The sequence below is a fragment of the Pogoniulus pusillus genome, chromosome 4, assembly GCF_015220805.1.
Source record: "Pogoniulus pusillus isolate bPogPus1 chromosome 4, bPogPus1.pri, whole genome shotgun sequence".
NCBI classification, from domain to species: domain Eukaryota; kingdom Metazoa; phylum Chordata; class Aves; order Piciformes; family Lybiidae; genus Pogoniulus; species Pogoniulus pusillus.
Genome location: NC_087267.1, coordinates 48,907,480 through 49,017,438, shown reverse-complemented (window position 1 = coordinate 49,017,438; position 109,959 = coordinate 48,907,480). Strand labels below are relative to the sequence as shown.

Here is a 109,959-nt window from a genome sequence, read left to right as displayed (position 1 = left end):
TGGGTGACTGTATTTTTTGCAGAGCTGTCTCTGAGCTTGGCAGCTCAGCACAGCTCATGCAGGCTGTTCTCACTGCTTGTCTAAGCCTTCTTTGCTGTCACTCAGGCTGCCTTGATGATGAACATTGCTGTTGGGAGTGGTCCTGTCAATTCCAAATATGTCAGTTATTTTTGCCATCTAATCAAGTCTCCTTGGTGACATCACATGTGAGAAGGAAACAGAGCTCATAAATCTGGTGAGCTAACTTAAGAGCTCCTGATGGCTCTAAACACATCTTGGTCTATTTCTGCGTGATGCTGTTGCTCCCCTTGGTCATCTAGTGCAGGGATATGAAGCTAGATGGAGGTTAGATAAGGTCCTGTCAGTACACAGGCAACTGCTTAGTAGCAAGGCAAACATGCTACATGACATCATGGTCATGGAAGGACCAGTGAAATTTGATCCAGTGGTGAAGTAAACAGTGGTCCCAATTTATTCATCACCTAAAATCTTAGAAGGGATGACTAAAGAAGTTGTATAACCTAGTTCTCTAGACCAGAGTGAGTCAGTGATTCAGAAGGGTGAGAGCATGACAGCAAGTAACCACCCGCATCATTTCCTGCAGTACCTGAAGCAGAGCAGTGTAGAAATGAGTTTTACTTCCTTACACACTTTTCAAGATTTAAAATAGAATATTTTTATTGTTGTTGCTCTCAGAGCTGTTCTACTTTGAGGAAGCCATCATATAGTCTGCATAGTCAGGGAAGTCCCACTACATGTCCGCCAGCGAGACCAATGTGGAGTGCAACAGAGGTTTGAGAAATGGAGGAGCAGAGGGGACAGCAATGTCTGCAGCCTCAAAGAAGGGTGAGCCAAAAGCCCTGGGCCATGCTGTGAGGTGTAACTGCCTTGCTATTTCTCACAGATGCTTTGCTTGACAAACTCCTTCAGGCAAAGAAATCTTCTGCTCTGGACATACAAACTTCTGCCTCCCACGACAGCTGACCAAGTGTGTACTTATGCATGCAAGGCAGCAGTTCGGGCTTTTGCAGTGTGAGTGTGCCCTGCCAGCTGTCACATGCAGCTTGTGGCTTGCTAACAGAGCCCTCTTTGCAAAGAGGTGAAAAGCAGTGAGGGGATCCTCCAGCATCACCGCCCCAGCTGGCTGGCTTTCCCCACCTCTTGTTTTGTGGCAGTATGTTTTCAGACAGGAAAATAAAACTGACTCTGAGAAGAAACTGATGCAGAGAGATTGGGGCTGAGCCTGCATTGATTTGTTTTCTGCTGCCTCCCTCGTGCATGCTTTGTTGAAGTGGTGGAGTCCCCATCCTTGGAGGGATTTAAAACCATGGTGACATGGTTACTGAAGGATATGGTTTAGCCGTGACCCTTGGAGTGCTGGGTTAACAGTTGGATTGATTATCTTAAAGGCCTCTTCCAGCCAAATTTGTTTCTGATGTTGTTTCTAGTTTTGTATGGGTACTGAAGAGGGATTGCTTTCTCTCTGTGCACGTCCCTTTAATATAGGGGAAAGGTTAACAGTAGTTTCGACCTTACAGATAACTACACCAGTCTGTTTTGCTGCCTGGGCACCTGGGCCTGTTACGCTTATAATACTCTTAGTCTGCTTCTTGAATTTACACTGCTATTGAACTAATGGGGAGCAATAAAATCAGTTGGTACTCTGTCTGAACTGTTGCTATCTCCATGTTAGAACTGTTATCAGTGCAGCTATGCTGTATTGAAACTCTCCTCACCATCTCTTGTACTCATACTAGTAAAAAAGTAAGTATGCAGATTGAGTCTTAGTAGAAAAAAGCGACTAGTGATGTGGGTTGTTTTGGTTTTTTTGTGAAGCAGCTGGGTGCATCTGGCTGTCAGCAAAGGGCTGTGAGCTTATTTCTGACTGGTATTTCTCCATCTGGCACTGAGAATAATTTGAATTCTTTGGTATTTTTCCACTGTTGTGAAAACTAAAACTAGCTAAATATTTCTTATGCTAAGATACTGTGCTGGTGTGGTTTCACCTGCCCAGAATAATCACAAGCTAATACTGCAAAATGAAGCTCTGATGCTATAAGAGGCTGATAACAAAAGAGTTAGGTGCCCATGCTAGTTTGGATGAAGTCAGAGGGCATGGATAGGTGCCAGAAAGATTGGTCATTCAGCTGAAGTTATGATCCTGGTAGTCTTCAATTAAATACCATTTCTCTTATTTTTATGCTTGCTAGGGAGTATACAGTTTTAAAGCAAAATTCACAGGTAGAATGTAACCTGCATGGTTTTGCTTCTGATGACAAATTCAGATACCAGTTCCTACCAAAATTTTAGAAGTAGCATTGTTTAATGATGATTCCGCCAGCACTTATTGGTCCAAGACCCAGTTCCAGGTTCCTTTGCATCTTAACAGCATTTTAATCATTCAGTATAGATTTTCTGAAGTGGAGACGACTTAGAAGAAAGCAGTGATAAAAATGTCTTTTCCAAGGGCTTTAGAATGACCTAAAGCCCCTACTGCCTTAAAAAAAAAAATCAGATCTGGAGAAGAAACTGCTCCCTGATCTTCAATTAACTCTTCTGTGCGTTCAGGCACACAGGGCAAGCAGGGACATTCTTTTCTTTCCTCTTCCTCCACCTTGGGTTTTAGAAGGGCAAAGTTTTCTTCCTCAGATTTCTGGGTCAGTTAAGCTGATCATGGCTTTCTTCTATGCAGGGGTATAGTTTTATAGGTTTATGTGGCTCTTGGACTACTTAGTCATGAACTTAATTGTTTCATTGTTCAACTGCCAAAAGACATGACAAATTCTGCCCAATGACGACTCATTAAGTGTTGTCTTGAAGTTAGAAAATAGACAACACTGTACTTAATTTGATTTTTAAAGTGTGACAGTCTGCTCTGAGCACCACAAAGGAGGGCTCATTTGTATGACCCTTCTCTGTTAGGTTCCTTCATCTAGCTATATCATTTGAAGTCACTATAGACCAAATACAAACTGTATCGAACCAATATAGTAAGTTACTGATGTTCAGCTTCTGCTGAAATGTGAAAGCAAGAGAAGCATTAGCATCCTCTTCGGAGATCAGAAGACGTGTATTTGGAAGCCTACAGTACTGTGACACGATGTGGCATTAACAGCTAGTCATTACTGGAGTCTGCTGCTTGTGTTATCAGCCCCTTGGGTGGGACAGCAGAAGAAGGTAGGAAACCAAAGAAGCGTGCCTGTCAGCCCCAAGCAGGCTATGACTTGATGTGGCTGAAACTCGCAGATAAAACCCTTGCAGACTGTACTTTAAATCTCGTAACTCCGATCAAAACTACTGACTGCAAACCAGGCAAAACCACAAGTTTTTGCAGATACACAACCACAAAGCAAACTTCAGTTAGCCAGGGGCAGTTACGCTGTCCCTGACCAGAATTTCAGTGCTCCAGTGAAACCCTCGCCCGAGACCTCTGCCTATGTGTCGATGGAGGCACGGGTGTGGGATTTCCCAGTGGGCTGCCAGCTCAGAGCGCCTGAAGCAGCATCCGACTCTCCTTGAGAAATGACACCTTCGGCTTCACACCCGTGGACAGGCTCCTTTGTAATTCTGCTTCCACCAACTTGTGACTCAGTCTGCATCTTTCTCGTAGGAATTCAACGTTCGCTTTACTGCCTGTGCGTTGTTCGTTTCCTTACCCGCCAGCAGCCGCAATCCAGCAGCAAGCGGAGCAGGGAGAGAGGAGCTCATTGGCCAGGAGCTGATCGCTGTTTCTTCCTCTGGACATTTAGGAGGCTGTACGAACAAGCTCAGCGCGAAGCTACCTCGCTCCGGCCGCCGCTCACCTGCCAGCCGCGCTGACACCGGATCTGCGGTTACCCGCCGCCAAGCTCTGCTCCCGGGCGGCGGGCACCGGGCCGGGGAAACACGACCCGGATTCTAGCCATCGAGAAGCAGCAGCAGGCGTGGAGGGAAGGTGCTGCCGGTAATTACACTGAGGGTCTACGGCCCGTGTGAGGCTTGGGTGGATTGGGGGGGTTTGGAGCGTCCCTTTGCCCTCGACTACCCCTCCCCGCGACGCGGAAGGAGCCCCCCTCAAACCTCAGACACTGGCGCGCCCGCGCCCCCGCCCCGCTCGCCTCGCCCCGCCGGCGGCAGCTCCAGCGGCCGCGCACTTATGCATCGCGCTGCTTTCCCGGGTGGTGGCATTGGCTCCACCAACCCCTTTCTGTTGCGGGGCCTCCAGACGCACCCCACGTTCCTGGACCAGGCTTCGGCTCCTTACCCTGGTAGCCGGCACCGGGTGGGGTCGCGCACGGTGAGTGGGGGGCGCAGGGGCCACGCTGCTGTCACCGGTTCTGTGCCCATCCTGAGGCTCGCCCCCGGAAAACCGGGGGAAGGGAAAGTGAGTCTGTCCCGGTTTCTCTCTCACTCCTCTACGGTCACGGGGCCTGTAAGAATGGGGTGTGCCGGGGGGCTTGGGGACCTGTCCTGCCACCCAAGGGCCGTGGGACGGTGGGAGGTGAAGGGTGTCTGGGGAGGCAGGTGAGCCTGCTGAGGAACGGTCTCCGGGCTGTGAGGGAGGGCTCCCGGCTTTGTTTATTCCTGCCAAGAGCGATGAAATTCAGCCCTTTGTAGCCCTTTGAGATGATTTGTGTTAATTCTAGACCTCGATCTCGCACTTGCTTGCACGCTCTGCGATTATTAAATTCCTGTTTGTGCAGAAGCTCATCTTTCTTTTTCCCCTTTTTTTTCCAGCTTGAAATAGCTATCGCAGGTAACTGGAGTTGCCTATGATTCCTGTGGGCCGACTGCTGTGAGCCTTATTCAAGCAAGTAAGATCTCTGCACGAGTAAGGATATTTGCAGAATGATTTTGCATGTTTCCACCCTGAAGTGTATACGATTTCTGATAGCTTTTGCAGAAGATGGGTTCATCTGTTTCAATTTATGGGTGCGTGTGTGCGTGGTCGCTCTTAATTTTGGCGGCTCATAAATGATGGTTGGTATGGGTCTGGTGGCTTCTTCAAGAATGCATTAAGTTGGGTGTATGCCAGTGTTTTAATATTGTAGAAAGCAACAACAGAGACAGCCTTAGAAAGAGGATCAAGGAAAGGATTTAGCTTTTTTGTTGTTCATCCTTTCCAGCCAATGTACTTTGAAGCATTTAATTTTCAGTTACAGGACACAATAAGTTTTGTGTTTTACCAGCATATTGATTAGTAATGAAAAGATAGATATAAAACTACATTTTGATGCTTCATTTAGAAGAAATGAAAAGCACTGATTTTATCTCACACACCTACTGGCTTTTCAGAAAAAAAGGAGGACTATCAGATGATTATTAGGCATTTCTTGCCATTTCAGTAAAAGAAATAGCTGAATATAGGCTGGCTATATAGTGATGGACACACTTGGCATCTAGTGCATGGCTGGATGTAGAGCTGTGGTGCTGCCTAGCAGAACTGTTCTTTGTTGGTGACTTGTCCTGTAACCAAAGCACAGTGTGTCTAAAACTTCTGGGAGTCAGCTGATAGTGCATACGACTCTATGGTAGACTGTCAATATGTGACTTGCTCTGAAACGTGTTCTGCGGACTCAGTATTTGTAACAGATACCATTGATTGAATGACTTCATGCTTCAGCTTTAATTTTCTTGTTAATAATCTAAATAGGGGAATACTCTGGGTGGAATATAGAGATCACACGTGTTCACAGTGAAAAAGGCACTGCAAAGCAGTCAGTGTAAGAGGAATCTCCAAAAGTACTCATTACCCAAGAGAGTGAGAGATTTTGGATGTCCTTAGGCTCGTGTGCAGGTTCCAGAGTAAACTGATAGATTTTCAGCTCTGTCTCTTCATTTCTCAAACTTTTGTATCCAGAGTTCTTTGGGGAACCTTCAGGGCAATGTATCTGTGCAGGCCTTGCTCTGACTCTTCAGCACTTCAGAAAATCAAGCCCTTGAGCACTTAAAAAATCTGATCCTTGGACTGTAGCCGCACTTCCCTCATTTCCATTCTAAGAGGCATTTCCTTTTAGTTTTTATGACAGATAGAGTTTTCGTTGTGGAATGTAGCCACAATAAAGAAAGCCAGTAAGCTCACTTTAATTTGGTATTCTTTTAATGTAACAGCCAGCGGGATTAATGAACAGCTCCATAAATACACATGATTTAATGCAAGATTGGTAGTAGCTCTGCAAGTGGCACTTAATCTTTGAACAAAAGCAATAGGTAATGGCTAAAAATAGTATTCCTGTTTCAGCAATAGAATTAAATATTGCAGTGGATGTTAACTGCAACAAGGTAGACTGGCCCACAGCTGGAGGCTTTCACCGTTTGTAACTGCTGATTTCCTGGCCTACTTCTTTATTTTCCTTCAAAGTATCACCCTTGCACGTGTTTGCCAATAAACCACAAATTCAAGCCAAAAAGCTGTTCTTTCAAGGGAAATTTAAAGTTTTTATGCTGCATGAAAGCAGCACTATAATTTCTAGAATGTATTCTGATCTTACGTAGCTTGGAGCAAACTGCTGCACTGTGCTCAGGTTGCGCCTAGATTTACAGAAGTGGTTGGTCCCATGCATGAACAAGACCATCCTTCCACCAGAGAGGAACGATTAGGTCTGGTTCTGATTGTTAACTGTGTTTGATGTGTTCCAACATCACTACTAGATATATGCTCTCACATGAAGGTGAATGAAAAGTGTGCCGCTCTGATCAAAGTCTCTCAAGTAATTGTTGAGTTATGAGAGCTGGTAATTACCTGACTACATCTGTGGCCTGGGACTCATTGACACTGAGCACAAAGAGACAAGAAAATGACAAATCCTCTTGCAGAAGCACATCCTCTTGGTGCTGTTTCCTTGCCTCTGGTTTCTTAGGATAAGAGTAGCATATCTGGGGTGTATGGAAACCACTAATTAATTACCTAGGGCATATGTAGCCTTTGGAAGATGGAAAATACTGTATGGGTATGATTTGAATTAAGTACTGTTATTCCCTACTATTAAAGAAATTGCTTGTCCACTCCAGTTCTAAAGGCGGAGTTGTAGGTGATTTCAAAGCTTTATTTAACAGTGGTTTAGGTCTGTTTAAGCAGAAAGGCCAGGGAAACTCTTACAATAGGAAAAACTAACAGGTAACCTTTATTTTAGTAGCTGCGAAATGTGTGTTTATGGGAGGGTGGAAAAGGGGGTTGAGTGAAGCTGAGCAAGGAGCTGTGTTGTGAGGTAAAAAAGCTGATGCTCTTCTCTCATGCCACCTCAGATACATTTGCATTTAAAATTTCCATGTGAGCCAAACTGTAGGGTCGGAGCAGAATGCTAAATGAACCTGCCAGCTAACTTGGAAACTGCCACATAACAATGCTGGGCATCCCATTGCTTAGACAACCGAGTTGAAGATCATTCCTTGTAATAATTATGCATCTGAAACAAAGACAGGTATTGGGAAAAAAAGGACCATGATTTTTATTCCAAACTGTTTTTGCTTGAATGACGTTTACTTTCTGTAACGATTACCCTGTGACTGCTGGAGAGTCACAGAAACTGTAAACTCCAAATCTATTCCTGCCCTTCAGCTAGCCACAGTATGCTCCTTTGTGTATTCCTCAGACTGAAATTCAATATTCCTGGGAGACTGATGAGTGATCTGGGGCACAGTTGTGATCTGAAAGGTATTGGGTATTAGCAAGGAGCTACCCTTTATGCCACTTGTGCAGGCAGACAAAAGCAGCAGCTCTTTGGGGAAACTTGGTGATGCATCTTCTCTATATGGATAAAATGTATTTATGTGTAGTCACACTGTGATGTAGAAGCCAGGATGATGGCAACCAAGGAAAGAACATGAAAGATACCAGAAGAGCTCTGTGTTTTTTACCTTTTCATGTGTAAAACTTGGGTGTCTGCAGTTATTGGTGATGAGCTGTCTCTCTGCAGACAGGCCGGTGGTGCAGAACAATCTGAGGAGACGCGAGGGATGGAAATGAGAGAGGAAAGTGAATGATAGGTTAACGTGTGTATTGGATGTGAAAGAGCACACAGCACAGTGCTGAAACAAATCAAGGGCTTGTGGTCAGGCATGGCTGCTGCAGTGACACAGTAATACAAGGCAGCTCAGTTGTCCTTGATATCCTTGTTACAAATGGAGAATAACAGACTTTGTGTGCAGTGTGGATGCATCTGTCTTCCTGGCTTAAATATAGGGCACCTGGCTATTGACAGTTTGAGAAAGAAGAGAAAGAAATGATGAGAAGAGCAAAGGGGCTGTCTTCTGAATAAGAGAATAATAGAGAGTATCTAAGAAACAAAGACACCACAGTTTCAGTTGTGGGCACACTTAGCCTTGCAAGAGGGTGCAACTGGATTTAATGGGCTGCAAAAGAGAAGGCAACTTGAACATCAAGAGAAGCTTCTGGATGGAATGAGGCTAAGTAGTCTTCCATGAAAACTGCTGGTAGTGCTGTTGGTTTGGGCTTTATAAAGGTCACAGAGAGCTGAGAGAAATGGTCAACAGGGCTGGCAGCTCAGGGTCACATCTTCCTGAGCTGGACTGTCCTCTGGATTATGGTGGATGTTTTAGAAAGGAGGCTTTTCAGTTAGCAGGCCAATTCCTGTGCTTGGAGTGAGTCTCAACTCCTCTATGTGGTCTGCTGGAAAAGACAGTCATTCTCTGCTATCTTGGATTGAATGCCCATAGGGAGTGAAATGGACTGCATGAATTAATAGATCTTATTCAATCCTGAGCCTATGATCTAGGAAATATATGAGCATTTATCTTGCTGGCAGCTGACATGCATGCTGTTAGTATGCCAAACACCCTATAGCATCTTGTATCCCTTTCTGATCATGTGGCAGGGGAGGAGGGGAGTGATGAAAGACACTTTCCTGTGGTGAGCACAGCAGGCTCGGATAGAAATATCACCCAGTTTGCACTGACTCTGTTAATTTGTGTCCTTGAACTCACGTTGGATTCTTCTCTTGAGGAAAAGCTAGAAAGCAGCAAGCTTGGGGTGTTTTCCTGCTTTAAGTTCCAACCATTATCAACAATAACAAAAGGTATTCTCAGACAGTTTCTTGGCCCAATTCCTTTGCTGAATCCCGTAATACATGCAGTGCTGAATACTTGCCGAAATGTGAAGAGCAACCTAAAAGGTGTGTGCGGCTTTGCTGAAGTTGTGAGCAATGCACAAACAGACTAGAAGAGCCAAAGAGCATAATCCCAAATGCATCGCAGTCAGGGGAAAGACCATTGCCTTGGATCAGCTCCAGCAGTTCTTCAGTCCAAGATTTTATGTTTGCTTAGGTTTGGATTGAATCAATTTCTTTGATACTAAGATATTTTTAGAAGGAGGTTCCAAGAATATAAAGAGGTTGAAATTTTGAACTTAGTTGGTTTTGTGGTGCTACTGTATACTAATAATACTGGTTTGTTCCTCTCCTCGGATATGAGGTAGGTCAGTTAATGAAAGGTCTGATTAAAGAAACCACTGAATAGTATGAAATGTGATTGTACAGGAACATGCTATCATATGTCAGACCAGGCTGTTTGATATCTTAACAAACAGTCTTTCCGCCACTGGATTTCTTGTTGCATCTCAGAGTAAACCAGAGCTGATACAAATCAGACATAATCTTGCTGCTGAGTAGGAGGAGTTGTCAGGACTCCAGAATGTTATGTTGCTAGATGGGGTGGATTTTTTTTTTCTGATTCATAGTGCCTGCTTTAAAAACTGGAGACAGTTTGACTCTCTTAAGCATGAGTGGTTTGTTGGAGGGCAGGCAGGGAAGAACATTGACAAATACTTACAATACTGGTTTAAGAATGAGTTTCCTTGTATTTAAGTGTTACTTGAGTCCCAAAATTTCCCAGTCTGGTGACTTGGTGCCCTTTTTTTTACTTCCTTCTTTGTTCATTTGAAGTGGAAAATCATAAGAAACAATGAGATTTTGTTGAATTTATTCTAAAAGAAATCAAAGAGCTGAGAGAAGTTAAAGCATTCTTTCAGAGTGCATTAATCCAGCTCAGCTGTGCTCATCTCGCCGCTCTTTAAAGTAGTACTGCTGGTTTTCTTCCACCACTACATTAATTTCTCTTTCTGTAAAATATTCTGTTAGGTTCTCTCCAGGAAGAATGAAGAGCCACTTTTTGTAAATTTGATTAACTAGTTCTGTCCTGCTCTAGAGAAGTACCAGTAATCTGGTAGAATTTGGTGATTTTCAGCGAGTCCAATGAGTAAATGAATTTTACATGTATTTGTCCCTGTAAAGAGGCATACCCACTGTTGTCTGCAGCAGTTGTAGATATGACCGGGTTTATAGTACTAATTACCTTTAAAAGTATGGGTACTAAGAGTTTCATACAGAGCTGGCTGCTCCACTGGTGGTTATTGTAACTTTATGGTCCTGGTTTTCACAGAATGTCAGGGGCTGGAAGAGACCTCCTAAGAGCATCCAGTCCAAAATTCTGCCAGATCAGGATCACCTAGAGCAGATCATACAGGAATGTGTCCAGGGGGGTTTTGAATATCTCCAGAGAGGGAGACTCTACAACCCCCTTGGCAGCCTGTTCCAGTGTTCTGTCACCCTTACAGTGAAAAAATTCCTCCTCATGTTTACATGAAACTTCCTATGCCTCAATTTCCACCCAGGAATGACCTGAGCTATATCCTATGGTCCTGATCTGACGGGGGTTGGACTCGATGACCTATGGAGGTTCCTTCCAACCCCTAACATCCTGTGATCCATTACCTCATGATCTGTCATTGGGCATCACTGAGCAGAGCCTGGCTCCATTCTCTTGACACCCTTTTCATATTTATAACCATTGATGAGGTCACCTCTCAGTCTCCTCCCGTCCAAGCAGTACAGCCCCAGCTCCTTCAATCTCTTTTCGTAAGAGAGGTATCACAGTATCACCAAGGTTGGAAGAGACCTCATAGATCATCAAGTCCAACCCTTTACCACAGAGCTCAAGGCTAGACCATGGCACCAAGTGCTGCGTCCAGTCCTGCCTTGAACAGCTCCAAGGACGGCGATTCCACCACCTCCCCGGGCAGCCCATTCCAGTAGCCAGTGACTCTCTCAGTGAAGAACTTTCTCCTCGCCTCAAGTCTGAATTTCCCCTGGCGTAGCTTGAGGCTGTGTCCTCTTGTTCTGGTGCTGGCCACCTGAGGTGTTCCATTCCCTTCATCATCTTTGTGGCTCTGCACTGGACAGTTTTCACTGTTGTTTTGCTGGGTTTTATGGTAATGGATTTGTTGTTTGTTTGTTTTGGGTTTTGGTTTTGTTTTTTTTTCAATTTTTGCTCTAGAGGACTAATGGCTGCTGTCAGCAGGTTATCAGATTGGGCTTGCTTGGCATAACAAAGCCTCTACTCCTAACTAAAGCATTGTTCCTGCTATAAATTATCCCGTGGCATATGCGATCAGTGAGGTCTGTATCAGTCCAATTCAAAGTGCCAGGAAAAAGACACTTTTGCATCAATTCTGGCATCCCTGAAGACAGAAAGTATTGGAAAAATTGAGAAAGAGCTTGTTCTCTTAAAATAGCCTAGGCAGTGTTGTTTAACTGGGGAGCTGCTGGGAGCGTTCAGGTAAGAAGCCAGATGTTGGCCTAAACTTGTGAGATTCGCCTACATGGATAAAATTTGGCATTACAGCCTGCTTTCAGAGTTAATTCTGTAAGGTATCATTTCAGTGTGAGTTGATTTTCCGTTTTCATTCTGCATGGCTTTTGTTCCTTTATCACTATTAAACAATTTCCAGGAGATGCTTAGGCTTAAGGCTACCAGAATTGTCTGTGGTTGTAGAGACAGGACAAAAATTACTAATGCAGGTTAGAAGATACTTCCCCCCCAGTCTAACAGTGTGTATACCTTTTTACAGTCATCAGGCTTTTCTCAAAGTTTATCAGAAGATTTAATTTGAAGAATGGGCCCAGCCTGGAACAAGATGCAATGTGTATGCTTAGCCTATGCACGTATGGCAAACTCCTCTTTCTTCTGCTGTTTGCAGGGGTTTAACATCGATGATGCACTACTGGCAGCATTCCTTTATACTCTCCTGCTGGGGAAAGAGTATCCAAAAGAGTATTTATTAGCTGATTTAAACTCGATTAACTTCATTTCCCTTTCGTGGAGTTTTAAACCATGTTTAATGAGAGCCACCACTGAATTCAGAGCTGTTTTCTCTTCACAAATGCATGAAGGTTTTTCTTGAATTCCCGCAAAGGCTTCCTGGCCATTCATCTTTTAATCCTGGCCATCATAGCTGGTTTGTAGCATACGGAAAGTCCGGTAGAGGCTAATTTTGGTAGCCTTTGCCATGTTTATTTAACAAGTAGTTCCAGTCCCTCGTTTATCTGCCTTAGTATGTACTGTTTATTGGCAATTTCGTTTTTCTTTTGCTTTTAAACCCAGAACTAAGACCACCCAGTGCTGCAATAGAAAGCGCAGACCCTACCCTGCGTGTACCCATTTTATCACTGCATGAGGAAGACTTCTCTTAGCTGATCTGTGCTCAGACGTCTCCAGACTCTCAACTGCTACTTTAGATTCGTTTAGATATCCTAGAAAGTAAATCTCCAGCTTAAGGAAAACAGTTTAAAACTAAGCAGTGTTGCAAAAATACAGCTTCCAAAAAGCACAAAGCTTAGAAATGCGTGCAAAACTGTGATGCACTTTTCCTCTCTTTGCATTGCTTTCCTCTTATTCAAGTAAATGGGCTGATGAATGCTTAATCAGAACGTGTCCCACTTATTGTCTGTCTTGTTTGCTTGCCTTCTTTCAACCTCTTCTCTGTTCTTTGATAAACAACAGCAGAGTAAAGTCGCTAAATGAAGGCATTCTGTGAGTTAGTTCTGTGAAGAAGGATGTTTTGCTTTCCCCCTCAGATGGTCAAACTAGAAAGCTTCCTTGCTGGCCTTAAACTCTGTGGTGGCAAGAAGAATGATAAAAGAACACAGAAATTGCAGATCGTTGCACAGCAGAATATACCCTGTGTGGAGCACTAGGTGCCCTTCAAAAACTGTATCCTGGAGTGTGATTTTTGTGGGCAGCAGAAGTTCAGAAGCAGAGTTTGGGGATGTCAGAGGGCAGTTAACTGACTAGGTTCTTTTCTAAGCATTCCTGGTTTTCCTTTTGGTTTTCCTTACAGGTGTTTATATGTACACAGATGTATATAGGTACATATGCAGATGCACAATATTTAACAGACCAAGCATAAAGGCTGACCCACTGCTCTTAAAATGTTGGCCACCACCCTGCAGGTTTTGCAGCATGTCCTCCCTAGTGCCACATGTAACCTTGCCTGGGGAATGTGCCTCCCAAAAAGACAGATCAGACATGCAGGCGATGCCTTGCTCGTACTGACACAGCTGCTGGAAAAAAAAGACTATGGCACTTGCCGTTCTTATGATTCTGGGTGGCTTCTGTGTGATGATCCTATCACCAGGATGTGCTTGTTTGAGGCCAATGACAAAAATGAGATCATTGGCTGTGAAAAGAAAATAATAGCGCTATGTCACCCACTGGTTTTGCTGAGAGACATAAGTAGTCATAACAGTAACAGAGCCTCTCACTCTTTGGTCTGTGTGCATCTTTTCTTAACTCCTCTGCCTGGAAACCTGTGTAACTTGATCTAATAATTTCCTTATTGGCTCTGGCATTTCACCTCTGCTTATCTGCAAATTAATCACATAAGCTTTCAGTGAGAATTTATTTGGTTATTTCTAAGATAATGAGGGGTGGAAAGAAGGAGGCGAGGTGGTTGGGAGCCCCCCTGGGCAGTCTTGCTGTTTGGGAGGGGTTTTGAAGTTCTGTATTATTTCTAACTTGTATGTAATTGTAAATACTTGTGTATATATGCTCGTAAATTTTGCAGTGCTGTTAATATAGCTTCATTTCAACTGCCAGTTGTTTGAGTTAGCCTGGTAATTCAAGTGTGAGGGGGGAAAAACCCCCAAACCACCACAGAAGACTAGATGTAGTACATGTGGCTTTGTGCTGGGCACATGAAGTCCAATGAAACAGCTGCCACATCTGGAATTCCTGCTCTTTCAACCTGAGCTTTCCAAAGCCTGATGAGGTATATCTGGCAGAGTCATGAAGAACTCGGGATGGCTTTTTATTCTCGAGACCTACTAGCAATATTTACCTCACTTGGGGCAGGGTCCTCTGTGGTTTGATCTTTGGGTATGCCCCAGTTCTCTACCACTGTATGATCCCATGTAAAGTCTAAAGGTGTGTTGGGGCGGCCACAGGGGTTAGGAGAACTCTGCCTGGAGTGTCATGGTAATCTTAGGCTACCATGGTACTGCTTTGGCTTGTCCCAGCAGCTCCATGCATGCATTCAGAGACTGCAGAAACAAGCAAGTGAAAGCCATTTGTTTAGGTTCCTCCTGCACTGTTTTGTTGGTTTTTTTCTAGCTCCTGCATCTGCTGTGTTGCACAGACTGCTGCCTGTCTCTACAAATGAGATGGTAATGGAGCAGAATTATTAAGCCAATAGGTGAAAGAACAGGAAACAACAGTGGATTTAGTTGAATTTGAAGACAGTTTTGACCTCTGAGGAGTACATCATGGTGTGCTGAAATAATGCTGAGATGCAGTTACCTTGGTCAGAGGATCCAAAGTCATGGGAGACTTCTTGCTTGAAGCAATTTAAGAGACTCACTTTGCTTATGTTTGAAAAACACCTTGTTATTTTGCTGATTCTACAGCAAAGCCTTTATCTTCCTACCTTGGAAACCAAGTACAGAATCTTTAGCATGCTGGTGATGCAGATGCTGCTCAGACCAATGTTCAGTTCTTAATTTACTATGTTTTTTTTTTCTTAGAGGAAGTTAAATGGGCTGTGGTACTGTGGATGGTAGCAGCACGTATCTGGTAATGGTGAGTCCCTGTAGCAGTTACAAACCAATCTTGGCACTTGTGGCTGCTGAGTGGGGTGTGCTGAGCTAGGGCTTACACTGTTGTACCAGAGATGGGTGAATTCTGGGAAGGTGCTTGTGTAAGAAATGTAGGTGCAGAGTTTATGTGAACAAGTGCAGGGAAATCACAGTATCACAGTATTATTAGGATTGGAAGAGACCTCACAGATCAAGTCCAACCCTTTACCACAGAGCTCAAGGCTAGACCATGGCACCAAGTGCCACGTCCAATCCTGCCTTGAACAGCTCCAGGGACGGTGACTCCACCACCTCCCCGGGCAACCCATTCCAGTGTCCAATGACTCTCTCAGTGAAGAACTTTCTCCTCACCTCCAGCCTAAATCTCCCCTGGCACAGCCTGAGGCTATGTCCTCTCATTCTGCTGCTGGCCACCTGAGAGAAGAGAGCAACCTCCCCCTGGCCACAACCACCCCTCAGGTAGTTGTAGACAACAATAAGGTCTCCCCTGAGCCTCCTGTTCTCCAGGCTAACCAATCCCAGCTCCCTCAGCCTCTCCTCGTAGGGCTGTGCTCAAGGCCTCTCCCCAGCCTCGTCGCCCTTCTCTGGACACGCTCAAGCATCTCAATGTCCCTCCTAAACTGGGGGGCCCAGAACTGAACACAGTACTCAAGGTGTGGTCTAACCAGTGCAGAATACAGGGGCAGAATGACCTCCCTGCTCCTGCTGGCCACACCATTCCTGATGCAGGCCAGGATGCCACTGGCTCTCTTGGCCACCTGGGCACACTGCTGGCCCATGTTCAGGTGGGTATCAATCAGTACCCCCAGATCCCTCTCTGTTTGGCTGCTCTCCAGCCACTCCGACCCCAGCCTGTATCTCTGCATGGGGTTGTTGTGGCCAAAGTGCAGCACCCTGCACTTGGAGCTATTGAAGCCATCCCCTTGGCCTCTGCCCATCTGTACAGGCGGTCAAGGTCCTGCTGCAGAGCCCTTCTGCCCTCCAACCCAGCCACATCTGCCCCCATATTAGTGTCATCTGCAAACCTGCTGATGACTGACTCCATGCCCTCACCCAGATCATCTATGAAGATGTTAAAGAGGATGGGGCCCAGCACTGATCCCTGAGGGACACCACTAGTGACAGCTGCCAGCTGGATGTGGCACCATTCACCACCACTCTCTGGGCTCGGCCCTCCAGCCAGTTCCTAACCCAGCACAGAGTGTTGCCATCCAAGCCATGGGCTGACAGCTTAGCCAGCAGTTTACTGTGGGGGGCGGTGTCAAAGGCCTTGCTGAAGTCCAGATAGAGCACATCCACAGGCCTCCCCACATCCACCAAGTGGGTCACCTGATCATAGAAGGAGATCAGGTTAGAAAGGCAGGATCTGCCCTTCCTAAACCCATGCTGGCTGGACCTGAGATCTTTGCCATCCCTCAGGTGCGCTCTTATCACCCCCAAGCTAACCTGCTCCATCAGTTTCCCTGGCACTGAGGTCAGGCTGACAGGTCTGTAGTTCCCAGGTTCCTCCATCTGACCCTTCTTGTGGATGGGGATCATGTTGGCCATTTTCCAGTCTCCTGGGACCTCTGCGGTGAGCCAGGACTGCTGGAAAATGATGGAATCGAACAATGCCCATGCATTTAGGGTAGCTAAAAGCATCAATTCATTTTGTAGTTGACTTCTTTTATGTGCTTCTCTAAGCAGCACCATATGCCCCCTTCCTTGGAGCTTTTCCACGTTAACAGTGCTATATCATGCTGTAGCTGATGCTTGCAGCACTGACAGCCAAGTCTGGTGTCCTGTCCTATTTCCTATCCCTCCCTCTTCCCCACCGTCAGTGACTACCTTTTGTTGTCTTCTCTTTAAGAATGGTAAACCACTGCAGTAAACCTGTTGCTTTCTGGGGTTTTGTTTGTATGTTCCCTGTCTCACAGAATGACACTGTGCAACAGCCCAGAAGATCATGACCACATGAATTAGGATACTGGGTCATTTGGGGGATCTTTTAGATTCTGCTAAGTGGAAGAACTAATATTGCAAGTTTGAAGAGATAAAAGGGAAATACTCACTGCAGCTTTTTTGTGTCCAGTGACTTCAGGGGAGGATGCAGATTTGCTCACCCTACTGTACCTCAGCATACCTAAGTGAAACTCAGTGCAGGTCCCTGGGATCTGAGTAGAAGATGAACATTTGGCATGGCACAGCTTGGTGGAGTTGTGGCCTTGTACCTTGTCCCATCAGCGTTGTGCAGCTGGGTACAATGGCAGCAGAGAATGAGGGCAGGAGGGAAATGACCTTCCATTTTTCTCTTCTCCCTCTCAGGAAGACTTGGACCTCATGAAGTCACCCGTAAGTGAAAGCAGTTTTGAAAGACCAAATTAATTCACCACCCATGCTGGAGAGCAGAAATCTTGTCTTTTACATTTATCCCGGTTCAGCCACCATACCCTCTTTGTGTGTGGTCCTTGGGGTCAGCTGTTCATTTAGAGCCAGTCTGGGTGACACCTTCTTGGGAATGAGCCTTCCTCTCACAGGGAATACCAAGCCTGGAGGGTCCTCTGACTCCACAGAAGACATTTATATTCTAACAGCAACAGGCAGGGCTTTCTGCTGAGTGGAAAATCTCCATCCCTGGTGCCTTCACCAGCTGTGTTCTTGTGGCTCCTTGGCAGTGTTATCTGCTGTCACATTTCATCGTATGTGTTCTGTGACCACAAAGGCCTCTGTGTTAATCTCTCATTTTCCAGGCAATTCGGTGCTCTCTTCCAGCCTCTGGCCAACTCCTTTTTATGTGTCTTTTTTTTTCTGATGTGGAGTTAAAATTCGGTAAAAACGAAGAGCAAATACAGTTCAAGGGGACTGACTCAAGTTTTCAAGACTTGACAATGAATGTGAAAGAAAACCACATGGGCTTATGTCCTTCTTTATTTCTCTCTCTTTTTTTGTTGAGTAGAAAGTCGGATCCAGCTCAGCCTGAGTTTCTGTGACCACAGTAAGTAAGGCAAGGCAAGAGATTCCTGGGCAACAATTTAAAGGCAAGACTTCTTTCTTTAGCAAAACCTGTAGCCTGCTGCTTAAATTCTGCCACTTTAAGAAGGACGTGGATTATTTGAACCCTTGAGGACCTACCTGCAGAAGACTGCTCCATCAGTGAAAAAAATGCACTTGGGGAGCTGTGAAGGAAGAAGTCTTCCTGTGTCTTTGATACTTTTCTCTTTTCAAGAGCTGCTTTGGTTCATGTAATTTTTTCACTTCCTTGAGCATCACTATCATATTGGAAACAAAGTTTTTAGAGTATCTTTCTTCTCCTACCCTTTAATTTGTGAACAGGAGCTACCAAACATTGTCCCACGAGTACTGCATCAAACCCAAGATGTCCCTGGTGTGTAAATCTAAGGTAAACAAATGGAAGGAAAAAAGCCACATTTTTTTTTATAGCAGTCATATAATATTTACAGCAGGCTTTCAGCTTCTGAGGCAAGGAAGTATGTTACTAATTACCATGAAACTGGGCACTGAGAAGTAAAAAAAGCTGCACTGACTCTGCATGGGGGGGATGGAGCAAAGACCCAGACCGTCATTCTTTGGGACCGCTGTGTTGTACTTGTCTCGGTCATCAGTATTCAGACTCGGATACCAGTGCTGTGTGAAACAGACGGAGTCTCCCCCAGTTTGTGGCGACTGAAAACAGGCCTTTTCTCCCTCCTTACTTGAAAATCAAGGGAAATAGGATTTTTAATTTGAGTCATCTGGCTTGCTGCTAAGAGATTATGTGGAAATGCTTTCACTAGTCTTTAGTTACCCATGAATGATTGTGCCTACAACATATCCTAAGAGAGCATATGCTTCTGGTTTTGCATGTGCTTAATATTCTTTTTTTGTGTGCTGCCTTCCCACAGCACCTACCTCAGTCAGATTTTGGTCTGTGAGTCTGTAACTGAGGCTGCATAGTTTGAGAACAATGCAAAAAAACTACCACCAAATAATAATTGATAAATCCTAAAGTACAACTACTTTTAGGCTGGTTTATGGGTTGTTAGGAGCTTACTTGATAAAGCTTGGAGGAAATATTGTCTGACTTGATGGTCAGGGAGACTTTCCCCCAAATTAAAAGAAAAAGAGCAAGAAATTATGCTTAGGCTTGCGAAGTCTCTTGAGCAGCCTCCAGTCTGGGGGTTTGCATTCCTTGGGGTTTCCCCCTCTTTGATCTCTTTGTGTCTGAACGCTTGGCAGCCTTACATCATCATTCTGCAACCGGCTGTGAACCAGTGGAGGAGCAGGGCTGTTCCTGCTATTTCAGCAGAGGCAGAGTGATATCTTCTAAGCGCTTCCAGAGCTGACCATTGCTCTGCCAGATTCTTCTGGTTTACTTTTTTTTTTCTTAGAACTTTATTTTATTGCATAAATCGAGCATCAGTGTAATTACTGTGGTGCTGGCAAAAGACTTTCTCTTTTCATTAGCAGGGAAATTATTGTCCCCCTGTCCTCAGCACTGGTGAGGCCACACCTTGAGTACTGCGTTCAGTTTTGGGGTCCTCATTACAAGAAAGACATGGAGGTGATGGAGTGGGTCCAGAGAAGGACAGTAAAGCTGGTGAGAGGTCTGGAGAACAGGAGCTGTAAGGAGCAGCTAAGGGAACTGGGGTTGTTTAGTCTGGAGAGAAGGAGGCCGAGGGGAGAGCTTACTGCCCTCTAGAGCTACTCGAAGGCAGATTGTAATGAGGTGAGTGTTGGTCTCTTCTCCCTGGTAACAAGTGATAGGATGAGAGGAAATGACATGAAATCACACCATGGGATGCTGAAGTTGGACATTAGAAGAAACTTCTTCACTGAAAGGTTCTCAAACACTGAAACTGGCTCCCCAGGGAGGTGGTTGAATCCCCATGCCTGGAAGTGTTTAAAATTTGCAGAGATGTGGTTCTGTGTGACATGATTTAGCACCAGACTTGGTAGAATTACATAATGCTTGGACTTGATGACCTTAGAAGTCTTTTCCAACCTGAACACTTCTGTGGTTCTAAACATCGTGTAGATGATTGTGTCTGTATGAGGCAGAACAGTGACAAACAAGACTCAGGCTAAATTAATCATCAAAGCACTTAAAAGCTGTCATTGATCACCAGCATGGTTTTGGTAACCATCAGAGCAACTGGTGTCATTTACCTGGACCTGGGCAAAGCCTCTGACACTGTCCCACACCACATCCTGGTCTCCAAGCTGGTGACAGATGGGTTTGAGGGGTGCACCACTGGATGGATAAAGAACTGGCTTGATGGCCACACCCAAAGAGTGGATGTCAATGGCTCCATGGCCAAATGGAGGCCAGTGACAAGCAGAGTCTCTCAGGGATCAGTGCTGGGACCAGTCTTGTTCAACATTTTTGTGGGTGCCATGGACAGAGGCGTTGAGTGCAGCCTCAGCAAGTTTGCTGACCACACCAAGCTGTATGGTGCAGCAGCCAGGCTGGAGGGCAGGGATCGAGCCAGAGGCACCTGGACAGGCTGCAGAGGTGGGCACAAGCCAAGCTCAGGAGGTTCAGCAAGACCAAGTGCAGTGTCCTAAGCACAAATCCAGGCTGGGCAGTGAGTGGCTGGAGAGCAGCCCTGAGGAGAGGGACTTGGGGGTGCTGGTGGAGGAGAAGCTCAACAGGAGCCAGCAGTGTGCACTTGCAGCCTAGGCTCTGGTTTGCTTTCTGGGCTGCATCAGGAGAAGTGTGGCCAGCAGGGCCAGGGAGGTGATTCTCCTCCTCTGCTCCGCTCTGCTGAGACCCCAGCTGGAGTACTACATCCAGTTCTGGAGCTCTTGGGACAAGAGGCATGTGGAGATGCTGGAGAGTGTCCAGAGAAGGGCCATGAGGATGCTCAGAGGGCTGCAGCAGCTCTGCTGTAAGGACAGACTGAGGGAGTTGGAGATGTTCAGTCTGGAGAAGAGGAGGCTCTGAGGTGACCTTCTTGTGGCCTTCCAGTATCTGAAGGGGACCTCCAAAAAAGTTGGGGAGGGACTCTTTAGGCTATCAGGTAGTGACAGGACTGGGGGGAATGGAGCAAAGCTGGAGGTGAGGAGGAAGTTGTTGAGCAGGAGAGTGGTGAGAGGCTGGAATGGGTTGCCCAGGGAGGTGGTTGAGTCCCCATCCCTGGAGATATTCAAGATGAGGCTCAGCAGGGCTCTGGGCAGCCTGATCTAGTTGAAGATGCTCCTGCTTGCTGCAGAGGGGGTTGGGCTAGATGACCTTTGGAGGTCCCTTCTGACTCAGACTGTTTTATGATTCAATGGACTGGTGACTAGCCCTGCCACTTGCATCTGCAAAGTGGTCTGTTTGCACAGTGTGACAGTACATAAGCAGAAGCTTAGACTGGTTTAAATAAATTAATTTAATAGTGGTGCAGCAGTTGTGTTTTGGCAGAGGTAGTGTTCCTACGAATCTGGCTAGTTTGCAGAATGTTCACCTTCACATTGCCCAGATTTTTTGTTTTATTCTTTTGGGTTTTTTTAGCAGCTCTTTTTCTCTCTCTAGCACTTGAGGCTTTCATTTCTGAGTGGTTTTTTTTGTCCACAGGTCTTGGTACATGCTCCCAAAACCTAGAGTGCTGTACACGTAGCAGGCTGCCCATGGTCTCTCAGCAGGCAGTAACTCTTCCTTTACTGGAAACAAACTCATCCATGCATTCATGTGCAAAAATCTGAGCAGTCGCACAAATTCTGATAGGAAGGAAGACATGACAGTGAAAGCCTCATAGCACAACCTGGTAAGCTAAGATGGGGAAGAAACAATTGAATTGACTTCTGCCTGGACTGAAATGAGTCTTACTGTGAAAACTTTTTAAGCTGTGTAGAACTTCAGCCAAGCTGGGAGCTAGTTCAGGATAATTTCTTGCTTTGACCAAGCAGAGGAGGATAGAGAAGAAGTTTTAGGTTTTTCTTTTTCTTGATGAATCAGGTTTTTTTTTTTTAGTTCTTCGTGTACTAAGGGGGTTTCTGTTCAGTTCATCTGATACAAGTGTACCTCTGAAGATCACAGAATTGTCAGGATTGGAAGGGATCTCAAAGATCATCCAGTTCCATCCCTCCTGCCTTGGGCAGGCACACCTCACACTAAAGCATGCTGCTAGAGCTTCATCCAGCCTGGCCTTAAACAGCTCCAGGGATGGGGCCTCCACCACCTTCCTGGGCAACCTGTTCCAGTATCTCACTACCCTCATGCTGAAGAACTTTTTCCTAACATCCAATCTGAATCTACCCACTGCTAGTTTTGCTCCATTCCCCCTAGTTCTGTCACTACCTGACCGCTTAAAAAGTCCCTTCCCAGCTTTCCTGTAGGCCCCCTTCAGATCCTGGAAGGCCACAAGAAGGTCACCTCAGAGCCTCCTCTTCTCCAGACACAGTAACCCCAATTCTCTCAGCCTGTCTCCATAGCAGAGGTGCTGCAGTCTTCTGATCATTCTTGTTGCCCTTCTCTGGACATGTTCCAGCATGTCCACATTTTTCCTGTAATAAAGGCTCCAGAACCGGTCACAGTACTCCAGGTGGGGTCTCAGCAGAGTGGAGTAGAGGGGGAGAATCACCTCCCTCAGTCTGCTGGCCACACTTCTGTTGATGCAGCCCAGGATAAGGTTGGCTTTCTGTGCTGCAAGAGCACATTGACAGCTCATGTTGATCTGCTCATCCCCCAGCACCCCCAAGTCCTTTTTTCCTGGGCTGCTCTCCAGCCAGTCACTGCCCAGTCTATATTGATGCTTGGGATTGCCCCAATTCAGATGCAGGACCTTGCACTTGGTCTCGTTGAACCTCATGAGGTTAGCTTGTGCCCACCTCTCCAGGCCGTCAGGGTCTTCAGGCTTGCATATTTGTGCCCTCCTAACAGTGGCAGATTGTGACAAAGCAGTGCCATGACACTTGGTGAAGTGACATCGTATTCTGGCTGCAGAATGGCCAAAGGGAGGCTTAGTCGTATTGCTGCTGTTGCAGTTATTGGACCGTGATTGTACAGCAAGTTAGGAGAACCATTTTATATGGAAATAGATGCAGACATACACACACACGTCTGTATGTGGCTGTAGACATTCTAAGTTAATAAAAACAAAGAGGCCTGGTAGGACCTCCTTGTAGGGAGAAAATACCTAGAGCCCATGCCAGTGAGGATGCCACAGCCTCCTTCAGTCCTCTAACAAGTGCCCAGTGTCAAGTGGCATGATCTATGTCTCAGTGGACAAGTGTAAGACTTCTCTTGATTAAACCAGCAGCCATCCTGCAGAAGCAGCTTCCAAACCATGCTTTCCTCAGTCCATAGGCTGTGTTTTCTTCCTTCATTTCTTTGCAGCTGGTGAGCCAAACCAGCATCACACCTGCCTGCTACCAGCTTTGCCAGTGCCAGACCAGCTGTGCAGCAGCAGTTGCCATCTGTCTGGGGTGAGGACAGATTGCTAGTACAGAGACTCAGGAAGTAATTAGAAGGTGAATTTAATTTGCTCTTCAAGCACGTTTTGATTCAAGTGAAAGAACTGGGGAGGGTGGGTGGGGTAGAGGGTGGCAGGAAAGAAAGCTACAGGAGGGAAATGCAGGAAGAAAAGGATCGAGCTGCATCCACTTGGACTGGCACAGCTGCTCTGCACTGACAGGTTGCTGTCTCTCCACCCAGCATGGACAGCCAAATGGCTTGCAGCGTGAATGCAAGCCGCTAGTTAATAGCCTGGCCCAAGTAAACTGTACCCAGAGGCAGAGCCCCGAGCTGCTCAAAAAGCTCCAGTAACCTTTTCCTTTTTCTCTGATTTCTCCCTTCCTCTGCAATCCAAGATTTTCCCAGAATGTAGGAGACAGACACAGTTTCAGCACGCCTGCTTTTTCTGGATCGAACCCTGTACCTCTGAATGCAGCACAATCAGTTCTGGAACATTAAGAGGCTGACTGGAAGCAAAGGGCAGTGGCCAGTGAGAGCTATAGTGAGACTACATCTGTGTTTCAAATCAGTTAAGGATGTGCTTAGATGCTCCGAGTGGTTAGCTAAGGACCTCCATTTGCTCATTGGGGCTGCGCAGTTTCTGGCAGTCCAGCTCCAGAAGCACGTGGGAGATGCCCTTTCTTTATCTGTGGAGAATGTGTGTTTCGTATCTGTGGCTATGGAAACATGGCAAATGTCAACTTTAAGGTGACAAATTCTAGGGTGTAGCATGCCCTTGTGAAGGTCTTTACATACCTCTCTTGAAATCCTGAGCAAGCACTCAGTAGGCATCTGAGGGGTTCTCCCAGTGCAAGGTGTGTGTAGAATCCACCCTTTTCTTTCCTGGAGACTCTTCAGTGTTGGGGAGAGTGTTCTAACAAGCTGGATCCTGATGCAGTATCTGTTGACATCAACTAAAAAAGACTTCACATGCCCTATATAAAAAAAGACAGCACAGCACTATTTTTTTTCTTCTCCTGGCATCAGTAATGGCCACAGAGATTTTACAGAGGAGTGCCACTGACAACCATCCCTTCCTGAGCCTGAAGGACCACTCAAGCAGTTGTTAATCCCCAAGAACAGCTTGCACTTGAGTCATTACTGGAAAATTGAGTATTTTCAACTTGTATGTCTCTCATAGATGGTCAGAGACGTGATGATGAGGTCAAGGACTTGAAATTATTGATGACAGGAGTGCAAAATGTATCTGATTTACTCCAGGTCCTTTTTGTGATAATCCTGGGACTGCTGGTGCTTCTATACCACTTCTTTCTTGAAGTCAGTTTATTTCACTCAACACACTTCCTTACGTACTGCCTCCGGAGCACCACGTCCTGACAGAGCTGTACAGTTCATCCAGCTTCTGATTGCTTTCAGTGATGGAGGACCAATGGGGTCATGAACTTGCTGACATGTATGTGAGTCAAAGCCCAAACTTTGGCAATTGAGATGTTAGAGACCTGGTCTGTCTTCTCCCAATAGTTTATCCTATGCTATCCAGGCATACCATCCTTGCTAGGCAGGAGTTAAAACCTTTTATATCCTTTTCTCCTTTTATTCTCAAGGGGTTCAGGCAGCACCCTTGAGAATGGCAGCAGATGCAGGCTGTGGAGTTGTGTTCTCATGTGACTGGGTTTTTCAGGGAGCTTTTGACTCAGCAGCTGCTGCCTTGTGTGTAGTCAGAAGCTGAGTCTGAGAGTGTAGTAGAAATGTCAGAGGAAATACAAGAAATTGCTGCCTCCAGCTACTTCCTACCTTTCTTCAAAATCTGCAAGGCTGGCAGAGCAGAAAGTATCTCAGCATTTCATTTGGCAGCTTCACCAGAACCTCACCTCCCTTGGCACTGACGCCGATGCCACTGGGTTTTGTAGAGGCACACAATTTAACACGTCTTTCTGCCAGCTTTGTTTCAGTAGAGTAGGGGAAGAAGCAGAAGGGGTAATAGTGTCATCATTTCCAAAACTTCTCTTTGCAGACATGGAAAACATCTGCAATGAGTTGAGGATTAACTATCTACTTACTGTTCTTATTATTCTTTTTGGTTTTCCTTTTACCTCTTAATAAATACGAGTAGCAATTCCTTCTGTTTCAGGTTGCCTGACAGTAAGAGGAATACCTGTGTAAGAATTGAACTTTTTTTCCTTTCTTTTTTTTAATCTTTTTTTCCCCACCTGCAACAGAGAGCTGCAATGCTTCACATTTTCAACCAGCATTTTCTTCTGCAGCAGTTTTAGTGAGCATCTGTGATTGATCAGTGAATGCTGGGTCCGGTCCTCTTCAGTATCTTTATTGATGATCTGGACGAGGGGATTGAGTCCAGCATCAGTATGTCTGCAGATGACACCGAGCTAGGAGCAGCTGTGGAGCTGTTGGAGGGTAGGAGAGCCCTGCAGAGGGACCTTGCCAGGCTGGATGGGTGGGCAGAGGCCAATTAGGATGAGATTTAACAAGGCTAAGTACAGGGTTCTACACTTTGGCCACAACAACCCCAAGCAGCACTACAGGCTGGGGACAGAGTGGCTGAGAGCAGCCAGGCAGAGAGGGCCCTGGGGGTGCTGGCAGAGAGGAGCTGAAGCTGAGGCAGCAGTGCCCAGGTGGGCAGCAGAGCCAATGGCATCCTGGGCTGGCTCAGGAGCAGTGTGGGCAGCAGGACAAGGGAGGTTCTTGTGCCCCTGTGCTCAGCACTGCTCAGGCCACAGCTTGAGTGTTGTGTCCAGTTCTGGGCTCCTCAGCTAGGTGGGGTTGGTCTCTTATCCCCGGCAACCAGCAACAGAAGAAGGGGGAACAGTCTCAAGCTGTGCTAGGGCAGGTCTGGGATGGATGTTAGGAGGAAATTGAGCCAGAGAGAGTGATTGGCATTGGAATGGGCTGCCCAGGGAAGTGGTGATGTCACTGTCCCTGGAGGTGTTGAAGCAAAGCCTGGCTGGGACACTTAGTGCCATGGTCTGGTTGATTGGCCAGGGCTGGTTGCTAGGTTGGACTGGATGATCTTGGAGGTCTCTTCCAACCTGTTTGATTCTATGATTCTCTCGTGAAACTGTGCCACAAATCTCACAGAATCACAGAATACATCCTGTTGGAAGAAAGCTCAAAGACCATCCAGTCCAACCCTCAACCCAGTTCTGAAGGGTCAACACTGAACCAGGTCTCTAACTTCTGAGTCCACAGGCTACTTAAACACCTCCAGTGATGGTGACTCCTCCACTGCCCTGGGCAGACCATTCCAATGTTTGATAACCCTTTCAGCTAAGAAATATTTCCTAACTCCCAGCCTGAACCTTCCATGTTGCAGCCTGAAATGGTTCCTCTAGTCCTGTCACTTGCCACCAAGGAGAAGCTGGCCCCCTCCTAACTCAAACCTCCCTTCAGGTAGTTGTAGAGAGCAGTCAGGTCTCATCTCAGAATCATAGAAATGTCAGGGCCAGAAGGAACCTCAAGGATCATTTAGTTCCAGCCACCCATCTGTGGGCAGGGACACCTCACGCAAGTTCAAGTTGCTCAGAGCCACATCCAACCTGGCCTTAAAAACCTGCAGGGATGGGGCTTTCACCACCTCCCTGGGCAACCTGTTCCAGTGTCTCACCACTCTTCTTCCTGACATCCAATCTGAATCTACTCACTTCTAGTTCTAATCATTATCTGACATGCTAAAAAAGTCCCTCCCCAGCTTTCTTTTAGATCCTCTTCAGATAGTGGAAGGCCACAATACGATCTCCTTAGAGCCTTGTCCTCTCCTGACAGAACAACCCCAACTCTCTCAGTCTGTCTCCACAGCAGAGGTGTTCCAGCCCTCTGACCATCCTCATGGCCCTTCTCTGGAAACGTTCCAGCATGTCTGTGTCTTTCTTGTTATAGTGGCTCCAGAACTGGACACAATACTCCAGGTGAGATCTCAGCAGAGTGGAGTAGAGGGGTGGAATTGCCTTCCTCAGTCTGCTGGCAATGAGGTCTCGCCTCAGGATCATGGAATCATAGAATTGTCAGGGCCGGAAGGAACCTCAAGGATCATTTAGTTCCAGTCCCCCTGCTGTGGGCAGGGACACCTCACACTAAATCAGGTTGCTCAGAGCCACATCCAGCCTGGCCTTAAAACCCTCCAGGGATGGGGCTTCCACCATGTCCCTGGGCCTTCTCTTCTCTAGACTGAACAACCTCATCTCCCTCAGACCCTGCTTGTAGGAGACGTGCTCCAGGCCCCTCACAAGCCTCATCCTGCTGGTGTCTCTAATCTGGTGCCCATTGTTAAGCTTGGTTGTCTCTAGTGTGGCCACAAGCAACTCCAGCTCTGCTCTACAGAGAAGTGTTAGTGACTTTTGTATGCATTGAGAAGCTCAGTAGCTTGAGTGGAGAAGTCCATGTTGATTATGGATAACCACAGTCTGCAGATCTGTGGAAAGAGAAAGGTGAGTTTGTCAGGGGGGATTGTGCATTGGCACTTTGCCATTTCTCTTTGCCCCACAAACTTCACGTTTTTGCTGCATTGGAAGTTGGCTGTGCTTTGCTGTCAGATTCCTCTCTCTCCCTATCCAGCTCCTTTCAAAGCTTGCTCATCACTGGCCATGCCATGACTGAGAAGTGTGCGTTGTTTCTCTGAGCTGGTTATGAGTGTCAGTTGCCCAGGACCCATCAGTCTCTTAATCCTTCCATAGAGGGTTCCTGTTCTTAATAGACCAGTTGATGGCAGCTGTTTTTCATGTAGGCTTCGGAAGCAACTGCCTTCAGTGTGGTCTGGCACCTCTGCAAACAGAGCCTGAGTGCAGGGCTCAGAGAAGGGCCAGGCTATGGGCAGGACCTTCCTGTGGTGCTGGAATTGCTTGTAAATAGGAAGACAAATTGAAATGCTCCCTTTTTACTTTTCCACCTCCCACAGTTATTGAGAATGAGGAGAGAGGACAGTGAGAAGTGATGGAATTTTAGTCCAAAGTGAAGGCAGACGAAGGGGAATTCCTCCTTTTTTTTTTTTTTTTTTTTTTTTTTTTAAATTTAAAAGCCTTTTTTTCTCTTTTTCTATTCTCTTTTTTTTTCCCCACTGGATTTTTTCTCCCTTTTTTTTCTTTCTTTTTTTTTTTGTTGCAGAAGTAGTGCCAAGCTGCTGTGCAAAAAATCCTGCCTGGATTTGCTTGTGTCTTTTCAAACACAGGGGTAAAGCAGTTGATGGCCCCTGTCCATGAGCCCCCTGTCTAAAGTAACTGAGCCAACAAAGGAAACCCAGCAGGTGCTCAAGTACATTCTTCCCAGATGTCCTCGTTTACACCCACTGCATCCTTTCCCAGTGAAACCCTTCAAGTATTGCTTCAATTCCTCCTAAGTTTGAGGGCTGTCTTGGAAGCAAAGGAGTGACCTTTCTGATAAGTCCTGGACGAGCGCACAGGAAGTGCAGAGGGAACTTTCAGTGCTTAATTATGCTGTGTTCATCCGCTGAAGAACTCTCTTCTTCCTCAGGTACCTAAAGCTTTAACACTGTTGTACTGGAATAGTTGTGGGAAACCCGTGTTATGAATTTAGCTTAAAATTGCACATATTATGAATAGAATTTTCCAGTCTTTACCTGCTGAGTATTTTTTCTAACATTTTTCTTAAAGCAGAACTAGGCCAGTGCAGGATGATTTAAAAATCTCAGTCTATAAAGACTTGTATGACTTTGATCAGGGGGTTGGAGCACCTCTGCTACAAAGACAGGCTGAGGGAGCTGGAGTTGCTCAGCCTGGAGAAGGGTCTGGGGAGACCTAATAGCGACCTTACAATACCTGAAGGGAGTCTACAAGAAGGGTGGAGAGAGTCTGTTTGCAAAGGCCTGTAGTGATAGGACAAGGGACAATAGCTTCAAACTAGGGAAGCACAGATTTAGATTGGATGGTAGGAATAAGTTCTGCACCACAAGGGTGGTGGAACACTGCAGCAGGTTGCCCAAGGAGGTGGTTGGGGCCCCATTTCTGGAGCTACTCAGGGTGAGGCTCAACAGGGCTGTGGGCAACCTGATCTAGTTGAGGACGCAGAGGAGATTGGACTGGATGACCTGTGGAGGTCCTTTCCAACCCAGACTGTTCTATGGGTCTGTGAATTCAGGGAGCGCTGCCATTTGGAGTATTTATTCTTTTACCTGTTTCCTTAAATCGTAGTCACACCCCCTCACCCCCAAACCTGTGTTACTCTTCTGCCTCCACGATTAAATTCACAGCCTGCTTGCAGCCTGAAAGCTCTGGCAGTGATACAGTCACATTTGCAAGCTTTGCTTGTCAGGTATTTTCACTCAGCTGAATATGAATTAAACTGGAGTGCTGCAAAATCCAGTTCATGAGGTACTCTCTCTGCAAAAAGAGGAGCATCGCAACCTGTCTCTGTGCGAGCGCACTTGAGGAAATCTGTGTGTCACTTGCTCGTGCCATCAGTTAGTCCTTGTGCTAAAGATTTTGGGGGGGGAAATAGGGAAGGAGAGGCCTTTCAAAGACTGGAGTCTTGCCTTTGGAACGAGGTTTTGAGTACGAGTTTTGAGTGTGCAAAGTCACAATCTAGGATCAGAGGGGAGATCTTCTGGTACTTTTAGTCTAGGCTAATCCTCTAATTTGCCCTTTAAAGTGTCATTTTTGGTTTGGGGATGTTCTAGCTTTGTCTCCATGGAGTTAAATTGGACACTTCAGAGCTTTCTGTAACTTTTTCAGCCAACTTCTTTTTTAAGAGTAACACCAAGGGTTTTCAGGAGAAATTACTGCCTTTAGATTTCCATCTTCATAAATTTGTGTCCTGAGAGATAAAAGAGCAGATTAAGTGTCACTATTATGGCAGAAAAGAAACTCAGCAGTACATGTAACAGAAACAGACTGTCAGCAAAAAAACATTCAGCTATGAGAAGTCAGCATTAAAAAGACTCTGGTTATTTGTCTGAGGTACAGTGTTGCTCCAGGCAAAGTCAGCAGGGGCTTTCCTGTCCATTTCTGTAGTCAGAATTAATCAGAATTCATGCTTCAGTTAAACTTTTAATTTAGAGCTTTAATTCCTTTGAAGTGAAATATTGTTTTAAGGAGAAGGAGCAGGGAAGTACATCCCAGAAGACATGCTGCCATTTTTTTTTAAATCTGTGGTAAAAAATAACAACAATTTTTACAAAAAAGAGAAAAAAAACAACTTTATACTTGCAGCTCTTTCACAAGTGTGAAAGAAGAGTGAGCCCAAGTGCTCGGGAGACCAGGTACAGCATGGGTAGAACTCAGCGCTTATGCAGTTGTAGACTGGCTTGTTAAATGTCTGAGGAGGTGAAGGCCAAGAGCATAACCATCTCTTTGCTTCATAGACTGAAATAAGGCTTAGCTAGCCCAAAGCAAAATCTACATGTATGTAGAACAAGGCCAAGAGTATGTCTTTTCACTACATTCTTCTCATGCATTCTTTCCCACACAAGGTTGCTTGAGCTGAGCTTGCAAAGCTGAAAGCAGTGACAAAGCCTCCCCAGTTTTCAGCCATCAGTATGCTTCCTGCCATTGCAGCCCCAAATTAAAATCTTCCAATAGAAAAAGGTCTGTGATAGTGCTGCTGCAGGTTTTCACACAGCAGACCTCAATCATGTTGGCCTGCCAGGCTGAATGTAGTTTAATTGCAATCACCATTTCCAGCCAGTGTGTTGATTCTTGGCTTGTACCTTTGTAGACTGCAGTCAGTGAAATGCTAGACCTTCTTTGCTGTCCACTCACACAGAATCACAGAATTAACTTGGTTAGAAAAGACCTTTGAGATCATCAAGTCCAACCTAACACCTAACTGGATCATGGCACTAAGTGCCTCATCCAGTCTCCCTTTAAACTCCTCCAGGGATGGCAACTCCACCTCCCCGGGCAGCTCATTCCAACACCAATCACTCTTGCTGTGAAGAACTTTTTCCTAACATCCAGCCTGGACCTCCCCTGGCACAGCTTGAGACTGTGTCCTCCTGTTCTGTTGCTGATTGCCTGGCAGCAGAGCCCAACCCCACCTGGCTACAGCCTCCCTTCAGGTAATTGTAGACAGCAATGAGGTCTCCCCTGAGCTTTCTCTTCTGCAGGCTGAACAAAGCCAGCTCCCTCAGCCTCTCCTCACAGGGCTGTGCTCCAGACACCTCCCCAGCCTCACTTGCAGCTGAACCGAAAGGCATATGCAATAACATCTGAAAGCAGAGTCCCTGTGTCTGATTTCTCTGGCCCTGGCTGGCTGAGCAGTAGGTGTAAGAGGGGCAACTATATCAGCTCCACTGAAATACAGATTTACAGCAGCTCTCGTTGCCAGTCCTGAGGAGGAACTGACATTTTGTTCATGCTGTGTGAGAAATTAATTTCATCCACACTCAGAAGTTAATTTTCATGTACAGTCACTTAGGAAAAGAAGGCAGTGATACTAACCTGTTACTTTTAATGCACCTATGTCTAGCATTTGGACAACTAGCATCTCTGCCAGAAGCAGCATTCTGGATTCAGACAAATGCCAAAAGAGCTGTATGTTTTTTTCCAAACTACACCACCAGCTAAGCCATTCCTCTGCCCTCTCCCTGCCCCAGAATATATCTGGAAATTACACTGCCCTGTGGCTCAGAGCAGTCTAAGCTGATTTGAGATTTAGGGTCCAAAAACCTCTGGAATAATTTTTTTTGGCCATGCTGGTTGGGAGTTCTATAAAACTACAAAGTGGTGATTATGTTTCCAGGAGTTTTTTGTGTTGTTCACAGTGATCCTGCTTACATCATAGAATGGGCTGGGCTGGAAGGAACCTCCAAAGGTTGTCTATCTGAATCCCCTCTGCAGTCAGCAGGGGCATCCTCAACTAGATCAGGTTGCCCACAGCCCTGTTGAGCCTCACCCTGAGTAGCTCCAACCACCCTACTTGGGCAACCTGTTGCAGTGTTCCACCACCCTCGTGGTGCAGAACTTATTCCTACCATCCAACCTAAATCTGCACTTCCCTAGTTTGAAGCCATTGTCCCTTGTCCTATCACTACAGGCCTTTGCAAACAGTCTCTCTCCACCCTTCTTGTAGACTCCCTTCAGGTACTGTAAGGTCACTATTAGGTCTCCCCAGACCCTTCTCCAGGAAGATGATGTATTTCTGCTTTCCCTGCAGTGAGGTGGAAGAATGGGTACGTAGTATGCACCTGAGAAAACTCTAAAGCAAGTCTGAAATTTTGCCTCTGGGTGTAGGGGAGGGGAAATTAATTAACGCAAGATGATATTTTCCAAAATCAATAGTGTTTATTGATTTGTTACTTGGAGCTCTGCTGCCCTGGACCACCAGTTTTAATCATAGTTTGGTTCCTACACGGCCTTGGAAACATTCTATGGCTAACACCCAGATCTAGCAATAACCAGCGAAGTAGAGAAACGTGAATTGAACTGGAAGAGGTCAAATGCCGCTTGCGGTCAGTCTGCCGCTTGCCCACTAGTTGGGCTCAAGGAGCTCTTTCTGCTCTAGGGCAGAAGGCAGTAGATAATTACAAAGAGGCATTTAAGCATTTACTCACAGATTACTATTATTACCCTTGCAGGGGCTGGCCACAGTCCAGGCAGTGGCCAAATGCTTTCAGGGGACTCTGTCTTGTTGGACGTTGAGGCTTGAATCTTCCTGGCTTCTGGGGACAGGATGCAGCTAATCTCTGCCCTTGTCTCCTGGCTTCCTCTGGACGATCTGTGTGTATGTGTCCAGGGATTCTAGGCAGAACCTTCAGGTGCAGAGGCAGATGTGGTGCAGTCTCAGCACGATGTCACGATGGCCACACAGGCTGATCGTGTGCAGACATCCAGGGTCTGCTCCTGGTAACTGGCGGCAGTGGAGTTCAGCAGGCAAGCACTAAGGCAGTGTGAAATAGCAGCGGGGCTGGGCACAGCAGAGAGAGCAGGGAAGCAAAGCAGGGAAGCCAAAGCAGGCTGTTCACCTGCCTATTTCCTTTTGTCAGTGTGGGCCGAGGTTAATTGCCCTTTGGACACAGAACAGCCAATCAGGATGGTAGTTAGCCAAATCTTACCATATCAGGCAAAGACACAGGCTCGCTCTTCCCTAATTTGGGATCAGCACAGGCCTTGCACTAGACAGGCACAAGCTAAGTGTGTGCATCTTGGAGCACAGGGCCCTGGGCAGGCCAGACTCAGTGGTTACAGGTTCTTTTGTGTCTGTTTCCCATGCTTGCCTCTCTGGTGGAGCAGAAAAACATGCTTAGGCAAGGCAGGACATGGATAAGCCTATTTTGGGCCTATCAGGCCTACCACAACACTGGGAAATGCCTGGCTTAAGACATGGTGATAAGAGAAGGCTATATAAATTCTTGACTTGCTTCACCTGCCCAAATAACATGCTGGTTGCTCAGCTGTTGCACGGAATGTGCTTAATTACAGTCCCTTGGATCCTCTGTACAAGAGCATCATGGGTTGGGTTTTTTCAGACATTCTCTTTTTCTCTTTCCCCCGATTCTATAAATAGTTTAAGATATACAGGATATTAGATGAAGGCAAGTTAAATATAATTCATGAGTTTGAAAAGAAAACTTCATGTATGCATAGACAGAATAGCTCAGCTTTGATCATCGAAGTTAGGTTGATTTAAATAAAAAAGAGTTTTACTCTGCAATAACTGCCTCAAACCCTGAAGAACAGCACTGTGCTGTTGGCTTCTTATCCCAGCTAATGAAATTATCACAGGTTATAGGTAAACTGGAGGACTTCTTTTTATCTGCTGACATGAAAATGTCAAAGCAAGATGTCCAAGCATGATGCTGTTTTCATACCTTAAGCATCTAATCTTTCAAGAACCAAATAGTTATTACTGCACTTTCTGTTCATAATATCTGTCTAAACCCAGTGTGATTCTCATGTACTTGAAATTGTAGGATTGAGAGTCTTTTTCAATATATGCCTTAAGGAAGGAGGCAGGGGAAGGCCAAAATTAATGACAAGGCCTGTTATTTTGCAGCCCTGCAGAAAAGGACTTAGAGATATGGTGGATGAGAAGCTGGTCGTGAGCAAGCAATGTGCACTTGCAGCCCAGAAGGCAAATCACATCCTGGGGTGCATCGAAAGAAGTGTGGCCAGCAGGTCAAGAGAGGTGATTCTGTTGTTTTACTCTGCTCTGGTGAGACCTCAGCTGGAGTAGTGTCCACCTCTGGGACCCCCAACGCAAAAGAGACATAGGCCTGCTAGAGCAGGGCTGGAGCTCCTGTACTGTGAAGACAGACTGAGAGAGCTGGGGCTGTCCAACCTGTGGAGAAGGTGGCTCCAGGGAGACCTTACAGCTGCATTTCAGTATCTAAAGGGGACGTACAAGAAAGCTGGTGAAGGACTGTTTAAAAGGGCTTGTAGTGATAGGAGAAGAGGCAGTGGTTTAAACTGGAACAGGGTAGATTCAGCTTTGATGTAAGGAGGAAATTCTTTACAATGAGGGTGATGAAATATTGGAACAGGTTGCCCAGGGAGGTGTTTGAGGTCCCGTTCCTGGAGACATTCAGTGGTTCTCACGATGGTTCAACCATATCTAGTGCCCTGCTCATTGCAGGGTGACTGGACCCTTCTAACCTTCCAACATTCTGTGATTTTTAGAGGTGTACTTTAATAGTGTCCACTTCCAGCTGAAATCAGTCAGTTCTAGTTTTCAGAAGACCTCAGTGTCCTAACAAGTGCAGCAGGCACTTCTGATACAGACCCAGCTATCTCAAGAAGCTCTACTCCAGTACAGCATGCTTTGTGTAGAACAGTCTTTTCTATACTGGTACAACATTTATCTGTGTCCATGGGAGTTTTTGTTGGTAGTGTGGTCATGCCCACTGTAGTATGCACATCATGAAGTTCAACAAGACCAAGTGCAAGGTCCCGTGTCTGGGTCAAGGCAATCCCAAGCACCACTCTAGGCTGGGTGGTGACTGGCTTAAGAGCAGCCCTGAGGAGAGAGGGACTTGAAGGTGCTGGTGGCTGTGAAGCTCGGTATGAGCTGTCAGTATGCTCGTGTAGCCCATAGAGCCAATCAGAGCCTGGGCTGCATCAAGAGCAGTGTGGGCAGCAGGGCAAGGGAGGTGATCCTCTCCCTCTACTCCACACTGGTGAGACCCCACCTGGAGTACTACATCCATTTCTGGAGCCCCTATTATAAGAGGAATATGGATGTGCTGGAACATGTCCAGAGAAAGGCCACAGGGGATGTTCAGAGGGCTGGAGCACCTCTGCTGTGAGGAGAGACTGAGGCAGTTAGGGCTCTTCAGTCTGGAGAGGAGAAGGCTCCCAGGTGACCTTATTGTGCCCTTTCAGTATCTTAAGAGGCCTACAAGAAAGCTGGGGAGGGATTTTCTAGGTTGTCAGGTAGTGATAGGACTGGGGGGGATGGAACAAATCAATATTGTAGATTCAGACTGGATGTTAGGAAGTTCTTGATTCTGTGATTTCTTGTGGTTTTAAATCATACATACATCCTTCAGATGTGTTCATGTGGCGTCTTGCACATGCATGCATGTCACTGGAAAGGTCACTTTCCCTACCTTGCCCCTAGGTATTTTAACTATCAACTTGCAAGCTGCAGATAGTTTCCCCTGTTCTTCAGGCTGTCTACTGAGCAGCTTGTGTCCATGCTCCTTAACACACTGCTGTCCATATTCACTGAGTTTGCACAATACTTACTGAAGCTAATGCCTCAGATTTTACTAAAATAAAAGGTAACAGAATGAAGCTTTTGCCCATAGGAGCAGACAGAAGGTGGGACTGTAAGTGGCTTACTTAGCTCTCTCAAATGCAGGCAGGTTTATGTTTTTAAACACACAGAGTTACTACATCCTTGCAAAGTGGGTACAAAATGTCATAAAAGCAAGAGCAACTTGTACACAGAACAAAGTAAGCCAAAAATGACTCTCTATATTCCTACTCAGATTTAGCTGTGTGTTAGAGGTGGTACTAATGACTCTGCAAATTGCAAGGCATTTGGAACCATGCTCAGAATGTGGATGCAGGTCTGTGTGAATACTGCTTTCTGTGTGTATACATCTTGGTTTTTTTGGTAGAGTTCTGTATTTGTTGATGAGTGATTTAAACAGAAATCATCCTGACATTATGAAGGTATTGGTATTGCAAGTCACATAATTATAAATCCTCTGCTGAACCAAGATGTCCACTCAGGGGTTGTTTATTGTATTCATAGTGGTCTCTCACAGACTTTTCAAGATCAGCTCAGAACAGGCACTGATCTCATGACCTAAAGAAAGACATTCCAGTATTTCTAAACAATACACTTAAGACTTTTCCAGGCCTTGTAGGATAGTCACTGTCAAAAGGTGATCATCATAGTCCACAAAGAGTATTTTAAACCTTTTTTGTCACCTCCTCAGTGCTGGATCACAGAGCTCCTTGCACTGTCTGTGCCCGTGGAAACTCTTGCCCTTTTTAGTGGTAAGTGTGGCTCTTAGTGTTGGTGTAAATGCAGTCACTCCCACTGCATAAAACAAAACAGAAAAGAGGAAAATCAGGAAGTGCTTAATTCTGTCAGTGATGAAGTGGGACAGAACTGATTGTTGCACTTACTGCACTTCTGCATGTGTCATGTATGGTCTTATTAGTGCACTCTTGAGAAACAATTCCTGTAACAGCAGCATTTGCAGTACAACCTTTTGTTCATCTTTTGTTGCAGAGCTGTCCTTTTTTTGCAAGGGGCTGACTGTTTTCAAGCAAATAGTATCACCTGTCAAGAATTTTCATGTGATTCTTGGAAACCTTCTGCAGAGTCTTCCCTCTTTGCTATTCAGTCCTGGTTTCCTCTCCCTTTAGCAGGTAAGCACGTGTATCTTCAACACAATTTGCATCTGGAAGATGCTTCCCATTCCAGACACCTGAAGAGTTTGTTTTGTTTGACATGCTAGGGTTACCATCTCTCTTCCAAAATTCCCCCCAGAACCCACTGTATTTTCTGCTGTAGGAAAACACCTGAATAACAGTGCAGTGCTTTGGGATTTTTAACATCAGCTCGTGTCAGACTACATCCCTCTAGCTTTAGGGCAGCATAACAAATGCAATGCATGAAGTTTCAGCTGTGAATCTATTTACAGCTGACTCAGGGTTGTGAGCAAGCAGTATAGAAAACTGCTTGAATTTCTGCCTGTGAATAACCTTATGTCCTTGGGGATAAAAAAACCCTGAAGCAGAGAGCCAGAATGGGTGACACAAAAGCTTGGATGTTTCCCATGACAGCAACCTCGAGCTGAATGAGAGGGTTCAGACATCTTTCACCAAGATCATCATCAGGCAACCATCGCAGAAGCAGATTAAGCCACCCTGACTGACTGTGCGCTGAAGCATGTGAGGAATTTGCAAATAGCCTGTGTTTGATTGATGTATATGTGGGTGTGGCAAGAAGCAGCAGCCAACAGCTGAGCAGTAGTAGTATCTTACCCAGCTGCAGCTATTTCTGCAGCGGTGCTGTGCACAACCCTCTGGAGTTCCTTAGTATTCATTGCTAGAATTGGATCTGTGTTCGAGATTCCAGGTTTTTAGGAAGGAGAAAATTTGTGCAGATTTCTTGAAATCACTTTCAGTTAGTGCTTGGCATTAATGAAGAGTGTGTATGGGTGGGTTGGGATGCATGTATGTGAAAGGAAAGTCTGTCTTTGATGTTGTTCCATTTTTCTTTTCACATTCTCTCCGCATGTAGTAACTGGTTTTTCAGAGTGACTTGGGCATTTTCTGAGAAAATAGTTGCCAATTTCCTTTTCCAAAAGACTTTTCTGAATGTATGAAGACACTCATTTTCTTTTAAAGATTTCTTTATTATTAAAGTGCCATGGCTTCAGCTTTTTTTCCTGTGTTTTTAAGCAAAGAGGTCTTTCTAAAGCATTTCTGATGTGGAAAACTTCTGTTTGGATTTACTTGGTGGCAGTGCATGCCAATTTCTTGCCAATTTGTATCAAGTGGTACATGATGAGAATGTCTATTCCATGCCGCCTCATTACAGTGGTAGCTGGATTTTGCTACAGTGATGTGATGGTTTCGGGGGTTACCCCGCCCCCCCACACTTTTGGTATTTGCCCCAGCTAACTCAGACGGACCCTGGGAATATAGATGAAGCAATTTATTTACAGCTAGCAGAATTTACAAGCAGCTATTTACAATATATACAGTTATATACAATTATATACAGAAATATACAAAGGATAAACAATACAAAAGCACAACTCCCCTCCCAGAAACCAAGGTCCCCAGGAGGGGCTCTCAAACCACCCCAACACCTCCCCCCGGCCCTCTCAACCTTACCCCAGTTCTCAGGAAGAAGAGAGGTGCAGCCAAGAGGTTAGGGAGCAAGGTTAGTAGGAGCAGGGTTAATGAGATGTGACCAGGTCTAAGGCCAAAGCAAGAGTGAGAAACAAAATGGAGAAAAAGTCTTTCTTCTTCCCAGAGCTCTCAGCGTGACTGTGAGAGAAGTAGACACAATTGTTTTTCATTTCACTGCCCGTTATCTAGTTCTTCTACCAAAACATTCTAGCTTGCTTCAAACTAGCACAATCCACCCCTGTCTACTTCGCTCAGAGTATCGCTGAGAATTATCCAATCTAATCTAAACCAATATTTACACTAAAACTATATATACAATTCAGTTCACACTTCAATCAGATGTAGGTGATTCAAAAGCTCAGAACAGGGACTCCCAGGTGACGTTGGGTTCGTGCTCACGTACTGTAGATTCTATTGTAGATTCTCTCAGTGTTGGGCGCCGATGTTACCTAGAACAGAAAACTCCTAACAACTTGAATTTAAACTCTCTCAGCTAAAGTTAAATTTCTCTGTGGAATACACTGGATTTCACCATTCTCCTGCATTACCCAGTATGTATGACCAGGACCCTCAGCAGATACCACCCCTCGGACAGGTTTCCCTTCGCCCGAAGGAGAAAATACCCAAACAGTTTTCCCTAACAGATTCTTCTCATGTACAACAGGAACTTTATCACCGTCTACTGTTTGGACCAAATCTGATTGTGCAGGTCCTGCTCTATTTACTGAACCTCTACTATTTACCAACCAAGTAGCTTGTGCTAGATGTTTGTCCCAGTTTTTCAGAGTTCCACCCCCCATGGCTTTTAGGGTGGTTTTCAGCAAACCATTGTAGCGTTCAATCTTCCCTGAAGCTGGTGCATAGTAGGGTATGTGATAGATCCATTCAATACCATGCTCTTTGGCCCAGTTTTTTACAAGATTGTTCTTGAAATGAGTGCCATTGTCTGACTCAATTCTCTCTGGAGTTCCATGTCTCCATAAGATCTGTCTCTCCAAACCAACAATGGTGTTACATGCAGTAGCATGTGGAACTGGATAGGTTTCCAACCATCCGGTGCTGGCTTCTACCATCGTTAGCACATACTGCTTGCCAGAACGAGATCGAGGTAAAGTGATGTAGTCAATCTGCCAGGCTTCACCATACTTGTACTTTGACCATCTCTCACCATACCATAAGGGCTTGATTCGCTTAGCCTGCTTAATAGCAGCACAAATGTCACAGTCATAGATGACTTGGGTGATAGCGTCCATGGACAAGTCAATTGACCTATCACGAGCCCATCGGTATGTTCCATCTCTGCCTTGATGTCCAGATGAATCATGGGCCCACCGAGCTAAGAACAGCTCACCTCGGTGTTTCCAATCAAGGTCAATGTCAAGTTCAGAGTTGGTATCAACTTGAGCAATCTTAGCAGCTTGGTCTGCCTGCTGGTTATGTTGATGTTCCTCAGTTACTCTGCTCTTAGGCATGTGTGCATCTACGTGCCGCACCTTCACTGGAGTTCTCTCCAGCCGTGCATCAATGTCCTGCCATAGATCAGCACACCAAATAGGCTTTCCTTTCCTCTGCCAACCATTCTTCTTCCAGTCCTTTAGCCAACCCCATAGAGCATTGGCTACCATCCACGAGTCGGTGTAGAGGTAAAGGATAGGCCAATTCTCACGTTCAGCCACATCAAGAGCAAGTTGAACAGCTTTTACCTCAGCGAACTGACTGGATTCTCCTTCGCCATCTTTCGTTTCGGTAACTCTCCTGGTTGGACTCCAAACTGCTGACTTCCATCTTCGCTTGTTCCCAACAAGACGACAGGAACCATCTGTGAACAAAGCATAGTTCTTTTCCTGATCAGAGAGATCACCATAGGGAGGAGCTTCCTCAGCACGAGTTATTTTCTCCTCCGGAGGTTTGGAACAGTCTGTGCCTTCCGGCCAGTTGGTGATCACCTCCACCAGACCAGGTTGGTCAAGATTACTCATTCGTGCTCGCTGGGTTATCAAAGCCATCCATTTAGACCAGGTTGCATCTGTGGCATGATGTGGTGATGAACCTTTGCCTTTGAACATCCAGTTAAGAACTGGCAGTCTAGGAGCTAAAAGCAATTGTGACTCAGTTCCAATCACTTCAGAAGCTGCTTTCACTCCCTCATAGGCTGCTAGAATCTCTTTCTCAGTTGCAGTGTAATTTGTCTCTGAACCTCTGTAACAACGTCCCCAGAAAACCAAGTGGACGACCACGTGTCTCATTTGGAGCTCTCTGCCAAAGACTCCAAGTTGGACCATTGTCACTGGCAGCCGTGTACAGAATGTTTTTAATGTCCGGACCAGATCTCACAGGTCCTAAGCCCACTGCATGGACTACTTCTCGTTTGATTTGATCAAAGGCTGCTTGTTGTTCAGGTCCCCACTCGAAATTGTTTCTCTTACGAGTCACATCATGCAGAGGTTTGACAATCTGACTGAAACCAGGAATGTGTAGTCTCCAAAATCCCACCACACCAAGAAAAGAAAGTGTGTCCTTCTTACTGGTGGGAACTGCCATGGTAGAGACTTTGTTGATCACATCCTGAGGAATGTAACGGCGACCATCCTGCCACCGCACTCCCAGAAACTGAATTTCTTTGGCAGGTCCTTTGACCTTGTCTCTCTTAATGGCAAAACCTGCTTGCAACAGAATGTCAATGATTTTGTTACCTTTCTCGAAGACTTCCTCAGCAGTTTGGCCCCACACAATGATGTCGTCGATGTACTGGATGTGCTCTGGAGCTTTACCTTTCTCCAGTGCATTGTGGATGACTGAGTGACAGATGGTTGAGCTGTGTTTCCACCCCTGAGGCAAACGATTGAACTGGTACTGGATTCCTCTCCAGGTGAATGCAAACTGAGGCCTGCACTCCTTTGCTATGGGAATAGAGAAGAAAGCATTAGCAATGTCTATGGTTGCATACCATTTAGCCTCCTTCGATTCCAGCTCGTACTGGAGTTCCAGCATGTCCGGCACAGCTGCACTCATGGGTGGCGTCACCTCGTTGAGGGCACGAAAGTCAACTGTCAGTCTCCAGTCGCCCGTAGGTTTGCGCACAGGCCAGATGGGACTGTTGAAAGGTGAATGAGCTTTCTCGATGACAGCCTGACTCTCCAGTTGACGAATCAGCTGATGAATGGGCAACAAAGAGTCACGGTTAGTTCTGTACTGCCTATGATGAACAGTTTGAGTTGCAATTGGCACTTCCAGGTCCTCTATGTCATGATGTCCCACAACTGCAGATTCATCAGAAAGTTCAGGTCTAACAGACAATTTCAATTTATCATCCTCAATCTCTACAGATGCTATTCCAAAAGCCCATTTATGACCCTTAGGATCTTTGAAACAACCTTGTCTCAAAAAGTCAATTCCCAAAATGCAAGGCGCATCAGGACCAGTTACAATAGTATGTGTCTTCCACTCTTTACCAGTTAAACTGATCTCAGCCTGTAACTTAGTTAACTCTTGAGATCCACCAGTGATTCCAAAAATAGAAATGGACTCTGTCCCTTTGCAATTTGATGGCAATAAAGTACACTGAGCACCTGTGTCAACTAAAGCCCTGTATTTCCGAACTCTTGAACTGCCAGGCCACCTAATGAATACATTCCAATAGATTCGGTTCTCTCCACTATCCCTTTCCTCCTCCTGGCTGGAGGCAGGGCACCCCTAATGCTGAACATGGCATGTAGGGTGTACACAGTGATTGGTGTTGTTGCGAGAGGAACTGCAACTGTTGGAACAATTGCAGTTGCTCTCAGGAGCTGAAGAAGTGACAGCTACTTTCCTGGCATTATTGCCTCTGTTTCTGCCACTCTGCAGATCCCTGACTCTCTTTGAAAGAGCTGAAGTAGGTTTACCATCCCATTTGTTCATGTTCTCCCCATATGTGTCACGCAGAAGTATCCACAGTGACGCACGTGATTGCTGCTGTCTGGGTGGAATTTGTCTCCTCCTAGGCTGGAATTGCCTTGCAGGAGGTGGGCGTCTGTTCCTGACTGCAGAAACATGCACCCATTCAGATGATGCAGGAATGGTATCCTTTACCAGATTGGAAATTGAGGTTGTAAGGTCCTCCTTCAGTTCTTTCATGGTATTCTCAAAGCCATCTTTCATGCCCTTTATTTCAGCAGTCATAGTTTGTATGGCACAGATTATACCAGAATGTGACAAGCTGTCCTCAATCTGCCTGAGCTGATCAGTGAATTCACCAACAGTGAAAGACCTTCCATTATCACTCCTTGCTAGAAATTTACTGGCCAAGATGTTAGCATAGGATGAAGGAGCAAGCTTAATAAGCTTCTTCATGAGACCTGTTCCCAAAGGAATATCATCAGGCTCATGAGTACCATGATCTCCATAAAGCACTTCCTTCACAGCAAACTCCTTCAGAAGCTTAATTCCCTGCTCAACGGTGTTCCATTTCTTGGCAGCCCATGGCAAATCATCCCGGGAAGGATATCTCATAGCCACAGCCAATAGAAGGCGTGTCCATAAGCTAACCCTACCAAGAGGACTTGCCAGGTGTTTGTCCACTCCACTCTCCTTAGTGAGTGGTCCCAGCTGCTTGGCAGACTTGTCTCCTACCTGCAGGGCATTAGCACCAATGCCACGGCATCTCACTAGCCAGCTTAGGATTGGCTCACCTGATTCCCTTGTGTATTCCTTCCTAACTTCCCTGACCTCTCTGAGTGGATCCTTGGAGCCTTGGATGTCATCTTCCTCCTCTTCTTCCTGTTGTTGTTCTGGTGGTGCCTGGCCTAACACAATCTTCCTCATAGCATTCCTAAACTCATTGGAACCATCCTCTCTCCTGGCAGCTAACCTCACAGCGCTCCTCTCACTTGAGTATTGTTGTCTCAGCACATCTACAAGGTCTCGCAGACTAACTGCCTCCTCTTCCTCCTCTTGCTGCTGATCACCAGAGGTTCCATCTCTTACATCCTCCTGCGAACCACTCTTTGTCTTAGCTTTTGCTTTAGCAGGTGCCAGAAGGGCCTGAGCAGCAACAGACTTGGATGTGTCTGCTGGAGGATTTGAATCTTTAGGAGTCTGACTTGGAGGGTTTGAATCCTTAGGGGTCTGACCTGGAGCATTTGTATCCTTAGGGGTCTGACCTGGAGCTTGTGAGTTCAAATCTGCCTTGCTTTTAACAGGAGGATTCTGATTCTGGTCTGCTGGCTGGGGGTTTGAATTAGCTGAGCTGGTGTCATTAGGATTTGGACTGACTGAGCTAGCGTTACCAACACTAGTAGTATTATTATTTGCCTGTCCTCCTGGGATGCCTGCCAACCCTGACTTGTTTTCATTTTTGCTAGGAACATTCTGATTTTGGGTATTTGCCTGTGCTCCTGAGGCTCCTGCTAAACTCTGCGGCTTGTTTTGGTTATCCTTATCATTGTTTACGTTATTGGCAGGAACACTGGCTGTGTTCCCAGCACTTGGAGAAGGAGGGGCAGAGGCTGGCAAGGGGGAAGCCGATAACTGTGTTCCCTTGTTTTGCTGTGAAAGAGACTGCTTCTGAGACACAGAATTTTTCCTAGCTCTTACAGAAACTGGTTTTGAATTTTTCACCAATAATGCCAAAATTAATATGAAATTTAAAACTACAAGAGCCAGTATAATGCCCAGCATCCCTGCCATGCTCTGTTTCGAGTAGAAATCCTTGCATGGATTTGGCATTTCAGTTTGGGGCTGGATGACCCTCATGAGAGCAGTAGATAAAGCAGACTCTCGATTGATTGTAACATTATTGACAAAAACTCTTGTAATATCACTAGTAATATTCTCAGTGACACTAAAACCAGCATAACCAAGAATAAAATCACCCCAGCTCCAGAACATGTTTGAAAGCTTAACTTTAGTCTTCTTAAAAACTACATGAAGTAAGAAATAACCAATTTGATCTTTGATCCAGTTGTACACAAAAAACCAGAAAACAGGCCACACAGCAATCCCCACCAAGTACAATAGCTGCTTGATTAGCTTCATCTTAATTCCCAGAGCTGATTTCCACTCACTGAAATATCTAGCCCCACGTTGGGAAAGCCAATAAAAAAATGTGATGGTTTCGGGGGTTACCCCGCCCCCCCACACTTTTGTATTTGCCCCAGCTAACTCAGACGGACCCTGGGAATATAGATGAAGCAATTTATTTACAGCTAGCAGAATTTACAAGCAGCTATTTACAATATATACAGTTATATACAATTATATACAGAAATATACAAAGGATAAACAATACAAAAGCACAACTCCCCTCCCAGAAACCAAGGTCCCCAGGAGGGGCTCTCAAACCACCCCAACACCTCCCCCCGGCCCTCTCAACCTTACCCCAGTTCTCAGGAAGAAGAGAGGTGCAGCCAAGAGGTTAGGGAGCAAGGTTAGTAGGAGCAGGGTTAATGAGATGTGACCAGGTCTAAGGCCAAAGCAAGAGTGAGAAACAAAATGGAGAAAAAGTCTTTCTTCTTCCCAGAGCTCTCAGCGTGACTGTGAGAGAAGTAGACACAATTGTTTTTCATTTCACTGCCCGTTATCTAGTTCTTCTACCAAAACATTCTAGCTTGCTTCAAACTAGCACAAGTGATTACTTGGTCTCACCTCTGGCTGCAGGAGTAAATGGTCCCCTGTAATCTGCTGCTCCCACCAAGACCTTGCACTATAATCCAGTGCAAGGCTGTTACCTAGAGCAGAATTTATCTTGGTCTGTAAACTGGCCACAAATGTTTAAAAGCGAGAGAAATAATTTTCACTTGTGCTGCCCCTTTTTCCTCTAAGAATTTCCAGGGTGTTTTTAGCTACTGCCTCTCTGGGTTCCCTGAGGAGTTGGTGGTATCAGCAGCAGAGAGAGGGTATAGTAGAGAAAATTTCCGATTCTGAACTGTACAACCTTCTCTAAACCAAATACCCACATCTGCTGTTAACTGGGTTAGCAGTCTACCTACTGAACCATTACCAAGCTTGAGTTGTGCCAGCAATGACAAGCAGTACAGCTGCTGGAAGGATTCAGCCTTTGCCAGCAGAACTAAAAGCTGCTCTGGTGCTTCACTACAGTGGTTTGAAAAGTTCTGTGCGTGCACTCCCATCTTTGTCTCCTTCATGCTTAAACGTTTGGTTCTCAGTATTGCAAAGCTGTTCCCCAGAGCACATGTGCATGCCTTCTGTTTCTAGCAGAGCATTTGCAAACTATCCCACCATAAACTGTTTATAGATTACTGTGTAATCTCTAGCTTGACTGTGATGGACAGTCAGATCAGAGTTCCTACCACGCAAGGAGGCATTATTAGACATAATGCCTTGAGCAACTTCACCACCCTGACAGAGTATCTGCTGACTGGAAATAGCACTACTTTATGAAAAAACACTTCCTGGCTGCTGCAAATGCAGCACTTTATAAGCACTTGGTTTTCATCACAAAAGCCGTAACTTGCTGGCAGTATAAGAGACTTTAAGTCATAGAATCAACCAGGTTGGAAGAGACCTCCAAGATCATCCAGTCCAACCTAGCACCCAGCCCTAGCCAGTCAACCAGACCATGGCACTAAGTGCCTCATCCAGTCTTTTCTTGAACACCTCCAGGGATGGTACCTCCACCACCTCCCTGGGCAGCCCATTCCAACACCAATCACTCTCTCTGCCAACAACTTCCTCCTAACATCCAGCCTATATTTTCCCCGGCACAACTTGAGACTGTGTCCCCTTGTTCTATTGCTGGTTGCCTGGGAGAAGAGCCCAACCCCACCTAGCTACAATGTCCCTTCAGGTAGTTGTAGACAGCAATGAGGTCGCCCCGAGCCTCCTCTTCTCTAGGCTAAACACCCCCAGCTCCCTCAGCCTCTCCTCATAGGGTTTGTGTTCCAGGCCCCTCACCAGCTTTGTTGCCCTTCTCTGGACACGTTCCAGCACCTCAACATCTCTTTTGAATTGAGGAGCCCAGAACTGGACACAGCACTCAAGGTGTGGCCTGACCAGTGCTGTGGTATCACAGTATCACCAAGGTTGGAAGAGACCTCACAGATCATCAAGTCCAACCCTTTACCACAGAGCTCAAGGCTAGACCATGGCACCAAGTGCCACGTCCAATCCTGCCTTGAACAGCTCCAGGGATGGCGACTCCACCACCTCCCCGGGCAGCCCATTCCAGTGTCCAATGACTCTCTCAGTGAAGAACTTTCTCCTCACCTCCAGCCTAAATTTCCCCTGGCACAGCCTGAGGCTGTGTCCTCTTGTTCTGGTGCTGGCCACCTGAGAGAAGAGAGCAACCTCCTCCTGGCCACAACCACCCCTCAGGTAGTTGTAGACAGCAATAAGGTCTCCCCTGAGCCTCCTGTTCTCCAGGCTAACCAATCCCAGCTCCCTCAGCCTCTCCTCGTAGGGCTGTGCTCAAGGCCTCTCCCCAGCCTCGTCGCCCTTCTCTGGACACGCTCAAGCATCTCAATGTCCCTCCTAAACTGGGGGGCCCAGAACTGAACACAGTACTCAAGGTGTGGTCTAACCAGTGCAGAGTACAGGGGCAGAATGACCTCCCTGCTCCTGCTGGCCACACCATTCCTGATGCAGGCCAGGATGCCACTGGCTCTCTTGGCCACCTGGGCACACTGCTGGCTCATGTTCAGGCAGGTATCAATCAGCACCCCCAGATCCCTCTCTGTTTGGCTGCTCTCCAGCCACTCCGACCCCAGCCTGTATCTCTGCATGGGGTTGTTGTGGCCAAAGTGCAGCACCCTGCACTTGGAGCTATTGAACACCATCCCTTTGGACTCTGCCCATCTGTCCAGGCAGTCAAGGTCCTGCTGCAGAGCCCTTCTGCCCTCCAACTCAGTCACATATGCCCCCATATTAGTGTCATCTGCAAACCTGCTGATGACTGACTCCATGCCCTCATCCAGGTCATCTATGAAGATGTTAAAGAGGATGGGGCCCAGCACTGAAATGTCGCAGCAGGTCCCTTACATCTGCCTCGTGGCTTAGAGGGGGACTATTCTGCAGAAAGTAAGATGGCTTTTTTGTGTGGTTTTTCTAACAAAGAAAAGTGCAGAGTTTTGGTTTACGTTTCCCTCCCCTCGTATTCATCAGCCAAATTAAACAGACAGCCTACAAATTTGTGGAAGCAAATTTCATCCAAAATACCCTTGCGCAATTTATAGTTGTATCCAGCTGTGATTATAGTCCCACAGCATATAGTTTTGCATTGTCTTTTCTTTTAATACACTTCACTGGTGATTGTCTCCCTAGGAGGGATTCATTCCTTTTAAAAGAGAGAGAGAATTAATTGGTTTCATGACCTTTTATTTCTGCAGTAGAAATGGGTGAACTCACTTGGAATAAATACAAACCAAGCCAAAACATTACACAGGACAAAATTAATTCCAAATCTGCCCTGTCTGAGTGGAGGGGAAAAAAAAAAGCTTGTATGTCTCAATGTCTTTTGACTGCTGTTTCCTAACTGCCACAGCAGGGACTAAAGCTTTAGGGATGTGTGAAAAGCAGATGGGTGACAAAACTGGAGACTCAGTGCTGCAGCTGCATTTCAGGTGCGCTCTGAGAGTGAGTGTGTGTGTGTGGACCACCTTCAGTGCACCCTGGAAAGGTCCAAATGCCCTGGCTGGTTTAAGCTGCTGGTACACCTTACTGCTCTGACCCACTTCCAAAGAGTGATGAAATTAAAAAGGGGCACTTATAAGTACTGTTTTGGCCCACATTTAATGCCAGAGTGTAGAGAATAGAGAAAAAATGCAAGGCAAGGAGGTTCTGTTTGTTTGTCAGGGGCATGAGAGTGTCATGCAGGAAGCATAGAATCATAGAATAGTTGAGTTTTGAAGTCCCTTCCAACCTAATCCAGTTCCAACCCCCTGCTCAGGCCCTCATCCAACCTGGCCTTGAACACCTCCAGGGAGGGAACAGCCACAACCTCTCTGGGCAACCTGTGCCAGTGTCTCACCACCCTCACTGTAAAAAAAAACCTTTTCTAACATCCAGTTTCAATCTCTCCTCTGCCAGTTCAAACCTATTACCTCTCATCCTGTCATTACAAGACCTGGTCAATAGTCCCTCCCCAGCCTTCCTGTAACCCCTTCAGATACTGGAAGGCCACTTCCAAGGTCTCCTCGAGGCCTTCTCTTCTCCAGGCTGTAGAGCCCAAACTCTCTCAGCCTGTCCTCAGATCAGAGCTGCTGCAGCCCTCTGAGCATCTTCATAGCCTCCTCTGGACTGGCTCCAACATTTCCATGCCCTTATTGTGCTGGGAGCTCCAGAACTGCACACAGGACTGCAGGTGGGGTGTGAGGAGAGCAGAGCCAAGGGGCACAATCCCCTCCCTTGCCCTGTGCCCGCACTGCTCTTGCTGCACCCAGCACAGGGTTGTGTCTGGGCTGCACTCACACTGCAGGCTCCTGTTGAGCTTTGCATCAGCCCAGACTCCCAGGGCCTGTTCCTCAGGGCTGCTCTCAGCCACTCCCCACCAGCCTGGAGCTGTGCTTGGGATTGTGCCGACACAGATGCAGGACTTTATACTTGGCTCTGTTGAATGTCATGAGGTTGGCCTGGGCACAGCTCTGCAGCCTGCCCAGGTCCTTCTGGATGGATCTCTGCCCTCTAGCAAGTCCACTGTGCCACACAGCTTGGTGCCATCTGCAGACTTGCTCAGGGTGCACCAATTCCTCTGTCCATATCACTGACAAAGATGTTCCACAGCACTGGTGCCAGCACTGACCCCTGAGGGGGCCACTTGTCACTGGTCTGCAGGTGGACATTGTGCCCTTGATCACCACTGTCTGCATGTCAACATCCACCCAATTCCTTATCCAGCAGTGCTCTGCCATCTGCCCCCAAGGAGGGGTAGTGTCCTCAGACTTTTGTTCCTGTCTGAACAGGAGGTGCCACGTTACTGGTCCTGTGAGCTGCCTGAGGGAGCAGGGGACCAGAGAGAGTCCCTGCCTGTCATGTTTTCCATGCTGCCACTGCTCTTTTCATTCCACCTGGAAAACAAAGATGCACATCTTTTGTACAAAAGTCACACTGTTGCATTTATAAATGTTTATGGGAGTTGAGGTGTTTCAGTCATGGGCCACTGGCCTAACCATCAGGCAGTGAGGTCTTAGCAGGCCACCCTAGATGCCATTTGCCCTTGCCGTCGCCTGAGGCTGGTGTGGCTAAAACCTGGCATGTGGCTCAGGGTGGACATGAAATTAAACCAACAGGCTGACAGAAATGGGTTTGTGAGTTCTTAAGAGTCAGAATGAGCAAAGGCTGCTGTTTCTCTGTGAGGCCAAGCTGTTCTGTTCTGCCGTGATCCTCCCCTCAGCAACCACCTTGTCTCACCTTGGAAATGTCAAAGTTGTGAAGTTTGGTACCAACCTACTTATCTTAAAAGGACCTGAGGCAGAGATTTGAACATGGAGGTGATCACAGCCCAGGCTTTCCCACTCATTAGAGGTTTTTTGGGTTGCCTTTTTTTCCCAATGGTATTCCCAAAATGAAGTATGCTCTTCAGAAAGCAAGTCAAGAAAATGCTGGCTGCATGCCTCAGGACTGTCTGGTCTGCAGCTTTCTGTATGAAGGAGCCATGCATCCTAGAAACACAGCCCAGGGCTCTTGTTCAGTACCAACATTGCAGCAGTCCAGCAGAGTATTTCAGAACCTTGTTCCAAGTATGACCTTAAACCTGACTACTTTTGGGTGGGGGAGCTCAGTCTGTGCCCTTCAGTGTAAGAGAGATGTTGAGATGCTTGAATGTGTCCAGAGAAGGGCAGCAAGGCTGGGGAGGTGCCAGGAGCACAGCCCTGTGAGGAGTTTCAGGGAAGACCTCACTGCTGTCTACAGCTACCTGATGGGAGGCTGTAGCCAGGTGGGGTTGGGCTCTGCTGCCAGGCAACCAGCAACAGAAGAAGGGGACACAGTCTCAAGCTGTGCCAAGAGAGGTCTAGGCTGGATGTTAGGAGGAAGTTGTTGTCAGAGAGAGTGATTGGCATTGGAATGGGCTGCCCAGGGAGGTGGTGGAGTTGCCGTGCCTGGAGGTGTTGCAGCCAAGCCTGGCTGGGGCACTTAGTGCCATGGTCTGGGTGACTGGCCAGGCCTAGGTGCTAGGTTGGGCTGGGTGAACTTGGAGCTCTCTTCCAACCTGCTTGATTTTATGATTCTGTGATTCATAATTTGAGCAATGCTGTCACATAGACTTGTTTGAAGACCAAGACCAGCTAACAAGCTGGAGGGAGACTGAAAGGAATTCTTCCAAACATTACCATGGAGTCTAGAAAATTCCAGATTAGTGTTTTTTCAGAATGCTTTCAGAAATAACTTATGTGCTACACACTGGGAAGTGACAGTACTGCTCATATGGTGAAATGAAGTTTTAAAGGTGCAAGTGTAAAATGATTTGTCTGATGAGGGCCTTTTTACACTTGGCTTTTCTGCTGCTTGGTATCTCAGTCTGCAGGGACTGTCTGAGCAGATGTGTATGGGAAAATGGCAAAAGGCCTCCATTTTAACATCCCTAATAAAAGCATCCTGCTGAAGTCTACAGACTCCAACTACACAGCTAGCTGTTGCAATTCTGGATTATCTTTCAGATCTTTCTTGGTTGTTCTTCCACTTGGAAAAATGTCTTTGTGATGCCAAGGGGCATACATTTTCTGAAAGAAATCATTTATATTGAGAGCCTGTCTTCTGTGACTTTTATGGGACTACAAGATCTGTTCCAAAGAGCTAAAGTACTGCTTAAATAACAGCAGTGTAGTGCCACCCAAAAGTCCAAGATGCCCTGAACGTGCAGAGCTTTCTCATGCATTGCTCAGTACTGAAGTGACCTCCCTGACTTAATGCACAGGAGGTGGCAGCAGTCTCAAGGCATGGTTCATGCTTCCAGCCATACTCACATTCTCATAGAAAGAGCACATCACTCAAGCAATATGCTGGCTCTGAGAGTAAAGCCAGGACATCACTCATAACTAACAGCTGGCCACCAGTGCAGTTTATTAGAAACTCAGCTAAGTGGGTTCTTTATCTTGGTGACCTTCCAAGGCAATCAGAGCCTTCTTGGAAGACCTTGAATCAGAAATGTTTGGATATAAGAAAAAGAGTACTATGCAGAACACAGTTCTGATCTTTCAGGGCTTACAGATTTGGAAGCCACTCTACCATATATAGCTGTAGAAGACAGCACTGAGATACTGTAGTTTCTACATCAAGGTCATGGTGTTCTGGGATCCGATTAAAATGGTGCAAGATAGGCAATTTAGGAAAGAATTCATATAGAACTCAGGAAGGAAAAAAAGCCATTTGTGTAATGAGCTCTGTTACTTTGTAAGATTGATTTGCCACTATGTCGTGAGCATTTAATAAGACCACAAAATATTTTAAACATTTGGTTTGCTCACTGATGAGGACTTTACTCTTAAAATTGCAGTTATAGACTTGAGTCCCTAGCCTCAACAAACAGGCAAAAACTGTCCTTGAGACTGCCTTTATCGCCAGAGGTTGCAGTCAGCAGGGGTGTGTTCTAATAATAATACTAACGTGCCTAATAATTAGTTTCATAGTTTCTTTATTCACTTAGTTTTGTTTGTTTGTTTGTTTTTAATTAGAAACTCGGCATGCATATTTTAACGAAGAAATTGATGAGACCCAAGGCTGGTAACTTCATTTCCCCCTTTACTGTTATTTTTTTTTCTGGTAGTCACATCTCCTTCCTTCATGCCTTGGCCCTCCTCTGCTGCTATAGCAGAATGTGATGTGCCTTTAAGAAAGTGTGCTTTTTCAGAAGTCTAGTTCCTGAGCCTTGGCATGTGTTGAGGCATGCCCTAAGTTTTGTGGTGTGGTTTATGAAAAACTAGAGTGCATTTGTCTAGGGGGGGTTTTAACTGCTTTCTGCCATAGATACACTTCACCTCTTTGTTCTGCACTTCCCAGTGTGTAAACCATTCAGCATTTCTCATTCAGCTCTTCTCCAAAAGATGAGGGGAGATAAAGTGAAGTAGTAAGCTTTTTTTCCCCAATTAAAATTTGTATTTATTGAGATGTGTTTTACATGGCAAAACTCTGGTGAAGAAAGCTGAGGTAGCAAATTCTTATGCTGATTATATCCTCCCGCTAGCACCGCTGTCACTGCAGTGTTAACGTGTCATTGCAATAGCCAAAGACACACCAACCCACAGCAGTCACAGCATTAGCAGCTTTATTATGAATTTCATGTATTGTTGATTTCTTCGTGTTCCCATTCATCTAGGTTGGTTTTATGCTTCCTTTCCCCTCTTGTCATAGATGAAAAGGAACTTGTAGGAAGACAAAGCAACTGTGTTCTAAAAATTAGCATAGCATTACACAAATGCATTACACAAATACAATGTAGAAAATGTAGAGGCTTTTTTTTGTTTGCTTGTTTTCCTTTTTTTTCTTTATTTCTTTTGTTTGTTTTCTTAGCAAATCTCATTCTCCTGAAACAAAGTATATGCTTGGGGAGGCCTGCTGGGGCTGTTTTTAGTGTTTGCTAGGGACAGAAACGTCGTCTTTGAGCCGCAGCTCCTGCCTAGATCATTGCAGGTGCTAACAGGCTTACCTCGAGGTAACTATAGAGTTACCCTTGGCCATTATTTTAACAGCTTTGCTTGTTTCAAGGTCTTTGTGATAATGCTGTCTTTTAATAATAGCGTAAATCTTGGTCTGTCAGCCTATATTCCTGTACATTGTTTTAGGCCTGAAGATAGCCAGTGACTCCAGCTAAGCAGAATTCCCCTACATCTCCAGCACCACGGCAGCTCCAGAATGTGCTGTACAGTCACCTGCAGGGTGTGGGCCCTGCAGACCAAAGAATGGTTTCTAGTGGAAACAGGCCTGTTTCTGTGTGGAAGGAGGTTGGAGGGGAAGGAGCTAGGAGCTAGTGCTGGATATGCCCCCCACACTGAGGTGGTTGTGTGGTTTTGATGAAACCGCTTAACGTTTGAGCTGCAGGTTTCAAATGAGTAAGGCAGTGATATCAGCACCATGTACGGCATGCTGGGGTTAAATGAATCAACGTAACGGCGCTTTACAAGCTTGGCTCAATAAGTGTGCTGGGTGCAGGTGTGCTATTTAAGAAGCTTGTAGAGCCTGTTAATGAGCCTACGGGAGAGCCCCCATCAATCCGCCGTCCTTGCCTCCCTCCCAGTTAGTCCGGTCAGTGCTCATATACCTCTCCACCACCAAGCAAGCAATCCCTGCTGCTTAGCGTCTTGGTCGTGGAGCAGTGCTGTATTGCAACAACTCTTTTCATGACTGGCTGCACAGGAGCAGCCACACTGCGAGCTCTGCTGAGGAGCTATGACTTCTGCAGTGCTTTCTGGCAGCCTAAGCCCAAGGAGCCCTTGGCTACCCTGTCCCTGGAGCATCCCCTCAGCAGCCTGCCGGAATGAGAGTTAGAAGTCCTGGGATCTCTTGACATCTCTGCCACCTTGCTTATAGGGTGGCCTGGGCAAATCACATCACCTTTCTCTCCTTCACTCTTAAACAGTGAAGTACGGATTGTTTCTTTTACCTTTGTGCCCAAGAGCTCCAGCTAAATGAATGAATGCCATGAATTCAAGGATGTCCATGGACACACAGCATAATGTAAATGTGAAGTGTTACTCTGTAATTATGGGTGCAGGTAACCCTTGTTGAAAATGATTGGTTTTATCATAGCGTGACATTTGATCAGGTGGAATTGTAGGACAGAAGTGCAGAGAAAAGACTTTCCTGTCCTCCATTACTTCAATCTGGCATTTTTCAGGAAACTGAAATGCTGCCTCTCTTGTGTGTCTTGTGCATGTTGACAGAATTCAGTGACTGAGATTGATGGTGTGGCATAAAAACAGTCTTCTAGAGAAGACTATTCTATAGACTTTCTATTTCCTATTTTCTATTCTGTAGATGTAATATTTCAGCATACAGCCAGAAGAGGTCCTGTTTTTGTTTCTCATCTCTTGAGATTTGGTGTCTTAGGAGGAAACAAAGTACTGCTTTTCTGCAGCGTTGCCTGGCATGTCCAAGGTTGACACGGCAGCAACTTGGGTCTAGTCAGTTAGCCAGTGGATGATTTCAGAAAAAAACAAAACAAAAGAAAAAGGGCAGATGAAACATGTAGCTGCTGATATACTGGCATCACCAGAGTACAGTTTATTAAACCTCCAGTGCTGCTGAGAGACCAAAGAGTTAATGATTTCAAGAGTTTCATTCAGTATGGAAAGCAGAAGAGCAACTGAGCTAGGTAGAAAATGAAATTAGAGAGACTTATGTTGACACAGGATTTAATTGTTTCACATTACCAGGGTAGATGCCCCTTTGTCCAAGCCCTCGGCAGAAGTGTGCCCCAAGTCGTGTTGCTGTGCTTTCCGGAGCTGTATTACCCACTGCAACGGAGTGTCCTTCATTTGATTTGAACAAAGCAGTGTTCTGCTGTGTTTATTTTTGGTGCTTGATTTGTATGCTGTAGAAGCCATCTCATTCTTTAGAATACAGCCATATATTGTTGTGTTTGTTTTCCTTTTGCTGCTGTGTACATAGTGGATTGTTGTTCATTTGTTTGAAGGATTTAAACTTTTGGAAGAGACTGGAGAGAGGTATCTTGTGTATGTACATAGGTTAGATGCGGGCCTGAAGGTTCCTCTTCAAAGGGAAATGTTACATTTTATCTACTGTGATGCTTCTTTTGTATAGTTGAGGGGCTTGATGTGGCAAGGATAATAATACAGTGCTAATCCAAGCAGCTGGATAAAACTATAACTGCAAAAGGCAGCATAAGGTAAAAATGGATTTATTTCCCTTGGTTGTTGGGCAGCTGTTTCCCACAGAGGTAATACCAAGTATAAATTTTGCAGGTGAATATTTATAGGCATAAACTTAACTGAGCTTGGGTGAGTAGTGAGAGGTGTCAGTTCTTACTAACACATGTCAGTGGTTGATGCTTGTAGGGCAGATGTCACTGTGAGAAGTTCAGTTGTGCTGTGAGTTTTGCCATATTTTTTGGGCACAAAGAAGTGCAATTATAGCCCAAATCTAGATAAAAAGTTACCCCAGATAACAAAAGTAGGTAGGAAGTGGAGGAAAAAAGGAAGGATGATTTCTTCTGTATTGCAGCTCCCTTCTAATGAATGGAAGGCTACTCTGCAAGGAGTCCTCGTGGTATTACTGTGCCGTTTGCAGAGCAGTGCGGTAGGAACAGAAAAGCAGTTCTTAGGCTCTGGCTCAGTCTGTTGTGAAGAGTTTCTTTTCTGAGAAAACTAATCGCTGTTTTGTCACGCTGCTTCCTAGCAGATGAGCCAGGAACTCCTGAATTTAAAACAGAACTGGAAGTGAGTGACAGCAAGCTTAGCACGGGCTGGATTCTTGTAGCAGCATATCCTTCGGCTCCAGTGCTGCAGTCAGAAAGAGAAAGATTTTTCTTCTGAACATAAGACGCCTGGGGCTTTTGTAGAAACTAAGTGTGCCCCGAGTTGTGCAGCTGCTATCTTGATTTAACAACAACAGAAGAGACAGACAGCATCTGGCGCTGCTATGCGCCGCCAAAAAATTCCTCAAAACCTGTAACCCAAGTCAGCGCCTTTCCTTCTGCAGTTGTGTCGCTGGCAAATACTTTCCGTCTTGTGGCTTGTGTGACATTTGCAGCTGAAGCTGCCTCCTGGGCGAGCCGTGCGGCTGTGCTGTGTGCGCAGGGGAGAAGAGGGAGTGCGGGAGTGAGCCCGTCTGTGTGTGCGAGCGGAGGAGCCAGAGCGCCTGTGTGCAGTGTCGTAACGTGGCAGGGCACAGGCAGTTATGAAACTTTCCAATAAAGTCTCAGCTCGGCAGTGTTGGTTGCTTGGCTGCTGGGTTTTTTGTGTTTGTTTTCGTTGATTTTTTTTGTTTGTTTTGTTTTTTGTTTTTTTTCCTCTGTCCTTTGCCCTCCAGATTCATTTCCATTGGCGAGTCCTGAGAGCTGCTGGCAGGTTCCCCCCTAGCCAAGCGTTCGGCGGAGCAGTTCCCACGACAGGTGGAGCAGGCTGCGGCGGCACTGAGCAACATTGCCGGCTTGTGGTGCCCAGGCTCTGGGGGAGGGGAAGCCCTCGCACTTGAGGCAGCTGCGGTTGCAAGGGGCCCCTTCAAAGTGCTGCAGCAGCGCTCAGAAGTTTGACTTTTGGTTTTTTGTTGTTTTTTTTTTAAAGGACTGGAGAAATTATTAACCACGTTGGTGGCGTCAGAGTTGATCTGATTAAAGGTTTGTTTTCTTGCTGGCAGAAGTGTGCTCCGTAGAGACTGGTTCTCTCTTCTTTTTTTTTCTTCTTTTTTTTTTAAGTTTCTTTTTCGAACAGCAAACGGAGGGAACTGCTTGCATTGCTGCTGCTGCCGCTCCAGCCGCGCGTGTGTGTGTGTAACAGGATGGTGTATCTGTAGCTGCCGCGCACAAACACACATTTGACCATGAGGACTCTTCGCAGGTTGAAGTTCATGAGTTCTCCCAGCCTCAGTGATCTGGGCAAGAGAGAGCAGGCAGCCTTGGATGAGCGGGGGTCCCAGCAGCGACGGGCCTGCTCCAACGCTACCTGGAACAGGTAAGGTCTCACATGATGTGCCGACTGCCCTGCAGCCTCTCCCTGCTCCCGTGGCCGTGGTTGACGTGCAGGTGGACGCTCTGTCAGCTCGCAGGCTGGGCTGCTTTGCTTGCATCTGGGCAAGGTTACAGTACCTTGGGCTTCTGAGTTAGTGCATTACATGTGCCAGAGTTGGCGTTCAAGTGAGATGGGAGCGGCTTTTTTCCTACTGCTTTTAACCTTTCTCTAAAGGCTGGTAGCGAAGAGCCTTTCCTGCAGATGCCTCAGCCTGCTCTTCCTTGTGACAGGCAAGGACTCATTTCACAGGGTCCAGCTGCAAATATGTCTTTGTATCTAGATAGTCTCATTCAAAGCTGGTTTGGTTTATTTCAGGTTTTAAAAAAGTTACATATACACAAGTATAAAATGCATTATTTTCATCCGCATGACTAAATGTGTTGCTGCTTGTTGGTACAGACGTGACAAAACGCACTCAGCGTCCTCACGTCGGTACGAGTACGTCTGTGTGCACACGTGCGCACGCAAACACACGTGCATGCACTTTGGACAGGGAAAAAGAAGCCCTGATTGTTTCCTGTATTGTTTATTCATCTGTGTTTTACTGCTGTTTGACGAGAAAACCCATGTGAATGTTTTGTTGTGAAGGAGTTACTTAGCATAGCTATTCAGCATCTTAGTGAGCGCTCCGGTGGCACTCTTAAAGATGGGTCTGAAGTCTCCTCTAAGTCACTAGGAATTCTATTCTCAGTCTTTTTGAAAGTGAAATGTCTCTTGGGTCACAGCTCGGAAGGAGTCGTCTGTAATGTTTTATAATTGTGTGGAAATGTGGGGGTAGGAAGAAAAATAGCAGCAAAGTATTTAACACATTTGTTAGAGGTATTTCAATTCTGATAGCAACACTGTAAGATATCACATCTTCTGTCCCTGATTTCATGCCTGCATTATGAATTAGCCCTTGAATGCCAAGCAGCACGTTAAGCACTGAAACGTGGGGTCTCAAAAGAGACTGAGTTTCTGCACCAGTATCATGCTGTGTTTATGACCTGGAGATGCACCTGATGGTGCTGTTAATTAATGGCTAGTCTGAATCACCTCAGCTTGTGCCAGTTGGGACTTCACTTGGCCACTGGCTCTATGGGAAGCAGCTGGGAGGGAGTACAATACTCTACTCGTTGGCACGAACAAAGGTGACAGAATACAGTCCCCAAAGTTGTTTTGGGATGATGTGTTGACAGCTTTTATTGGCAAGGATTTGCATTCCCAGGTCTTGCTTTTAGGGGGAGAGCTCTGCAGGCAGAGATGAATGGAGAGGAGGTCGGACACGAGGCCTGCTGGGAGGGCAAAAGTTCTAGCTTAGAGGCTGCTGCTACTGAAACCAGGGGGTTTCCTAGGTGACCTGGATCAAGAGTTTGTTATTTCTGATTTGGACAGGACAGGTATAGCTCTTAGCCTGTCACAGCTTCACATGATTTCAGGCCCATCATCTCCTCTGCCACTGCTTGCCTTTCGCCTGTGCAGGGATCGCCAGGCTATCCCTGCAGTTTGGTGGCATGCACCTCTGAAATGCCCTGGGAGCCTGGCTGGGCAGCCCTTGCGTGGTGGCAGGCTGATGCTACCTGCAGTGGCAGGTCAAGTGGGTATGGCTTACCCTGCACTAACAGCTGCCTAAAGCTATGGCATGTACTCCAGGTTATGAGCCAGTTGCACAGCCAGGGCAATGGGAAGGACCACCCTTATTTCTTACTTAATAATGCAAGTCTTTCTCCTGAGTGGAAGAAAGAGCGAGGGTAGTTTTTTCAAGCATCCTCTCTTGGCTCCATGAAACTTACAGGAACACAGGATGTTAGGGGTTGGAAGGTACCTCCATAGATCTTCAAGTCCAGCCCCCCTGCCAGAGCGGAGTAGATACTCTGCAGAGTGTAAAACCAGATCTTATCCTCAGGAAACTCAGGGCTTCAGTGCTGTTTGATTAGTTGTATTAAGAAGTTACCCACTGTAGCTTCTGCCTATCATCAGTGCATGTCCATCTTCACATATGTAACAGGCAGGCTCTGGTCTTGAGGGAGGTGGTGGTCAGCTGTCTTGGAGGGATTTTAACCTGGGCGTCTAAATTTTGACTCATCAGGAATTGAGTGGATTTTCAAAAGCTCAGCTCGTGGAAGGTTTTTTCTGTTTACAAAATTAAAGCACCCCTACAGAAGACAAGCATGCCAAGCAGTGGTTTATGGAAATATTAGTTCTTCCAAATGAAAGGATTGCCTGCACTGTTTCATTCTCTGCAATGCTGAGCATACGAACTTGCTGATCAAGGAAGCCGAGATGCTCCAGCAGAGCTCTTCCCTCTCACCGAGCATAGCTGTTCTATATTTAAATGTCTGCTGGTTTCTTGCCTATCGTTAGCAGCTGTGCCTGGGTGTGTGGCCTGTGTCTATCTGCTTTTGAAAAAGGCTTTGAACCAAGTTCATCAAAAAAAGAGGCAAAGCACAATCCCATGGCAGGCCCTTCCCGGCACGAGATTGCCAATCTGATGCTGAAAGTCAGTCTTTTCTGGTGGATGGAGGATGCTACCTTTGCTCTGCTGGGGACCGCACTGAAATGCTGCCATGATGGAATTTTGTTGATGAGGTCTTCTGCGAGATACCAGCTCTGCACAGCTACCTTTCTGTAACTGCCTTGTGTGTGGCTGCAGACTGACATCCCGTCCACCACCTCCACTCTGTTCAGCCCTCAGAGCATATTTTTATCAGAGCGTGCCTGATGCTTTCTGACCCTAAGGGAGGGCAAACTCCTGGAGCCTGGTTGCAGGGTTCACTGTGCTGGGGGCACGTGGCACTCAGTGTTAGCAAGGAAGGGCTCTTCCTCCCCAGTAACTTCCATTCACCTCCAAACTAAAATGCTGTAAAACTTCTCAGTGCTGTTAGATCAAAAGGAAATCGAAGCCGAGCTGCTGTCTGCTGCTATGCAAATTAGACTTTATGTCATGGCGTTTTTGAGCTTGCTTTCCCACGAACCCCGAAAGATCTGTACAGCAACGCTCTGGCACGTTGGCTAGCAACCAGCAGCAACACAGTGGAACAATGCAGTTTCGTTACAGCTCACAGAACTTGCAGTGAATTAAAATACCTTTGATTTTTTTCACCAGCATTGTCTTCAATTTCTTTTCTCCCCGCCTTTTTCTGCTTCAGGCAAAAAATGAGAGCTGGATGCTGACTAAACCCATTGGCCTGAGAAACCCAGGGGTTTTAATCTTGAGCTTGCAAGCCGGTGGGGGGGCCCTCTCAGAGCAAATAAAATCCATCGTAAGGTTTTCTTTCTGACTGAGCTAGCACAGGCTGCCTAATCAGGAGCTGATACTGTCTGAGTTGTGCTGTGGGAAAGCCTCTAGTTAAAGGCACTTACATCCTTTTTGCTGTAAGAGAATGGGGGAAGTTCACAGCAATGTGAAGGAGTGGGAGATAGCAAGGAAGAGGCAAAGAAACCACAGACGAGATGCCTGTGACGTGAGACCAGCAGTAATTCAACGAGACATACAAAATCCGAGTTTTATGGCTTGAGCTAATTTTTACACGGTTGTAATGAGCACAGTAACTTGCTGTAAAGTAATTTTACAGTCATGGGACCCATATTTCATCTTCTAATTAAAAGTGAATGTTTTTTTTCAGATCACAAGGTGGCTTTTCTAGTGGAGAAAACATTTCAGATGGGCATATTTATCTGTGACTTCTACCCAGACGTTTTCTCTCTCCCAATATCTAGTGTTTCTTTAGCAGTGTTTCTAATTACTTCTGCCTCTCTGAGGCCCGCTTTCTTTTTCCTGGCTCTTTATTTGGAGCCGTTTTTGAAGCATTTGGCTGTGTGTGCATGGGGGCAGACAGAGCCAAGCTGTGGATGCAGAGGAGGGATGAGGTGGAGAAGGGGACTTGCAGCTGGTCAAGCCACCACTGCACTTTGGAGCATGTGCCAGCCTTGACTGCAGTAATAGAAAGTGGAGATGGATGTAGAGAGTTGCTGCTCCCTGTAGCCCTCCAAATATATTTATACTTTCTTCAGTGCAGGTATAATTGGAAGCCAAAGTTTCCTTAGTCCCACACTCCACCGAGGTACTAACTCTTAGTAGCAGCTCAGGGAAGTCCCTTAACCTGTATGTCTCCACTTCTTTGTGTGTGAGACTAGTGTTTATAGTTGGTCAAGTAGGTGAACTAATATCTTTTAATGTCTTCAAAGATGGAGTTTTTCAGACCAGCTTATTTTGAATTGTATGATCCAGTGAGTAATTGCAGCCTATCCCTCTTTGCAGATTGCTTTACCTTGCATAGAAATTGCAGAAATACCAGTGAGCTACAGGCCACAGACTTATTTGGGAAGGGCCTGTGGAGTTGCAGCTGGACTGGAGCTGTGCTGAAAATGTGCTCTTTCCAGTTGAATTCATAGAATCAACAAGGTTGGAAGAGACTTTCAAGCTCATTCAGTCCAACCTGTCACCCAGCCCTATCCAATCAACTAGACCATGGCACTAAGTGCCTCATCCAGGCTTTTCTTGAACACCCCCAGAGGTGGTGACTCCACCACCTCCCTGGGCAGCCCATTCCAATGAATGTGAAGAACTTCCTCCTAACATCCAGCCTATACTAATTCAGAACAAAGAGGGTTTATTCTGGAGTAAGAGTGTCTTCAAGGAGGTTAATTATTGTTAATTAGCTGTAACTGTCCAGAAGAAATGAGCCCAAAGTCACTTAGTCTCTTTTAAGAATGGAAATGTTGCCTCCAACTATCCAGTACTGTGGTTATTCACAGAGCATTGTTTTTTGCTGATGGACTTCACCTGGAGCTCTGAGAAGGGGAGAAATTGCAAACACTAAATGGAATCACAGAGTCATAGAATCAGTCAGGGTTGGAAGGGAACACAAGGATCAGCTAGTTCCAAGGCCCCTGCCATGGGCAGGGACACCCTACCCTGGAGCAGGCTGCACACAGCCTCATCCAGCCTGGCCTTAAATACCTCCAGGGGCAGGGCCTCAACCACCTCCCTGGGCAACCCATTCCAGGCTCTCATCACTCTCATAAGAAAAACTCCTCACCTCCAGGCTGACTCTCCCCACCTCCAGCTTTGCTCCATTCCCCCCAGTCCTGTCACTCCCTCATAGCCTGAAAAGTCCTTCCCCAGCTTTTTTGTAGGCCCCCTTCAGATACTGAAAGGCCACAAGAAGGTCACCTCGGAACCTCCTCTTCTCCATAATAAAAAGATACTGTGCAGTTTGCACACAAAGGCAATGAGTGCTTTAGAGAGCCAGAGTTACCTGCTGTGCACCCATGGAAACATGGGCCACTCTGCCTCCTTTGCCAGCAAGTGCTGAGCTGGGAGGACCATGGCCATGGCAGAAGCAAATGTAAGGTTGTTATTCAGATGGCGACTTGAGAGCTGAATTTCATAGCTGTTCCTCAGCTCTGGACAAACAAAGAGACCTATGGCATAATGGCTCAGCATAAAGGGTGCCTGCACAGTGTATCACAGTGCTTGGCCTTGAGTCAAATAATTCCTGCCACAGCAATTTACCCCAGTTCCCACCAGATGAAGAGCTGGACAATGGTGGTGTGCTCTCCAGAGACACCATAATCCCACAACTCAGGTTTCGCTTTTGTCACGCTGAAAAGGTGTCTGTAGCTTGTTTCAAAGGGGCACTGCTCAGATGCACAGAGCTTCCAGGTCCCCCTTCTTCCAGCAGAAGGTACTGGTGAGGGAGCGGCACAGGATCGCAGGGGTTGGGAAGGACCTCCGGAGATTGAGTCCAGCCGCCTGACAAAGCAGGACCGTAATCTAGCGCAAGCCACACAGGAATGCACCCAGCCGAGTCTTGAAAGCCTCCAGGGAAGGAGAGTGATAGTTTTCTTAAGGAGGAGAAAGTGGAATGCTGCAGGAGTAGGGGTTACTTCTGTGGAAAATGTGTCTGTCGGTACAATACCGCAACCCGAGATGCATTCGTAGCCCCGGGCACAAGGCGTGAGGTCTGCTCCTGAGCAGAGACTGCAGCCCTGTGCTGTCCTGTTGCACAGGCAATTCAGGAACTTACCTTGGGGGGGGGGAATTCTTTTTTGTCTCCTCTGCAGTGCTGTATTCTTGTGCACGCATTTAACGCACAGCACCTGCCGGGAAGGTGTTCAGAGTAATGTCAGTGCAGGAGTACACATATTACTGACTTTCATGTTGTAAAGGAGTTTCAGAAGGGAGTTTACAAGGTGTTCTCAATTCAGTTTATTAAAGTACAAATTTAATTACATCCAGTGTTGACTTAAGCCTCAGTGGTGGACAGTTGCAAGCATAAGTAAAGGTGATCTACCCACCTCAGGCATCTTGCAGGACTTCTGTGTGTAAGCAGCAGCTCAGCTTTTCTTTACATCAAAATGTACCATTCTGAAAAACCCTTGTAAACAGTCCCTCATTATAGAAACCATAGCATTACTTTGATTTAAGCAAGGCTTGGATTTGTTTTTTTTCATTTGGTTAAGGCAACTAAGAACACTGAACCTCTGTTTTTATTATCCCGATACCAGCTTATGCCACCAATAGCATCTTGGTTATTCCAGCTCCTCCTTGTTGCCTCTTGATCAAGTGCAGAGGGTCAGGTTGCAGCAACATTCCCACATCACCTGCAGTTTGGGTCTACAGGCCCTCACCCTGCGTGCAAGTACTGCTGGCTACAATGGGAAAGCAAGGCAGGGGATCAGTGTAGTGGGACCAAGACTTGTTTTCCAGGCGAAGCAGTTGTCCCTCACTGCAAGGGAGATACTAGGCAGGTTAAAAGATGGTTCATGTAGGGGCAATTCTACTACACAGGCAATAACTTAAATACTCACAACCTGTCCCCTTTAATTCTTTTTTAAAAAGCTTGTTCTCTCATACTGTTTTGAGGAATAATAATGGACCTGCTAAGCTGGAAGGAGAAAACCTCCCCCTCATTTAGAAGGGAGTGCCAGAGAGGAGAGAGCTCATGTTGTCTTTCAAGAGAGATACTTAGTCATTCTTCTCTGCAGAAGGCTGGCTGCAAAGTTCATTTCCGAACCAGAAGAGCATGTAAAGACTGCTTGTTTTATTTGCTGCATTAATTGTACTTCACATATTACTCATAATACTAAAATACCCAAGTTGCTTCCCTGTATACCAGAGACATTTAGCTGCCAGTTTTGAAATAATTGTAAATCGAGTGTGTCTGTTGGAGACAGCCACAATAAGCTGAGGTAGATTGTGAGTGTGTCTCTGTGTAGGAGGTAAAGGGGGACCACTGTGGCAGAGGGAGTACTTAATGCCCTGGAAATGTTGTCAAAGGAGCGAAAGAAAGAAGAGGATAATGGTTTCTGGTTTTATCTGCTTGTGCATTTCTCCACAGTGGGTCATATCCTTCACCTGCCACTTTTCATTTCCTTTTTCCACAGGTGAAGGCAGCTGAGTTTCTCTAGTAGTGTTGCTTTGCTCTTCAGCATTGTTGTGTGCTTGTGTTTCAAATCTCCCAGTAAGCAGTGTCAGGTTTACCTTCCAGCTCACTTCTGTACTCCCAGCAGCAACTATTGGAAGGGCTTGTCTTGCTGTGGACCTGGGAAGGTATTATGTAGGTACCTAACATCTCCAGGCACACTTCACTGCTGCTTGGCATAGTGCCTGCAATAACATCCCGTTGCAGTGAATGAGTCTGGCCCTGGAGCCAGCACCAAGCCAGAGCTGACCAAGCTCATCTGCCAGTTAGGAATCAGTATTACTCCCTCTGAAGACCTTACAGATAGTGCCTCATTCACAAGACAAGGCAAATTCCAGATCCTGGCACCTCCAGGATGGGCAAGACTTATCCCGGACTTGCTTTCAATATCTCCAAAGCTGTCTGCTCCATTGCACCAAACTCCAGTGCAGTGTGAGCAAGGAGGTCAGCTGCAGAGCTCTGAAAAACAGTATTGTGATGTCACTGGTAAAAGCTAATCCTCAGGAGCGGTATGCATGCTGTAGTTTCTCATTCTTGGAAGATGTTCTAGGAGTTCTCATGTTCTCATTCAATATATGTTCTGGGAGGGAGACCCAATTAGGTGCCTCCTAAATACACCTTGTGAGTGTCCCTGAGGCTGGTTATTGCTATTTGCTCCTTCTGAGTACAGGCTGGGTGGCATGCAGATTGAGAGACACCTGGGGAGATGGTGCAGAGCAGAAAGATTTCTCCTCTGTGATTTTTGTAAGATGTCATCTTCCCTTCTTGGGTGGAACCTTCAGTAGGAAGAGCCACATGCCACACTCTGTGTTTTGTCTTGGTGGTTAGCAGGATTCTGAGGGAAGAATTAAAAGACAGTGAAAATGTATGTATGCTGCCAATGATAACCACTCATTGCTTTTGTTCTCATTTTCATAAATGCATCTTAAAATACCCCCTAGTGGTCAGTGCCATCAGCGTTATTTTACACATGGGACAAGCAGCTACTGCTGGTGGCGGGAATGGTCCTTTCCAGTGAAAGCAGTCATACTGGAGATGGAGTGGAAGTAGTGTGAGCAGTGGAGCAGATAAAAGCTGTTTTCTAGCGTCCTGCTGTTGGAAAAGTAAAGCACCTGTGCGCATGCTGAATAAAAGGCTGAACTCACTCTGCACTCTGTTCTTGGTCACTAAGAGATGTTTCTTCTGCCTCAGCTGCAACCTAGAAGACTCTAATATTTTGGAGACTTCCATTCCATAGTTAAATGTGCTCGAAGTTGCCAGGCAGTTCCCAGACTGGAGGAGTGGGGATGAGCTGACAGATGGTGGGACCACATGAGTCTTCTTTCCCTTTGGAGTCAGAGCTGTGAAGCTATAAAAAGTGGCACTGGATTAGAGAAAGAAGCTTCTACTCCTTTCTAGTGCCCAAACCGGTTTCATCTCACCTTTCACTGGCATTGTTTTACCTTTGTCCTCAGACAAACGGATGTGTCATCACACGAATTGTGTCAGGTGTATTTCAGGAGCATTTCAGAGCTTCATCTTGAAGCATGTACTCATTTCAGTAGCACTCTGAGGTGCAGTCTGGTTAAATTCATGGGTCTGGTAAGCATTCCTGCTAAGCACAAGTCGCCAGGTAGGCTGCAGTACCTAGCATGTTTTTGCCATTTAGTGTCCTCAGATTTGCAGGGCTGGTGGCCACATGCCCCAGGGTCTGGACAGTGTTGGATATGTGATTTCCTCTTGAGCTAGAGAATTTTGTGGTCTCAATGCTGTCTTCAGTTGTTGCAAACAGTTAACAAATGGCATTGAAAACAAAAAGGAAACATTTTTGTAGGACGTCTGTTTGACCAAGCATATTGCTGCCTCTCTCTCTGTCCACTGTAGAAACTTTAGAGCTATTGTTTCAGCATGGCCTCGGATTCCCTTCAGCTAAAGCAAAACCATAAATCTTTGGGAAATGAGTAACTGATAATAGGAAGCAGTCTTTGTAACAAGTATCTCCTTTGCTGTTGTTTTGTTTTTCAAAATGAATGAGAGGTTTCTTAAATTGGCTTAAAATATGTAATTGTCCAGTGGTTTTTTTTGAAGGAACTAACCATTTCTGAGATTTCATTCTAGTAAGGGGATGCTGTATTGGTGGGATAAGCTTCAGATAACAGTGTCCAGTCTGGAAAAATGCTGATTTGTTGATAAAGAAAATCAAGTAACTGTAGCTCAGATACGTACATGCCAACAATGCCAAGAGTGTCACTACTTACCTCATGGTGAAGCTGTTAATTGTCTCTGTGGTGAGACAGAGAGACAAAAACATACTGGAATACCTCAAATAAGCTTAATATTGGAATATATTAAGAGTTATACTTAGTATGTGTGAAGTACCTACAGTATATAGTGTCATTTTTTCTGAAGTCACTGATTTCAGATGTGCAGCTGTTGAAGTTAGACCAAGCTGGAATAAACAATTAAGAACTGTTTTTCAGAAATGTCATCTGTTTTTGTGTTGGGTTAGAGTGGATCCCTCCCCCAGTAATTTATAAAGCTGCCCCAGAGAGACAGCAAATTCACTACAATTCAGAATTTGGAAAGTCAGAAAAATGAAATTGTGTTTTTACAGTTTAAGTAGAACAGTATAGAGAGAATAAACTATTACAGAATATAGTAACCTTAGAGACGATGGGAACAGGGTCAAGGAGTGGCAAAGCAGCAGCCAAAACAGTGGTGGGGGAAGGTAGCAGCAGGCACAGCAGAAGCAGCAGAGGGGGAGATAGAAGCTGTGCTTCTAGACATAAAGCTTTTGATGCTCCAGTGAGGTTGTATTAGCTTATCTGTTGTTGCCATTTTATGGCCTACCCATGGAATGTTCACCTCTCCACTCATAGACTCCTCTCCTCTTCCACTTCTAAGTTTCTCTGTTCCTGACTTTTTTTTTTTTATGCCTGAGCTGGGAATCTAGCTCCAAGGGCCACAATTTTCTGGGCAGGAATTCCTTTTAAGGCATCTGGCATGGGGCACCAGCAGTCACATATGACTTGTAAAGAGGTCAGCAGTACCCAGGCAGAGGTGTTAGGCTTACTGTGGAAGTGACGCCCTTCCGAAATGCAGTGGGTTGCTAACGAGCGTTCATGTTCTCTTCCAGTATCCACAATGGAGTAATAGCAGTTTTCCAGCGTAAGGGCCTCCCAGACCACGAACTTTACAACCTCAATGAAGGAGTCAGGTAAGAGACTCAACTCTGTGCAAGGTGTTCTTAGCCAGCATGGGCAGTGCTGTCTGCTAGCACTCGCATTTCAAAGCTTCCACAGCAGTATTGTGGGGTGGGGTTTTCCCAGGGATGGTTTCAATTAGTTTGGCCCCAGTGATAGCTGTTGCTGATGTGTGTCAGCACCTCACTGTGCGGTGAAACCTGGGTTCCTCCTTCTGCAGGGGAGGTATTCGGCTGTGAGGAGAATAGATTATTTCAGTCTGTCTTGATGTACCAGATTGAAACCAAGGAAGGGAAAAAAAATCTGGGCCCCTCTAGTAATGCAGCCCTATTCAATGATGCTACCCTTTCCATAGGTGCCAGACCTAGCTCTGAGGTGCTTGCATCCATGGGGGATGTCAACCTTCAAAGTGCTCTGTGTGACTCAGCAAGGAAAGATACGCAGCCTGGTGGTGCCTTACATCTAGCTCCTCCTTTTGCACAGGCTGAATATGCAGTAGACATTTAGAAAGTGTCATGTCAGCAGAATAATCTGAGTAACAAAGTTTACTCTTCTCTATTTTTTTCACATACTGTGATGATACTGTTTGCAACAGACTAAATGTAGACCACTGAGATGTATGGTGGAAAGTTTTTTCCTTCCAAAACAAGATAAAAGGTGAAAATCCTACCATCCGAGTTAAATTAGAGTTGGGGAAGAAACAACAAGAAATGAGCAGATAGCTGCATTTACAGCACTTCCGTTTTTACTGCTTTTTCTAGCACTTACTACTTACTAAACCCTCTCCCACCACCAAGGGCAAGGTAGCAGATTTCCCTTTAGAAATTTGTCCCAACACTTTGAGGGGTAAACAATGGAAAAGAAGCTGCACTTAGAAAAGACAGAGAGCTTATTACATTCTCTGGCTGTCTTCAGATAAGAGCCTTATTGATTCGTTTTCTCTTACTGCCTATTCTGTCCATGCACTGAAGTCTGACAATATCCACAGAATATCCAGATATTCTGGGATTATTGGTCCCTGTCTGGTTCTCAGACTGGATAGCCTGGGAGAAGACCAGACGAATGCCATTTGGTCTCTCTTTTTCCCCTCTCTTTGTCTTTTCAAAATCAAAAGAAACTTATTCTCCAGCTATTTCTTTTCCCCCTAGGGAGAAGATGACATACAAATAATAGGTGTTCTAGGATGGCTGTCAGTTAGCATGATCCATCAATCATTTTGAGTTAGTTATTGAAATAATGGTTGAACATTGTTACTCTAAGTGCAGTTAGGATCCTTCAGTTTCATCTGAATGACAAAAAATGGTAGTTCTGGGCAGAGACTGCCTGGCTCGACGCATTTGCTGTATGCTGCTTGTCTGGTGACGAGGGGTAGAAGAAGAAGAAGTATCTGCTAATGCGACAGAGACGAATATAATACTGTATGAACCAGCAAGTAGAGGATAGACAGATGTTATTTGGTGAGCTGTGCTCAGATTTTGCTTTGAATTACTTGGGCATGAACCCTGCACCGTGACGATGCTTGCTAATGTCGTCACGTGGAATTCATTGCAACGTCTCAGGTAGCCAAACAGACTACAGATAGACTGTTTCTTTCCTGTTTTGTGGTGAGCTCCGCTGCTGCAAAGACACATTTATTTTTGTTAGGGTAAGAATAATGCTGCTTTTTTGTTATCTCAGCTGATAGCTCCATTTTGCTCTGTTTGGAAGAACACTGCTGAGCTAGAGAGCTGCTGTTGTAAACGAGGTATCAGCAGTGTACCAGTGGTACCCCTGGTACCAGTGAGCGTTTCATGAGATGCAGCATGGCTTTTTAGAGTGGCTCTTGTCTGCTGCTGCGTTGAGCTTCCCTCTGGCCTGCAGCTTGGCCTGAACAGCCTTCTGACTTACTGCCAAAAGCTGTCCGTCCTCTCAGTGACAGCTCTGACTTTGTTTTTGTGAAGCTTCTCATGTGTCCCCCACTTGCTTCATTCACAGAAAAAAAGCTAAAACGAGAGAAAACTGTGAAAGGACGAAGAGGACACAACCAAAAAAGGTGTTTGTAGAGCAAAGCATGAGAGTGGTGTTTTTAAAATGTGCCTCTTCAGATGTCCAGCCATGACCCCTTTCCAGAAGCTGCTGCATTTCAGCTGCATGCTTCATTTTCCTCACAAGTACAAAAATGAAAAGGAAACAATTTAGCCTTTATTTGCACTGGGCAATGTTTGAGTGTAGAAGTGTTAAAGTAAATGTAATTTTTCCAACAATTACAGGATAGTAAAATAAGTTAATTTAATTTATCACTTTTAACCAAGCAGATTCTAGGCTACTTTTCATTATTAAACCTTGAATGTCCAAGTTGATTCACAGACCAAGCTTAAATATTTGAACAGGTGGGTTCTGCCCACCATGTTTGCATGCCTTCATTTTGGCTCAGGAATGTCACATATATTATGTCACATAAGGACGAAGAAATCTGTGTAACTTCCTTTTCTGAACACACATCTTAAGGCCTTGAACCCTGGTTGTGTATAGCTCTTAGGAGCCAGGCCTAGGGGAGCAGTGAATGGTACTGTACAGATTTGCACACACTGAGGTTTTCCTAAATAATCAGTACAGTGCCATTTACTTTTCCTCTAGATTTGCCTTATAAAAGCCATTTACACCAGTGCCTTTTGACACCCTTCTTGCATTCATCTGGCATTAGAAAGTGGCCTTAAAGAGGGAGCTGTCACTCAGAACCATACTAGAAATAAATCCAGTCTGTGATTTCAGCATCTTTGGTATTGCAGTAACTTCTGAGTAACTCTGCTAAAGCTAATGAGGTACAGTAGGGTTTTGAGAAGATACTCCAGTAACTGAGAGTATCACTGGTGTACGGCCTGAACATTACTTCTTCTGGGCTTGGGCTCTAGCTAGATGATTTTATTGCATCAATGGATTCAAAAGTCAAGCAATTACTGGTGCTTACTGGTTAGCATTTCTCCTGCTGCATATGTGTGATGGCAGTAATCATACAGTGTTTTTTCCCTTTTTGTCATGTCAAGGCGTTTATTTACACCACTTGTAAATCAAGGAAGGAGAAGGAGGAAAGGGAAACAGTGGAAGCAGGATGTCCTGTATTAAAGCTGATACATATTTATAGCTGTCTCTTTTCTGAGTGCCAGAATATCAAGTCAGTGCAGACAAAACAGATTTTAGTGTCGTGTGGGAATGAACCAAAGCAACAGGGGCAAAGATACAGAAGTCAGGAGCTCTTTTAGCCTATTTCATGTGAATTTATGTTATCACCTGAATTTATCAAGTCATTAAGCAGGCAGTGAGGGCCTGATGCTGACGATACACAAGCTTCATAAGAGTACAAAATCAAAAACATATGCATTCGAAGCAAGGTCTCTGCTATCTGATCAGGGATCTCCCTTAGGCCTAACCAGATCTTTACCTGGTTCCACCGTGATGCACTCTTGTCTACATAAGGACATGAGGCTGTTTAGTAGCCTGAATTATCCAGGATCTCACAGGTGACAACCTAACAGATTTTTATTAGGTGAAGAGAAAAAAAACAAAGACAAACTTGCAAGCAGTGTCTTGGATGCAGTTTTGTTGTGGATCTTTTTTAAATTAATGTGGGTACAAAGAATATCAAACACCAGTGTTCCAGTGTGGCCTGAGGGCCTTGCTATTCACTTGTAATTAATTAAGTGGCAAGAAGTGTCTATATTCTTACAGATTCAAAAAACAAGCCACATTAATTGTGCTGTCAGTTCTTCTACTCTGTAAACAAGAGATGCTAATGTAGCCACAGTGCTGCTTGGTGTGATGCAGTCCGGAGCATATAATCAACTACAAGCTGATTGTTTATTTCCTTGGTAGCAGAAAGAGTGGAAATGTGGTGGGATTTTGTTTTGTCAGAGGGCTAGTTATTGAATAAGTAGAACACAGTTCTGTATTTCTGCTCTCAATGCCAGGAATTAGCAGTAGAACCTAAAACATGAACAGAAAAGATATTTTCAAATCAAGGCTGTGAAGAGTCCAGGACTAAACTTCAAAGAGCTGTCAGGTTGAGGAGAGAGTAGAAAATTAAGCAAAATCTGTCATCATAAAGTATCAGTGGTTTCTTGGAACAGTGGCACAAAGAGATCTGGGAATACATTTTCTCATCATAAAAGAATTCCAACCTGCATCTTGCATGATATTTTAACTTAAAAAATGGTTTCTCTATCCATGTTTGAAGTTAAAACAGCCTTTAGTGCTGTCACTTGCAACCCAGAAAAAATGGCACCACTTGGACAGTGAATTTCCACTTTGAGCATGCAAGAAGGGCATCAAACTGTTGGTGTGAGTCCAGAGGAGGCCATGAAGATGCTCAGAGGGCTGCAACAGCTCTGCTGTGAGGACAGGCTACAAGAGTTGGGGCTCTCCAGCCTGGAGAGAAGGAGGCTTCAGGGAGACCTTGGAGTGGCCTTCTAGTATCTGAAGGGGCTACAGGAAGGCTGGGGAGGGACTATTGACAAGATCTTGTAATGACAGGATGAGGAGGAATAGTCTTTAACTGGCAGAGGGGAGATTTAAACTAGGTGTTAGGACAAAGTTCTTTGCAGTGAGGGTGGTGAGACACTGGCACAGGTTGCCCAGAGAGGTTGTGGCTGTTCCCTCCCTGGAGGTGTTCAAGGCCAAGTTGGATGAGGCCTTGAGCAACCTATTCTAATGGGAGGTGTCCCTCCCTGTGGCAGGGGTTTGGAACTGGATTGAGTTTTGAGGTCCCTTCCAACCTAAACCATTCTATGATTCTATGCCACAATTTGCCTAATAGCATCCTTGTACTCTTTGATGTCCTCTTCATGCTTTAAGACTTCAACTGTCTTTGAAGGAGGTGGGTTTTAACCTCTGCCAGGGGGTCCTCCACTGATGATGGAGTCTCAGGGCACTTCAGGGGATGCTCTCTCCCTTATGTTGCAGCAGCGTGCAACGAGAGACCTATAGCCAGAGCTGAGCTGGCTTCCAAAAAGTCTGCCTGTGTTTTGTGTCAACTAATCAGGTTTCTAGCAGAAAAGGATTTTGATGCTTAGGAGCATCTGAAAGCTCTCCTTCTTCTGCAAATCCTCTGTTTCGTTTGTGCCTAAAGTGTTTCCACAGCGTGCTGTGAGATCAGCATGGATGTATCCTCAAGGACAAATGAATAAGATATCGTGCTTCATCCTCCTAAAGATTGACCTGCTCCTCCTTTGAGCTTGCAGGAGATCTCAAGAGACTGTGCTGAAGCACGTGGAGTTAAAACCATCAAATCCAAATCCTACAGACTTCTTCATGGAATGAGTGATCTGTTGGAGTTTTTAGATCAGACATACGTTTGTGTAATCAGAGAACTAGTCAGGGTTGGAAGGAACCACAAGGATCATTCCGTTCTAATCCCCTTGCCATGGGCAGGGACACCTCACACTAGATCAAGCTGGCCAGAGCCTCATGCAGCCTGGCTTCAAACACCTCCAGGGATGGGGCTTCCACCACTTCCCTTGGCAACCCCTTCCAGAGTCTCACCACTCTCACGGTGGAGAATTTCTTCCTAACGTCCAGTCTGAATCTACCCATTTCTAGCTTGATTCCATTCCCCTCAGTCCTAGCACTACCTGACACCCTAAAGAGTCCTTCCCCTTAAGGCCTCCTTAAGATACTGAAAGGCCACAATAAAGTCACCTGGGAGCCTTCTCCTCTCCATACTGAACAGCCCCAACTGCCTCAGTCTCTCCTCACAGCAGAGGTGCTGCAGCTCTCTGACCATCCTCGTGGGCCTTTTCTGGACATGTTCCAGCACATCCACATCCCTCTTGTACCAGGGGCTCCAGAACTGGGTGCAGTACTCCAGGTGGAGTCTCACCAGTGTGGAGTAGAGGGAGTGGATCACCTCCCTTGCCCTGCTACCCACACTTACTAGTTAAATAATTTGGTCCCTTAGTTAATGACATCACCCAAAGAGGTAGAGGATACCAGGCTATCTATAACTGGCATAACTACCCTAATTTTAGGTTGGACTCGATGATCTCAGAGGTGTTTTCCAACCTGGCTGATTCTGGGATTCTGTGATTAATTGAAGTAGAATTTCAGATTTTGAGTCAGATTTTGCCTCATTTCTTCATGGAACCTGAGGTGCTTACCCAGAGGCAGGCATTGAAAGAGCTCAAGAATTGCACATATTTAAAAAGCCATCTGGGGCTACATGTTTATGAGCTCTGAACTCTCACTTATGCATCTGAAGAGCCACCTGAGTGCAGAGAAGCATATCTGGTGTGTTAGTGTGAGACTGAAGTAGCAGACAGCTTTTTAGCTAAGTGGTGAGTTTTAGCTGGGGAAAATGTTGAACTTGCAGATCAAGTTGAATTCTGTTTGTGAATTTGAGGTCTGCCTGTGGAAATTGTTTTTGGTTGGTTGGGTTTTGGTTTGTTGTTTTTTTGGGGGTTTTGGGGGTTATTTTGGGGGTTTGTTTTGGTTTTGTGTGAGTTTGGTTTTCTCTCTGAGATTTCTTTGTAAGCAATTAGGACGGGCAGAGCTAAACTGACACATTCCTGCCTGCTCTTTCGCTGAAACCTTGTGATGCCACTTGAGCTGTGGTGAGCCTCCCGAGTTGAAGATAATGACCATTTTGCTGAAAACCAGACAGGTTTCACATGCAGAATGAAAGCCACAGAATATCCTCCTGCCTCCTGATGCTTTCTAAACTTTCTGCCAGGTGCTCTTCTGCAGAGGGCTGAGTTGGTGCTGAACGCGCCAGCCTATTTACATGCTCTGGTTTTGGCACTGACCCACAGATGGGCAGACAGCATCAGGAGCTCTCCCATGTGTGCAACACCAGGCACCAGTTAAACCCTGCCACGGCAAGAGAACAATTTGAGCACTTTGACAAGTATTAGATGTAGAATGAAAAGCATCCTCTTTTTGTCAAAATTTCACTTCCTTTCCTTGAGCAACTGGATGGTCTAAAAGCGCAGCAGGTATTTCTCAATACATGGATCTGCTGGTTGGGAGTCTTGATGTCGTTGACCTTGTTTCCTTTGTTTCTGTTAGGCATTACAGATAGGCTCTGTGCTTGTAGGGCAGTAGTTTGCTATTGGTGACTTCCCCTGTTCCATTGCAGTGCACAGCTAATACAATTTGCTGATTACACAGATCCTTCTTTCTTGTTGTTTTTACTACAGGCAATTATTGAAAACAGAACTGGGATCCTTTTTCACTGAATACCTACAGGTAGGCATGTGGGATTTTTTTTAAATGTATGCATTTGCTCATTGTATGCAACTGAGCAAAATAATTTCACCCACTCTAAATGCTGATCTGGAGACTCTTGAAACCAATCTGACATACCCCTTGGCTTCTTTGTATTCTGTTGGTTTTGGATTAATGAGATTTGTATTGGATGGATGGATGGATGGATGGATGGGTAGATAGCAAGCAAAGGCCCAAGCTGTGGAATAGGTTTGTGCAGTCACTGTGTTTCTGCATGACACTGCTGTTTTTCAGGGAACTTGAGACATTCTTTTTTTAACTTAAAATGTAAGCTCTTGAGCTCCTGAGTTAAGTTCATTGTAGTGTGGTTGGTAGGAAAGACATTTAGCTGTAAGCACACACTGTCTGTTGAAGCAGCACTCTTTCTGCTTCTCTGGAACGGGATGCATGCTTTGTGGGTCAGCCATTTAAAGTCTGGGGAGCACTTTGTACCACACACAACAGGTGCTCTACCCTGCCAGAAGCAGGTAATGAGATCATCTGACCAGGGTCAGCAATAGGGACGTAGGAGGAGGCCCCTGAAAATTGGTGATTAGAATAAAAGACCCCCTTCAGTGTCAGAAGAATGAACAGCATGTGAAACAAGACGGCAGTGGGGGAGTACAGAACGGAGTAAAGGCAGTCTGTGTTTTATTTACAGAACCAGCTGCTCACGAAAGGCATGGTGATCCTAAGGGACAAGATCCGGTTTTATGAAGGTAACTTGGATTCTAGCATGGCTCTCTGTTTCTGTCACGGGAGGCTCAGCAAAGGCATTCTGGAGGCATTGTGATGCTTTTCACTGTCTTCCCAGGATGATGGATTAGCTCACATCTACTCATTCCTGCAGTCTGTTGTGTCTTGGCTTTCATCAAGGAGAGGTGATTGACTACAGCAGCAGTGAGGGAGTAAAGGAAAGATTACCTCCAGCATGGACATTTCCTTCTTTAATTATAGCCTGCTCAGTGCTAAGGAAAAATGGACGAATTGAGCGAGATATCTCAATAAACAAAAAAACTAAACAGTAAGACCCCAGTTGGCTGAAGTGTCTGGCTAAGTCCAAATTAATGCTGTAGGTCATTTTAAGAGTTACTCTGGATTCAGACTTGTGTAATCAAGGTCAGACACTCCTTTTTGTTTTTTTGCTGCAAGGCTCCATTTGTCTGTCTGCACCTTCTCAAGGTCTCACCTTCTGGAAGTAAACATCAAAGATAACCTCCACTCAGTGTATCATTTTACGGTCACCTTCATTTTGTGTCCTGTGCTGCTCATATTTGACTCTAGTTTAGAAGCTCAAACATAATTGTTTTTCCATGTTATATTCTCTATGGCTTTTTAAAAAGCAAAACCCAAATGCAGAAATACATTGTTTGTTCTGCAGTTTGAATTGTTTCCTTATTAGTTGTATTCTTTATAAAGTACTTTTAGAATAGAATAGAACAGACCAGGTTGGAAGAGACCTCCAAGCTCATCCAGCCCAACCTGTCAGCCCTATCCAATCGACCAGACCATGACACTATGTGCCCCATGCAATCTATTCCTGGACACCTCCAGGCACAGCAACTCCACCACCTCCCTGGGCAGCCCATTCCAATGCCAATCACTCTCTCTGTGAAGAACTTCTCCTAGAATCCAGCCTAGACCTCCCCTGGCACAACTTGAGACTGTCCCCTCGTTCTGTTGCTGGGTGCCTGGCAGAAGAATCCAACCCCACCTGGCTACAACCTCCCTTCAGGTAACTGTAGACAGCAATGAGGTCTGCCCTGAGTGTCTACTTTTCCAGGCTATTGTGTGGCATTTAGTTACATGTTAAACCGGCTCTTTTGTCCCAGATGCAGGCATACATGTTGCACTGAGTAGGTTTAGATTGGATATTAGGAAATATTTATTCACTGAAAGGACTTCAAAGCACTGGAACAGGGAACAGTGAAGTGGTCGAGTCACCATCGCTGAAGGTGTTTAAAAGACATGTAGATGTGGCACACAGAGACGTGGTTTAGCGTTGGACTTAGCAGTGTTAGGTTTGCAGTTAGACTTAATGATCTTAAGGGCCTTCTCCAACCTAAACGATTCTATGATTCTGTGTGATGTCAGAGGGTGAAATTATTCTGGAACTGCTCGTGGAAAAAGTCTGAAGATCTTTGCTGAGCCTTGAGGCACTTTTAAAGAAATGCCTCTTTCCTTCTCCAAAGCTGCAGTTATAATGCCACTTAGTCTAAAGAGACTGTTTGAGCAGCAGCCTGGAGACAACCATTTCCATTAGTTTCATCTCTCTCTGTATCCTAAATGTGACCTTTCCTTACTGACTATACAGTTGATCAGGCTAAGATGGTGCATGGGACCCAGACTTTCTGATGAAAACACAACAGCCCTGAATGCTGCAAAATATGGACAAATTTCATACCCCCCAAAATTAGGCAGACTCTCTAAGCTGAACACAGAATTCCTTGGTTATATAAAATAGCATCTTGGAGAGCACAAGGGAAACTGTAAAGATCTTGAGGTCCTCATAGCTGCTTTGTTAATCACAAAGGAAGTGGTTTTTTTTAAGTGCCTAATCAGCAGATTAGATGCAGAGACCTACCAAAGTCCAAACCTTTTTCTTTTCCTCCTGGTTTTACTAGCTTGAAAGTGAAAAATACTATCTGATGTTTGAGATCAAAGCAGAGATGAGAAATTGAAATGAGCAACCACTAAAAAGCTCTCAGACATAGGAGAATGTTTAGCAAATGGAAAATTTCAGCAAGCCGTTAAGTTTTCTTTGGTTTTGTATTTGGTGCCTCATTTTGTGGATGCCCCTGAAAATATGGTGAGGTTTAAATTGAGGTTTAAAATATGGTGAGCTTTTTCCAAGTTGATCCTTGGAAATGTCAACTCACTAACACTGTCAAGATAGTGGCAAGTGGCCAAAATTCAAGCGTCTCATTCAGAGGCAGAGATGTTTCTGACAGACGGCTTTCCATTAGCTTACCTGGGGAGATATGATGGAGGTGATTTTCCCAGTCTGGAATTTGGGTTTCCTGGCAGCAGAGACAGCCTCAGAGTCCATCCCATAGCCAAGTGGTCCCATAACTCCCAGAGCACCCAGCACCAAGTCTGAGAGCTTTCATTCTGAGCAGGGTGCCCTTTGTAAGTCTGCCCTCCCTCCAATCCTGGACTGTCCCGCAGCCCATGACGTGAGCTTCCCTGTCCTGCTGGGTTGAAGTTTTCAAGAAACGAAAAACTACTTCAGAGCATCTGTTGAAGAGCTGTTGTCTTGCAGGAGGTTTTGAAAGTTTTCCCCTTTGCTTTGGAAAACAACTATTTTTTACTCTTCTGTTTTCTTCCAGGAGGTTCAGTTAACTTTTAGAAGCACTGTGAGCATGTAGAACAGCGCTGCATGCATTGTTATATTGTATACAAAAATGGCTGTTGTGCTGCAGTAAAATCAGCATTTGGGGTGACCTAACTGTCTGTAGGCCAGCAGGTGCTCATGGTAAATGTGAGGATCTTTGCCTGACTGTAAACCAAACATATTCTTGAAAGGACACAGAAGTCATGTGTCTGTCTGTGAAAGACCCTTGGCATCAACAGACCGCAGAATTCTTCCTCAGCCCCCGTGAAAGGCCTGCCTGGCAAAGGCGGTGACTCTGCACCTTTTGGGCTGCTCTGCAGACATCCATGGCTTCACAGAAGGAGCTGCCTGCAGGTGAAAGGAGTGTGCAGGAGTAGAGGCACACTTTTCTCTGCAGGGTGATTTGACTTCATGCAATCCCAGCAGCAGGACTTGGAAAGCACCCATGTTCAGCACCCACATCTGGAGTCAGATTTGTAAGGGTTTAGTTTCCACTTAACCTCACCTTGTGGGCAGCTAGCGTTTATAGCTCTTTTTAAGCAAACTCTGCCCTCAAGGCATAGAGTGCGTGGGCTTCTCCTTCAAGATGAGATTTATATCTTTGACACACTTCTGTGTTGCAGAGACTAGTATGTGAAGGTTATAATACAACGGTGTTTTGATGATGATGTCAGTTGTGATTGCTGCAGCTGATAGGAAGGTTTGGACCTGGATCCTTGCTGTGTTTCACTAGAACCAATGTGAGACGAACTTTGACATGAAAGAACACCCTTTTCTGCCTGGTCTGTGAGTGTGTTGGACAGAGGGCACTCCTGCCTGGTGGTGCAGAAGGGAAGTCCTTGGCGTGGTTCACAAGTCAGCAGCTGCACTCTGGCATGGTGTTGCACATGTGTCACTGAAAGCACTTAGAGGCATCAACCCAGGAATAATCCAGGAGTTGCAGATGGTCCAGCGCTGGTGCTATTTGTCACACGCTTAAAAATGCAGGGAGATCAAGTGCCCCACAGTAAAGACTGGCACTTGGCTAGCTTCGAGTGCTTTCAGGCGGAATTTCTGCCTGACAGGTGTGGTAATTGTGGGCAAGATGTTCCCCGGCTAAGGCCTTAAGTAATGCTGCAGTACACAAGCTAAGAATAGTATCTGATTGTGACACCAGTGGTAGTATTGATGGGTTGCTATTGGATTTAGTTCCTGGTAAGTCACATTGTCTTCTCTGTGTGCCTCACAGTCACTGATGTGTTTATGTCCATGATAGCTGCTGGTGGAGGTGCAGTGACAATGCTCTTTCATAGTTGGGTTAGAGGCACAGGCATGCTAAAAAGTTTGCCCATGGTCACACAGGTTGTTTTGGGGAATGGGGCTTTGAAGCCAGCATGCTGCAGTTGAGCCAGACTTCCTCACCTGTAGGTCACATCTCCTGCACTTGCCTCTGTGTTTTACAGAATGTTCTGTGAGGAACTCAGTGTCCAGTGTGGTAGTGCAACCTGGCCAGAGCTGCTTCACTCTCCACTGGGGAGGCTTCCTCGTGGCTACATCTGGGAGAGGGTGGACAAGGAGGATGTAACACCAAAAAGACCAGCCTAGCTCAAGTCATAGCAGGTTTTGACTGCATCCATGTAAAGTTTAGTGAAAAATAGAGCCACACCACCTCTGGCTTTTTTACCTAGGTCTTGAGTGAGTTTTTCTATGCAAGTGGGGTTATGGGCAAGCTAAATAGGACTGATTTAACCTGCTGTGTTCTCCTGCTCCTCATCTCCCCCACAGTCTTGTCCAGTAGGTATTACTGCAAGAAGAGGAGGAGGTAACCTGGGTTCTTCACATTTGTTTTTTGAGTTACCTTTCATCTCAGAGCCTCTTGAGTTCACTAAGAGACCTGAAAAGACACCAATACTGAGTAGTATACACTGAAGGGAACACTAGTTCCACACTCCTAATAGTAGCTGGTGTGTGATGCATCTTGTGTGTAATGGATTCACATTGTTTCCTGCCTGTTGTAGACTTTGTAGTTAGCTGATGACAGCCTAAATGTTTGTTTTGTGGTTTTGCAGGGCAGAAACTACTGGATACCTTAGCTGAAACCTGGGATTTTTTCTTCAGTGATGTCCTGCCCATGCTTCAGGCTATTTTCTATCCTGTGCAGGTGAAAAATTACACTGTTACTATAGAATCTTGTAAAACTGGAAAAAGAAACCTTACAGGTTCATCAGCAGATTGATGCAATCCTTAACTCTCTTTCCCTGGGGCAAGCTCCCAGTGCAGATGTTCTGTATAGTCATGTCATGCAAATAGGTTACTTATTGCTAACATAAGCAAGGAGTGCTGGAGTGAAAACGATGAAGGGGAACTCGGAAAACAAAAGTGGAGTGCAAGGAGGATGGTTGGTCCTTCTGCTAGCTCACATTAGAAGTCAAAATAGGTTATGAATGATAAACTGGAGTATGTACACAGTGAGCTAAGTGTGGCTGTGTTCTCTGCAGTGTGACTTTGTCTATGCAGTGTGACTTTGTCTCTGAAGTATCTCCACTTTTTTTAAAAGGAATTGTCTCTCCAAGATAAAATTCTATGCCATTCAAGATAAAATTCTATGCTATTCTAAGTGGAGACAGCAGTAGTCAGAGAATCTCACAGAATCACTATGGTTGGAAAAACCCCTCAAGATCATCAAGTGTAACCATTGTCTGTCTCTGCTGGGGCCACTACTACACCATATCCTTTAGCACCATATCTAAATTGCTTTGAAATACATCCAGGGACTCTGATTTAACTGTTACTCTGGGCAGCCTGCCCCAGTTCTTCCCAATGTCTGTTTCCTAATACCTAATCTAAACCTCCCCTGGTGTAACTTGATGCCATTTCCTCTTGTTCTGTCAGCTGTGACTTGTGTGAAGAAACCATCTCTACAACCTCCTTTCAGGTAGTTGGCAAAGAGTAAGAAGCTCTTCCCTCAGCCTTATTTTCTTCCAAGTAAACAACCACGGGTCCCTCAGCTGGTCCTCATAAAACCTATTCTCAAGACCCTGATGTGGAGGAAGGCTCCATCTTCTGCTTTAGTGATTGCCACAGAGCGTTGTTTATCCCAAGGACATCTGTACCTGATAGATATAAGTGACCTTCTGTACATGGTTCTGGGTGCCTACAGATTTTAGTGGGAGCTTGGTGCCTACACATATCTGGGGAAACTCTGGGAAGTGTCTTCCATCTTTCCAAGTGTATTTTATGCTTAGAATGATTGTCCAAGTGTTAGCATCTGCAGACAATTACAGGCATGAAATCTGAATTCAGTGGAGAAGCTGCAGCTTTACACAGAATTCTATCCTGAAAGAATTCTAAAAATGTACAGGGTGATGACACTGCTTGGTTCGTGTCTTGCCAGTAGAACTTGTGAAATAGAAATAAGCTGGTATTAAAAACCTACTGGGACACAAGCAGAGATTTGGGTTTTTTAAGTGCCACACATTTTAAATCCAGGACATTTGGCCACCTCTTCTGCAGGCTAAAGAGCCCCAGCTCTTTCAGTCTCTCCTCACAAGACAGATGTTCCATTCCCGTTATCATCTTCGTGGCTCTGTGCTGGACTCTCTATGTCCCTCTTGAACTGAGGGGCCCAGAATGGACTTGAATTTTCAAAGGAACCTAAAGGGAATAAGAGCCCCATGTCCCATGTAAAGTTTGAATAGATCTAGGTGCCCAGCACACTGAGGTTACTTCCGAAAGCCCTGCTGGTGCTTACATGCTCTTGTAAATTGTGTTCATTAGCAATTGAAGCAGATTTGGGGCAGCCTTTACTTCAGTATAAATAATTAACAAAGTGAAAAGGAATCAGTGGGGCGGGGTCAGGTCAGACTTCATTATTCCAAATTAAGATAAGCTGATACTGGGTGAATACCAGACCTTCCAGAAGAGTTAATATTTGGCTGGCAGCACTCATAACTGCAGGCAAAAAACATGTATGTATGCCCGTGTATAACCAAGAAAAAAGCCCAGCTGCTAGGATCAGGAGCACTTTTGCCACACCTCATAAGGCAAGCAATGTCAGTCTCTGCAGAGCTAACGTTGTATTCTTCAGGTGAGAAGGTATTAATGAGCTGCAAAAATAGGCCTTTTGAAATGCAGTATGAAACTTCATCTCTGCTCCTGCCTTATGGTGAAGTCTCCAAACTGTACAGAAAAGGAGGATCCATAGGTGGGCAGAGTCAGGATTCCCACCGTAATGTGAAGCCACTAATCAAAATTCTGAGCAATGGTGGGAATCCAACCCTTTTTTCACCCTGCTGCCTCTTTTTCCCCACAATGTATTGGTATATTCCATTCCTGTTAAAGTACAAAGTAAGTCCTGCTCTGAGGTGTGATCTCTCACCCCCTTTGCCATCTTCACACGCAGACCCAGACTCGGTCATTTTCTGCAGCATTCATTACTGCCAAATCAGATGCACTCTGCAGACTTGTGCACTGCTCTTTGTACTTGGTTTGGTTCCTTTGCTTTTCCTTCTGGTTTGCCATTCTTGGTAATCTCTCAGAAGTGGAGGAAGAAATTTTAACAGAGGCTTTTGACACTCATTTGTACGCTGCTTATAATCCATCGTGCTTTGTTTCTAAGGGAAAGGAGCCCTCGGTCCGGCAGCTGGCTCTTCTGCACTTTAGGAATATAATTACCCTCAACATTAAACTGGAAGATGCATTATCACGTTCCAGAGCCAGAGTTCCACCTTCTATAATTCAGATGCTGTTGATACTCCAGGTAAGGTGGTTATTTTAATTTGCCTTTTTCCTCTATCTGTCTTTCTGTACTGTATCGCAGAAGTTTTCTCAGTCTCTGACTTTGTTCATTCATTGAAAACGTCTTACCCAGAATGCCAGAGCTTCTGTGCAATTAAATATGATCTTAATAGTGAAACGTAGAGGTTCAGATTTCGTGCCTTAAGACCCAGAGGGCCTGAGAATAAAGACTTGTTTTGAAACAGTGAGCCTCAAAATGCAGTTTTGCAGGCAGACCAGGGTATGTGGCAATAATATATCTTCCATTAAGTGCTGCATGTTGCGGCATTAAACTGTTCTGGATACAAAGCTTCGCACCTGGAGTAAGCAACAAAGTGAATATGCAGCTTGTGGCTGAATTAGTCATACTTGGTGACTGGAATCAAATTCTGTCAAAGTTGTTGTTACAAAAACATTAAGATCTTGTGCTGGTGTTTGCCTTCAGTATATTAGATTTATTTTTTTAGCAGTAGTGAGGAGAAACATAAAGAGGAATTCCAGGCAGAAGGCAAGTTTAAGATTATTTTTCTTGCTTAATTAAAGAAAAGCATCATTTTGTGTTGAGGAGAGGAAATATGAGGCAGAAGGAAGAGAAGGAGGTTGGAGTGGATCCTTAGGGAGTGAGAAAGCTGAGATTTTCCTAGCTGGTGTTTTTGTAAATAAATCAGATTTAAAGCAAACCAAAGGATCTGGTTTCTCATACTTAAAATGTTTCTTTGCACTTCATCACTGTATCAATTACTTTGGTGACTGAAATTGTTTCATAGGGCAGGATAAAGGCAAGTGACAAAAACAGAGCAAAGAGTGAGATTCTCTCTGCTTGTGTCAAGAAATGATATTTTAGCCCTGCAATCACAGTGCACATTTGTTGGGATGTATAATGGTGAATTCAACTTAGTTTTCTCAGAAAATATACTTACATGGTACACCTGCTTGTCACCTGTCTCCCCTGGCCAAGTGTTTCTTGAAACTGCTGGCAGCAACAAGGAGTCCATGGAGTGGGACCTAGGAGTGCTGGTGGGTAACAAGTTGTCCACGGCACAGCAGTGTGCCATTGTGGCCAAGAGGGACACTGGGATCCTGGGGTGTACTAGGAAGAGCGTGCCCAGTGGATCAAAGGAGGTTCTCCTTCCCCTCTACTCTGCCCTGGTGAGACCTCATCTTGAATACTGCCTCAGTTTAAGAGAGTCCAGCAGAGGGCTACAAGGGTGATTAAGGGGCTGGAGCACTGCCTAGTGAGAAGATGCTGAGGAACCAGGGTCTCTTTAGTCTGAAGAGAAGACTGAGAGGGCATCTGATAAATGTCTATAAATATCTGAGGGCTGGGGGTCAGGAAGGGTGGGACAGGCTCTGCTCACTGCTCCCTGTGATAAGTCAAGGAGCAATGGGTGGAAGCTGCAGCACAGGAGGTTCCACCTCAACACAAGGGGGAACTTCTTGACTGTAAGGGTCACAGAGCACTGGCACAGGCTGCCCAGAGAGGCTTTGGAGTCTCCTTCTCTGGAGCCTTTGCAGGCCTGTCTGGATGTGTTCCTGTGTGCTCTGAGTTAGACTGTGTGGCCCTGCTCTGACAGGGGTCCTTTCCAGCCCCTAACATGCTGTGTATGGAGAGAGAAGCCTCAGAAATAAAATGGAGCTTGAGCTTGTACTGTGTAATGAGACATCAGAGTGTTGACGTAACTGAATTGTGAGCCCAGCTGTGCTACAGGCTCACAAAGCCCCTCAGCACGGCAAGGGTGTCTTATGAGGCCTCATCCCTTCTTAAGTGTGAGAACTGCCCGTTCTTAACCAGGCTTCAGTAGTGCTGGTGCTAACAGATCTGCTAGGGGGTGTGTGGCTTCTTCTTTAGACTCTGTCTTGGCTACAGGTGGGATTCAGCAGTGGGGCAGGAACTGAATAACATCCTGGTCTAGAAAGCTCATAGGAGGTGATGAGGAGTCATTTGCCAGGATCAATGCCACAGGAAACAATTTCTTTGAAAATCTGCTTTCTTCAACAACCAGAAGTGTTAACAAGGTGGCTGCCTGTTTAGGGTGGAAGGCCAAATTCATTCTCATTGCAAAGCTGTTGGTGGCTTTGCCCCTGGGTGTTTATTTCTGCATACATACTTATGACTGTGTGGTGGGAGTGGTGAAGGTCCTTCCTCATCGACAGCTCTGCCAAAGTCATGGTTAAAATCTAATGGGAAGTACAGAAAAAGGTCAGAAGATCTGGGCACGAGCTGCTTATGTGCTTAGCAGTGTTAGTCAATAATTGGCTTTAAGAGCAAAGACATTTTCCCAAATTCAAATGTCACATTAAACAAAAGCAAATGTTACACATTTATGGCATAATAATGGAATTTTCCAGTTTTACTCAACATGTGAATGGAGCTGGAAAAGAAATGACAATTCAGCTGTCCAAAGAGCACACAGTGGATTTCTGTGCTTGAGCTTCCCAGACTGACTGAGAGACGATGCCTTGGTGTGGGCATTGTCTAATGTCTGTTTCTGTCTGCTGTGGGTATCTCTTTCGTTACAAGCAGTGGTGCCTGGAGGGTGAGTCTAGTGAGGTCAGCCCTGGACCAAATGTTCAACTAAGTTGCCCCATCTCTGCTCTTGACAGCATTGTGTGGACGTGTTACATAATTAATGAGTAGGTCACGTTCTTCAAGGCAGCAGCTGAGGGTCCACAGGCTGATGAAGGCCCATGCTGACAGGCACCAGTCTGCCCTGTTAGACTTGATTAAAGCAGCAGAGATTTGGTAACCAATTCAGGGTGCATCTGGTATTACTCATGTTTCAGCTTGTCATAGCGTAGGGGAAGAGCTCTGTTAATTTGTCAGGAGAAGACACTTTCCTCATGGAGGAGAAGGGAAGCTTTTTAAAGAGGAAATTGAAGCTGCAGCAATCCTTGGGCTTTATTCATAGAGTCACACAATGTCAGGGGCTGGAAGAGACCTCAAAAAATCATCCAGCAGTTTTTGCCACCAGCACAGTTTTGCCAGGTGTTGGGGCGAGAAGCAAGAGGCATACACAGCAAATGATACACAAACTAAACTCCCTTTCTGCTTCATGCCAGGATTTCACGAGCCAGATGTTTTCCATTAAGTGGCTTACAGCTGCTCACAGGAGTGTGGAAAGCCTAAAACTCTGTGCTCTAATGTAGATGGGCTGTCTAATAGGACATACTGGATCTTCAGAGGCAGAGAGGGACCTGGGAGTGCTGCTTGTAAAGCAGCTGAACGTGAGCCAGCAGTGTGCCCAGGTGCCATGGAAGGCAAGTGGCATCTTGTGTCAGGACTAGTGTGGCCAGCAGGACTAGGGATGTAATTCTGCTCCTGTGCTCAGCACTGGTGGAGGCCTCACCTCATGCACTGTGTGCAGCTCTGGGTCCCTCACTGCAGAAAAGATACTGAGGTGCCGGAGCAGGTCCAGAGGAGAGCGGTGAGACTGGGGAAGGGACTGGAGGGAAAGTCTGATGAGGAGAGGCTGAGAGTGCTGGGGTTGTTTAGCCTGGAGATGAAGAGACTCAGGGGCAACATTATGACACTCTACAGCTGCCTAAAGAGAAGTTGTAACATGGTAGGGGTCATGCTCTTCTCCAGGCAACTCGTGAGAAGATGAGAGGGCATGGCCTGAAGCTGTGCCAGGGGATGTTTAGGTTGGATGTTAGGAAGCACTTCCTCATGGAAAGGGTAATTACACTGGAATGGGCTGCACAGGGAGGTGGTGGAGTCGCTGTCTCTGGAGGTGTTTAAGGAAAGATTGGATATGGCACTTAGTGACGTGGTCTAGTCAGAGTGGTGGTGTCAGGTCATAGGCTGGACTTGCTGGGACCCCATCCCTGGAGGTATTCATGGTGAGGCAACCTGATCTCGTTGAGCATGCCCCTGCTTATTGCAAAAGGGGTGTCTTGGGTTCAAATGCAAGTTCCCAGAGACTCTTATAAATTTGGTAGACCCAATGACAATTTATAGAATTTATAGACTTTATAGAGTGCCCTCCCCTCCTCCCTCTCCTTTCCCCAAAAGACAGGGAGAGAGATAAAAGGTAGGGACACCCCAATAAATCAATCTCACTCGATTTGGAAGTAAAAAAGGAAAAGTTTAACAATAACTTAGAAAAAGGGATTGGAGGTAGGGGAGTTTACAAAGGATAAGGAAGGGAAAACAGCAAAATACAAAAACAGGGATGGATACAACCCGAGTAGTGTGATGGTGTCTCTGCCTCGTGGCTGGTATGCAGTATCAGTGTGTGTGTGTGTGATCATGAACGCAGGTAAGAGGAGAAACGAACAAGAGCAAGAGAGCGAGGAGCAGGAAGTGCTCCTCTTTTATACCGCAGGAAGTGGGGGGAGTGGGCTAACCATCACCTGGAGTGTGGCCCACCCCTGAGGAGGGGCCAAGACCCCTAGGGTCAGGTTCAGGGTCACTCCCCCAGGAGTGTTAACCCTATACAAGGGGTTGGACTAGATGACCATTGGAGGTCCCTTCCAACCCAGACCTTTCTGTGATTCTATGTAAAGTGCAGAGTTGTAAAGCCCCTGCTTTCTCAGAACAGGGTTGTGGGCCCCCCTGCCCCTTTTTGTACTACCTTTGCTATATCTCAGGTAACCACAGCAGAACCACCCAGGAGGGCTTTCAAACCAACTGGTCTCCTGCTTTCCACCCCACTCTTCTGTCAGAAGTCTTGTGTGCAAGGGTGAAGTTGCCAAATAAGGAGTTAGAAGCAGAATGATTAGTTGGAGTTACACAGGTTCAGGCAGAGACAGTTAATGCAGCAGCAGCAGCCACAGATGCTAACTGCCTTTGTTTATGTCTTTTGGGTTTATATCCCTCAGCAGAACCTATGAGTGATGCAGACATCACTATTGTTTTCTATTCACAGACAAGGATCTAGTTTCTCTCATCAAAATATTCCAATTAGCCTCAAACCAACACAGTGAGTGGCACACAGTGCCTGCAGTGCAGTGCCACTCTGCCCCTGGGCAGGAGCTGCAGCCAGGCAGAGGTGGCTCTAGCTTGCTCTGAGCCTGCAGACACTCTTCTGGGTCGCTTGGGCTGGGGCATTTGGTGAGTGATGGTGTTGCTCAGGTTATAGGCAGAGTTTGGGTTTGGCAAGCTGAGTATCAGGATATACAGAGGCCTGGAGGATGTTCATTGTTGAATAACACAGCAGAGAGAAATGCAGGAAAAACATTATTGTTTTAAGTCCAGGACATTATCTGCAGCCTGTTACACTCTTGGTCTCCCAGAGCTCCACACTGAGAAAATGGCTCGAGGGAAGTGCCCCATCGGATCCCTGCAGGAAGGCCTGGGACAGTAGCCAGTGCAGGAAGGAAGTCACAGGTGTCCACAGCACGTTTGTGCCAAGGGGCAGGACAGGAGTCACCATGGCTCCAGCAGACACCAGATGTTCTGTGACTGTTCTGTCTGGTTGGTAAAGCATTCTGTGGATCGTGGGAGAGCTGAGGAATAAGGCCAATGGCAGGCTTTGATAACAATGGGTGGGTTTACACTGCAAAGGTGGTATTTTGTGGCCTCCTCTTCAAAGGTGGGAATGAAAAGAGGCTGAAGTGAACAGGTGGGTGGAGATGAATATTGCCCTCTTGGGAGAGCAAGACTGAAGTTTGTGGACAGGACTGAAGAAGAAGGTAGTGCAGGTGATTGAAGAGTGGGGATTTTGAGGCAAGAAAGTGTTTCTTTGGAGTGGCAAGACAGAGGCTCCCCAGGCACACCACCTGCAGGGGTGAGCTGAATCTGTTCGTGCCCTAGCACAGCTGCTCCCTGGCCCTGTGATGAAGGTGTGTCACAGCATCTGGAGCCTGGGGGTCCAGTTTTCACCTCAGGAGCCTAGCACAACCCCACAAAGCTGCTGGAAGTGTGCCTATATCCCCTGTCAGAGCAGCAGTCAAGGTAGAGTGCAGCTCAGACTGCATTCATCAAGGTAGATGCAGCTGGTGTGGGAGCCTGGAGCAGATGGCCTAACGTGCTGGCCTTTGCCACTGGGTTATGAGCTTGACGCAGCCATGAATATATAGTGAGGTAGCAAGGATGTTGTCCTTCTGAAGGCTGAGAAGATCTTGGCTAAATCCCATCAAGACAGGAGGGGAAACCTTGGAACAGATCTCAACGTGATACAAATTAAGACCCTTTTATCGTTTGAAATGCTTTCTCTAGCATCGGCAGACAGCGCTTGGAAAGCACACAGGCACTTCACTAAGTCTTCTGAGCGATTCCTGTCTTGTTTTTGTCTAAGGTAAAGTGTTTGGATAGCTGTGGGCTCCTTCTGATGCCACTTTGCAAGCTTTCTCATTCCCTTCATGTGTCCTGTTCATACCTGTACTTGTGACTCTCCCAAAGTTATACAGGACACAGCACACCTGCAAACATTATTTGAAACCTGCTGAACTGGAACCCAAGTTCTGTCCACTCTGTTGGCCATTATTTGTTTCCCAGTCATCATTTTTCAGGAGGAACACAGAGAGTCCAGTGCAGAGCCACTAAGGTGAAGAAGGGAATGGAACATCTCTCTTAAGAGGAGAGGCTGAGGGAGCTGGGGCTGTGCTGCTGGGAGAGGAGGACACTGAGGGGTGACCTCATCAGTGGTTATAAATATATGCAGGGTGAGTGCCAGGAGGCTGGAGCCAGGCTCTGCTGGGGGATGCCCAGTGACAGGACCAGGGACAATGGGTGGAAGTTGAGGCAGAGGAAGTTTCCTGTAAACATGAGGATTTTTTTCCCTGTGAGGGTGACAAAGTCCTGGAACAGGCTGCCCAGGGGGGTTGTGGAGTCTCCCTGCCTGGATGTGTTCCTGTGTGATCTGGTATAGGAGATCCTGTTCTGCAGGGGGGTTGGATGGGCTGAGCTTTGGAGGTCCCTTCCAGTCCCTGTCATTCTGTGACTGTGATTTCTTTGTCAAGTAACAGCAAGTGGCATTCAGACAGCACTGCAGCCAAAAGGGGAAGTAAGGCACTCAGGAATGAGGTGGCAGGCTGATAGCCACCCACAGACACTGGCTGGAGAATCATGCTGAGCAGCGAATACATCCTGAACATCAGAATCCTTTCACAAGTGGAAGGAAACGTTGCACTTTTGTTCACTTGATCTGCACTTGGAGGCTTTCACCCTGACATACTTCTTTTTCAGGTAGTTCAGGACCTGTTATTGTCAGGTTGAATTAGCTGATGATGTTTGGTACCATGCTGCTGTCATGCCAGCTGCAAAATGAGAGTGCTGGCTGGAGTAAAGTATCACAGGCCCTAAGTTCAGGTTGAAACATGAGAGATTCGCTGTTCCAGTTGCTGCTTTTGGTTTCCAGGTTTGGGGTGTTGATCTGTTCCACCGGGTGGGCTGCAGGTCAGCTGTTAGGGGAGGTCGCTGGCTTCTGCTTCTGCACTTTGCTGCGCTCCTCCGCAAATAGGGCTAGGTAGCTTACATCTTGTTAAACTCCCCTTGTCTCAACCCAGAGGGCTTTTGTGCTGCTCTCCCTCCCAGCTCTGAGTAGAGGCAGAAAGAAAGAGTGATTTGCCATTGGAATGGGCTGCTTGGAGAGGTGGTGGAGTCACCATCCCTGGAGGTGTTTAAAAGGAGGCTGGATGAGGCACTTAGTGCCATGGGTTAGTTAAATAGAAGGTGTTAGGTTGGACTTGATGATCTCGAAGGTCTTTTCCAGCCTGGTTAATTCTGTGAGTGTGTGTGAGAGAAGGGGGCTTGTGAGAGCAGGCTGGGTTAACCCAGGACAGTTATGCAATCTGCCATTTTGCTACTCAGGCAAAATTCTTGCCGAGTATAACATTTAGGAGCTTAATTCTGCAACAAGATGCCTCAACTGCATGGCCACATAGCAACACACTAAAACATGAATTTACTTTGGGTTGCAAGAAGAGTCCTGTGTACATGAGTGTACAGAAAATGCATTGCAGCTCTAAGTGGGAGGAAGATTGCAGCTCCACTGGGTTTTCCTGTCGCTTCTGCAGCCTCATCAGCCCCACGTGTCAGCAGAAATGCAGAGTTAATGGTTAAGGACAAAAGGTTTTGCCTGCGTGCGACTCTTACCGCGCTAGTTACAATGTGACTTGTGCCTGGGTATTGGCGAGTGCAGGGCAAGGGACACAAGCCTCTGCACTGTCAGTACTGCTCGTCGAAATTACTCTGGAAGAAGTGTTTCTGGACAAGTTCTCCTTTTTTCTGAACCCTGTTGGTATTTCTTAGAGGGCAGAGACACCCTGTGGCACCAGCTACTGGTGCAGCACTGGGCAGCAGTTCTTCAGGGAGCTCAGTACACAACTGCAAGAACAAAAAGCCCAGGGATGTTTTCAATTCATCTCCACAGATCACATCCTCCCTGAGTGCCTTTCCTATAAGCAGGATGCACCTGTCTGCATTTAAATGTCCTACTGCCTCTTTCTGAGCTTTCACAAAGAATGCACTGGGTGGGAAAGGACACCAAGCCAGGAGCAGCTGTGGAGCTGTTGGAGGGTAGGAAAGCCCTGCAGAGGGACCTGGCCAGGCTGGATGGGTGGGCAGAGGCCATGGGATGGGATTGAACAAGGCCAAGTACAGGGTTCTACACTTTGGCCACAACAACCCCAAGCAGCTACAGGCTGGGGACAGAGTGGCTGAGAGCAGTCAGGCAGAGAGGGCCCTGGGGGTGCTGGCAGAGAGGAGCTGCAGAGGAGGCAGCAGTGCCCAGGTGGGCAGCAGAGCCAATGGCATCCTGGGCTGGCTCAGGAGCAGTGTGGGCAGCAGGACAAGGGAGGTTCTTGTGCCCCTGTGATCAGCACTGCTCAGGCCACCCCTGGAGTGCTGTGTCCAGTTTTGGGCTCCTCCACTGCAGAGAGATGTTGAGGTGCTGGAAGGTGCAGCTGGGAGAGATAAATTAAGGTGAACTGACACCAAATGAAAAAGGGCATCAAGGCTGGTAGGGGCCTGGAGCAGAGCCCTGTGAGGAGAGGCTGAGGGAGCTGGGGGTGTGCGGCCTGTAGCAGGGGAGGCTCAGGGCAGAGCTCATTGCTGCCTGCAGCTGCCTGCAGGGAGGCTGTAGCCAGGTGGGGTTGGGCTCTGCTGCCAGGCAACCAGCAACAGAAGAAGGGGACAGAGTCTCAAGCTGTGCCAGGGGAGGTCTAGGCTGGATGTTAGGAGGAAGTTGTTGTCAGAGAGAGTGATTGGCATTGGAATGGGCTGCCCAGGGAGGTGGTGGAGTGGCTGTGTGTGCTAGTTTGAAGCAGGCTAGAATGTTTTAGTGAGAAGAACTAGATTACAGGCTGTGTAAAGAAAACAGTGGTTATGTCTACTTCACTCATAGGCTTGCTGAGATGTATAAAAACATAAGTCAAAACATAGATAAGACGCTCGGCACCACTCTTGCTGGGGCTGCTGGCTGAGCTGCATCTCTCTAACCTCACCCTCCATTTTGGGCTAATCCACTTTGCTTCCTAACCCCCTGACTGAACCTCCATTCTCCCTTGGGACTGGGGTAAGGTTGAGAGGGGTAGGGGGAAGGTGAAGGGGCGGTTGGGAGCCCCTCCTGGGGACTTAGGTTTCTGGGAGGGCTGTTGTGTTTCTGTATTACCTTTTACCTTGAATATTTCTGTCTATAACTGTGCATACTGTAACTATCTGCTTGTATATTGTGCCAGCTGTAAATATAAGCTGCATTCATATTTCCAGAGTCGGCTGAGTCCAGTCTGGGTGATTTCTAAAGTGGGGGGGGGCAGGGAACACCCAAACCATCACACCGTGCCTGGAGGTGTTGAAGCCAAGCCTGGATGGGGCACTTAGTGCCATGGTCTGCTTGACTGGATAGGGCTGGGTGCTAGGTTGGGCTGGATGAGCTTGGAGGTCTCTTCCAACCTGCCTGATTCTATGGTTCTATGATCAAGTTTAAATCTGCTCTTCTGTAGTTTGTAGTGCTGTAGTGCTACATGCTGTTGTAAACTGTCCCTCCTCAGATTTGCTGTTAGGCCCCCTTCAGGTACTGGAAGGCTGATGTAAGGTCTCCTTGGACACTTCTCCAGGCTGAGCAAGCCCAACTCTCAGCCTGTTCTTGTAAGAGAGGTATCCCAGCACTCTGATCATATTTGCGGCCTTCATCTGGACACTCTATAGGTCGATGTCCTTCTTGTTTTCAGGGTCCCTTGTTTTGCTATCCCACCAGAGCAGAGTGGCAGAATCACCTCTCTCAGTCTGCTGGCCATGCTTCTTTTGATGCAGCCCAGGATGTGATTGATCCTCTGGACCACAAGTGCACATCACTGGCTCATGCCCAGCTTCTCATCCACCAGTAGTCCCAGTTCTTTCTGCAAGGCTGCTCTTTACCACATCATCCCCCAGCCTGTTACTGATACCAAGGATTGCTCTGTCACAGGTGCAGGACCTTGTACGTGGCCTTGTTGAACCTCCTGAGGTTCACCTGGGGCCACTTCTCTAGCTGACCCAGGTCCCTCTGGATGACATCCTGTCCCTCTAGCATAGACTGCACCACTCACCTTGGTGTCAGCTGAAAAGTTACTGAGGTGCACTCAGTCCCACTGTCTCTATCACTGATAAAGACATTAAACAGCACTAATCCCAGTGTGGACCCCTTAGGGATACCACCTGTCACCAATCTCCATATGGGCATCAAGCCATTAACTGCTACCCACTGCATGCAACAATCCAGCCAGTTCTTTATCCACCAAACAGTCCACCAACTGAATCCATGTCTCATTCACATAACTTCCAAGAGGATCTGTTCCATGATTTTTCCAGGCACAGAGGCTGACAGATTGGTAGTTCCCAGGGTCATCCTTTCTACCCTTCTGGGTACAGTATTTCCCATTTGTGCAGTACCTGCATGGTGAATCTTCTCTGATTCAGCTTGCACCTCTTGGCTTTACAGTAAGAGGAGTCAGGTGTAGTAACAAAGCAGTATCACATCATGGTGTACCTTTGGTGTATAACTTGGTGGAAATGGTTGCTGCCTCTCTGCTTGCCATGGCGAGCAAGGAAAGCTTGTGGTTGGAGGGGACAGTTCTCATCTTGGGTGTTTTCTGTCTTTCAGGGGGTTCATGAGTCAAAAGGAGTGACTGAAGATTATTTGAAACTGGAGTCCCTGATCCAAAAAGTCATTTCTCCTTACCTGGGCACCTATGGGCTGTATTCCAGTGACGGACCCTTCACACACTCGTCTTGTATCTTGGGTAAGAGTAACAGAGGTTTGATTTGGCACAGCACAGAGGGCTTCACCAAATCCTTGGTCCATGCAGGGCTGGGGTCCAGACAAGAGGAGATTTGCCAGTCAGGCTCCTTTCCTAAGACCATACCTCTTGCAGTGTGCGAAGTCACAGTGAACTTGCCAGTGTCAGAAGATGAAAACAGATCATCATAATGGTGCTCAGTAAGAAATCTGTGAATCTAGAGTATGCTCAGCATTTCCATTCTACCTTTTAATGAGAGAGCTTTTACACATGATGCATTGTGGACAGTGAGATGAGGGTGCAGGAAGCCTTTTCTAGAGTTCTGAGGAGTCTCTTGATTAGTGTGCAAAGATCAAAGTATGGTAGGGATTGGAAGAGAGCTTCAAAGATCATCTAGTCCAACCACCTGCCAGAGCAGGATCGACTGAGGTTAATCACACAGGAACATGTCCAGGCAGCTTTGGAATACCTCTGGCAGACTCTCTGAAAAACCTGTTCCAGTCCTCTGCCCCCCATATGCTTATATGGAGCACTCTGTGTTTCACCATTGCCCCTTGTGCTGTCACTGGACACCACTGAGAAGAGTCTGGCTCTATCCTCCTTTAGATATTTATAAGATTAAGTAATTAATGAGACCCTCCCTCAGTCACCTCTTTTCCAGGCTAAACAGACTCAGCTCTCTCAGCTTTACTTCATAAGGTCAATGTTCCACTGCCCTCATCATCTTAGTGGCCATCTGTTGGATTGTCTCCAGCAGTTCCTTGTCCTTAAACTGGGAAGCCCATATCTAGATGCAGTACTCTAGATGCGGTCTCACCAGGACAGCATAGATGGAGAAAAGAACCTCCCTGAACCTGGCCCTTCATAATGGACCCCAGGATACCATTGACCTTGTCTGCAGGAGCATGTTGCTGGCTCATGGTGAACTTGTCCACCAGCACTCTGGGGTTCTTTTCCCCAGAGCTGCTTTCCAGCAGGCCAGCCCCCAGCCTGCGCTGGTCCGTGGGGTTGTTCTTCCCCAGATGCAGGGCTCTACACCTGCCCTCACTGAGTTTCATGAGGTTTCTCCCCACCCAGCTCTCCAGCCTGTCCAGGTCATGCTGCTGAGTTGTGTGTTCTCTGCAGGTAGTTTAATTCATTCACTTGCCAGATATGGTCAGTAAGGGAGCTGAATGGAAGAATGACTGTGTTGCAGCAGGCATTTAAGAAACAAATCTGGTCTACCTGAATGAGCAAATAAAGGCCAGCTATTTATGAAAAATGGTTTGGGATTACTCCTTTGTACTCACTGCTTACTATTGAAAGGCCACAAGCACTTAAATGGAGCCCCAGATTGATATTTTCTGAATGCAAGCTTCTGTATGTCAGGACAGAAAAAATGTAGTACCCAAAGGGAGTAAAACTCCAATGAAATGGGCTGTTAAGAAATGAATGTTGCATTATATGGCTGCAGAAGATAGGTAGATTTGGTAGACCAGGCATATCCCCTTAGAGCAGTCTGAGGTGCAGATTTGTAGCAGTACCCCTGAGCCTTGATCCAGGGCAGCTAAGTACATACATCTGTGCTGCTTTCAAGGTAATGCACCTAGCTCTTGTCCAGCCATTTAGCTAATGTGACTTAAAGCTGCGACACACTGGTCTTGGGACTGTGGAGGCCACTGACCTTGGGCCTCTAATCAATGCTTGTTTATAAATATCTGAGGGCTGGGTGTCACGTGAGAGGGGACAGGCTCTTCTCAGTTGTGCCCTGTGATAGGACAAGGGGAAATGGATGTAAAGTACAGCACAGGAAGTTCCACCTCAACATGAGGAGGAACTTCTTCACTGTAAGTGTCACGGAGCACTGGCACAGGCTGCCCAGACAAGTTGTGGAGTCTCCTTCTCTGGAGACCTGTCTGGATGTGTCCCTGTGTGTCCCGAGCTAGATTGTATGGTCCTGCTCTGGCAGAGGGGTTGGACTTGATGATCTCTTTGGGTCCCTTCCAGCCCCTAACATCCTGTGATCTTGTGACCTCTTTCTTTTCCTGTCTGGCCAGTGCACACAGCCTTCATTTTCATCTGAGCCTCGGTGTGGCCAAAAAGTTGGAGTTCCTGTGACAGGGCAAGCCCCAAGCAACCTTTTCTGTTTGCCAGGTCAAACTCTTAGCAAAGAAAAAGTCCGAAAGTGAACTTGGTTGGGCTGATTTTGCTGCCAAGGTGGACCCAACTGCAAAATACAGTGTTAAGTCTAGAAACTGGCTTTTTCAGTTCTTCAGCATCAGATTGGAACGCGTGTCCAGGGAAGCATGGAATTAGACACAGTGTGATTTTAGGAGGGAGCGTCGCTTGTAAAGGAAAGTGTGTGGTTTGCTGGGGGAGTGTATACCAGTGTCTTCCTTTAGGCGTTCAAAGCAGCTGGTACTGGTTTAAAGGCAGTGGTAGAGATTGACTTCCAGAGTGGGACTTTTCCAGCCATGCCCCTTTCACAGGGATGGCAAAGCGAGAGTAGCAGGAAGAAAGTTTCAAAAGTGAGACCTATTATTCATGCCACTTCTTTGCTTTAGCACGAGTGAGTCTGAGTGCCGAGGTTTGCAGAAAAACTCGCATGATGCTCGTTTTGATCTAGCTCCAGCCCGAAACCACTGCTGGGGCATCTCGGTGCTGACCTGCTGCCACCTGCTGCTCGGCGTCGGCTAACAGCAGCCTTCACGCTGACTGCTGGATTGGGTGCAGCGATGTTGTCTGAAATGCTTGCTGTGGGTGCTGCCCGCCAGTTAACGTTTCCAGGCACTCCACTGTGCTCCTCTTGTGTGGTCTTTGAATGATGCTTTGAATCTTAATTTTTCCCAGAATAATTAGTAAGATTGTCTGCCTTAATCCTTGTGCTTCAAGTTTGAAGAGACCTGATTTTCCCAGGCTGGGTAGAAAACTTGAATTTCAACTACTAGAAATAAGTGATGACCTTCCTATCCTGAACACAAACAGAACAGCACTTTCTGTCCTAAAGAAAGCATTTGCAATTGCTTGTTACTTCTCCTGCATTTACTGCTGAAGTCGTATGGCTATAAGGGTATCTCAGCGATTACTTGTAAAGGTAGGTTTGGGGTCTTGGGCATGCTAAAGAAATCTGTGACTCTGACTATAGCCCTGGCAAGACAGTAGAGTGTCTTCTCCTGTCAGAGTTTCCTGGCGTTCAGGAAGGGCTTACAAATGTTCAGGCATTGACTTGCGTTGCAGCGTTTGTGATCACTAGTACCAGGAGAGCAGCAGGCGTTGCGGGCGTTACTCTGGGTCTTTCTGTGTTGACAGAGAAGCGGTTCTTCAGGCGTTCCAAATCGGGTGACATCCTCACCAAGAACCCTGTGGTGCGGTCCAAAAGCTACAACAATCCGCTGCTGACGCCAGTGGCCGAGTACGAAACCGAGGGCATGGCTGCCAACGGCACGGGCATCCGAAGGCACTCCGTCTCAGAAATGACCTCCTGCCTGGAGCTTCAGGGGTACTCCAACCTCACCACCATCATGGACAATGGCTCCAAGAGCTCCATGATGGCCACAAAAAGCTCGCTGTCCGGAGACCAGGAGAGGCCCAATGCTGGGTCAGTACAGTGTTCCAGCAAACTCAGCACAGTTGAGCAACAAAAAGGACTCTTCCACTCAATGGATGACCCACATAGATCCTTTGAGGTGGACAGGGACCCTTCCTTGATTCCCATTCCCTCTTCCAGCCCTGAGAACATAGTGGATCAGATTTTGGAGTCGATTGACTCTGATTCTGAAGGCATTTTTATCGACTTTGGCCGAGGCTGTTCCAGTTCATCAGCGTACAGTGTGGATGCGACCAGACAGAGCATCATGTGAAAGGCACTGGGAGACAAGCCTCGGCTTCGCGTAGTGCATCTGAAAGTTGCTAAGGTGCTGAGTCGGACTGTGGGTGAGCCACGTGTCTAGGACAGAACCTGTCTTGTGCTCATCTCAGCCCTTCTGAAGTACAGAAACGCAAGTTTACAGGCAGGCAGGAATCTGCTGCAGGGAGGGAGAAACCACAACCACTTCTCCCTTCCACTCTGCAGTCAGATTTCCTTCTGTCTTTGTAAACCTAAGGGTTCACAACTTGGCAAGTGTACAGTGCTCCTAGGCCAGCTGGCAGTGTCCATTCAGTGGAACAGCATCACAAATCAGCGTGTTCACTTGTAACGTTCTCGAGATTCCCTGTCGGTGGCAGGGTGTTCTCTGAATGGGGACACTTCGGCCAAAGTGAAAACGTATCTTTTTAAGAGACAAACCAAAAACCTAGAGGCTGTGGACCATTGCACCACAGAGTACAGTGATAAGGAAGTCTCTCACAATCTTGTCCTTGTGCATCTTGAGTGCACTCCTTGGCCTAACGATGACTTAAGAGTTCTTGAAGGCAAATAAAGAGAAGCGTGCTGCTTGATGTCACATGATGCCTCGTGTCTCACATTCTGTCTCACAGCTGATAACTGATGTCCGTGAGAGAGCTGCCTTGAAACTGGCTTTAAGGCTGTGTTGATTTGCTCTGTACGTAGCACTTCCAGGAAGTCTCTGCACTGCTGACTCCCAAAGCGACTGTCGTATAGAGAGATTCCAGCAGAATTCAACTTGTTTCCTAAATAAACAAAAAAATACAGCCTCTTGGTGGAAATCCTCATTAAATATTGATGTTCTTAAAGAAATACAATAGTGCATGTCCTAGTAATTATGTGTTGGATGTGATCAGATAGCTGTGATATTTGGGGAGATGAAACATTACAGCTTGTCTGATCTTGAGCACTCTCAGCTCTTTGATTCTCCCTCCCTGTGACATGGTGTTGTAAGAGCTGTATCAGTGGTTTTACAGACAACTGGTGCACATGATACTAAGGTGAAATACTCCTGATTGAATGATTTTTGACCAGATGGTTTTACAGTAAAGAAAGAGCTACTTCAGGTCACTCCATTCGAGGCATCTTCTCTGTAGGAGTCAGTCAGTAACTCCTGAGCTGCTCAGCAGAGACTGGTTGTGACTGCTGTGGCAGTGCCTTGTGCTTAGTTCAGGTGCTCAGGGACTCCATCTTTGCTCAGTACTTGCACTGCTGACCCCAACAACTGCCAAACTCTTCCCCAGGTTCTATTTTTCTAGACTCAGGACCCCACTTCTGGTACTTTCTTTCCTTTGGCATCACTGCTTGGTAGCCTGCGAAGCGTGAGCTGTCTTCTGTAACCGCGCGATTTCACTGCTGCAGCTTTCTGTTTCTGGATAGATGTGCAGATTCTCTGCAACATGGACGGTGAAGAGCCTCCGAGTCAGCTGAGGAATGAGCCCCAGGAATGACACAGGAGGTTGATGTCTGTTTTGCTTCTTTGTGTTTCACATGTTCAGCTCTGCATGCCCTACAGGTAGGCACTTAAGGTAGGTTATACTTAAAAGTCTATTTTACACAGAGCTTTTATGTCCAAACAGTCTCAAGCCAGGTGTGATGGGTTAGGAACTCTTCCCCACCACCACTATTGGAATTTGCCAGGTTAGCTCAGATGGCTTGGAAGTAAGATGAAGCTCTATTTACAGCAAAGCAAAATGTACACAATATATACACAATATATGTACATGTACTTACAGCTACATACAGACTAGAAACAATACAGAAATCCAGTCTCCCTCCCAGACAAAGGAAGCTGCCCAGAAGGGGCTCAGAGCTACCCCCTCTTTCTCCCTCTACTTTCCCAGACAGACAAACAAAACAACCAGCAAGGCTTTCGTTGTTAGGAGTTGGTCAAGATTAGAGGAGGGATATTAGAGCAGGTTGAAGGAGAAGCGAAAGGGAGCAGTGTTGCAGACCAGCATGGGACAAACTGTTGACATTTTAGCTTCTTATCCCTCTCAGCAAGCCACTAAATGATAAAGACTTCATCATTCTTTTATTTTCACAGCAAATGATCTAGTTTCTCTTGTTAAAATATTCCAGTTAATCTCAAACCGGCACACCAGGGAACACACCTGGATGGGATTATACAATACAGGGCAGAGCCAGAGCAGAGGGACTTAACACCAGTGGGCAGAAACACAGCCTCGGTGATAGCAACTCCAGTGTCTGGAGAAGGTCATAGGATCATAGAATGATTTAGGCTGGAAGGGACCTCAAAGCTCATCCAGTTCCAACCCCCTGCCATAGGCAGGGACACCTTCCACTAGAACAGGTTGCTCAAGGTCTCATGCAACCTGGCCTTGAGCACCTCCATCTCTGAGGTCCAATAAATGAAACGTCTTGGGGTGCAGACCTCTAACTAGCCATCTGGACATGCAACCAGAAGTTGGGTAGCCAAAATAAATCCGCTTACCAAAGTGGGGCAAAGGCTCCTTAGAAGACATCCCAGTCCAAGGGGGTGGAATCCGACTGCCTGCATGCTTGCTGCTCAGAGACCAACTCCCAGTGTCTCCATAGCAGGACTCCATTTATACCCAGAGTCAAGGGTGCACTGTGGTCACTTTCTAACTAGAAGGAGGGCTGAGATCTCCAAATAACACAAAACCAGGGTGGGACCTTCTGGGCCCAGAGGTACCAATTAGTGTCTGCAAGGCATCAAGCTGAACTTTGTCAGCTCTCTTTGTCTTTTGTGGCTGTCAGGACAGCTGTACCTGCCACAATCTCTTACGAGCTCTCATTGCTGCTTCTCTGCAGGCTCAGTGGTCTTGCATCTCCCTTTAGGGTTTGCAGTGGTTAGAGCTTGTACAATACTGTGTTGTTGCTTTCCAGATTGGCCACTGGATTGCACCATTGCTCCAAATAAATGCATCTAAAAGCAATACAGCATCAGAAAGCAGAGCAGCCAGCTCTGTATGTAAAAGGCCTTTTGTGTTCTCACTTTCCTAACTCCCTCTGAGTGACCAGCAGCAGTATCCTGAGCTTGCTACAAGATGTGGTGCTTGGGGATATGGTTTAGGGGTGAAGTTTGTGGAACAGGGTCACAGGTTGGACTTAGGGACTTTTCCAACAGGAATGTTTCTGTGATGCTGTGAATTGGTGTTTTTAGTAATCTGAGTACATCCCTTCACATCTAAAGGATGGAAGATACAAAGGCTTCAGCCTGCTTTCTGTGTGCCCTTGTAGATGAAATGGTCAGTATTCCACATTTAGTATGCCCAAGTCATAGTTATGCCAGGTTACACCAGCGACAAAATAGTGCTGAAAGGAAAAGGAGCTGAACTCTACAGGACTTCCACTGGTCCCTGTTCAACATGCAGCATAGGCTCATAGAATAGGATCAGTCAGGATTGGAAGAGCCACCCCCCCTGCCATGGGCAGGGACACCTCACACTGGATCAGGCTGTCCAGAGCCTCATCCAGCCTGTCCTTAAACACCTCCAGGGATGGGGTTTCCACCACCTCGCAGGGCAACCTGTTCTAGTGTCTCACCACCTTCATACTGAAGGACTTCTTCCTAACATCCAGTCTGAATCTACCCATTTCTAGCTTGGCTCCATTCCCCCCCAGTCCTATCACTACCTGACACCCTAAAAAGTCCATTCCCAGATTTCTTGTAGCCCCTTTAAGATACTGGAATGCCACAATATGATCACCTGGGAGCCTTCTCCTCTCCATACTGAACAGCCCCAAATCCCTCAGTCTCTCCTCACCAGAGGTGCTGCAGCTCTCTGACCATCCTCGTGGGCCTTTTCTGGATGTGTTACAGCACCTCCATATCCCTCTTGTACCAGGGGCTCCAGAACTGGATGCAGTACTCCAGATGGGGTCTCACCAGTGTGGAGTAGAGGGAGTGGATTGCTTCTCTCAACCTGCTGGCCGCACTTCTCCTGATGCAGCCCAGGATCTGGTTGCTCTCTGGGCTGCAAGAGTACACTGATAGCTCATATTGAGCTTCTGGTCCACCAGCACTCCCAAGACCCTCTCCTCAGGGCTGCTCTGCCCACCCTAAATTGGTGCTTGGTATTGCCTGGACTCAGATGCAGGACCTTGCACTTGGGTGGGCAAGCACTGCAGAGGGACCTTGCCAGGCTGGATGAGTGGGCAGAGGCCATGGGATGAGACTGAACAAGGCCAAGTGCAGGGTTCTACACTTTGGCCACAACAACTCCAAGCAGCACTACAGGCTGGGGACAGTGGCTGAGAGCAGCCAGGCAGAGAGGGCCCTGGGGGTGCTGGCAGAGAGGAGCTGCAGAGGAGGCAGCAGTGTGCCCAGGTGGGCAGCAGAGCCAATGGCATCCTGGGCTGGCTCAGGAGCAGTGTGGGCAGCAGGGCAAGGGAGGTTCTTCTGCCCCTGTGCTCAGGCCACACCTTCAGTTCTGTGTCCAGTTCTGGGCTCCTCAATTCAAGAGCGATGTTGAGGTGCTGGAAGGTGTTGAGAGCAGGGCAGCAAGGCTGGGGAGGGGCCTGGAGCAGAGCCCTGTGAGGAGAGGCTGAGGGAGCTGGGGGTGTGCGGCCTGTAGCAGGGGAGGCTCAGGGAAGACCTCATTGCTCTCTACAACTACCTATAAAGTATGCACTACCTTCATGTAATCACCTGCACTGGTCAGACACCTCCTAGGCAGCATTGCCATCTGCCAGGATGGATAAGGGAGCAGTGGGTTGCTGGCAATAACAGGGAGTTATGTTTTATTTTCTCAGTCCTTGAGATCATTATGCTGGAAGTGATTGGGTAGCTTAAGAAGCTTAGGGACAACTGAGGCAAGTACTGCCTTGGTGTCAAAATTATTCACTCTGCCTTGAGTGGTTGTTAAGTAACTGTAAATGCTACCATCCCTGTTCTGGAGCTGCAGAGGCAGCACTTTGAGATGCCCACTGCTGCCATGTGGCTCTACATCTCCAGCTGCAGAGCACTGGCACAGTATTTCTGCCCTTAAATGACGATGCCTGGTGCCTTGGGCCCTGAGCTCACTGGTGCTTCATCTCCACAAGATAAAAAGCGCTCTATACAGATAAAATGAGGCTGTCAAGAAGGGGTGGTGTTGAAGACAGACTCTAGAGAAAGATAGAGATATTATTAAAGCTTGATTCCCATTTGGATGTTATGTGCTACACAGCCCTTCCTCCTGCCCTTTCAATAGTTGGCAACAAGTACCATGTGTTTGGCTTGTCCTTCTGGTGCACAGGCTGTTTTGAAGCAGTAGGAGACACCATAAAAATGGTTTAGTGACTCTGACAACGCCTAGGAAGGGTGAATTGTTTTCTGTCAGTATTACAATATATGCCAAGTAACAATCTCAAAGAACTGATGACAATTCACCTCTTGGAGGATTTATTTCTTACTTTTTTTCCTTGGTCAGAATTCTGTCCTAGATGGAGGAGAGGAGCAGAGTCAGTCTCATTGCCATTGCCTCAACTGTGTCAGTCTGACATGAGGTAAGAGACCTGTTTTTTCCTGTGGTCTCCTTGCTGAGGTGCTTGCAGCAGGTGGTGGTTGTGGTGCTCCTGGTATAGATCACAGCTTGCTAGAACCGGGTGGGTGCCAAACCAGATTGCATTAAATTGGTTTTAATTATCCAATTTGTGCTGGGTTAAACCCATCCTAGGGTGAGGGAGTGGATTGGAAACCTGACCCAGGTGGCCAGGGAGACCTGGACCCTCCTGACAGCAGGACACCACCCTCTCCCTCCTCCCCCCCCACCCAGGTCAGAGTTTATTCCACTCCCAGTTCCTGCCCACAGCCCTATTTAAGAGGCAGTCAAGGTCTTACTCTTTTGCTCTTGCCTCTGTGGCCTCTTGCCGCTCCTGTTAACCACATGTCCAGTCCTGCTGCCTCCCGTTGGGGCCTGCATCCAAGGAGACTCCATCTCTCTCTGGGCAGCCCATGGCTAGCCAGCCTGGTTTTGTGTATGTATCTGCACCTATTCCCTTCCCTTACAGCTCTCTAACCTTCCTTTCCCTTAAATACCTTTCATTCGTTGTTAAAGTTACTTCTTTTTAACTTCCAAGGGCTGCTCTTTGGTTGTTTTCTGCCTTTGACTCTTCTGCCTGCTCCTGTTCCAGAGGAGGGAAGGCATCCTGCATTCTGTGCCATCTGGCCTGTGGGCTCGGGGGAAGCTGGAGCAGATCTGGTATCGTGCTGGAGAAGGTCCAGTGGATGGCTGTGAGGGTGTTTAGGGGACTGGAGCACTGCCTGATGAGGAGAGGCTGAGGGACCTGAGGCTTTTTGACTGGGAAAGGAGGAGACTGAGAGGGGATCTAATAAATGTCTGTAGATAGCTGAGAGTCAGGAGGGGGGGACAGGCTCTGCTCACTGCTCCCTGGGCTAGGACAAGCAGCAATGGGTGGAAGCTGCAGCACAGGAGGTTCCAGCTCAATGCAAGGGGGAATTTCTTGACTGTAAGGGTCCCAGAGCCCTGGCACAGGCTGCCCAGAGAGGCTGTGGAGTCTCCTTCTGTGGAGCCTTTGCAGGCCTGTCTGGATGTGTTGTGTGTGCCCTGAGCTAGATCGTGTGGCCCTGCTCTGGCAGGGGGTTAGGCTCAATGATCTCTTTGGGTCCCTTCCAATCCCTGACATCTGTGATCCCTTGCAGACCCCTTGAGCTGACTTGGCTTTTGGAGGTGAGGCGAGTGGCTATCCGTGTGGACACAATAAAGTGACTTAGGAGCCAGTAGAGCTTTCCTATCCAGAGGTGCTAGGCTTTCCCAGGTGGTCAGAACCCATTAGCCACACAAGAACTGTGGCATTGGTAGGCTGAGGCTAGCCTTTGGTAAAGCACAAGCAGAAACAGCAGTGGGCTCCAACAATGGTTTTCACTGCTATTGGGCTGTGTTGTTCTGTTGGGAACAAAGTGAAATGACAATTGACCTAAAAACGTTCTGGTAAGCCATGGAATGAAGACCCTGCCCTGGCTCTAAAGGGACAGCACACCACCTGTGAGAGAAAAGAGAGTATTTTATGCATTTCCCCAGCCATGAACCAGGGCATATAATTGTGGAGGGTTCAAAAAGAGGCGGGAGCGAGCGGCTCCGCCCTGCCCTGCGGGCGCGAAGGGAGCGCAACGCCCGCCCGGCGCCGGGGGCCTGCGCGCCCGCGCTGGGCTCTCGGCTCTCTGTCTAGGAAGGGATAAACACTGGGGGGGGCGCCGCCTTGGGCTGCTCCCCCGCCGGCATAGTTCCTGCAGAGGGTCCCCTGGCGCTGCCGAGGACAAGCTCCTGAGGGACAGGACCGTCCCCGCCTAGGAGGGCTCCCCGCCGTAAGCACCCTTTGTGCCAGCTTGGTAGGGCCTACCGGGCCTCGGGTGTGCTCTGACAGAGGGAGAGCTGACAGCATCCGGGCCGCCCTTTCCCTCGGACAGCCTGGCTCACCTGTGAGTAACCTTTCTGCTCAGCCTGACTGATGCTTTCCATTTCCTCACGTAAAATAGCCAAATTGAGCTGTAAGATAGTCTGTAAGATCGTCTCAATTAACTGACTCTGCTAATTAAGCTGCATTGATTTCTGTGCATAGCTCTGAGGGTGAGGTTTCAGGAAGATACAGTGATTCTGTTTCATATATGTTCCTGGCTTGGCCACGCTCATTCCCTGCCTCCACAACGCTGCCTCAGTGCTTCTGTAGTCCCACCCGCGTCACACCAATGCCGTGCCAGCGTCTGCTCAGGGGAGGCGTCAGTGCTGCCTGCATGTGCCGACCTCTGCTCCTCTTGCTTCCGAAATGCCAGGCCTGGTTTTGATCTCCACACCGAAGCGCACTGCAGGGTTTGGGTTTTTTGGGTGTATTTTTTAAAAGAAATATTTATCTTTTCTAATATGTTTCTTCCTCTCCCTAAAATTTCTTAAGCCGTATCTCCGTTTGATCACCAAAGCAGGAAAGATGCTTTCATCTCCCATCTCTAGTTGCACTTCTCTCACTTCATCTCTGAAAAAGTCCAAAACCCCCATAAATATCCTTTTTAGTAGCAATGCTGTTCAGAGCAGTGCTGGGCAATTCTTTGCCCTTGGTAATCTCTCTGCCTGCTGAAGCAAAATGAGTAAAACCTCTAATGCCAGATGGATGTGATAAAGTATCTGTGCTCAGCTTGTGGGAGGCAGACAGATAAATACATACTCTGTCTTCACAACCTATCGACTGCAGAGCAGGGGATGTGAATCGCAGAACTAAGACTCCTTCCAGGTAGGGAAGTAGCAAAGCTTCTCTTAAAGACTTAGATAATTGTTTTGTTTCACCCCTGGGAGAGGAAGAAAGGAGAAAAAAAAACAAGACACAAAATTGTTGTGGAATCTGGGAGCTGCTTTGCCAGCACCAGGTGCGGCACCCTAGCTTGTGTTTCAACGAAGGGGATGTTGCAAGTTTTATTTCTCTGTGCTGAAATGAAAGGAGGTGTCAAGGCATGTTGTTTGTATAGCTGACCCTCATGTAGGGGACATGGGATATAAAACAGCAAAAAGACCCCACCCTGTAGAAAAGCTGTCCAGCTGTAGGTTCTGGGCTCCTCAATTTAAAAGGGACGCTGAGATGCTTGAGCGTGTCCAGAGAAGGGCGACGAGGCTGGTGAGAGGACTTGAGCACAGCCCTACAAGGAGAGGCTGAGGGAGCTGGGATTGGTTAGCCTGGAGAAGAGGAGGCTCAGGGGTGATCTTATTGCTGTCTACAACTACCTGAGGGGTGGTTGTGGCCAGGAGGAGGTTGCTCTCTTCTCTCAGGTGGCCAGCGCCAGAACAAGAGGACACAGCCTCAGGCTGCGCCAGGGGAGATTTAGGCTTGAGGTGAGGAGAAAGTTCTTCCCTGAGAGAGTCATTGGACACTGGAATGGGCTGCCCGGGGAGGTGGTGGAGTTGCCGTCTCTGGGGCACTTCAAGGCAAGGTTGGACGTGGCACTTGGTGCCATGGTCTAGCCTTGAGCTCTGTGGTAAAGGGTTGGACTTGATGATCTGTGAGGTCTCTTCCAACCCTGATGATACTGTGATACTGTGATAAAGAGACACATATATGGTGTCTTATGGTAATGAGAACTGCAGGGAGTAGTAACAATAGGCTTTCCTTTTGCTGTTCTTCTGCCTAAACTATGGGTTTCAGTATGAGCATAAATACATCTCTCCAGTGTTTCCATTACTGTGGAGCTTCTGTTTAACATCTTTATTGATGACCTTGATGAAGACATAGAGTGTGTCATGGGTAGGCTTGCAGATGACACCAAATTGGGTGGCAGTGTTGATCTGCAGGAGGGTAGGGAGGCTCTGCAGAGGGACTTGGATAGATTGAATTGATGAGCCAATGTCAATGGCATGATGAAGCTGGTGAAGGGCCTGGAGCATAGCCCTGTGAGGAGAGGCTGAGGGAGCTGGGGGTGTGCAGCCTGCAGAAGAGGAGGCTCAGGGCAGAGGTCATTGCTGTCTGCAGCTACCTGATGGGAGGCTGTAGCCAGGTGGGGTTGGGCTCTGCTGCTGGGCATTCAGGGACAGAATAAGGGGACACAGCCTCAAGCTGTGCCAGGGGAGGTGTAGGCTGGATGTTAGGAGGAAGTTGTTGGCAGAGAGAGTGACTGGCATTGGAATGGGCTGCCCAGGGAGGTGGTGGAGTTGCTATCCCTGGAAGTGTTGAAGCCAAGCCTGGATGGGGCACTTAGTGCCATGGTCTGGTTGACTGGACAGGGCTGGGTGCTAGGTTGGGCTGGAGGAGCTTGGAGGGCTCTTCCCATCTTAAAAAAAAAAAAAAAGCCAAATGCCAGGGCCTGCACTTGGGGCATGACAACCCCAAGCAACACTACAGGCTTGGGGCAGTGTGGCTGGAAAGCTGCCTGCCAGAAAAGGATCTGGGGGTTGTAATAGACAACATAAGCAAGTAGTGTGCTCAGGTGGCCAAGAAAGCCAGTGGCATCCTGGCTTGGATTAGAAATGCTGTGTCCAGCAGGAGTAGGGAGAGGATTGTGTCCCACTCCAGCTCTGGTCAGGCCACACCTCGAGTATTGTGTTCAGTTTTGGGCAGGATGTGGAGGTGCTGGAGCAAGTGCAGAGGAGGGCAAAGAAGCTAGGGGAAGGCCTGGAGAATGAATCTGATGAGGAGTGACTGAGGGAGCTGGGGATGTGTAGCTTGAAAAAGAGAAGGCTGAAGGGAGACCTTGTTGCTGTCTACAGGTACCTGAAAGGAGGTTGTGGAAAGGCTGCTGCTGGTCTCTTCTCACAGGTAAACAGTGATAGAACAAGAGGGAATGGCCTCAAACTGCCACTGGGTAGGTTTGGTCTGGACATGGGGAAACATTCTTTTCCCATCAAGAGTGGTCAGGCACTGGAGTGAGCTGCCCAGGGAGGTGGTTGAGTACTCCCTCTGAAGCTACCCAGCCTATGACCTTGCATTCAGGAACCAGAAGCAGAGCTTCTTTCAGCCTCAGTGCAAACAGCCCAATTCAGTGCTGGTTGGGTTGGGTGTTGCTCAACTTTGTTTTCAAGATTCATAGCCATAGGAATGTTACTTAAACACAGAGACCCATTTGGCTGTCACAGGCTCACAGGATGTCAGGGGTTGGAAGGGGCTGAAGGAGATCATCAAGTCCAACCCCATGCCAGAGCCGGGGGGGGTCCTCAGTTTTCTGTTTTATGAAACACACCTCTGCTTTGTCAGGTTGGGGTATGTGAATGCAGGGCCCTGAGAGGAAGCTCAAATGAGCTGCAATGCTGAGAGCAGCAGATGATTTCATACACCACCCCCTCCTCCAAAAACAAACCCACAAGAATACACGTGCTTCACGCATGTCTGACTCTGAATTTCCAGCTTGCTGCTTTGACAGCTGATAGAGACACAGCTGTGTATCAGTGTTTAACATTTGTGTATCAGACTGTGAGCTATATTCACAGCAACGCTCTCTGCATGCTGCTAGAGCTAACAGCTCAGTAGGATAACTTTTCCATCCACCTACTGGGTCTTGAACAATCAGAGGCAGATTTACTGAAGACAAAAATCTGTCTCAAAACACAAAAGCAACGTTTTGACTATTAAAATAATCTCAGCCCTGACATCATTTGATGTCACACAATTTGACAGAAGAAACCTCCCTGGAGGTGTTCAAGGCCAGGCTGGATGAGGCCCTGAGCAACCTGTTCTAGTGGGAGGTGTCCCTGCCTATGGCAGAGGGTTGGAACTGGCTGAGCTTTGAGGTCCCTTCCAACCCAAACCATTCTATGAAACCTTCAGTTCATGTGCAAGCTTTGCTTCCTGTCATGAGCATCTACTTCAGAATCAAACTGCATTTCTGAGGCATCAAAATGTTTGAATTTTAGATTTCTGGATGCTGAATTTTAGATCTTAGATGTAAGGTACAGCATCAGTGTTGGTATTCCTTCACTTCTGTATTATCACTACATGGTTTTATAGGGAATGTAGTTAGAAGACGAAGATCTGGTTGAATTCTGGGGCTTATCTGGAAGTTCAAGGTAAACCCTCCTATTCCTATTCCTGGAAGTGCACTCATTAGAATCCTAATTCCTTTTTGGAGATTGCTTCAGTGTGTATTACCTTAACAGCTGACTGATCCTTTGGGTTTTGCTGGCCCATGGCAGCATGAGCCTTATGTAGTCTGTTTTCTTTGGTTACCCCAGAGACCAAGCTGTGCTTGACTTTCTGTTCTCATCTAGCTTTGTTTGGTATAAAGTAAAACTGAGCTCAGCCCGGTGAGATGCTGTTCCAGCCACTGCCAGCAAGGGACACTTAATTTTGAGCAGTGCTTTCTACCTTGTGGTACTTAGGCCACTCACCGTGTGTTAAAAGGAAATGCAGCCTGGATGATGCTAGGATATGTGTTTGCAGAGGTTGCTACTCCAACACTAGGGTGAGACTTCAACAGTGTTATAGCA

General features: G+C 46.5%; 1 protein-coding gene across 10 annotated transcripts; it reads left to right on the top strand.

The window, feature by feature from the left end:
* The first annotated feature begins 3,682 nt into the window (after window positions 1–3,682).
* Window positions 3,683–98,892, top strand: PRR5 (proline rich 5). Of its 10 annotated transcripts, none has more exons than XM_064142854.1 (12): window positions 4,147–4,276; window positions 4,717–4,793; window positions 21,403–21,592; window positions 36,892–37,031; window positions 56,969–57,082; window positions 67,664–67,744; window positions 74,897–74,945; window positions 75,625–75,682; window positions 80,346–80,437; window positions 82,895–83,035; window positions 94,077–94,215; window positions 97,501–98,892. In XM_064142854.1, the coding sequence occupies exons 5-12, from the start codon at window positions 56,979–56,981 to the stop codon at window positions 98,049–98,051; spliced, it is 1,215 nt and encodes a 404-aa protein (XP_063998924.1). In that variant the 5' UTR covers window positions 4,147–4,276; window positions 4,717–4,793; window positions 21,403–21,592; window positions 36,892–37,031; window positions 56,969–56,978; the 3' UTR covers window positions 98,052–98,892. The 10 variants fall into 10 exon arrangements, with proteins under 10 accessions (XP_063998921.1, XP_063998924.1, XP_063998923.1 ...); XM_064142853.1 differs by having other exon boundaries at window positions 4,717–4,810; XM_064142851.1 differs by lacking the exons at window positions 4,147–4,276; window positions 21,403–21,592 and adding an exon at window positions 3,683–3,943 and having other exon boundaries at window positions 4,717–4,810.
* The last annotated feature ends 11,067 nt before the right edge of the window (window positions 98,893–109,959 follow it).

Bases quoted from the DNA above. Each gene is read 5' to 3' on its own strand.
- PRR5 (XM_064142849.1), top strand. From the start codon at position 56,952: ATGAGGACTCTTCGCAGGTTGAAGTTCATGAGTTCTCCCAGCCTCAGT. The intron at 67,745-74,896 runs GTAAGAGACTCA...TTTTTACTACAG, and splicing joins AACCTCAATGAAGGAGTCAG to GCAATTATTGAAAACAGAAC. The intron at 75,683-80,345 runs GTAACTTGGATT...GTGGTTTTGCAG, and splicing joins CAAGATCCGGTTTTATGAAG to GGCAGAAACTACTGGATACC.